The 143,770-nt window shown below is 44.2% G+C and overlaps 2 protein-coding genes and 2 long non-coding RNA genes across 9 annotated transcripts; all 4 read left to right on the top strand.

Annotated features, from left to right (window-relative positions):
- The first annotated feature begins 11,039 nt into the window (after positions 1-11,039).
- On the top strand, positions 11,040-42,255 carry LOC109680978 (apolipoprotein L3-like). 4 transcript variants are annotated; one of them, XM_074084403.1, is made up of 4 exons: positions 11,040-11,448; positions 33,097-33,161; positions 36,735-36,867; positions 39,891-42,255. In XM_074084403.1, exons 2-4 carry the CDS (start codon positions 33,149-33,151, stop codon positions 40,747-40,749), a joined length of 1,005 nt encoding a protein of 334 aa, XP_073940504.1. In that variant the 5' UTR covers positions 11,040-11,448; positions 33,097-33,148; the 3' UTR covers positions 40,750-42,255. The 4 variants fall into 4 exon arrangements, with proteins under 4 accessions (XP_073940504.1, XP_073940507.1, XP_073940506.1 ...); XM_074084404.1 differs by lacking the exon at positions 11,040-11,448 and adding an exon at positions 11,469-12,360; XM_074084406.1 differs by lacking the exon at positions 36,735-36,867 and having other exon boundaries at positions 11,043-11,448.
- An 8,300-nt stretch (positions 42,256-50,555) lies between these two features.
- On the top strand, positions 50,556-63,363 carry LOC109680974 (apolipoprotein L3-like). 3 transcript variants are annotated; one of them, XM_020155585.2, is made up of 4 exons: positions 50,556-50,594; positions 58,580-58,668; positions 61,199-61,325; positions 62,062-63,363. In XM_020155585.2, the coding sequence occupies exons 2-4, from the start codon at positions 58,638-58,640 to the stop codon at positions 62,927-62,929; spliced, it is 1,026 nt and encodes a 341-aa protein (XP_020011174.2). In that variant the 5' UTR covers positions 50,556-50,594; positions 58,580-58,637; the 3' UTR covers positions 62,930-63,363. The 3 variants fall into 3 exon arrangements, with proteins under 3 accessions (XP_020011174.2, XP_073940503.1, XP_073940502.1); XM_074084402.1 differs by lacking the exon at positions 50,556-50,594 and adding an exon at positions 52,196-52,308; XM_074084401.1 differs by lacking the exon at positions 50,556-50,594 and adding an exon at positions 58,351-58,453.
- Positions 63,364-76,474: 13,111 nt separating this feature from the next.
- On the top strand, positions 76,475-79,897 carry LOC141425580 (uncharacterized). Its single transcript, XR_012450557.1, has 3 exons — positions 76,475-76,578; positions 79,235-79,471; positions 79,757-79,897. It is a non-coding gene; the product is annotated as an uncharacterized lncRNA (long non-coding RNA).
- Positions 79,898-91,879: 11,982 nt separating this feature from the next.
- On the top strand, positions 91,880-115,306 carry LOC141425579 (uncharacterized). The gene is made up of 4 exons (XR_012450556.1): positions 91,880-91,965; positions 100,072-100,198; positions 113,020-113,171; positions 114,688-115,306. It is a non-coding gene; the product is annotated as an uncharacterized lncRNA (long non-coding RNA).
- Positions 115,307-143,770: the final 28,464 nt, after the last annotated feature.

Genomic DNA, 143,770 nt, shown 5'->3' with positions numbered 1-143,770 from the left:
TTTCATTTTCCTCACAGTCAATGCATTCCTGCCATTCCTCTGGAAAAAAGGAATCACAATTGTCTGTTTCCTGCCTCTATTTAATTCCTGGGCCCAAGTAAGGATCAGTGCCTCTCAGTGAGAGCAACTTTTAAGCACTGTTACAAGCATGTAAAGGGGACAGGAGGATTTTCCAGCTCTAGCTTCATTTGGAGAGCTCTATCCACATACCTCTTTCCTAATTATCTTTGTCACCAAGTCTCCGGATTTACTTCTTCCAGAATCCTGAACTTCCAGCCAGACACTTAGCTGATAACCAGGAAACCCTACAGATCCTGGCCTGAGGACCCTCCCCTCCAGGCAGTGGACTGAGGATATCTATGTTTTTCTTCACACCTAGGAGGTGGTTCATGGCTGTGCAACTCTGCCTGTAGATGGTGTGTGGACAGAAAGCCCAGCATAATCTGAGAGGGTGAGCAAAGACAACCTGGTGTATGCACCTGTATTTGGGCCTGTGGTCTTTTCTGTGTACTCAATCATTTGATTCTCTAGTAAGTTTCAATAAATTTCCTTCTACAGTCAAGTGTGTCCATTCTGGGGACCTTTGATGTAATGCACTTGCTTCACTAAAGGGACCTACTTAGAATCTATTCTTTTCTTCCCAGATCAAGGGATTTCTGGACATGCACAGTCATAGAGAGGCTGGCCCTGACTTCCTATATGATGACTGAGACTACATCCTTCCCTGCCACCCCCGCCTGGCACCCAGGGCTCCCACACCACACCTAGGGTGGATAATTTGCTGCTCTCACATCTCAAGGTGGCAGAGGCAGCCCCTCCCATATCTTTCCTGACCAAGCGTGATCTTGTGCTCCCTGTCTTGGTCACCTTGTGACTGTCTTGGTTTATTTATTTTTTTTTTGCCAAGCATGGTGTACAACCTCCTTCTGATTTGTGATACCTCAGATATCATTCCAACAAATGTTCTATCTAAAAATTTTTATTCACATGTATTTCTTGCACAAAGGGATTTCATTGTGATAGTTCCATGCATGCATGTATTGTACTGCTGTAAATTTCATTCCCATATTACTCTTTCTTATCCTCCCTCCCTGCCCCTGTTTATTTTAAAGTTTTAGTGTGTTTAATTATGCCATTTTCATATGTACATATAATGTACTTGATACTTTCCCCCCATCACCCTCTCTTTTCCTTTTCTACCTCCCCACTGTCCCCAACAGCCCCCTTTACACTCATGTCCATGGGTTGGTTATAGTGAACAGTGCTGCAGTACATATGTGTGTGCAGGTATCTCTAGTGTATGTTTGATAGAACAGTAATGTCACCATTTCTAAATCAGCAGCCATTTTACCCTCTGACCTCACTTGAGAAACTCCCAAGGACAAATTCCTGTGCTCTAAGACAGCCCCACCCCTATCAGAGACTGCTGTGCATGCGCTAACTTCCTTAACCTCCTCCCCTTCTATAAAAGCCATGCCTGGCCCAGATTCGATGCTGCACCATCTTTTCCGGGCCAGCCTGGTGGTTCGAGCCTGCCATTAAACTTTGCTCTATGGATGTGAGACTTTTCTCATGAGCTTTCTTTGTGAGCGGCATTTTTCCTAACATTTGGTGCCGTGACTCGGACCAGGTTGTGCTCCCGGCACTGACCTTGCTCTCCCGGCCTCCCCCACCCCATCCTGCTCTCTCTCTCTCTCTCTCTCTCTCTCTCTCTCTCTCTCTCTCAACTCCCATTCCCTTCCTCCGGGATCTGAGCTGCTTTGCCGGGGACCCCCAATCCTAGAAAATGCCACTCTCTCACAGGAAGTTCCTCCACCCCAGCACGCCTCCAACTGCCATCCACCACTGGCCAATGTTCCCTCAAGGTCCTCTCTCTCTTGGTGAGTCCTCCCCTCATGCTGAGCTGTGATCTCTCTCTCTCATTTCCTTGAAAACCTAGTGTTAGGTTGCAGCTCGCTCTTGTCCCTGGGGATTGGGTTCCCCACTAGGGACTGTGGATGCCCCATGGTGAAGATGTTCTCTCTAGGGTACTCCATATTTTTCTCTCTCTCCTGAGGACCTGATATTTTGGGGATGCCTGCCATATCTCTCCTCAGGTCAGGCCTCACCATGGGAGTTGAACCATCCAAAGTTCCTTCAGACTCCCCATGGGATGTCTTCTGGCCAGTCTTGGGCCCCCCCGCCTAATGCCTGATCTTAAGCCATGAAAGCTCACTTTTCTCTGTAATCGGGCATGGCCCCAATACCCATTGGACAATGCCTCCAATTGGCCACTTAATGGCACTTTCAATCCCAGTATTTTAAAGGATTTATACAATCTCTGTCAGCATGCTGGTAAATGGAAGGAACTTTCCTACGTCCAATCCTTCCCCATCTCCACACCAAACCCTCCCTCTGTACTTTCTGTTCCCCTGTGTAGATTCTATTTGTCTCTAAACCAGTTTCTAAACCAACCAAATCCTCTCCCAAACCTCCTCCTTCCCCATGTAAGCAGACTTCTTGCACTGCTCACGCTGCTTGTCTCTTCCTATCTTCCTGAGGGACTTTCCCATCATGGTGTTAAACCTGCCACTCCTTGCCAACTCTGGCCTCATGGTGATTCCAGCTCTGGGGAGCTCATGCTCCCTCCCTGTGGGCTGAGACCAAGCCTGGGGTTTATTCCGATACACCTCATGCTATGTTGTTGGAGTCCTGCTTGATTATCTGACAACTGCTTCTCTTCACCCCCTGTCTAATGTCCCTTTTTCCTGAGACAGCGAATGGAGAGTGGAGGTTTAATTTTGCTGAAAGTGTTCCAGTACCAGTCAATGCGAGCGACCTAGAGGCACAGGTGATGGCTAATCCCTCAGGCGTGTGTCATGCCTCCGGTCTCTGCCTTCCCCTCCCTTACCTAAGATGTCAGGACACCTTTTCTGCTTCCTGTATGGTCTCACCACGTGTCCTCTGTCTCTGTCTGCCTTCCCCTCCCTGGGCTTACTGGGACCTGACCTCCCATGAAAAACTTGTAACATGGAACCTTATGACTTAAGTTATTCCAACTAGTTTGCCAGGCCTCCCAGTCTAAAGTAACTTTAAATCAGCCGCTTTACAAAAAGTGCTTACAAAAAACTGTAACTGCCACACTCACACCCTAACTCCGCCCCCACAAGGGGAGGAGGGAAGGCAAACAGGTGCTTGTGCACTGGGATGCTGGCTCCTGGACACAGCAAAATGCCTGCCATAGCTAAGAAAATCCATAGAGAGGACCCAGCACATCCTGGGCTGCCAGCCACACGTGGCGATGGCTGTGGCCTGTCGCCACTTCACCTAGAATAAATGCACACAGAGTACACAGGAAGAGGGGAAGGGCAACAGGCCATGGGATCAGGCCTAGGCAGTCTGGGTCATTTGTCCCAGGTGTATGTGTGTGTGTGTGGGGGGGAAGGAGTGGCATCTCCTAGACACACCTCACACCTCGGGGCACTAGACCCAGCCCTTGTAAGCCAATTGTTATCTCAAGGTTATAGTCCCAGAAGCAGCACATTACTGTGGTCTCTAAACTTCTCATTTAAAACTTTCTATACTTTCAGCCTCAGCATAAATTTTTCTCTCCAAATATTAACACTAGTTGTCCCATATGGTACTGTTATTGGCCGGGATGCCCTCTAAATGCCCTTCTCTAACTTTACAAATGATTTATTTCTTTGCTAAAAAGGTAGCCTTTATTAAAGAGGCTGCCTGCTGTTAGCTAAAAGACAGGATCCTAGCATTTTGTTCTTTCTAGATGGACCTGTCCCATTCCAGTCTTCTGGCCTGTCTATTAAAACATTAAAAAAATATTAAAAGCTTTGTACTGAGGCCTGGCTTCAATATGCCTTGGGTGACCAAGAGAAGTGGCCTTCTCAGGGTTCCTTAAATTACAATACCATACTCCAATTAGACCTTTTCTATAAAAAGAAAAAAAGGGAACTAAGGTCCCCTATACAAATTTCTACCTTCTAAGCCACCCCAATACTCAGAACCTACTAATGGGTGCTTCCCCATTCAACAGGGAATGGTGGGAAGAGGGCAAGTCTATGTCTCCTTCCAGTTATCAAATCTAAGGAAAATTTTAAAACATCTAAACAGCTATACTGATGCAGGGACAAATACATTCAAGCCTTTATCTCTGTGATCCAAACCTTTCAACTGACATGAAAGGATATTACGTTTCTACTAGACCAGACTCTTATCTCATTAGAAAAGCAATGGGTTCTGGCCCAGGCCACTCAGGTTGGAAATGATTACCATTTATAATGAGCCCCAATACTAGTGGCACCTGGAAATGAGGGAATAAATGAGCCTACCTATAGGGGCACAGGCAGTCCCCTTGACAGATCCACACTAAAAGGGGCTAATGATATAACTCAAGCAGTAGAGTGCTGCTTTACAAGCATAAAGTCCTGAGTTCAAGCCCAGTACAGCCAAAGTAAAGAAAAAAAATATTTGGGGCTGAGGAAGTAGCTCAATGGTAGAATGTCTGCCCAGCATGTACAAAGCCCTGGGTTCAATTCCCCAGCATTACTAAATAAAAAAAATGGTAAAGAAGATAAATGGCATTACTGTCACTTCAGCCATCTCATAGTGAAAGAAAGCAGTTTAACCTAGATGAGATCCATCATTCTTCAAATGAGGAAACTGAGGCCCAAAACAGTTTCAGAGACCTGCTCTCCAGAGTGTCAGGTGTCAATGTAAAATAACAACTTTGCTTTACAGCAACACCCTAAAGAAAATCCCCTTACCTTTCTACAACATGTTAAGGAAGCTATCAGAAAGCATACCACAGTGGACCCAGAGTCACAGGTGAGAGAGGTTCTCCTCAAAGATAAATATCTAACAGTTAGCCCCTGATATTTGTAAAAAATCAGTCTATGGCTGAGTCATTGGATCAACTAATACAACTAACCATATCTGTATATTATAACTGGGACATTACTAACAGAGAGAAAGATAAGAGACATGATCTCATTGCTGCCCCCACCCAACTGGGGCCTACATCTCAAGTTTTCTACCATGATGGGCAAGAGGGGCACTTCTGCAGAGAATGCTTAAGGGGGACAGCCCGGGAGACAGCCCTGCTCCCAAACAGGACCCTGCCCTCTCTGCAAAGGGAACCACTGGAGGTCTAAGTGCCCCTGCCTCCAGATGGAAGGCGAGATGCCACCCCCTATGGATTGATGGGTCCCAGCCCCCTGTCCACACTCCACTTCCTGGCATCAATGTTGAGGAGCCTCATGGTAGCCATTATGACAAAAAAAGGATCATTTTTCTCTTAGGCAGTGGAGTTCATTTCTCTGTTTTACCTTTTTCTCGTGGTCCCTGGTCCAATGACATAAGTTATCATTCGGGGCAAATCTGGCTAGCCCCTAGAGCGCTAGTTTGCCTGGCCTCTGGCCTGCTCTTAGGGAGACCTCCTCTTCTGTCACTCTTTCCTCATAGTACCTGAAACTCCAGTGTCCCTGCTGGGATGGGATTTACTATCTCAACTAAAAGCTCAAGTTCTCCTCCCCCCAGGCAGCTATCTCTGCTGCCACCTCCTTCAGGAACAAATAGACCCCACAGTGTGGACTGATGAGATGAGTGTAGGGTGAGCCAGGACAGACCTCCCTATTCAAATAAAACTCAAAAATCCCTCACAATTCCACACCCAAAACAATATCCCCTCAAGCCTGAGGGATGATGAGGACTTATGCCTATCATAAATTCCTTAAAACAACAAGGACTACTAATTAGTTGCTCCAGCCCCTATAATAAATTTAAAATTCTTATAAAAGTTAACTTTAAAATACAAGTTACAAAGTAAACAACTGGAAAGGATATAGACAGGTAGTGAATGTATTTTTTGAGAAGTTAAAGGAAAAAGAAATGTTTTTAGATGAAAAATGATTTTATAAAGAAGGGTTCATCCTAAAGATTGTTTCAAATAGGAGGGACAAATGATCAAAGGGTTTAGTATGTTATATAAAGGTCTAAGTAAGTTTTAAAAGTGTATAAGAAGCTTCAGTATGTAATAAAGTTAAAGTTGAGTATAATCTAAGAGTTGCCTAAAAGATCTTTAGGGTCATGTCAAACTAAAATCAAATTCTCTATGTCTATAAAATAACAAGGTTATCTTAATATTGTTCTGCTCTGAGTAACATCTACAAAAAACCATTACAGAGAAAGATTTTATCAAAGAAATTGCTTGTGCTTTCTGTTAATCTTGTCAGGCTTTAAATATTACTAAATCAGAGTTCGTTTACATTTTTGTTTATGTGTCTTAAATAATCACCTTGTCTCTTTTATTCAAGAGTGTTACATTTAACCTAAATCCTGACAGCCCCTGCCTCCCACAGGTCACCTACCTGGGTGTGGCCTTAAAGGAACAGACTCACTCCCTGAGTCATGAGTGCTTCAGCCCAATCTTCCATTTCCCTCCCCCCCATACCATAAGGCAGCTTACAGATTTCTTGGGAGTTACAGGATTTCACAGAATTTAGTCCCTATGCATGCAATCCCTTAGCAAACACCTTTTTATGCTCCTCCTAATATTCCTATTTGGGTCTCAAATAATGTATGGCCACCCATTTCTCTTAGAAAACTTGCCTCCAACAGACCCTGCTCCTCTGGTTGACTACCTACCTTATCTTAATCTCAGGGAACTTCTGAGTGAGCATGCAGACCAGATCCTGCCCCACCCTATAACAATTTCTGTTAAACCAGGGGGTCTTGTTCTCCTAAAAGGATCTTCTACCCTCTCCATTGGTAGTGGACCAGCCCTCATCTGGTCATTCTCATGACACCCACTGCTGTCAAGCTCAATGGGATCTCCCAGTGGCAGCAGCTCTTAAGGAACGGACTCTTAAAACCCTCTAGAGAACAACATTTCGCAGTGGTTCTTCTGGCTAATGCCCATCCTAATGCCTATATTTCTTGCTTTCTTATTCTTAAGCTTCCTCCCTTGTATCATACTATATGTCTGCTACTGCTAATCAAAAATTTAACCAGTTGTACCTCCAGGGATATAACCTCTCCAAAACCACCTGAAAAAACTACTGTGAAGGCCCCATCCAGGATGCCACAGGAGCCTGAGGATCCTGCCCCATACAGTGCCCCCTGCCAGCAGGAAGCAGCTAAGAGGCCAAAGCTTCACACCAATTCCCAATCCTCAGCCCCTAACCCCATCATTATTAAGAAAAAATGGGGGAATGATAGAACAATAATGTCGCCATTTCTAAATTGGTGGCCATTTTACCCTCAGACCTCATTTGAGAAACTCCCAAGGATAAATTCCCATGCTCTAAGACAGCCCCAACCCTACCAGAGACTGCCACGCATGCACTAACTTCCTTAACCTTCCTCTTCTATAAAAGCCACGCCTGGCCAGCTGCGCCATCTTTTCCCTGGCCAGCTTGGCAGTTTGGGCCTGCCATTAAACTTTCTCTATGGACGTGAGATATTTCTTGTGAGCTTTCTTTGTGAGTGGTGTTTTTCCTAACTATTGACTAGCGATCCTTTGGATATATGCCCACAAGTGGTAGAGTAGGCTTGTCTAGTAGTTCTTTCTTTACTTTTTGAGGAACCCCCCCAAAAAAATTCCATGGTGGCTGTGCTAATTTACATTCCCACCAGCAGTATATAAGGCACCCCCCTCCACACACACACACCCTTGGCAGCACTTGTTTTCTTGTAATAGCCATTCTGACTGGGGTGAGACAGAATCTCAGTGCTGTTTTGATTTTCATTTCTTTTATGGCTAAGGATGGTGAAAAATTCTTCATGTATGTGTTTGTCATTTGTATTTCTGAGAACTGTCTGTTCATTTCATTTGCCCATTTATTCATTGGATTCTTTGTTCTTTTGGTGTTTAATTTTCTGAGCTTTTATATACTCTGGATATAAATCCTTTGTCTAATGACTAGCTTGTGAAGATTTTCTGCCATCCTGTGTGTTGTCTCTTGGTCTCATCATTGCTTCCTTTGATGTGCACAAGCTTTTAAATTTGATGCAATTCCATTTGTCAATTCTTGCTCTTATTTCCTTTGCAACTGGAGTCCTTATCAGAAAGTTCTTCCCATGTCTATATCTTTAAGTGTTCTCCTATGTTTCCCTGCAGCAATTTCAAAGTTTCAGGGGTTGATCCATTTTGAGTTAATTTTTGTACAGAGTGAGAGATAGGGGTCTATTTTTATTCTTCTACATGTGGAAATCCAGTTTTCCCAATACCATTTGCTGAAGAGGCTTTTTTTCCCTCAACATTTGCTTTTGGCATCTTTTTAAAAAAATCAGATGGCTGTAGCTGTATGGGTGTTCTATTCTGTTCTATTGACCCACATTTCTGTTTTTTTTTTTTTTTGCTAGCACCATGCTGGTTTTGATACTATGTCTCTGTAGTACAATGTGAAGTCTGGCATTGTCATGCCTAAAGAATGATGGCCAGTGGAGGACAGAGTCCCAATGGATCTATGGGAAGGTAATCTCAGTTCAGATTATGTTTTTGGAACATGTGAGTATAGAGAGGTCCTATATTCCCTTCACTAGTGACATGTTATATAACTATAGCACATTGTCCAAACCAGGAAAGTGATATCAGTAAAGCACAATAGCTAGGCTACAGAGCTTTGTGGAATCCCACCATTTTTTTTTGCATGCTCTAATTTCTGTGAGTTCATTACCTGTTCAGGTTCTTAGAAACACAGAGAAAATTAAGAAAGAGACTTGTCTGTCTCCATGAAGCACCTTGTGGTGCTAATCCTTCAGAGTGAGTTCTGTGTCTTCCCCAAGCCCAAGCAAACAAAATTATCTATAATTTTGTCATTTCTACAATATTTAAATAATTCCACATTTAATAAATGGACTTGTATAGTATGTAATGCTTTAAGATTGGCTTTTCAAAAAAAATTCTCTTCACCTAATCCCCTTTCCCTTTCATGCCTGGGGAAGCATAGCTCACAATGAAGTCCTTCCCAGTCTCCCTGCAGTGTCAGGACCTGCTTCAGAATCCTCACTCATATCCTTCTCATACTCCTCCTGTTCCCCCTCCCTCCACACATCTGCTCTTTTCCTCTCCCCCCTCCTACTTATTCCATCACATCTCCTTTTCTTCTCTCTGATATGTTTGTTTCCCTCTTTAAAAAATGCTTGCAAGTACACTGGATTCCTACAAATAATCCCAGATAATTGGACCATCTGCTAATCCTTAACTGGATTAAACCTGCAAAGGCCCACTTATTATGTAAGGTAACATAATCACAGCTTATTGGAACCAGGAGGTGGATATTTTTTGGAAGGCCATGTTTTAGCCTGTCACAAGTTGAGACCTGAAAATTGCGATCACAATGTATGAGGAGATTTGAAGACTCTTAACTCCAGCCCATATCTCATGGCTCCTCTGATGCACAGTCCCTTCTGGAGGCATCTGGACGGCCCTTGGTACCCATCTCTTCAGGCCCCACTCTCACTAGACAAGCAAGACTGGAAGTCAGTGTCCACATCCCTGAGGAAAATGAATAGAAAGGACATAGACAGCACAATTGCAGACCTGGTTCATGATCAGAGCTCCACATATGTGGAGATGGTATGCGGAGTGGCATCTAAAGATGAGTGACAAGGAGAATGGGACATAGTTTTGAATTCCCTGTTATGATCATTCTCACAGGACACCATTCACTCTAGAGCAGGCTGTAACTGTATGTGCCCAAGGTGGGCCTTGCAACCCTTGATGAAATGCTGGCCACTTGCTTATGACATCCAAAGCCACATGAAGAAGAAAAAGAGGAAAGGGAAAAAGAAGAAACAGAGGAGGAGTGGGAGGAAGATCAGCAGGGAAAGTAGGGTTGCCAACCCTTCCACCTTCTACCAGTCAGTCAGTGTTCTCCAATGGAATCTTCCAAAGTGATTTCAGAGCTGGGTTCACACTGAATTAGGAGCACTTTGTCAGGGGGCTGAAATTGTTTATGGAACAAATACTTTAAGTGAGACACCAAGTCTGGAGCCACAGACATCCTGGGTGACATTTCTTTGATGTCACAGATCAAATTGAGCTGTTATATAGCAGATCTTAATGCTCTCAAGTGGGATGGTGTCTGCTGCATCTTGGAGTTACTGACCCCCTACTTCTCCCCCTCGAGTTGAGTCTGCAATCCTGCCCTGGTTGCTGTGCCCTAACTATAGTCAAGAGTCTCTGAACATTACAGTAATTCCACACACCCATGGGGCCATGCCTCAAGTGGACATTATCTGGTTCTGTATCATGCAGTGGTTTTATCTGACTGGTTAGGTAAGGTTGTGCTGGAAAGTGGAGAAGAATTAGAAGCATGGGAGTGTAAAGAAGAAAGATGACTAAACAATGACTTTAAACAAGGAAGGCTGGTCTCTGGTATTGATTGTTGAAAGGTCAATTGGTTTTACTCTTGGATGTTCCTGAGTTCCTGATGTTGAAAGCAGTGCCCCTGCTCTAACCTTGGTTTCCTTACCTGACAAGTCAGAGCTCACAACTATGTACCACATTACATGTTGATTTGAAAAGTATGGAACCAATTTAGATCTTTTGGAAATGATTAGAAAACCCCACACAAATGGAGAAGCATATGCAATGCACTGTTGTGTGTGGGTTCTATGTAGTCACCCACCGTCCTTCTCTCAAAAGCTGGTGTAGGTAGCCAGAAAACCCATGTCATTGGCCCAAGACAAACAGGCTCCAATGGAAGGGTCACATTGGCCTATGGAGATAAGCCCCACTTGCAAAAACTTCTTGCCTGTGGAAAAATCAAGAAGCCTGATAGCAATCCAGATGTGATCTACTAGTTGTGGGACTGAGGTCCATCAGTGAACTTTGTCTCCTCTACTCAAGGTGCCTTGGATCTTAGAACATGGACTCTTTCTGGGAAGATGCAGGAGGGCTTCTGAGAGGAAGCAATGCTGGAAGAAGCAGGTGTTTGTGACTGAAGAAGCCATGTAGGCACCTGTCTAGAGGCCACGTGGGCAGGACACTCAGCAACAGCATCACGGTGAGGCTGCAGTGAGTCCAGGATGTGGGGAGACTGTGCTGCTGGAGGGGAGGTGGGTGAGGCAGGTATCCTAGAGGGAGTTCAAGTCCTGAAGGTGCAGAGAGTGATCTGTGAAGGGTCTCACACTGTCTTTCAGACAGATCCCCTGACCAAGATGGGTTGGGCTGAAGGACTCAGAATGTCAGGCTAAGGTATCTCCTCTGTGTTGGTCAGCAAGAATGGTGAGGCTGAGGGTGGCACCCAGTAAGCCACCTGTTCAGTTGTTGTTTTCATCATGAGCTTCTCAGAACTCTGGACTTTCAGTTTCCCTTTCTGGTGCCTGGATACATCTACCCCAGAGGATGTATGTGGTTATAACTCAGACGCACCGCTTGTGACAGGATCCACACAGCTAAAGGACAGTTGGGTCCCATCCAAACTCAGCCAGGGGAAGATTCCCATGGTAAGTAGGGGACCATATGCCCTCCCCCAGCTCCTCATCTTACAGGAGCTCTGGAGGAGAAGAATTAGTGCCTCTATTTTTTAAGATGAGCTCAGAGAGGTTAGCAATCCTCCCCAGGTCACACCATTAAGCAGTAGCAAAGTCTAGATTTATACTCAGGTTTGTTTCTACCTGCTCCTTCCTCCCCTACCCTAAACAGCAGAGGGGCTGGGGAACCAGTCAGATGGGATTACAAAGCTACAAAGGATCAGTTCATATACCAGGATCCTAGGAAAGGGCCAGGTGACCCCACAGAGAAGGTGGTTATCGTGGCTCCACCCTCTGGGAAATGGGGAGTCAAAGGACATGAAGGAGGGCAGGGGACCCTAAACCACCAGTGCTTGTGTCCTGGGCGCCCTGACGCTGGGCCTGGGCTCTGGTGCTGAGGTATGATGTGGGTTAAGAGTTCCTTTTGAGATACAAGGATCCCAGGGGTTTCTCATCCAACCTGTCTCTGAGCACCTATTCTTTGCCAGGCCCTATGGGGAAACTGAGTTCCCCGGATGGGAGTGACTTGACCTGGAAGGAGGCTGAGCAGACCTGCCTTTGTTCTCAGCTGGCTTCTACTCATCTGTAAGAGATGGAGGAAGGAGGCAGAGGCTGTCTTGTGTGTCCAGGTGGGGAAGGTAACCAGACGTGAGGACTGAGAGGGGTGTCCTCAGTACCTTCCTGGTTTTGCAATCTTAAGAGCATAGGTCAAGGTGTGGATGGGTGTGTGTGGGCCTCTGTGCCTGCAGAAGCAGAAAGAAATCTAGAAACTGCTGGATTATTAAAGTCACACATTTTTGCTTTCATCTTAGGGCCAGAGGACCAGTATTGGCCTCTCATCTGCCCAGGAAGAGCTGTGTAGTGTTGGCAAATCACTCTCCTTCTGTGAGTGTCTGTTTCTTTACCTGATAGATGAATTAGGGATTCCCTGCCCTGCTGAGCCCTAGCAGGCTACTTTCCACTTCTGGGGTGGGGTGGAGGACAGGCAGTGGCAATGAGGGGACAGCAGCATTTGGAATACAGGTGACACAGGGCTGTGGTAAAGTGGGGGAGCAGGAATTCACTACTTTCTCAGATTCAGGTGATGCTGTGAGTAGAAAATGGGCACAGCTTGTCAGGTCCTAGAATTCTTGAGTATTTGATATGAAAGTAGTAAAAATTACATTTAAATTTCAGCAACCTGGGAAAATTAAACCTCATTTATGCCAACACACACATGTGTGCAATGTACACATGGAGGTGCAGGCACACTCACACTTGGTGGTCTAATGTAGCTGCATGAACCCATTTCCATGTGCGTGTCCTAGAGTGTGTCCCAGGACTCCCCTCCTGGGTGCTCTACTCCAGGTCACCTTCTCTTCATTCTGTTCAAGGAGGCACAGCTAGCTGGGCATGGTGGACTCTGATTTGCCTGTGTGCTCCCTCGGGGCTGGATGGCTACTTCTTTTCTTGTTTTTGGTGCTGAAAGCAAAGGTGCTCTGAGCACCACCCTAGTAGCCTTGCACGGTTTTGTCCCTCACACACTTCCCTCAGTTGTCTATGGGTAGCAATCTGCAGGACAGGTGCTGGGCTGTTCCTCGGGCTCATTTTAAAGTTGGCTAGATTGATTGATTGTTCTCCAAAACTCTGAATTAACCAATCAACCACAAAGGGCGCCAAATTGCCCACAGCTGGCCAGCATTGGACGGCATTGGGTCATTTCATGTTTGACCAATCTGTTAGTTTAAAAATGCATCTTTTTGTGTTAACTTGATTTGATGGGAGATGTGAGGCTGGAGAGGGCTGGGAGGGGAGATGGGTCCTTCAGTGTTACCTGAGGGTGGAGGCTTCTGAATGCCTTGCTAAAACCCTGCCACTTTTCAGACTGTAGCTGGTCCTATGTTTTTCGAAATTTTCTCTTTTCTTATCATATAAAAATATTAAGGCTGGAGGAAGGAAACAGCAAGAAATAAATGGAGACTCTCAGACATTGGCTAGAACTGCCTAAAGTACGTGAAATCAGCAGCCATTACGTAACAGTGGAGTCATAACCCTATTGGTTTACCCAGAAAGGGCTATTTGTGGAGAGTAAGGAATACCAAAGGGAATTACTCAGCTAGGAGTAAAGGTGAACTTGGGTTGTGTTCTACAGGCTGGTGGCTTTTATGTGCACTGAATACTTCCTGTTCCCCTGATATGGCCAGGCTGGGCACTGGAGGGTGGAGCTACTCTGGTTGGTCCCAGGCAGCAGCGCTGGGCTGAAGTGAGGATCACAACTGGGTCCTGGCTGGGGTGCACCAGGTGTCATAGGGAGAAGTACCCCAGGAAAGACCAACATTCCAGGGAGTCTGGGAGGGACTGGGGTGGCCAGCTGGGAGGAGTGGCTTATAAGTGGAACTTCACACAGAGGGGAAGGCATTTTAGAAAGGGGTGCAAAGGCCAGAGGCCTGGAGGTGGGGGAGCAGGTCAAGGTTAAGGAGGCAGGGAGGCCTGGAAGCTGCATCTAGGGGGTGGTGTGGATGTGGAGTGGTGAGGAGTAGGCAGGAGGACTGGGCAAAGGGGCTCAAACTTGACCCTGGAGATTATCAAAGATTCCTCAGGAGGACCATGCTCCTTAATCGCTTCTTCCCTTCCTAAGCCGCGGGGAAAGAGAGGCCTTGCAGAGAATCCCTGGGCTGCCACATTAGCAGAGCTTGGGCCCAGCTGCGGGGAGGGAGAGCCATCTCCCTGGACGAGGTGGTTGTGTTGTCCAGAGCAGGGCGGTGCAGGCACCATCTGAGCTTCCTCCTAGGAGCTCCCCCATTCTGCCCTTTTCTCCCCAATGGCTTGGGGAATGGAGCACAGATTCATCCAGTGAGGCTCACTGTGTGCTGATCCAGCAGGAGTTGGAGCAAGATCTAGGGAGACAAGGAAGGATGACAGTCAGGAATCGGACCCATTTACCAATGTGTGTGGCACCCAACACCTGCCCAGTGTATCACCTCTCTGGGTTGGTTTTGGTCTTGTGCCTCATGATATCAAAATGCTGCCCTGTCTCTAGGGTCATGTGCCTTCAAAGCAGTAAATAAGAGGAAGGGGCAGCCAGCCCCATGTCAATGTGTTCTTTGTAGTGTCACCCTCCTGGAATCCCTCACAGACCTCCTCTTGTGTCTCATTGGTGACATTATGTCTCAGTCACTGTTAGCTGCAAGAGGCCTCAGAAACCAGGCACCTAGAGTTTCAAAGTCCAAGACCGGAGGCAGCCAGAGGGATGGGGGAGGGGAGTGGCTTTTCACTGGGTTAGAAGGCACTGGGAACTGGGGACCATTGTGCTGTGAACATGGATGTGTCGTGGAATAGCCAGAGTCACTGTGAGTTGGAAAAAGAGAGGAACCTGCTAGGAGACATCTCCCCCTTTGGCTGGCCTGACAGGGACACCTCACATCTTTCTTCCTCACAGGACAGAAGTGATGTGTGTCTGTCCATCTGTGTCCTCCAGCCCAAGGCCACCAGGTACCCTCCTGACTCAGTTGACCAAGTGGAGTTGATTAGTCTCAGTGAGGGAGAGGGCACCCCGTGGAGATCCACGACCCTAGTGACAGGACATTAGAAAGAATCCATTATAGGATTAGGTGACTTGGAGGAGGGTCTAGATTGTGTGTAGCAGTAAGTGAGAGGCAATTCTAGTCATAGTTATCTTAATAAAGCTATGTACAGAGAGAGGAAAACAGGGTGAGGATAAAGCTATACTTTGTAATGAAGCTACAGTTCATTTTTTATAACGAAGACAGGGTGTCTCAGTCTGTTCCTCTGACTAGAATAAAACACCTGGGGTCAGGTAACTTATGAGGAATTGAGGCTTGTTTAGCTGTCTTTTCAGGTGCAGGCATCTGCCTTGGTGTTGGTGAGGACCTTGTTGCTGGGTCAGACCATGGTGGAGGGTAGCATGTGGTGAGACAGAGGAAGAGAGCTAGCTCAGGTCTCTTTTCCTCTTCTTAAAAAGCCATAAGTTCCATCATGGAAACCCCACCCTTATGATCTCATCCAGGCCTAGTTACCTCCCAAAGGCCCTGCCTCCAAATTCCAAACCTATGAATGTGAGGATTAAGTTTCCAGCAAATGGAACTTGGGTGACACATTGCAACCATAGCAAAGGAGTGCTTGGCATTATGTGGGTGGCAAGGAGACCTTGTTTTTGTCTGCACTTAGATAAAATTATGTTCTGTCTCATTTTATCATGGTGTCGGGCAATCCTGTCTGATGTTGATATTGTGTGAGGTTATTTGTGTACAAAGAATGTCGTGGCCCAGCTGAGCATCCAGGCCAGCCAGAGCGTGTCAGGGGCTGCTGTTTCTTTCTCAACACTTACAAACAGACACATAGATAAACAGTAGGAAAGTCATCGTATTTATTATACACACACTCAGGTATTACATATAACGTACTTACCTTATATGTGGCTGTAGTACATGTGGTTTTGACCAAGATCCACCAAAAGATACTAAATACAATACAAAAGAAATTTAAAAATAAAAAATTTTAATTCTCTGTGTTTATGGACTGCAGCTCAGTTGATGAGAGAAGTTCTCAGTTGGGCCCGTGTTGTTGTCCTTTGTGCTTAAATCATTGTGTGATCTGCTGAGTGTTTCCTTGCCCTTAATTTTCTGAAAACCTGCCTCCCCAAAAGCAACTGATGCCTGAAAGGAAGGTAAAACTTACGGTAATGTTCCCTAGTGAAAAGGGGCGCATGTTGTCTTTAATTTAAGTGATAGTGGAAATTTGAGATTTGTTGAAAGAAGGTGTCTTTACTGGAAATTGGGCATTGTTACAGGAAAAAATGAATGAGGCAAAGAGCATGAAATAAGATCTAGTATTTGGTGAACAGTGTTAATGTGTACAACAGTAATTTCCTGACAGTAATGTGGCCTACTCCATGTGGTTACAAGTTGTGGATGCTCAGGCCTACTGTACACATTGCACAGGGAAACAGTAATTTTAGAGCTCTGAGATCTATGCATGTTCAGCATGTGATGTTTTTCCTCAGTGGTGGTCTCTTCGGAACCACATACCCACAGATGACAAGGTCTACTATATACAAAGATACAACTTGTCTTCTGATTAAAATCATTAGCATTTATCAAATCTAATTTCAATCACTATTCTTCATATTATAACTACCTTTTTAAACCACTATTGGTGCCTTTTTGTGTGTTTATCTTAACCCTTTGCATGTTGTAGAAAAGTCACAGACTCACCCCCTCCAATTAAACATGACCACATCAATCATTACTTATTATTATTTTCATATTAAAACTGTGAGGACTTATCAGTGGAGGCCTCTTTGAGCACAGCTACAAATGTCTTTGCAGTTGTCTTTCCCTCTCAGGAGCAGCAGATGTCACAGACCTAGGGAATTCAGTTCCCCCCTTCCCCAAAGAGTCAGGGATCCTCAGAGTGGAGAGTCAGCCTACAGATGCACACGAGAAGGTCAAGGTGCTGCTGGGAGACAGATCTGCTCAAAGTTAGCAGTCACTGTCTTTGCCCAGTTCAGCATGCTGTCTTATCATCCCTTGTACATTCTTAGAGAACTTGGTTCATCAACCACCAAGGTTTTTCCTAGGCAGACATTTGTCACCTCAGAGATCAGGCTCATTTCTTACTGGAGCCTGATTACATTCCTCCATCATTGGTATAGTGTGACACAGAAGCCAGTCCTCCTGTACTGTAGTTGGCAGTTACTAACTGTTAGAAAGTGACTTCTGTTTCTTAAAATTAAAAAAAAAATCAAAGTAACAACTGCACAAGGTTAAGAACAATCCCTGAGTGCGGAGTCTGAACCCATGAATTCAGTGTCTGAACTTCAGTGTTCCCATCTGAAACATGGGGTGATAAATGTGTGTTTCTGAAAGGGTTCACGTGAGAACTAGGAATGAGTCTGTGCTTACAAATCACTTAGCATGGAGCTAGGTGCATAAGAGATGGGCAATAAAGATTAGCTCTTGCATTTTTCTTTTTCTTTATTTTAAAATGTAGACTTATTTCTGTACATTATATTAGGCTAGCTAAGCATTTCATATATTTTTGTACTTTCTCATTACCCAGGACAGTGTTTGCAATGTTAGCTGGGGAACAACATCATCATAAGCCTTTTGCACGGCCCATATTTGTTCTCTTAATAGCCAGAAGTCCACAGTATCGTTTGCTTCATTTTCATGGGCCCAGAAGGTGAGCTTTACCCATAAAGCTACAGTCACTGTATTGAGGCACCAACTGTCCTGAGGAATGACCTCCCATGTGCATCGTATCATCAGTAAAGATAGATACAGGGGGGCTCTACCAAGTGATAGGCTGCACCATTGGTGGGTTGAGCATGAAAGTCCAGTATGCATTGCCCTGGACAGCACCCAACTGTATTGTAATTATGACCAATGCCACCAGCAATGTGGCTGTGGGACTCCCAGCCATCCCCAGGCAACCAGTTACCTTCGTCGTCATATCCATTAGTTTCTTAATTTGATCCCAGGTGAGTGGCTTACTGTCCCACATCTGTCTGGCCAGTGGCCATTTCCTTGGCCACCCTTTGGTCAGTGGAGAAGTCAGCCTCAGCAGCTCCCTGTCCTGGGTGAGTCTTCCAGTTTCAACCTCCTCATTCAGAACCAGGGGATCCATGAGGCTTGACAAATCATGATGGTACCCACACTGGGTGTTCTGCACCTTCAGGAAAAACACAAACACACTCTCGACCACACATCGCCAAACAACAAGCAATGATGTGCTTAGTGGCCTCACCAGCATGTGCGGAGGCATAGATATAAACTGCCTGCGCAAGGCTGAAGCATCTTGATGGTACACAGCATGACTTATTCGGGTGCTGCAGTTTGCATGGGCCAGCACAAAGCAAGCCCAGACACTAGGTTATCTGCCAGGGCATTACCGTCAGTGAGCGGGCTGGGGAGGTTAGAATGTGAGCACAAATGGCTCATAAAACAAGGATAAAGGCAGGTTTGCACTAAAATACATAACTGAAAGAAAAGATTAAGTAACTCTTTACTACTAGTATGGCTGATATAAGTAGTTTCAATGTGGTGTAAAACACCCATCACATAGTGGCTGTCACTGCACAGATTGATAGGTTGTTGTGAAAAGTCCCTGAGGACCATGATGACAGCATACATCACTGCCCTTTGAGCAGAGGCAAAAACAGTATGTTTAATCTTATGGCAATCTTTGGTGTAAAAGGCAGCAGCACCACACCCAGAAGCATCAGTGAAAATTGTGACAGCTTCCAATAGAGAAGAGGATAGAATAATTTTTGGAAAAACAAATACATGAAGGGAAGCCAACTGTTAAAGTTTTGAATGTGGGAGATGTTCCCTGATCTGCCCTGGAAAATTAGCCAGTGCAGACTGCCATAAGTCTGAAAATTTCCACAACCAGTGCTATTGATCCTTTGAAAATGGGACAAGAATATTACTGGGCTCATGCCCCAGCAATCCGCAACCATGAGTGCATCCCTTAGCAATCAGCCTAGCTACCAGCTCATGATATGTTGTAAGCATCTTAGCAGGAGAGTGACCCAAGTGTAACCATTCCAACAGCCCTGCAATTGCCAGAGTGCTCCCATTGGCATTGATGGAGAGCATAAAATCAGTAACTGAACAGGCTTCTGTGGATCCCAGCACTGAAGCTGGACTGTAGTAATTGCTCTCTCTACCTTAACCAATGCCCATCAGTCATCCTCTGTAAGTTCTTGAAGCAAGGAAGGGTTAGGGTCACCCTTGAGCAGTTGAAAAAGAGGAGATGAGGTGTCAGTGATAAGTTTTAGAGAGGTTCTGAGCCAGTTGATATCTCCCAGCAGTTTTTGTAAAACACTTAAAGTCCTTAAATTACCCTTCCTGATCTCCACCTTCTGAGAATGGAAGCATCCATTGACAACTTGCCCTAAATATTGAAAGGGAGGCATTGTTTGTACCTTTTCTGGGACAATGCACAATCCCCAGGCCTCAAGGTCCTTTGTAAGATCTGCCAAGATTAGCGAAAGCAAAGACTCGCTGGGATGACTTATCAGAATATCGTCCATGTAATGAAGGACATAAGCGTCTGGATACTTACAGCATGTAGGTTCTATTGCTGCAGTGACAAATTCCTGACACATAGTTGGACTGTTATCATACCTTGGGGGCAGAACTGTCCAATGAAATGGACACCCAGAGTCCTGATGATCTGGTGAGGGTAAAGTGAAAACAAATTTTTTTCTGTCTTTTGGATGGAGAGGAATGGCAAAAAAAAAAAAAAAAAAAAAAAAAAAAAAGCATCTTTAGGGTCAAGAATGCAAACACAATAGTTTAATGGAATAGCTGTGGGTGAGGGAAGGCCAGCCTGGAGTGCTCCCATTGGCTGCACTACTCTGACAGCTCTTAAACCCTGTAAGAGCCTCCATCTTCCTGACTTTTTCCTAATCACAAAAATTGGAGTATTCCAAGGGCTGTGGGTAGGTTCAATGTGCCCTGCCTGTAATTGTTCCTCTACCAGAGCTGTGGCTGCAGCCAATTTCTCCCCTGCCAAGGGCCACTGGTCCACCCAGACTGGATCTGTTGAGAGCCAGTGATTAAGTTGTTGGAACAGGGCCCCTACTGAAAAGGCTACCTCATCCTTCCTCTATTCTCTAAAGGCTGTACAGGATGTAACCTGCCTTGCTGATACTTTCCCAATCCCCTGAGGGGATTGTAGCCTCATTAAACATTTGGTGAGAGGCCACACAATTAGGACTGCAGAGTATAACCTGCATACCCTCTATCACGTCCCTTCTCCACAGATTGACCGGAAGATTGTCCAGGACATAAGGAGCAAAAAGACCTCAGTGTCCCTCTTCATCCCTCCAACGGATCTGCTGAGCATTCTGGAGTGGGCATGAGCAGCCCCTCCCCCTTCAGATTGGCAGCAGGGGGTTGACAAGGCCAACTTTTTGGCCAATGTCTAGCAGCAATTACAGAGACATCAGCACCAGTATCCAAAAGTCCCCCAAACCATTTTTCATGTAAGAACAAAGTCATTTCTGGCCTTTTTTTACTTTGTATCCAGTAGTCATGATTAGAGGAACCAAATTCTCCAGCTGTCCACGGGGTGTGAATTGACACCTTGCCTTTCTTCACATTTGGGAGAATAACCAGCTGAGCTATTTTTATCTCCCGGGATACTGCTACAAAGACACCTGGTGCCTGGTCATATCTTAATTTCCCCTATATAGTCTTCATTAATCACACCTGGATAAACTTATAATCCTATTATGGTCAGGATACTTTTCCCTAATATTAAACCCACTGTGCTCTGGGGCAGAGGGCCATAGACCCCCGTAGGGACAATTTGCACTCCCAAATCAGGTATTGACATGTATCAGGAGGTGGGACTGAGATCCAATCCTGAGTTTCCTGGGATGCCACAAATGAGGTTTTCAATGGTGGGTATTGGTGAGGAGCCTGCATGATGATTGCCCCCACTGTTTGATGGGCCAGAGCAGCCCTGCTGGAAGTTTCACTGCCCTATAAGAGGTTGCCCATCTATATCTGTTTTGGAGTGACATTCATTTGCCCAATGTTTTCCCCTCCAACACCATGGACATATCCCTGGGGGTCGAGCCCTGGGCCCATTGGCACCAGTTGGTGACTTGGTGCTGGACCCCGAGATACCTAGCTGTGGTTGGTTCTTATTCCAACATTCCCTAGCAAAATGTCCCTCTTTTCCACAGGAAAAACATGCTCTTTTTTTCTTTCCCCCAGGGAGGAACACTTCCTTTAAGGCAGCAGCTAAATCTATACCCTGGATGTGACTGGGCCCAGCATCTACACAGATTCTAATCATTTCCTGCAGAGTAGCTCTTTGTATGGTTGAAGGGCTGCTTTACAAGCCTTATTAGCATTCTCGAGAGCCAGCTGTTCTACCAGTCTGTTTCCATCTTCAGCATCCACCACTATCCTGCCTACATTTTGCAGCAGGCGTGCCACAAACTCTTGATATGGCTTATCAGGACCTTGGAGAATGACAGTTAATTCCAAAGTCTTTTCACCTTTGATGGGTAGTTCTCACCATGCCCTTGTGCCTGCGATGGCAATCTGCTGACATGCCTGAAGGGGATATTGTAAGTGGTTATCTATGTCTTCAACAGGTCCTCTTCCCATGAGCATATCTGCAGTGATATGCAGACCATGGGCCAAATTATGGTTTGCCTGCCCTGACATAACTCTACAAAACCTGTTTCCCACCACCTGTAATCACACGCTTTCACCAGCCCTGTCCAGTCGTCTGGAGGCATAGCAGTGTTTCCTACCACACTCTGTAATAGCCCCAGAGTAAATGGCAGTGCAGTGCCATACATTGCAGGCTTGTTTCACTTCCTTTAAAGTTTTAAATGGAATCTTTTCATGAAATCTCTGTTGCATGCCAGGGTTGTTAGGGCCTGGCCTCTCAAACACAGGGTAACATTTTAAACCAGCTGTATCCTCTCCCTGACTATGAGCTGCCTGCAAGGCAGCCTGCAGGGGACCCTTAGCAAGAACAGGACAGTTCTTGGCCTGTGGGGGACCCCCAGATGCAGGGTTCCCTGTGCTTGATGTGCCAGAGCGCCCTCCTCACCTGACATTAAATCAGAATCTGAATCATTGCTGGACTGAATTGTAATTGTATGTGAAAATCCATCCTCGTAAGGTGGAGCAGGCAGCTCAGTGGCTTCCTGCCCACAGCATTTTATCCCTTTAGGGGATGCTGCCTGGCTGACTGTAAGGGGTGAGTCCCACATTCTAGCTCAAATACCAAAGAGGTTTTATGTGAGGAAGCAGGCCCCAAACAATCTCTAATCATAGGCCACAAAGCAAAAGTAAAAGCGGGCATGCATTCCGGCCCCTCAGCTGCCTAGTGTGCCCTCAGCCTGTCCCCTACCTTGCTCCATGTTTCTAAATTTACTGTGCCTTCTTCTGGAAACCATGGGCAGGTGTCCTGTACAAAATCTAACAACTGCATAAGTTGAAGCGACCTGACTCTTCTTCCTCTAATCTTTAACACAGCTTTTAAAGCCTGTGTGTAGAGCTCTCAGTCTTAGACTCACGTTGTCCCATGGTTTCACACCTGGCTGTGTTCAAGTCACTCTCCCCCAACACACGCGTTGCTTGTTTCTTATGCTTACACTTCTCACAGAGTGTCTCCTTGTCTCAGGTTTCATGTTCCCCCATAGTTAGTTTCCTATCCGAGTGTCATCTCACTCTCAGGTCCCTGTTCAGGTGCCACCTCTTGTTCCTGCATGAGCTTGTCCTAGAAACCTAACTGAGGGTGACAGGAGATGAAGGAAAGACAACAGACAGCGTCAAAACACGCATAAAGCTGGGGCCAGCAGGCTTGTGCACTCGGATGGAGACACACCAGCACCCCCCCACCTCCAGTGCGTTTATTATATACAGTAGCAACATGAGGCAGAGAGGCATTTCTCAGGGGAGAGGTTGTGATACTCTGATCCTCGGGAACAGGAAGAACCTGTGACAGCTTCTCTCCAAATGTAAACATTAAAGGAAAAAACAGCTGTACTGCATCTTGCCCACTTCTGCAGCTGAGGCTGTGCCAATCAATCGAGCAATTTTACCGGGCATGACTATACTTGCTCCCTTCTGTGGTTTGGGGCTGTGCCAAGCTCAAACACGCAGCTTATTCAATATACCTCTCTGCTCCCCACAATGGCTATAAACAATTTACTTCCACCTTTATTTCTGAGGCCTTCATTTGTAGCCAGTATTTCTTGATTTCTCACTTTATAATGAGGCTATAAATCCTCCTTCTCAGCCCTTGTGCTCACCTTCTTACTTCTCCAACTGTGCTTTCAGTTTTAAATTGATGGTTAGGAAGTAGGTTTAGTGCTCATATTACCTGTTCTCCCTCTTTCTCAAAGTTAAACATTGAATAACAGAATTTTGACATGTTCTAAATATCATTTACTGGAAAGCTAAGCTGTACAATATGGTGGTACACGCACAATTCTGGCACAGCTTTTGGTTTTCCTGATGTTTCTAATTACCTTTGCTTTTTTTCCACCTTGCGCTGTTGTTCTTCAGTTTCTTTCATGCTGTAAATCACATGAGACATTGTAACAAGATCCTTTCCTCAGCACTGTTCACTTGCTCCATTCAGGAGTGGCTGCTGTCTAAGCCTATGCATGCACACCTGTGACCTGTGGATTCTCTTTTCTGTCTGGATTGATTTCCTTTATTCTCAAAATTATGTCTTTCTCTCTTGGTCATCATCACCCTTTCCATGGTGACACAACACACACACACACACACACACACACACACGCACATGCATGCAGACTCCCCTTCCCCCATTTCTTTTCTTTTTCTTCCCCTTTAGCTCATCCTCAAATTATTTTCCGAGAAATATCTGAACGGTAAATTTTCTCTTCCCAATTTCTTTCCTTTTATTCTGTCATCTTTTTGTTTTGTATTCCTAAGGTTTTCTTTGATTTTGTCCGTCTGTCTGTACAGTTGTTTATTCTGTCAATCACATTTTAATTCCCAATGCCTCTTTTTATTTCATTATATTTCCTCCTATTCAGTGCATCTTATTCTCTTTTCATGAATAAAATGTCTTTTTTTTTTTTTTGGTCATACTGGGAGTTGAACTCAGGGCTGTGCACTTGCAAGGCAGGAGCTCTACCACTTGAGCCACTCCACCAGCCCCTTTGAGACAGTGTCTTAGTTCATGCCTGGGCCCACTCAGCATAAACAGACCATGATTCTCCTATATGTGTTTCTCAGAGGGGTTGGGGATGACAGACATGTGCAGCCACACCCAGCCATTGCTTGAGTTGGGATGTCAAGAACTTTTTCACAGGACTGGCCTCGAACCACTCTCCTCCCAATATCTACCTCCTAAGTAGCTAGAGTTACAGCCTTGTGTCACCATACCTGAAAATATATTATCTTTATAATGACCCTAATGTTATGGGTAGGAGTTTAAAAAATTATTTTCTATTTTTAAAATATTCTTTTCTTCTGGGATCATTTTATTTTTGTTGTTGCTGTTTGTCTTTTTCTATTAAAAATATTTCTCATTGGTTTATGTCAACTTGCACATACTCAGGAGTTTCCTCGTGACACTTCTATACATTCATGTGATGTGTTTTGGTCATATTCACCCTCTGTATTATTCCTTCTCCTCCCCCTCATCTCTCCCTTTTATTTCTTTTCCTTCCACCTCCTTCATTGTCCCCCTTTTACTTTCATGGTGTTGGGTGTTTTGTTTTGTTTCCCCTTTGCTTCCACAAATGAGAGAAAACATGCAGTGCTTGTCTTTGTGGAGCTGGCTTATCTCATGTAACATGATGATTTCCAGCTCCATCTATTTTTCAGCAAATGACATAGTTTCTTTCACTCTTAATGGCTGTATAAAATTCCATTTCACATATATACCACATTTTCTTTATTTGTTCATTCATTGATGGGCACCTAGTCTAACTTCATAAAAATTTGGGTATTTTTAACAGTGCCATAATGAACATGGATGTGCAGGTCCTTCTGTTGTAAGCTGACTTTGATTCTTTTGGGTATATACACAGAAGTGTATGTTGGATCACATTGTACTTCTTTATTTTGGTTTTTGAGGAGCCTCCGTTCTGATTTCCATAGTGGCAGCACTAATTTACATTCCTTCCAGTAGTGAATAGGAGTTCCTATTTCCTTTATGCCTGGCATCCTTGCCAACATTTTTTTATTATTTGTTCTTTTGATGACAGTCATTCTGACTGGGGTGAGGTTGAATCTCAATGCACTTTTGATTTGCATTTCCTGTTGGCTAAGATATTGAACATGTTTTCATGTATTCAGTGACCATTTGCACTTCCTCATTTGAAATTCATTGTTCAGTTCAATTGCATATTAATTATTGGTTTATTTGTTCTTTTGGAGTTCTTTTTTGTGTGTGCTCTTTATATATGCTTGATATTAAACCTCCTTTAGATGAATGTCTGGCAAAGATTTTCTCCCATTCTTTTGGCTATCTTTTCATTCTGCTGATCATTTCTTTATTCAATAGCCTGTGTCAATTCCTGCTCTAGTTCCTGATCTATTGGAGTTCTATTCGTAAAGGTGTAGCCTATGCCTATAAGTTGAACTGTTTCCCCTATTTTCCTCTAGTAATGTCAAACTTTCATGTCTTACATTAAGGTCTTTGGTCCATTTTTTGTTGATTTTTGCACAGGATGAGAGATAAGAGTGTAATTTCAGTCTTCTACCTGTAGCTATTGGTTTCCCAGCACCACTTGTTAAAGAGACTCTTTTTCCTAATGTATACCTTTGTCTCCTTTGTCAAGAATCAGATATCTGTACCTGCTGAGGCCCAATTTTGTATCTTCTCTTCTATTGCATTGGTCTCTGTGATAGTTTTTGTGCCTACACCATGTTATCTTTGTTACTGTGGGTCAGTTGTATAGTTTTGGGTTTTTTTTGTTTACTTTTGGTTTTTCTTTTTAGTTGTATAGTTTGAAGTCATGTACTGTGATAGCTCAGGATTTGCTCAGAATTGCTTTGGTTATTTAATGTTTCCATATGAATTTTAGGATTAGTTTTTCTTTTTCTGTGAAGAATAACATTGAAATTTTGATGGAGATTTAATTGAATCCCTAATTCATAGATTGCTTTTGGCAATATAAACATTAACAATATTTCTTCTCTTTATTCATGAGTATGGGATTTATTTCCATTTTGTAGTCTTGTTTAAAATTCCTTTCTTTAGTGCTTTATAGTTTCAATTGCAAAGATTTTTAACATTCTTCATTAAGTTTATGCCTAGATATGTTACTTCTTTTGTGGAGCTATTGCAAGTGGGATTTCTCTCTTAACTTCTTTCTCAGCCTGTTTATTTTTGGTATGTAGAAAAGCTATGGGTTTCTGTATGTTAGTTTTGTATATTGGTACTTTCCTGAAGTTGTATATCAGATCTAATATTTCATTGGTTGAGTTGTTAGGGGCTTTAGAATCATATCATGTGCAGAGATAGTTTACTTCCTCCTTTCCTTTTTGTATCCATTTTATTTCTTATTCCTCTGGCTAAAAATTCAAGCACCATATTGAATAACAGTGATAATCATGGACAATCTTATCCCATCCCTGATTTTTGCAGAAATACTTTCAGTTTTCCCCCGTCCAATATAATGTTTGCTATATGTTTGTCATATGTAATCTTTATTTTGTTGAGGTATGAATGTTCTATTTCTAGTTTCTTCAGATTTTTTTAATAAAAAGGGATGTTGGAACTTGTCAAAGGACTTTTCTTCATCTGTTGAGATAATTATGTGATTCTTTGCCTTGCTTCTGTGTATAGTCTGTATTATGTTTTTTGATTTGCATATGTTGAACCCAACTTGCATTTCTGGAGTGAAGCCAGTTTGACCATGCTGCATGATCTTTTTAATGTGTGTTGAACTAAGTTAGCAAGTATTTTATTGTGAAGTTTTGCTTCTCTATTAATCAAGGAACTTGGTCTATAGTTTTACTTTTTGTTGTGTCTGTATCTGCTTTTGCTATTAGGGTAATTCTACCTTCACAGAATGAGTTTGGAAGTATTGTTTCCCTTTTATTTTGTGGAATAATTTTCAAAACATTAGTGATAATCATTTTTTTAATGGTCTGGTAAAATTCAGCAATGAATCCATCTGACCTTGGGCTTTTCTGTGTTGGGATTTTTTAACTGCTGTTTCAATCTCATTGTTCATTATTGTTTTCTTAAAGCTATCTGTATCATATTGGTTCAATTTTGCTAGATCATGTATCTAAAGAAAATCTTTCAGACTTTCTAATTTATTGAAGTGAAACTTTTCAAAATATTGTCTAATGTTTCTCTGGATTTCAGTGGTACCTATTGCTATGTTACCTTTTTTTGTCTCTAAGTTTATTAACTTGGGCCTTCTTTCTTTCATTAGTTAGTAAGGGTTTTTTGATCTTATTTATCCTTTCAATGAACCCACATTTTGTTTCATTGATCCTGTGTTTTGATTTTTAATTTCCATTTCATTAATCTCAGCTCTGATCTTTATTATTTTTTTCCTTCTACTTGTTTTGGGATCACCTTGTTTTTGCTATCTAAATTATTGCAGTGCATGTTATTTACTTGAGATATCTCTGATTTTTTACTGTAGGCATTTATAACTATAAATTCCCTCTTGGATCTGCTTTCATTGTATCTCCTAGCTTCTAGTGAGGTTTGTTTTAATTTTTTCTAGGATTTTTATATTATTCCCTCTTTTATTTCTTTGATGACCTACTGATTATTCAAAAGTTCAGTCTCTATGTGTTTGTATATTTTTCATAGTTTCTCCTGCTGTTGATTTGTAGTTATAGTTCATTGTGGGCAGGTAAAATACAAGAAGCTACTTCAGTTTTATTCTATTTGTTAAGAATTGCTTTATGTCCTAAAATATGAACTTATTCTGGGCAAAGTTTGATGGGATGTTCAGAAGAATGTATTTTGTGACTGTTTGGTGGAACACTTTGTCGACATCTGTTAAGTACATTTTATCTTTACTGTTGTTTAATACTGAAGTTTTCTTTAAAGATCTGGGTGTTCTATATATACATATATATTGGTGAGAGTTGGATATTGAAGTCTCAACTTATTATGTTGGAGTCCACTGTCTGGACTTTGATGTACAGTAGTGTTTGTTTCATGAAATTTAGCACATATGTAAATTTGAAAATGTTTAAAATTTTTTATCTTCCTTTTTTTTGTATGCTTGAGAAATTGGTGTTTGAATTCAGTGCCTTGCACTTCACAGCAGGTGCTCTACTGCTTAAGCCATACCTCCGGTTCATTTTGCTTTGGTTATTTTGGAGATGGGGTGTTGCAAACTATTTGCCTGGGCTGGCCTTGAACAGTGATCCTCCCAATCTCATTTTCCCAGGTATTTAGGATTATAGGCGTAGACCACCAACACTAGGCTTCTTTTATCTTCTTGATGGACTATTCACTTTAGCAATATGAAGTGACCTGCTTTGTCTTTTCTGAACTGTTTTGTTTTGAAGTCTGCTTTGTAAAATATGAGTATAGGTCCTCCTGCTTGCTTTCAGATTCCATTTGCTTAGAATATCTTTTTCCGTCCTTTCACTTTAAGCCTCTGTTTGTCTTTGTCTCTGAGGTGCAATTCTTGTAGAAAACAAACACTTTTTTAAAAAAATGCAATCCACTGATCTATGGATTTCAATTGGGGGAGTTGAGACCATTAATGTTCAGAGTTACTATTTAGAGGTATGTACTATTTCCTGTCATTTTTTGCTTTTCTAATGTTTGATTCTTTCTTTATTTGCTTCTTTACTCTTCTAGTGAGATCTATTCTCTCCTGTTTTCTCGTGGTTGTGTTTATCTTCCTCTTCTGTGTGTAGGGTTCCTTTAAGTATTTTCTACAATGCTGGCTTAGTGGTCATGAATTCCTTTATTTTTTGTTTGTCATGGAAGGTGTTTATTTCTTCTTCAGTTATGAAGGCTAGCATTGATGGGTACAGTAGTCTATGTTGGAAGTTATTTTCTTTTATGGCTTGAAGTACATCATTCCATGCTTTCCTGGCTTTTAGAGTTTGTACTGAGAAATCTTCTGTTTCTCTGATGACTTTGCCTGTGTATGTGACTTGGCACTTCTCTCTTGAAGCTTTCAATTCTATTTCCTTGTTTGATATACGTAATGTTTTAACTGTGATATTCTTAGATAGGTTATTTTCTTGTCTTGCCAGAAAACCTTATGTAGTATATGACTATCTCTTTCCAAACCTGTAGAAAATTTTCTGCAATTGTTTTGATCAAATGTGTTTTCTATGTCTTTAGCTTGTACCTCTTCTCCTTCTTCTATGCCCATGATTCATAGGTTTGGTCTTTTAATGGGGTCCCTGAGTTCTTGTGTGTCCTCTTTGTAGTGTGTCATTTTTCACTTTACCATTTTCAGAATCTTCTAATGCATTACCTGTCTCCAACCCCTGACATTCAGTCTTCTACTTAATCCAGTCTACTGATGAGACTTTCAACTGAGCTTTTTATTTGATTTATAGAGATTTTAATTTCCAGAACTTCAATTTGATTATTTTCAGAATTTTTAACCTTTATTAATTTCTCTTTTAATTCTTGGATTGTGTTCTTTATTTCATTCCACTGTGTATTTGAATTTACTTTGATTTTATTAAGGTGTTTATTCATGTCTTCTTTAACTTCATTGGGCTTTTTTTTTTTTTAGCGGTACTGGAGTTTGAACTCAGGTCCTCATGCTTGCCAGGCAGGTAACACTTGAGCCACTCCACCAGCTCTTTTTTTGTGTTGGATAATTTTAAGATAGGATCTTATGAACTATTTGCCTGTGCTGGCCTTGGACCTTAATCCTATTACTCTCTGCCTCCTGCATAGCCAGGATTACAGTCATGAGCTTCTGGTGCCTGGCTCATTGGTCATTCTTAAAATTATTGTTTTGAATTCGTTGTCTGATACTTCATCCACCTCACTATCATTAGAGTCCATAATTTAGAACTGTTGAACTTTGTAGGAACCATGTTGCCTTGTTTTTTTTCTTATTTGTGTCTGTGTTTAGATTTGCACATCTGAAAACATCACTGGTTGGAGGTTTTAATCACCCATGTTGTTTCAGCAAAGTAGTCTCAAAGTTCAGGCTGGGCTGGATAGTGGCAGGGTTGAAGTGCAGTTTCTCACCACTGGACTATGAGTGTAGCTCAATAACCAAACTTTCACTCACATGTTCAGAGCACTGAGTTTGATTCCTAGCCCTTGTCAGAGTGAAGAAAACTAGCTGGAGTCTCTTGTAGTTCCTACTGTTCAGGCTGGTGTATGCTGGTTGAGGGTTGGCTGGCCAAGGGTCAATTATTTGCCTTCAGGGTGTCATTCAATTTAAACACTTCCCTTTTTGTGTACTGAGAGCCGATGCTGGCCACAAAGCTAATGCAGCCTATGAACCAAGTAGGTTCCCACTCACTTCACAGTCCCCTCTTGTTTGTGTCCCCAGGGCAGCAAGTGTTCAAGCCAATCATGGTTGAGTGGGGAAAGAAAACACAGTACTGAGTTCTTCATTGAAGGAGAAGGACCAAGGGAAATTGGCACTCTTCCTTCCTGACTAACTGCTTTCAGATACTGCCCACAATTAAACAACCCTGTGGGAGGGATGAGGTTGTGAAAACTAAGAAATTGCTGGCTCTTGGCTCAGATCTCTCAGTCATGTCTGGGAGAAAACTATACATAGCTGGGAGTTAGCTCCAGAGACCACAGAATTGGAACTGTTTCCACATAATCTTCAGGTGCTTGATTCTAGCCACAGAGGGTTGGGGCACCCATCACTGTGCCCTTCACTGCCTAAGCTCCCCACTGCCTAAACCTCTCAGTAGGTCCATGTTAGACCCTCTCCCTCTCTACACCACTTCTTCTGGCATTCTCCTCCTAGACTTTGTGGAGGGTTAACCCAGGGACCCAGAGCTGCAACTGTTCCTTGTCTTCAGATCACAAGAGTAGCTAATTCTCAAACAGTAGGAACCCTCTCAAGCTCTCAACTGGCTATAGCTCTCTGAGCTATGGGGAGCAGCAAAATGTGTTTGTTTTCCAATGCTGTCCTGCCACACAGGAGAAGTTACTGTCACACCAAATCTCCACACTGGATTCATGCTTGTGAGAACTGTGAGCTTATCCTGCAGCTAGGACCAGCAGACTGTTCACCAGGGCCACCTGGCTTACCTTGTGGTTGTAGGGTGGCATTTCCCACCCACAGGAAGACAGGGTTGGAGCTGTGACTACCTCTTCCTCTTTGTGTAGACTTTCTTTTTCAACTATTTCCTGGGTCCTGATGCTCTATTTCTCTTTAGAATGTAGTCTCTCCTTTGTTACCTGACTCTCCTCATTCACAGAGTCATGGGGAGGAGGTGTCTAATCTGCTCACTTACTAGATTTCTGACTTGATCAAGTCACATAAAGCTCATGTTTCAGTTTTCTCATCTGTAAACAGGGGCATGAATGGTACACACTTCAAAGGTCATTGGAGGAATGCTGTGAGCTATAATTCATAGTGCACTAGAGCAATTTCTGCACAGAGTGAGGCCTGCAAGTGATAGCCACTATTCTTGTTAGCTATCATTGTAGTCAGGTGTCAGGAGGGGTAGTTGAAAAATGCCCTTTTGCCTTCTCAAAATAGGGCCTAAACACATTTGCTTTCTTTAGTCAAGAAATCACAACAAGCAAGGTAATCACAGCAGAACTTGAAATTCTATTTTCAGACTTGTGTTTTTTTCCTTTAATCACAATAGGAAACTGTTAAGACTGAAAGAACATTTTCTTCACATACTGCATGTGGGGAATATAAATTGGTACAATTCATTTGCATAAATCTGTGACCATATTTTACCAAAAATATTTTTTTTGTGGTAATGATGTTTGAACTCATGGTCTCATGCTTGCTAGGCAGGTGCTTTACCACTTCAGCCACTCCTTTTTACTATAGTTATTTTTCAGATAGGGTCCCATAGTTTTGGCCTGGGCTGCCTTGGGCCACAATGCATCTGTTTATGCCTTACGAGTAACTGGGTTACCAGGCCTAAACCACCATTCCACAAAAAAGAATAATTTAAATTGGGATCCTCTTCAACCAGTCATTTTAATCTAGAAATGTCTTTAAACTAATATCAAGGGCAGGCACAAGTTTATGTAAGAAGAAGGTGCTTTGCACGCCTATTTTCAAAAAGGATTAGAAATAACCTGAGTCCAACAATTAAAAGAGGAAGCAGAGAGGCTGGGCAGCCCTCCACAGGGGCAGGGAGAGGGCCTAGCAGGATTCAGGCCTGGTGGGAGGAAGGATCCCTAAGAAACAAGGAGGAAACCCCAGGGTGGAGGGGCATCAGTAAATTTTCCAATATGGACCCAATCCCAGGGTATAAGACATTGCTTCTGTGGAACTGAAGATCATCATGTTGATCTAAATAAACCAGACTCAGAAAGACAAAAAATAATCCATTAAATTTGAAAACTTTGCAAATACTTTTATATATTTAAGGGAGCAGAGCAAAGTCATCCAGACAAAGTCATCACATAGGATTTGAATCAGAATGACTTGGATTCAAGTTCTGGGTCTTGCACTATTGTTAATATTTGGGCATGTCACAGGATCTTTGTGCTCATTCCCTGTGCTTAAATGAGAGCCACATTGGTCCTCACCTCATGGATCTGTGTGATCACTTCATGAGGTGAGAGTAAGATCCCCGAGCATCATAGACACTCAGTAAATATTAGTCATTTAGGAGTTCACACAGTGTTTCCGTCCGCAGGTAACTGCCAGAACATTCCTCCCCTCCTTGACTTCTTTGTGCAGATTCTATCCTTTGCATATGTCTGTGTACTCACCCCTTTTACCTTCCCCCAGACCCTAACAGGATACGAGTCCTCTGCTTTGGTTGGGGTGAGGGCAAAGGAAGCTGTAGCAAATGGCCAAATTTCTCTCTATAGCAGTCACAGAGCCCAGGAGAAGAGGAATACTGTGGGTTGAGTCTGGCTAGGTCTCTGCTGACACCTTGAAGGGACTGGAGGGAGACCTGGCCCCTGGATGTGACCTTGGCTGCAGCTGCCTCTCATTCCTTCTCTCCATGTGCTCTCTCCTCCCTGCAGCCTGGACGCCACCAGTGACTTGAACAAAAACCTCTCAGAGTCTACCAGCATTATGGAATCAGAAGGTAGCATGGCCTCCCCAGAGAGTCAAGGTCCTCTTCTCTGGCTGGTTTCTGCTGAGGTGGCACTCCAATCTGAGTTAGCCAGTAGAGGAGTCAGAGATGGAGAAGAAAAGCCCCAAGATGGACCAAGTGGAGTCTCCTGATCCCAGGGCTGTGGGCTTCCCCTCCTGACTCTCTTTGGGGGGTGTGGGAGTTGGTGGGAATGGCCCAGGTGCTCACCTGCCTCCTCCTATAGGGCCAGGACAGCCTTGGGGAAGGGGAAGATGGCAGGGAAGGAGACTGGGAGGAAAGAAGGGAATACAATGTGGGAGGGGTGTAGACAGGAGGTCCCCATACCTGGAGTCTTCCCCTTCCCTTTCTCTTCCCCCCTTTTCTGGACTGACCCTATGGCAATGTGGGGTCAACTCCTTCCAGCATGGTTGGCCAAGTTCTGAGTAGTTCCACTGAACTTGACCCCAGTGTGACCTTTGCCACCTCTCGTTTGTGTAACCTGGAACTCTATACCTCACCTGTGACAGGTGAACAGTGTTTCCATGTTGTTCTGACAATCAGATGTGTAGGTGGTCCACACAGGTACCTGTCACATCGTAGGTTCTCCCCACCAGTGTTGGTTCTCACCCTCTACCTGCACCCCACTGTTCATTGCAGTGGAAACTCCCTTTACCCACACCCCAAAGCTGTGCAGAGCACCTGTCCTGCCTTGCCCATGACAAGCACCTGCTCATAGGTGTGAACTGCCCCAGGCAGAGACTGATTCTACTTACCTCATGGAAAAGAAATTCTGCAGGTGACACTAAAAGGAAACACCAGAGACCATCCTCCCTCAACCTCACTTACCCCAGCCTCCCTGCAGTCCTGTTCTTTCAGTCCCTTTTCTTCCCCTCCCTTAATTGCCTTGGCATCCAGGTTAATTCTTCCCAGGAGCCAGCACTGGGGAGCAAATTGTGCCAGGAGGAGTCACATTGATGAATAAGGGATGGGGGAATACTGGTCACTAGGAGCCCCTAGTAGGGCCCAGGAGCTTAAGAGATGGTTGGGTGGTGGATGGGAGGATAGACACCCTCTCATTCATTAAATGGGCCAACTTGGCCACTGGAGAACCAGGTCCCCTGAGATATGGAGCAGTCATAAGGATGGAGCTGAGGGTCTGGGCCTCACCATCACCCAACACCTGAAGATCCCCCTCCTCTGCCAGTCTCGGAGCATCCATTGTTAGTGGGAAGACTCCTCTCTGCATGATGGGTGTACTCCATTTTGTGCAGTGAGAACATTATTTCAAAAATTCAGAAAGCTGCTCAGGGGTATTTCAGAGTAGAATGCAGAAGTCACAGGAATTTTAAAAAACATGAGTATTGAGGGTAATTTCAAAAACTGGGTAATTTCAATTACCCAGTTGACCTTGGGTTCAAATTCTAGCTCTCTGCTTGCTGGCTTTGGGCCATCCATTTTCCTGTCCACATGTCACTTTCTTCTGTAAAATAAGAACCCTACCTCCTTTGTTAGTATACACTAGGAAGAGCATTTCAAATCATGCCCAGTATGCACATTAGTGTATACTGGTCCCTAATACCTGACCTGATAATCTGATAACTCTTTTGGCAGTAATCCTGCTCTCTACTGATCTGAGGCTATTTACAACTAGTACACTATTTACTTTATCTTCTATGAATATTCACCAGTTTTACTCCCAAAATATGAATGCATTTGGTTACTTGTATTGGCAAGAAATATACCTCATGTGCTGTGCCTTGCCTTGCCTTGCTTTCCATTCCCTTTCCTTTCCTTCCCCTCCCTTCCTTTCCTTTCCTTTCTCTTCTCTTTTGAGACAAAGTCTTGCTATTTGACTTGGTCTGGCCTGGAGCTCACTATGCATCTCGGGCTGGCTTTGAAATCATGACCCTTCTGCCTCAGCCTCCCAAGAGCTGAAATTACAGTTGTAAGACATTATTTCATGTCTCCATTTCTAAAACATTAAAATTCTTAATTTAATTGTATATTTCAAAATAGCTACTAGTGAGGGTTTTGAGTGTTCTTGAACAAAGAAATGAAAAGTGAGGTGATGTCACACTAAGGACCCTGAAATATCACACAGTATCCCACAAACACACATACCTGTATATGTATAAGTATACATATATATATGAAGTTATTCACAAAGCTAAACTGACCATCACCATGTCTAATTTGCTCTGATATTGTCAAATCCATTTCCTTTAACAAAATACTGATTTTGATCCAATAAACTAATGTTAGAACTCACTTGTGTTAGTCAGTACTATCGTTGCTCTGAGCAAATACTCCACACAAACAACTTAAGGGAGGAAAGAGTTGTTTTGCTTACAGTTTTGGAGGCTGCATTCATCATGCAGGGCGGGTGCAGAGAAGCAGTTCACACTGTGGTGGAGGTGGACCAGAAGCAGAGCTGAGCAGTAACAGGAAAGGGCTAGGGAACCATATAGCCTCCAAGGACACTCCCAGTGACCTACTTCATCCAACCGGACTCACCTTCCACATTCTATCACCTCCCAATAAGATCTATTCCATTTTGGATCCATCAATGAATGAATCCATTCATTAGTCTGAGCCCTTCTGGTCTAATCCTTTCTGGAAAAACCCTCACAGACACACCCAGGAGTATGCTTTATAAACTTCCCACCTATGTCTCAACTCAATCAAATTGAAAATCATAATTAACCATCAAAGCTGGGTATGGGTGGCTCATGTCTTGTAAACCTAGCTACTTGGGAGGCAGAGATCAGGAGGATCATGGTTGGAAGCCAGGCAGGACAAATGTTTACAAGACCCTATTTTGAAAATACCAAACACAAAAAACAGGTTGGTGGAGTGGCTCAAGTGGTAAAGTACCTGCCAAGCAAGCATGACACCCTGAGTTCATACCCCAAATCACTGATGGGTTGAAAGTCATATCTGAGGTACAGGTACACGTGATTGACATGCAGCAGGCACATGGTAGATGGAAGCCATCCTTGAAATTTTTCCTCTTCCTAGGGCTAAAAATCTCACTTTCTGATTGCTCTGAGCTGAAAAGAAATTAATTTCTCTGCAAAGCATGGTGGCCATCCCTGCTGTATTGGTCTCTGGCTGCCATCACAAAACACCAAGCAGGGACATTTAAATAAAAGACCTCTATTTCCCCATAACTCTGGAAGCCAAGATCATGATCCAGGTGTGGTAGGTTTGGTTCTGGTGAGGGCTGTGTTCCTGGTGTGTAGAGGTTGCTGCTCACTGTGCCTGCACATAGCCCCTACTTTGTGGAGACAGAGAGAGAGAGAGAGGTCAACAGTCCTAAGATTCAGGGCCTATACTTAAATGATTAAATGACTTCATTTAATCTCAATTACTTCACATACTTAAAGGCCTTGTCTTCAAAAACAGCTGCTGGGGCTAGGACTTTTGCATGAGTTTGGAGGACACAACTGAGTTCATAAAACTGGTGACTCCTCTGAAATTCTCCATGTGACAGATGCTCAGCAACATGACTTTTAACTCTCTTACTCGATGCCATTCAAGCTCTACCTTGAATGTTCTCTAACCTTGCTTTTCCTTCCCAACTAGGGAACCAAAGCTTCATTGAGCACATCTTTGAGAAAATCATTGAGAATCTGCAGGACACAGTGAGCACAGAGGATCTGGAGCAGCTGGTGGCCCAAGAGTGGGAAGTCTTTGTGGCAAAGGCTCAGTTGTCCAGGTGACCTCCAGAGGGCATGCGGCACTGCCACTCACACTTCTGTTTGGCTCTGCTTATCTTGGCAGGCACACTTCCCAGGCAGTCCTGCATTGGGGTTGAGGACACCCCTTCTCCACAATCCATGAGGAGAGCTTCCTCTGTGTTACCCCCTGGCACTGAATGGCCTCAGATTGAGGGGAGATAGTGACTCAGGGGGTAGGATTGTTTCTGCCATCTGCTAGTTCTATGACTTTTGCATGTTAATTCTTACCTTAGTTTCTTTATTCCTTGAGCATTAGTGATCTTTGAAAATTAATTTACCATTTTCTGCCTTAGTTTCCTTATTCATTGATCTTTAGTGGGAGAAAAATAAGATAACACATATAAAGAGCTTAGCATATGGCTGGTGTGCAATGACTTTCAAAAAGCCTGGTGTGAAGAGACCAGGGTCAGATGTCTCCTTCCTGAAGATGGGAGACAAGACAGTCTACCTTTGGGACAAGTCAGAAAATTCCAGACATGATTTACTTGAGTTCCTGGGCAATCTGGCTCAGGCCATATTTCTCTCCATCTGAGGAAATATATAAACCATCTGTAGGCAGAAAACGTGTTCCTAAGGTAGGCCTGGTGAGCCGAGTGACCAATAGCTCTCTCTTCTCAAGGGAAAGTCTTCCAAATGGGTTGTCAGTTTTACCACTGTGGCCTGGGATGGATGGAGTTTTGTCAATTCTGGTGCCCTCAAAGCATCCTATTTTTCCAATTGAAGTGTTTGACTACTTTCAATGGCACAAATTTCTTTAACAGCCATGCCCTCCTGGTCCACAACTTTCAATGGTCTCCTTTTCTGGGCAGACTCCATGTTTTTCCAATCCTTGTTTTGCTTTTTGCTTTTGCTTTTCACTGTAATCCTCCCTATAAGCAATCATCCATATTACTGTCATCCATGGAATGCCAGGCTGTTTGAAATTTCCTCTGCTAATTAATTAATCCATCAAGTTTATATTCAGCCTCGCTCAACTCTGAGACAACTCAACTCTGTGTGAGTGGAGCACCAATGTCCTCTGCTCCAATTCCCACTGCAGTCCTTCCTCTCCTCTAAAACCTCATGAGCCTGCCCTTCCTTCCTGCACTCCTGCTGGCATTCTAGTCTTCTGAGATCCCAGCAGAATTGCCCACTGAACTCTGCTTGCAGTATTTTAAACTTTTTCTAGCCTGCTTCTTTTAACTTTCCAAATTTCTCCTACAAACTAGTTCTAAATGCTTAAAAATGATCAAGTTTATTCACAGGAACAGCCACCTTCCTGATATCAATTTGCTGTATTAGTTTCTTTTCTGATTGCTGTGACCAAATGCCCAATAGAAACAACCTAAGCAGAAGAAGGATTTACTTTGGTCGGTTTCATTGGATTCAGTTAATTGTGGAGGCGAGAGTGTGGAAGCAGAGATTGGGCATAGAGGAAGGAGCCTGGGCAGAACATACTCCCCAAGGACACGCTCCCAGTGACCTGCTTCCTCCAAGCAAGCCCCACCTTCAACTCCTCATCATTGCCCACTAATGGCATCAAGTTATGAATCCATCAGTGGATTAATCCATTCATCAGATAGAGCCCTCTTGTTCTAAAGGTCTCTGGAAATGCCATCACAGACACATTCAGAGGGGTGCTTTACTAATCTCCTAGACTTCTCAGTCCAATCCAGTTGAAAATTAAAATTAACCATCACAGTGGTGAAGGCCTAGGAGTGAGCTGTGGGTCGGAGGGGGAACCAATGCACGTACCTTCCCAAAACTAAAGAGACCAGGGTCAGAGTCAAGGGTCAGGATGGAGAGGAGAACAGGCCTAGGATGGAGGAGTTGGTAGAAGGCTGGGGGATCAGGACTGGGTCCAGAAGGAAGTGACAGAGGTGCTGAGGCACAAGGAGCACAAGGAGGCTATGGACCTAGGACAGGACACATGAGAGGGAGATGGGGCATTTCCTCTCTCCCAACGTTTATCCCATCTTTGATGGGCATAGGGGCTTTGGGTGGTTTTTTCCTGCTCACCTTGTCTTGGGGCTGGGAAGTTCTTAGTTGCCATTGGGGAGCCTCTTCTGTTCTACATAGAGAAGTCCTTGGCCACTGGAAGGCAGTAATGGCTTAGTGACAACTCTCCAAGTCAGAATGATTGGCTGCTTATTTTGTGTAATTGCAGAGTCTGAGAAGACTCAAAGGTCCCATTTCAGAGGAAGAAAACATCCTCAGGCTTAGCAGTTCCCACAGATGGGTCTCAAAGTCTCTTAAATATTTGCATATGGCCTTTGTGTGCACACATGTGAAGCTCAGGTGTCCATTAGGCTGGTGGCCTCTGACAAGAAGGCCCTGAAGGTTGGGGGTGTAAGGTGGTGGGTCGGGAGGTGGAAGGTGGGGTGGAGGGCCAATGTGGGCACACTAGTAACCCACTCTCCCGCTTCCCATTCAACTGATAGACTAAGAGGCCTTCCCAAGGGAAGGGCAAAGAGTGTCAGGCACTGGAAGAGAGCTGGCAAAGTAATCTTCATGTTATCTTCTGTCTCTGAGTTATTTTATTTATTTTTAAATTCTAAGCATCCAGAGAGAGTGAAGCTGCAAAAACTTAGGCACAGTCCCCAAGACAGCTGATTTTTGTGTTTGTGTGTGATATCAACTGCAAATTCAGGGACATCCCCAAACTTCTCTGATTGATAATTCACTAGAAAGACCCAAAGAACTCCCTGAAAATGGGTATTTCACAGTTATGACTTATCACAGAGAAAGGACACGCGTTAAAATCAGTCAAGCAGTTGGTTGCTGGAGGCTCACGCCTATAATCCTAGTGATTTGGGAGGCAGAGATCAGGAGGATTGCATTTCAAGGAGCATCTATGATGTACCAAAGATGTTCACCATAGAAAGAAAACTCTGTACGCCTGTAAAATCCTTTTCCATTTGATTTATAGTTAAATCTATGTGATCAGGGGAGGATGGAGCGTATGCAGCCCCTTTTACAGAAAAGCAAACATTGCTTAATCACTTGACCTTTATTGCTACAGGAAAGAGGCTGATGACCTTCATCAAGCTCTGATGAAGCTCATATCAGACTTGGCCATGCAGGACGAAGAGGAGCTCCACAACGACCAGGAGGATAGGGAAAGGTTTTTGAACACATTTCCTCAGGTGAAAATGGAGCTTGAGGAGCGCATAAAGAAGCTCCGGGCCCTCGCAGACAAGATTGACAAGGTGCACAAGGACTGCACCATCTCCCATGTGGTGGCCACCTCCACTGGCGCTGTCTCTGGAGTTCTGACAATCCTTGGCCTGGCTCTGGCACCAGTGACAGCAGGGGTCAGTCTGGCACTCTCAGCCACTGGGATTGGGCTGAGAACAGCAGCTGCTGTGACTAGTGTTGCCACTAGCATCGTGGATCACTCAAGCACGTTGTCAGCCAAAGCTGAAGCCGGATCTCTGCTGTCCACCAGCATGGACACAATGAAAGAGGTTAAGAATGTTCTTTCACAGACCGCACCCAGAGTGGCTTCCACAACCACAAAGTGCATTCAAGATCTGCAACGCATTGAGAAGAGCATCCATGTTATCAAGCTGGCCAAGGCCAACTCTCGTTTAGCAGCCAAGGCCAAGCGTCTCATGACCACTGGGAGAATCTCAGCTCGAAGTACTAAGCAAGTGGAGAGAGCCTTTGGAGGCACTGCACTGGCAATGACCAAAGGAGCCCGGATGATGGGTGCAGCCACTGCAGGTGTCTTCCTTCTGATGGATGTGATCAGCCTTGTGAAAGAGTCAATGCATTTGCACGATGGAGCAAAGACAGAGTCTGCTGCAGAGCTGCGGCAGCGGGCTGAGGAGCTGGAGAAGATGTTAGAAGAGCTCATCCAGATCCAGGAGAGTTTGTAGTCAGGCCCCACTCAGTGAGCCCTCCGCTGAGTCTGCTGAGTCAGAAGAGAATTGCTGGACATCTTCGTGGACAATGGAGATCCTTCTGCATCATCATAGGAGGGATGGACTCACGGCAATATTGCATGAGAGGGAGCCTCACATGAAGTGACAGGAAGTCAGAGCACAGGAAGAGGCCTGTCTTTTGCTTTTTCACTAGGTTCTTCCTCTTGGTTCCCACCACTTCTCAACTTAGCCATACTGAAGATAAGGCTTCCAACACAAGAACCCTTGGGGAGCACTCTCAGCCCATACCCAAACCACAGCACTGCTGGACTCTAGGTTCAGCCTCAAACCTGGCCCCAGCCTAGGCTCCTCCTCCTCACTGTTGCTACTGAGCTGTCAGCTTTACCACTGCTTTGAGGTGGCATGAGAAACCTCCTCCTCTGTAATTATACCTAATTCATTACATTTCCAAATAATTCCACACCCAACAGCTAGACTATGGTGTTGAGACTGAAAGTCAAGAATGTCTCTCTTTGTTCTCTGACTTTGGTCCCCTTGGGGTGACAGAGGCCTTTGGTGAAATGCTCAAAGAGACACTGAAGGATTAAAAGTATGAGATGGTGGGAGTCACATCTGTCCAGATATCACAACACTTCTCTCCATGTGCCAGCTGTGGGCATTTAGAGACAGGGAGTGGGCAGGGCCTGGCCTCTGATCACTGCTCCCTTAGCAGGATTGTTGGGCAGAAGGCCTTAGTTTCCTACTGAAGTTTAAAAATCTGCAGTAGAAAGAGGTCTGGAAAGCTGAACACAAAAGGCCATGCTTGTTCTGTAATTTTTAAAATAAAAATTTGAACAGTGATCAGTCAATATTTTGTATATATTCTCCCAATGATGTCATAATCTAGATTGGTGAATATTGAAGAGATTGACAATTGACCCCAAATTGTCATGCTCTACTCTTTAAAAAACCACTTTTATTGTGATAGACACCTCTGCCTGAGTGTTCTCTGAGAAACCCAATCCACTGGGGGAGCACGTGTTGGGTGGACAGACACTGCTGGGTCTTGTGGGCTTCCTGCCCCCACAATGTGACTTGCATGGAGGCCCATGCATTGAGTGGACACCATTGGGTCACAGGGACTTTTGTGTTTCCCAGCTGCATTCCTTGAGGGCAGAGCTCAGCCCTTTGCCTTGGCTGTGCAGAAGAAAGAACAAATGGAAAGTAAAAGTGACCCTCTAAGGTGCAGGGTCTGGGGGCTCATCATTTCTCCTGGCTGGCTTGGCCACAAATGTTATCGACACTGGTTCAGTCTGTGATCAGAAGACTTCCAAATTCTTTGTCCCTCGTGTAAGAAAACATGGCAGGACACGTGGGTGTAAATGGAATGTATTAAAAGTTAGTGAGGAGAAAAACAAAGGGAAGCACGGTGGGACCCAGGTGGAAGCTGGAAGCTGAGTGTGTTCCTGTTTCAGGTGCTTTAAAAACCTACAATAACCTATGGGAAGGGGAGAAGAAGGAGGTTCCTATCCAGTAATCAGTGGGTGGGGAGGGGCATGGGCCGTTCCTGAGCCAAAGCATGGTTTATCTAAGATGTAATATTTTCCTGAGTCCTGAACTTTTCCTTATTTAGCCTACCTCACTAGCAGGAGTTCTCAGGAGGTGAATGGACACAATGTAGACAACCTGATGGCTCAGTGCCACATATAGATGGAGTGCCTGGAAAATGGTATTGTTGCTTACTGAGCACCTACTGTTTGCTAGTCCCATCTTGTCTTTGTTTTCTTCCCGCTTTCACTGTCAGGGGATCTACTAGTGGTCTCATCCTGCAAGCAAGTAAACTGAGTCACATGCAAAAGCCTGGGGTAAATCCAGGCAGGAACATGGATGCTGAATATTCTCTTGCAGCTCCTGGAGGAGAGGAGGCCTGAGGCAGCAGGGCCCTGGGCACAGCATGCTGTGCTGCAAACAAGTTGTGCAGTGCTCCCAGCCCCTGGACATGGGGAGCTTCTTGCGGAGGTGTTGACACTTGGTCAGTGGTAGTTGGTCATTGGAGGCTCAGACACACCATGTCCCTATGGGCACTAGCTATAGGTGAAGGGAGCAGGTTGGATGACAATTCTAGTAATATTTGAAGTTTTGTGACTCAATCCCACAGAAAGCTCAGGCAAGAACTTACATTTTCTTTTTTCTTTTATTATTTTTTTTTATTGTTTTATTATTCATATGTGCATACAATGTTTGGGTCATTTCTCTCCCCTGCCCCCACCCCCTCCCTTACCACCCACTCCACCCCCTCCCGCTCCCCCCCCTCAATACCCAGCAGAAACTATTTTGCCCTTATCTCTAATTTTGTTGTAGAGAGAGTATAAGCAATAATAGGAAGGAACAAGGGGTTTTGCTGGTTGAGATAAGGATAGCTATACAGGGTATTGACTCACATTGATTTCCTGTGCGTGGGTGTTACCTTCTAGGTTAATTCTTTTTGATCTAACCTTTTCTCTAGTACCTGTTCCCCTTTTCCTATTGGCCTCAGTTGCTTTAAGGTATCTGCTTTAGTTTCTCTGCGTTAAGGACAACAAATGCTAGCTAGTTTTTTAGGTGTCTTACCTATCCTCGCCCCTCCCTTGTGTGCTCTCGCTTTTATCATGTGCTCAAAGTCCAATCCCCTTGTTGTGTTTGCCCTTGATCTAATGTCCACATATGAGGGAGAACATACGATTTTTGGTCTTTTGGGCCAAGCTAACCTCACTCAGAATGATGTTCTCCAATTCCATCCATTTACCAGCGAATGATAACATTTCGAAGAACTTACATTTTCTGAGAACTTGAGGGCTTAAGGATTTCTCTCCCTTTTGGGAATCAACCTGGTTCAGAAAAAAAAGAAAAAAAAAAAAAAACAACAGGCATCAGAAAGACCCAGATATAATGTAGCTCTGTCAGTCTTTGGTCAGTCCTTTCACCTTATGTGAGCCTTTGTTTTCTCCTCTGGGAAAGAAGGATTATAACTGTTTACATCCCAGGGCAGTTGTTGAAGCATTTATGGTTATTGTGTGAAAACACTTTGCAGGAATGATCAAGAATTCCATATTTTGTGAGGAAGCTTCATGTGCTATTATTTTTAAGGCTATGCTATGTGTTAGAAATGAAAGAATAGTGTGGAATTGATGGGGGGGGACAGGCAGCTCATATGTCTGCACAGGGTTTATTGTGGAGAATTGGTCCTGCAGAAGGGGCACCCAGCAAGAGAGCTGGAGCCCATCACCACTTACAGACTGGGGGTAGGTAAAGGAGGTGGGTAGAGAAGCCCCCAGAAGTTCACTGGACGGGATAATCCTCAATGACCCTCTGACCTTCCTGAGATAATGGCTTACAAGGGGATCATTTCCTCTGGTCCAGGTGGGAAGTTTCTATTAAATGGCTTAAAATGGATGTCTGTTTTTCTTTAGGGATGGGTGGAGACTTTTCAATAAGTCACCTTCAAGGGAGAGGGGGTCCAGTTCCAACATGGCTTCCTTTTGTTCACCCTAACATTATGATATGACAGAGATGACAGGTGCCTCTCCTTGGTCTCCTGACTGTAGGGTGGGTGAGTAGAGGTGGGTGGTGCCCTGGGCACATGCTCCAGAGCAGCCTCTGCCCTACTTGACTCTGCTCACCCTTCTATATTGGCACCTACTGAACTGGGGGGATGCTCCTCTCTCTGGCTAAAGCTTATTTGTCACATCCTCAGTACATGGCAGAGAGTCCTTCAACCTAAACTCATGCCTCCAAATTTCTCATCCTGCTCTTGTGAGGCACAGAATAGATAGGTGGGAGATGGCTCAATGCCAGCACAGGGTTTATTCAGAAGAAGCCCTGTGGAAGGGAGTATTCAACCAAAGCCAGAACCACAGTACTACTTACAGACTTGGAATAGATATAGAGGAAGGGTCTATAGGGGAAGTTTAGCTGGCAGGGATATTGGGAAGCTAGAGGAGATGGATGGTCAGCCAGCTCCCAACCCCTGGGCAAAGTGAGATTTTGTCATTTGCTTAAGGCTAGGTGTTTTCCTTCTAGTAGGTGGTGGGATGTTTCCAGTAAGCTGCCTGCAAGGGTGTGTGGGGGTCCTATCCTAATATGGTTTCCCTTTTGTTCAACTTAATAGTTCTGAATTGGAGTCCAAATGCTGCTCTGTTCACCCAGCAAATGGGTCAAATGCTCTTGACCATTACACATGCATTAAACCTAAATACTTCTTTATCTTGACACAAATACCATCATGGCTTTTGTTAGACTGAAAGAGGCATAGAACAGAGAGGCGGGATGACACCTCAACACATGCATGGGGTTTATTGTGAAGAAGTGGTCCTGCAGAGGGGTTGCCAGCAAGAGCTGGAGCCTCATGCCACTTACAGACTAGGGGTAGATATTAGGTTGGTGGAGAAGTCCCAGGAAGGTGACTTGGCAGGAAAATCCTCAATGGTCCTCTGACCCTCTTGAGATAATGGCTTAAGGATGGGTCATTTATTCTAGGCCAGGTGGGGAGTTTCTGGTAAATGGCTAAAGGTAGATGTCTATTCTTCTTTAGGACTGGGTGGAGAGTTTCCAGTAAGTCACCTTCAATGGGGAAGGGGTCTAGTTCTAACATGGCTTCCTTTTGTTCACCCTAATACTGATTCTGTTATCTTTGTATTTAAATCTAAACCCTCCTGAAGGTGGTACTTGTTACTCAGGGCTGATTTTCCCACCTGAGGACACATCATTAGGATTGCCCTTGGGATGAGGCTGGCGGCCAGGCTTTGATTGGCTAGGATCAGAGTCTGCCTTGGCTTCCCATAAAGGGACCAGGGACTGTCAGTGTCCAATCTCATCCGCTTTCTCTGTGCTTTGCAGTTCTGGGAGGTTTGTCTTTGTTAGACACTCACATAACATCAGAAGGCCCCATGTCACATGCTCAGTTGGAAGTTACCTCTCCCCTCCCTCAGGGATCCTTCCAGGGTCCCTGAGAAAGGGAGAACAGCACTGAGGTGGGGTCCTCATCCTGGAGAAGCCAATGCAGTGTCCAGCTTGTCTGGGCCAAGCCTACTTGGGGCCCAAGTGGTGTGGGCAGGGCAGCCAGGTGCCTTGGCTCCTGACCCTCCACTTTCCACTAGGTGACGCTGGTGTTCTCCACTGGAATCTTCCAGAGCAGTGTCCGGTCTGCCTTCCAAGGGAATTACTATGAACTTCTCAATGGGCTGACATTGCTCATGAACCAAAGACATTGGCTGAGACATTGACTCCTGAGTTGTAGCCGCAGACATCCTAGTGCCTTTTCCTGTGATGTTGTGAGAGGCACTTAAACTGTTTTTGCTGAAAAGCACTGACTCCCTACTTAAGCCCACAAATTAACTAAAAACAGGAGAAAAGCGTGACATCTTTCCTTCATTTTATATCTGTCTTTATTGTCAGCCATTTTCTGTGTAATCACTTTGCATGGTTCCATGAAGGATAGAATTGATGACATTTTATAAGAGAAGGGAAGTACCAACAGTAGAGCCTCCTCAGGATGGACCACCTGCTAGGCAACAACGATTCTGGACAACAACTTCTCTGAAACCCCTCCAGGAACAAGGACCAACCAGGCCACACCTGTGTCTGTGACTATGCATACTTTTTGTCCCCCGTCTCAACTCCTTGTCTATATAAACTAAAGCTCACATTTGTACCCTGAAGATAGCTAGAGTGGGCTGAGTGTTCACTTTGCTTCTTTGCATGGCACGTTCTGGGCTGTGTAGCAACTCTCCTTTCTCTGTCCTTCACCAACCCTTCTTTTTGGCATCTAGGGATGAGTGGCTGGATCTGGTGGGTAGAATCCCAGGAGTTTGGGTCTTTGGATCAAAACTCTGATTTCAATGTCACAGGCCATGCTGAGCTGTTTTATAGCAGGGCTTCAGGACCTCCAGGTGGGATTGTCTCTGATGGCATCTCTGGAGTAGAGACACTTGCTGCTGCCCTTGAGGGAAATCCACAGCCCACCATGGCTGCTGTACCCCAAGACTGTGTTCAAGAGTCTATCAATGGTCTGGCCCATTATGCACTGTGACCAGGGGTGCCCCTCACTATGGTTTTTGTGGCTGTCAAGCTTAAGTCATGCAGATAAGAGGGGGAAGAATCAATAGATGAAAAATGACCACCTCCCCCCTTAGCATGCAAGGGTGGTCATGAGGGTCAAATGTCAAAAGGTCAAACTCAGTTTCAGTCTTGGATCCTCCCCTGAATTACCTCATGAAAGTCATTACTTCTCCCCTTGACTCAGTCTCCTCACCTGCAAAATCTGAACACTTGCCCGATTGAATATGTAAAATAATTATATGTCGATTGGGAAAAAAAAAAGAGTGCTTGTTGTGGTGGCGCTTGTCTTTAATCCCAGATCCTGAAAGGCTGAGGCTGCAAGACCTTGACATTCAGGCCATCCTGGGCTACATGGAGAGACCCTGTCTCACACACAAACAAAATAAATAAATTAATAATACAGATGAAAAGTTTAGATCCTTAGGGAATGATCATAAAACTCCATCCAATGGACAAATAAATCCATTGTGAACTATAGTGTGTGGGTTCCACGTAGTCACCCTCTGTCCTTCCCTAACAGTTGGGAAAGGTGGCAATAATGCCTCATGGACATTTGGGAAGGATGAAACAACCCCCACAGAAGGGTCTGGCTGACCCTGGGGTCCAGCCCTGCTCTTCTCTCTGGGCAAAGCTGGGAAGTCTGACAGCTGTGACTGTAGCTGTGGGACCGGATTCCAGCAGTGGACTTTGTCCCCTCCCCACAAGGCTCATGTCACTGAGCAGGGCAGTGGACTCCCTGGGAAGGATGCTGAGGGCTTCTGAGAGGAGGCAAGGCTGATGTTTCCAAGTGACAGAGGAACCCACATAAGCGCCTGTCTAGAGGCCACATGGACAGGACACTCAGCAACAGCACCACAGTGAGCCTGTGGTGCAGCAAGGACACGGGCAGACGGTGCTGATGCTGCTGGTGGGGAGGTGGGTGAGGCGGGAGTCCTGGGGTGTCCTGGGGTGTGGTGGTCAAGCCCAGGAGGTGAGGGGAACAGTCTGTGGAGGGTCCCACAGTCTGTTGGTAGCAGGTTTTTTTTTTTTTTTTGCTGAAGACCATCGAGAATCCCAGTTGAAATGGTTTGGGCTGGGAACTTCCTGGACTGTCAGGCACGGTATTTCTCAGAGTGGGTCAGTAAGAATGGTGGGACTGAGGTGGCACCCAATGAGCCCCATGTTGGTGTTGGTTTGATAGTGGGCTGCTCACAATTCGGGACTTTCATTTTTCCTTTTGGGTGCCTGGGTACTTCTGCCCCAGAGGACAGATACCTGAGTTATATCTGATTATAATTCAGATGCATAACTGATGACAGGAACCACACACCTAAGGACAGCTGAGTCCCATTAAAGCCCAGGCAGGGGAAGATTCCATGATAAGTTGGGGATGGTTTGACCTTCCTCACCTCCTCATCTTGACAAGGGCTTTGGAAGAGGATTACTAGCCGAACATTAACAGAAAGCTGGTCCCCTGGCCTTAATACCAATTCACAAATAACTAGAGCAGGGCTTTAGAGGAAAAGGAAATGAGGTTTGTTATTCGTCAGATGAAGAGGAAGACAGGGAGAGTCAACCTCCCAAAGCTCTGTCACCCACTTAGAGGGAAAATGTCCACTTTTCAAAGGGAAGCTCAGGGATGCAGTTTGAGTATGAGACAAAACGCATGTCCCAGAATGAGTGCTACCTTAGTTCTCTGGGTTCTGGTGCCACCTCTCCAAAGCTGTGCGTCTTGGTAGAAGACTGCCTGGTTTAATTGAGCAGCAAAGGTTTTTTGTTGTTGTTGGTTTTTTTTACCTTGAGCTCTCCAGAATGTAGACAGAAGGAAAAAGCGTCAATGTGGTTAACAAACAGAGTTAGTGGGCAGTATGCCAGCTGCTCTACCTGACGTTTTTCCCTTTTGAAGTCTCTGGTTCATTTTCCCCACTTCCATTTCCATGGAAAAGAGGCCTCTCAATTGTCTGTTTCCCGCCTTTACTTAATTCCTGGCCCAAGTAAGGATCAGAGCGTCTCAACAAGAGCAGCTTTTAAGCACTGTTACGAGCACACACGGGAGGGATGGGGAGGATTTCCCTGCTCTGGCCTCATTCTGAGAGCTCCATCCACATATCTCTTCCCGAAATATCTTTGCCTCCAAGTCTTCAGATTTATTTCACAAGAGTCCTGAGCTTCTAGCCAGACCCTTAGCTGTTGCCCAGGAAACCCTGAAGATCCTGGCCTGAGGAACCTCCCCTCCAGGCAGTGGACTGAGGATATCTGTGTCGTTCTTCAGGATCACACCTAGGAGGTGCTCCATGGCTGTGCAGCTCTGCCTGTAGATGGTGTGTGGACAGAAAGCCCAGCATAATCTGAGAGGGTGAGCAAAGACAACCTGGTGTATGCACCTGTATTTGGGCCTGTGGTCTTTTCTGTGTACTCAGTCATTTGATTCTCTAGTAAGTTTCAATAAATTTCCTTCTACAGTCAAGTGTGTCCATTCTGGGGACCTTTGATGTAATGCACTTGCTTCACTAAAGGGACCTACTTAGAATCTATTCTTTTCTTCCCAGATCAAGGGATTTCTGGACATGTACAGTCATAGAGAGGCTGGCCCTGACTTCCTATATGATGACTGAGACTACATCCTTCCCTGCCACCCCCGCCTGGCACCCAGGGCTCCCACACCACACCTAGGGTGGATAATTTGCTGCTCTCACAGGGGTCCCTGAATCTGGAGCAAGTGAGGCAGAGACCAAAGATCCCTGGAACCAATTTCCTGTGATAGTAGCAGGGCTCCCCTGGGGACAGTGGAAATGGCGATGGCCTTGTTTGCCCCAGTAGGATCATATCTCAAGGTGGCAGAGGCAGCCCCTCCCATATCTTTCCTGACCAAGTGTGATCTTGTGTTCCCTGCCTTTGGTCACCATGTGACTGTCTTGGTTTATTTTTTTTGCCGAGCATGGTCTCTAGCCTCCTTCTGACTTGGGATACCTCAGATATCATTCCAACAAATGTCCTATCTAAAAATTTTTATTCACATGTATTTCTTGATAGTCCCATGCATGCATGTATTATACTGTCATAAACTTCATTCCCATATTACTCTTTCTTATCCTCCCTCCCTGGCCCTCTTTATTTTAAAGTTTTAGTGTGTTTAATTATGCTATTGTCATATGTATATATAATGTATTTGATACTTTCCTCTCATCGCCCTTTCCTTTCCTTTTCCACCTCCCCATTGTCCCCAACAGTGCACCCTTTGCACTCATGTCATATTGCCATTATGTCTCGATTCCACATGTGAGAGAAAACGTGAAGCATGTCTTTCTGAGGATGACTTATCTGGCATACCCTGATGATCTCTAGCTCCATCCATTTTCCTGCAAGTGACATAATTTTATTCTTCTTTGTGGTAGAATATTCCTCCTTTGTGTATCTATGTAACATTTTCCTTATGCATTCATTGGTTATTGGGCACCTGGGCTGACTCCATAGGTTGGTTATAGTGAACAGTGCTGCAGTACACATGCGTGTGCAAGTATCTCTAGTGTACATTGACTGACGTCCCTTTGGATATACGCCCAGGAGTGGTCGAACATGGTCATCTCATAGCTCTTTCTTTAGTTTTTTTGAGGAACCCCCATAAAGGTTTCCATAGTGGCTGCACTAATTTACATTCCCACCAACAGTGTGTAAGTGTTCCTCTTCCTCCACCCCACCCCTACATTTGCTGTTTTCTTGTGATAGCCATTCTGTCTGGGGTGAGATGGAATCCAGTGCTGTTTTGATTTGCATTTCCTTTATGGGTAAGGATGTTGAAAATTTCTTCACATATGTGTTTGTCATTTGTAGTTCTGAGAACTGTCTTTTCAATTCATTTGCCTATTTATTCATTGGATTATTTGTTCTTTTGGTGTTTAATTTTTTGTATATTCTGGATATAAATACTTTGTCTAATGACTAACTTGTAAAAGTTTTCTGCCACCCTGTGGGTTGTCTCTTGGTCTCATCATTGCTTCCTGGGATGTGCACAAGTTTTCTAATTTGATGTGATTCCATTTGTCAATTCTTGCTCTTATTTCCTGAGCAATTGGAGTCTTTTCCAGAATGTTCTTCCTATGTCTACATCTTCAAGTGTTCTCCCTATGTTTCCCTACAGCACTTTCAAAGTTTCAGGGGTTGTTCCACTTTGAGACAATTTTTGTACAGAATAAGAGATAGGGGTCTATTTTCATTCTTCTACATGTGGAAATCCAGTTTTTCCGATATCATTTGTTGAACAAGCTGTCTGTTTTCCAAAATTTGCTTTTGGCATCTTTTTTGAAAATCAGATGGCTGTAGCTGTATGGATTTATTTAATTCAGGTCTGTTGACCCACATTTTTTTTTTAGCTGGCACCATGGTATTTTTGATACTATGTTTCTGTAGTACAATGTGAAGTCTGGTATTGTCATTCTTACAACTTTGCTCTTTCTGCTCTGCATTGCTTTGGCTATTTGGGGTCTTTAATATTTCCAAATGAGTTTTAGGATTGACTTTTCTATTGCATGAGGAATGGCATTGGGATTTTGAAGGGGCTTGCATTGGATCTATAGATTGCTTTTGGTAGTAAAGCCATTTTCATAGTGTCTATTCTGCCAGTCCATGAACACGGGAGGTCTTTCCATCTTCTAGTGTCTTCTTCAATTTTTGTTCAATGCTTTATGGTTTTCATTGGAGAAGTCTTTAACATCTTTGGTTACATTTAGGACAAAGTGTTTTATTTTGTTTTTGAGGCTATCATGAGTGGGATTACTTTCCTGACTTCTTACCCTGTTCATTGTTAGCATATAGAAATGTTATTGATTTTTGTATGTTGATTTTCTATCCAGTTACTTTTCTGAAAATGTTTATCAGATGTATGAATTTTTTGGTGGAGTGTTTAGGTCTTTTAATTATGGGGTCATATCATGTTACTTCTTCATTTTCTATTTGTATCCTTTTTATTTCTTTCTCTTGAATCATTGCTCTGGCTAGGAATTCAAGCACTATACAGAATAAGAATGGAGAAAGGGGATACCTTTTCCTTGTTCCTGAGTTTAGAGGAGGTGATTTCAGTTTTTCTCCATGTATACATTGTCATATACATTTGTCATATATAGCCTTCATTATTTTTCTTGTATCAGTATCAGAATCTTCTCATTCCTCTACCTTGTCTTCAGGCTCTGATAGTCTGTCTTCAACATGATCCAGTCTCTTAGCATGGCTTTCAACTGAATTATTGAGCTTTTCACCTCTGGACACTCGGAGTGGGACAGTAAGGAGGGTGGGACTGAGGGTGTCACCCAAAACAAGCCATATGTTTGGTTGTTTTTTTGATAGTGAGCTGCTCAAAACTTGGGACTTCCTTTTTCCTTTTCAAGTGCCTGGGTATATCAGAGGACACATCTGGTTGTAACTCAGATGCACAGCTGGCAACAGCAGCCACACAGCTAAGGACAACTGGGTCCCATCCAGTCTCAGCCAGGGGAAGATTCTGCAGTAAGTTGGGGATGATGTGACCTCTCTCACCTCACAAGGGCTCTGGAAAAGGGTTACTATCCCTATTACATAGATGATCTCAGGAAGGTTAGGCAGTGGGTCAAGGTCCCACCATCAAGGAGCAGCAGAGTCTCGATTTGCACCCATGTTTATGTGTGACTGCTTCTCCCTCCTTTTGTACCTTAAAACAGAAGAGAGTCTGAGAGTCACTAAAATGGACTCATGAAGCTCCCTGTGGGTTAGTTTGTGTGTGAGGCTGCCTGAGACAAGTCCAGGTGACCCCAAGAGAAGGTGCTTGTGGAGGGTTCTACTCCTTAGGGAATAGAAAAGCCAAAAGAGCTGGAGGAGGACAGGAATCCAGAGGCCTTTAGTAGCATGGCCTGGCTACCCTGAAGCTGGCACTGAGGTCTGATGGGGCCAAAGGGTTGGTTTTGAGATATAAGGAGTCCAGAGGTTTGTCACACAACCTATCTCAGAACACTTATTCTATGCCAGGCCCTATGGGATGACCGAGGCTCCAGGTCAGAAATGAGTTTCTCAGAGTGTCAGAAGGCTGCTGAGCAGGTGGAAGGCAGGTCTGCACCATTTGTCCTCACCTGGCCTCTAGAGCTCAGCCTGTGTAGGGTGGAGAAAGAAGGCAGAGGCTGATCTGTGTATTCTCATGGGATAGGTGGCCAGACAGAGGGACTGGAAGGGGCATGATACAGAGTGCTGTCCACAGAACCATTCCAGCTTTGCAATTGTCAGATTGATGACCAGATCTGGGTGTGTGTGTGTGTGTGTGTGTGTGTGTGTGGTCAGAATGAAGTTGACTCTGATGTATTCAAACAGAGGCATACCTAGAAACATGGGCATTATCAAAATAACACTTTTGAAGGGCATTAATCTTCATGTCAGGAGCCCAGAGATGGCCTCGGTGTGCCCACCGAGAGCTGTGTGATGTTGTGGAAGTCACTGTCCCATCCAAGCCCCCTTTATCACGTGATAGATGAAGTTAGGATTCCTTGCCCTTTTGAGCCCTCAGAAGGCTGCTGCCCTTCTCTTAGTCAGCATGGGAGGTCATGCAGTGGGAGTGAGGGGACAAAAGGCATTGGGAACCCAAGTTCCACATGGGACTTGAGAAAGTAGGGAACGGTCGGAAATTTTTCACGGTGGAGAAAGTGGGGAAGGCATCCTAAGGGAGTGAGCAGCCCCAGAAGAGCCCTGGGGTGGGAAGCAGATCATGATCAAGGGGTCAGGGAGCATTGGAAGGTGCACACAGGCAGGGAGAGTTGAGGAAGGAGGGATTGGAGCAGGCAGGAGGGAAGGTGTGCTAGGTGAAGGGGCTTGAACTTGACCCTGAGAGGTCATCAAAGACTCCTCAGGAGGAGCGTGCTGTATGAGCCCCTCTTTCCCTGCCCAATGAGGATGCCTACAGCCACTGGGATGAAAGACCTTGCTGAGGTCTCTTTTCTGCTACATATGGAGAGCTCAGTCCCCAGGTAGGGAGACAGCTCCCTATCGGGGTGGAACACTTGGCAGGGCAGGGCAGGAGCCCTGGGGCTTCCTGTTGGTGCTTACACTCTTTTCCCTCTATAGCCTTTCTGGGACTTGAGCAGCTAGCCATAGGCTCTGTGCCAGTTGAGGTGGAAGAAGCACTGCTCCATCTCAGCACCTAGTGAAGCCCAAGGAAAGTCAGAGCAAGACAGAGGACAAGGAAGGATGAGACCTAGGATTCATATGTTTTTACCAACGTGTGGGGTATCACCCAAGGCCAGCTCTTTCAGTCTTCCCACCCTTTCTGCTCTCTGGGTCGGTTCATGGTCCCCATGTCTCAGGGTCTCAAAATGCTGTTCTGCTCTGGGGTCATGTAGGCTTGGAGCAGGAAGCAAAAGGAAGGAGCTGTCAGCTCTCCTGCCATACCTGTTCCTTATAGCAACAAAGAACCAAGAACTCCTCAGCAGATGTCCCCTTGTTCTCGTTGGTCAGGACTGGGTTACACAGTCACTGTATTAGTGAACCCAGGTCTGGAAGCTCATTCTTCAGAAAAACCAATGGTAGAGAGTTGAGAGTTGTGGGGAAAGAAAGGCTTCATTCAGCAGCCACACACACAGAAGCAGAGCTAGGCCTGAATTCAACGTCTCAGCAGACACAAGACAGGAATAATGAGGGAGAGACTGGCGATAAAGGGACACATATTCTTCTTACTTCTGGGCATAGAACAAGACCTTCTAGGAACTTGACTGCCACTTCTTTTTGCTCCTTTCATTGTCTGGTGTTTTCTGTCTTGGTGCTGGAGGTATTGTTAACTATGATGGGCAAAACCACCCATATATATTAAGACATGTGTGCAGGTGTATGTGTGCATGTGTACATGTGCATGTATACGTTTGTGTGTGTACATACATGTGCCCATGTGTGCAATGTTGTAAGTATGTGTTTGTGCATGCACCTGTGTATGTGTCCATGCATGTGTGAGTGTGCGCATGTGTGTGTGCTTTTGTGTGTTTTGACCATGCTACTGTTTAACTCTGGGTCTCGTTCTACTACTTGAGCCATACCTCCAACCCTTTTTGCTTTTGTTATTTTAGGATATAGGGTCTTGCACTTTTTGCCTGGGCCATCTTTGACCACGATATTTCTGCCTAGGCCTCCCATGTAGCTGGGATTACTGGTGTGCCTCACCACGTCTGGCTTGTTCTCTTGAGATAGAGTCTGGCTAACTCTTTGCCTTGGCTGGCCTCCACCCAAAATCCTCCTATCTATGCCTCCCATGTAGCTGGAATAACAGGGTAAGTCATGTGCCCAACCCTAAGAGTAATCTTCTTATTAACCAATGAAACATTCCTCACTACAACTCCAGTTTTTAGCCTTTATTGCTACCTTTTTTGTATTTTATATCAACTCTTCCCTTTGAGTGTTGGCGAACTTGTGGCCTTTCACAGACTTAGCCCCCCCAATTAAACATGATCATATCAACATTACCTGTTATTATTATGATATGAAAACTGTGAGGACTTACCAGTGGGGGCCTTTGTACTACTCCAATTGTCTTTGCAAGTGTCCTTGCTCTTAGGAGCAGCAGATGTCACAGGCCCAGGGAATTCAGTTCCCTGAAGGAGTCAGGGATCCTCAGAGTGGAGAGTCAACCTGCAGGTGCACATGGGAAGGTCAAGGTGCTGCTGGAAGATAGATCTGCTCAAAGTTGGTGGTCACTGTCTTTGCCCAATTCAGCACTTTTTAAAATCATCTCTTCTTCATTCTTAATGAGCTTGGTCCATCAACCACCAAGGTTTATTCTAGATAGACATTTGTCACCCCAGGAGTCAGGCTTATTTCTTACTGGCACCTGCTCACATCCTCCATCATCTTTAAAGTGATGACACCATAAAGCAGTCCTTCTTTATTGTGTTCGATAACTACTACTCTAACTACTAGAGCGTGACTTCTGTTTTCTTAAAATTAAAAAAAATCAGGGGCTATGTGTTGTGGGCCATACCTGTAATTCCAGCTACTAAAGAGGTCCAACGCAGGACCTGGACAAAAAACAATAGATGTTACTTGAAAAATAACTTAAGCAAAGTGGATTAGTAGTGTGACTACAGTGGTAGAGCCCCTGCCTAGTAAGCATGATGTCCTGTGTTCAAACCCCGGTCCCACCAAAAAATAGAAAAAGGAATAAGTGCATATGATTAGGAAAATCAATGAGGTCTGAGGCTCTTTCACCCCTTTTCCTGTGACAATTGCTTTTAATTTTATCTTTTTTAGGGGAAGCAAACCAACATCTTTAAACAATATTCTCACTGAATAGCATGAGAGTGTGATCTGGGGTAAATTCTTAACTTTGGGTGAATCACTCTCCATGAGCTCCAGTGTCCTTATCTGAAATATGCGGAGGATAATGGCACTTTGCCTGCAGGGTTCGTGTGAGAACTACCAACGTGTCTGTGCCTACACAGCTCTTAAAATGGAGCCTGGTGCTAAAGTAGATGGGCAGTGCATATGAGCTCTTGCATTTTTCTTTCTCTTGATTATGAAATTTAGACATTATTTATTTACTTCCTATTAGGATAGATCAGAAAATACACTTATTTTTGCACTTTGTCCCAATATCCATGAATTACAAAGTCTGTATCTTATACAACTTTGTAGTTAGAAACAATTTCCCTTCATCTTTATTCTGATGTCCTCCACTGTAGCCAGTATTTCTTGCTTTCTCACTTTGTAAATGAGGACATTAACGCTTCTTTTCACCCCCAGAGTGTCACCTCCTGACTTCTCCTTGTGTGGTTGCACTCTCTGCTTTCTCTAGACCACAGCTCCCTCCCATCTCCTGTCCTCAGTTATCACCTCTCCTCCCAGAGCTGTCTTTTGACATTTGTTGAGGCCTTGCTCTCCTGGTGGTCTGATTCCATTTCTCATTGGCAGCAGTGTGAGCAGAGGGAACGTGAGTTCCTAGTTCCTCTGGCTGGGTGTGAACCCACAAGGGATCACTTCCTCGATTTCTGACTTTAACATAGGTATGTTTTGGTTTCCTCATCTGTAAACTGGAACATGCATGGCATACAATTTATAGGTTATTGGAAGAGTTCTGTGAGTTATCATGTATAAACATTAGACAATGACTAGTGCAGAGTGATGTCCGCAGGTGTTTGTCACTACTGTCATTACACCTCTCAGTGCCTTATTCTCAAGGGCATTACTCTCGATGCCCTTTTTCCTTCTTCAAACAAAGGGCCTGAACCCCTTTGTTTTTTTTTCTTATCTCCCCAAGCAAGGTATTCACAAGAGAAGTGGACATTCTCTGTTTTGCAGACCTCTTGTCGTTTTAAGATGACACTGAAAGAGTGGACACCATCGCACACTGTCTGTAGGACTGTAGGTTGTACACTCACTTACATAACAGTGTTCCATTGGTATGAAGAAATTTTAAAGGTTGATACCCTGTGAGTAAATCTTTCTACTTTTAGAAGTATCTTAAACAATCTCAAACGCAGGCAAAGTTTTATGCAAAGATAATGCTCTTTGAATTACAATGTACAGAAAGGATTAGAAACAACCTAAGGTCCAACCATTAGAGGACAATAGATAGGACTGAACAGCCCATAGATGACAAGGACAGGGCTGGCAGGACTTCAGACGGTTATGTGAAAGTCATCACAGTTATCTTCCTTGCCCCTTGCATCCAGCAAGAGAATTCAGGCAAGCCACGAAAATAGAGTTTGAAAATGACAGCAAAGTTTATCAGAAGAGGACACATTTAACAGACTGAAAGCGGGTCATCACTAGAGTGAAAACAACAGGGTCAGCATTTGGAATCCATGGTCCATCTGATCTCTAGGATGCAGCCTATGCACTTGGGTCTTCGTCTTTCTGAATTAAAGTGATTAGCTACGGGAAATTCTCAGTTGCAGGTCCATTTGATGCCTTTGATTTTAACAGACACTGTTGAGTGTTGGAAAGTTTGATTGCGATGTTTTTCTCTCAGAGAAAATTCTTGAAGAATCCTTCATTTTAGATTCTCCTTATATATCCCCTTCATGCATATCTATCTGCTACAAGAACCTGGTGAGATGAAGAATCCTTCACAAGTAAGGAGGGTAGGGCTTTGGGAAGCCACAGGGACATCAGTACATTTACCAGGAACTTGATCACAGGGTACAACACATCATAGGTACATAGGAAAAAGAACATTCCTTTACAATAACATTTATGTGAGTGAGTATTTTGTATGTTTAAAAGAGTAGAACACAGTTATTTGGATCAGAATGCTCCAGCATTGTGCAAATTGGCCACCGCACCTAGCCTTTGTGGTTGTTCCTCTGCTTTAAGATGGGAGTCACAGTTGACCTCATCTCCTGGACTTGTGTGATCTCTTAAGGAGGTGGGAGTCAGAGTCCTGCTTTTCACAGACACTCAAGAAACATCAGCCATTGCCAGGAGTTCACACAGTGCTCCCACCCCCAAGTGACTGCCAGAACATTCCTCCCATTCTTTCTTCTGTGCATATCTTTCTACATTTCCGGTCCTCATCCCATTTCCTTCTCCTTGGACCCTATCAGCACAAGAGGCCTCTGACTGTGCTGGGCTGAGGGCAGAGCAGCTGGAGCAAGATGGCTCACTTTCTTTCCACAGCAGCTGCAGAGCCCAGGGGAAGAGGAACACTGTGGGTTGAGTCTGGCAGGCCTCTACTGCACCATGGAGGGATGGGCAGGAGACCTGGCCCCTGACTGCTGCCTTGGCTGCAGCTGCCTCTCATCACATCCCTCCATGTGCTCTCTCCTCCCTGCAGCCTGGACGCCACGTCTGAGTTTCAAGAAAAACCTCTCAGAGACACCACTGCTGGCACCATGGACACAGAAACCCGTGAGGAGTTGTCAGGTAGACATGGTTGGCTTTTCTAGCTAGTTCCTGCCCGTGGCCTAGATCTGCACCTGGGAACGGCCCAGGTGCTCACTTTATCCATATCCTGCCTCCTTTTGTGGGCCCAGTATAACCTCAGAAAAGTGAGGGCAGAAGGAGAGGGGTATGTTGGGGGAAGGGGGAGAAGAGAAGGTGTGGGAGGAGAGTGGAAAGGATGTCCACAGCACCTCCCCCTGCTCTGGGTTGACCATGGGCTAGTATCCATGAGAAGGCTCTTCTTACCAACTTAGTGCTGGTCTGCTCTGAGTGGTTCAGCAGGAAGAGTGACGCATGATGCCACTGACTGGATGCCACTGTGACCTTTGCCACCACCCATGTGTTTGACCCAGAGCTCTGTACCTCAGCTGTGTCAAGAGAACGGTTTCCCCATGTTGCTCTGAGGATCAGACGTGACATATCTAGGTGGCTCACACAGGTGCCTGCCATATCATAGGTCCTCCTACTGTTGGTTCTCCCCCTCTACTGCACCCCACTGTTTAGTCCAGGTAGCAACTTCCCTCATCCACACCATAGCTGTGCAGGGCAACTGCCCTGCCCTGCCCATGAGAAGCACCTGCTCACAGGTGTGGCTGCCTCAGGCAGGGACTAATTCTGATCATCTCATGGAAAGGAGGAGCCTGAAGGTGACACAAAAAGGAAACAGGCTCCACCAGAGACCACGCTCCCCCCACCCCGCTTACACCAGCCTCCCTGCAGTCCTGCTCTCTCAGGCCCTTTTCCTCCCCTTCCCCAATTGCCTTGGCATCAGAAAATTCTTCCCAGGAGCCAGTGCTGGAGAGAAAACTGTGTCTGGAGGAGGAGTCACATGAAGAACAAGGGGGAGAGGGGAAGATCGGACACCAGGAGCTCCCAACAGGCCCCAGGAGCTTCAGAAAGGGCTGGGCAGTGGATGGAAGGATAGACACCCTCTCCTTTGATAAACAGGCCAGCCTGAATTCAAGGACAACACTTAAGAGCCAGGTCCCCTGAAATATGGACAGGTCATAAGGCTGGAGTTGAAGGTCTGGGCCCCACCATTTCCACCCACCTGAAGATCCTCCTCCTCTGCCAGTTTCAGAGTATCCATCGTTAGCAGAAGGACTCCTCTCTTCATGATCATTTTATGATCCATAGTGTGCAGTTAGAGACATATTTTCAAATTTAAGTAAACTCTACAGGGGTATTTCAGAGTAGAATGCAGAAATCATAGGAATTAAAAAAAAAACACACCACAAGTTGAAAGTAATCAAAAATTTCCATTTGGCCTTGGGTTCAAATCCCGAGCTCTCTGCTTGCTGGTTTTATGCTGTCCCTTTTCCTGTCTGAGTGTCACTTTGCTCTGTGAAGTAAGAACTCTGCCTTTCTTGTGTCTACACAGCAGGAAGCACATTTCATACCTTGCCCAGTGTGCACATCAATGTGTACTGGCCCCCCACACCTGACCTGATAATCTGATATCTTCACATCTAAGCAAACTACACAATTTTGGGGTGACTCACGTGGACTGTACTCCTGACCTGAGACCATTTACAGTCAGTCTCACACTATCTCATTTAATGAGAATATTCACTTGTTTCACTGCTGAAACATGAATGCCTGGGGTCACTAGGATTGGAAAGTAATGCATCCACGTGCCCTGTTCCCTTCTAGAAAATTAAACATTCCATCTAACTGTATATTTCAAAATGGCTATGAGGGAGGATTTGGAATGTTTGGATCCAAAGTAATTCTAAATATTTGAGGTGATGACACACCAATTACTCTGAAGAAAACATGGCACCCTGTAAATATGTGTAATTACTAAGCCATTTAAAAATCAATGCTGAAAATAATTTAAAAATATCTTTTAAAGATTAAAAATTCTGAATTCCTAAACATATCTATGTCCCAGGAAGTTTATATACATATATATGAATATATATAGTGATGTGATTCACAAAATAATACTCGCCCTTACTATGTTCAGTACACTCTTTCATTGTTAATTCTACTTCTTAAAAATGCTCCTCTTGACCCAATAAACTAATGTCAGAACCTCAAGATGGATTGAAGTCACAGTCAAAGGTGCAGGTGCACAGTGATTGCCATGTAGCAGGCACATGGCAGACGGAAGCCATCCTTGGGATTTTCCCATTTCTTAGAGTTGGAAAGCTCACTTTCTGATTTCTCTGAGCTGAAAAAGATTCCAGGGATGGTGGGACTGGTTCTGGTGAGGGCTCTGTTCCTGATGTGCAGATGGGGCCTCCTCACTGTTTTCTGCAGATGGCCTCTACTCTGTGCATTGAGAGGGAGGGAGGGAGGGAGAAAGAGAGAGAGAGAGAGAGAGAGAGATCCAGTGTCCCTTGGTCTTATAAGGAGAGAAAGCCTTAGGATTAGGGCCCTACTCTATGAGCTCATTTCTTTTTTTTTGGTGGCAGATGTGCAGAACCATGATGTTTAATCCCCTTGAAGGTGATGCCATTTACAGTCTGTCACACTGACCTCTGACCTTCTTCATCCTTTCCACTAGGTGTCTCAGGCCTCATTAAGGACACCACTTTATTTCTCATGGATAAACTGATCCCAGAGGATGTGCAGTATCTGGCTACTGAAGATGAAGCATGGGAGGTGTTCCTGGCTGAGACTAATTTGTCCAGGTGACCTTCCTCTTCTTCCCCATTTCATCCTCCACCCGCAGCTTCCAGCCTGTTGTGTGGATTTTCCCTCCATCAGTGTGCGTCTCTTCCCTCAGTTCTCTGACCCAAATTCCAGTCATCTCTGGAAACCCCTCTGTGGCACACCCATAATGGTGCTTTATCAGTCTTCTGCATCTCTCAAGGCAGTCAAGTTGACCACCTGGATTAACCTTCACAGGACTTTAACCCATGTTGCTTCGGGGTGACTTGGAGTCTCCTTCCCCTCCCAGAGGTCAAGGCCTTTAGTGTCCAGTGCCTCTAGAAGTCAAAAATGATACCAAAGCTCCCATCCCACATCACATTGTTAAGGTTGAACATCCTTTATCAAAATGCTTGGGACCAGAATGTTTCAGATTCTGGAATTTTTTTTTTTTTTTTTTGCGGGTACTGGGGCTTGAACTCAGGTCCTTCACCTTGAGCCACTCCACCAGTCCTCTTTTTTGTGAAGAGTTTTTCGAGATAGGGTCTTGTGAACTCTTTATTTGTCCAGGCTGGCTTCAAACAGAGATCTTCCTGATCTCTACCTCTTGTGTAGCTAGGATTATAGGTGTGAGCATTTGAAAAAAAATGTGCATTTGTAAAATCCTTTTCCATTTGATTTGTAGTACATGCTGTGTGATTACTGCAGGGTGGATCTTATGCAGCCCATTTTACAGATAAGCAAACTTCCTTTATCACTTGACCATTACTCTTACAGGGAAGAGGCTGATGAGCTGCGTCAAGCTCTGAAGAAGCTCACAGCAGTCATGGCTGTAGAGGAAAAAGAGAAGTTCCAGAAAGACCTGCAGGAGGTGAAGAGGTTTTGGAATGAGCTTCCTCAGGTGAAAAGGGACATTGAGCAGCGCATAGGAAAGCTCTGTGCCCTCGCAGAGGAGGTTGACAAGATGCACAGGGGCTGCACCATCTCCAACATGGTGGCCGACTCCACTGGTGCTGCCTCTGGAGTCATGACCATTCTTGGTTTTGCTTTGGCACTAGTGACAGCAGGGAGCAATCTGGCACTCTCAGCAGCTGGGATGGGGCTAGGAGCAGTGTCTACTGTAAGTGATGTTACGACCCCACTTTTGGAGGAAACAAACACTTTGTCGGCCAAAGCTGAGACCTGCCGCCTGATATCAATCAGCATGGACACATTGAAGGAGTTGGCAGAGATTGTGGATAAGCTTGTACCCAAAGTTGTATCTACAGCCAACCATTTAAAGGCGTACCTGAAAGACCTTGGACGTAAGGTCCATGCCTTCAAAGAAACCAGAGTCAATCCTCACTTAGTACCTGAAGCTGGGTGCCTCATGAACACTGGGACAACCTCAGACAGAAGTGCTGAGCAGGTGCTTGGAGACACTGCACTGGAAATGACCAGAGGAGCCCAGATCAGGGGTGGAGTCACTGAAGGTGTCTCCCATGGGATGGATGTTTACAGCCTTGTGGGAGAGTCAATGCATTTGTACCGGGAGGCAGAAGCTGAGTTGGCCAAAGAGCTGCGGCGGGTGGGTCAGGAGCTAGAGAAGAAGTTAGAGGAGCTTGTCCAGTTTGAGGGGACATTGCCATCAGACCCTATCCACTGACATGCTTCCTCCTCCCTGAGCAGTGTGCAGTTCAGAGGAGATGTGCTACACAGGGGAGTCCACTCATGGAGGGATTTTATTTAGGGGGGAAAAAAGAGGAGATTAAGTCTATGGAACTGAGTGTTAAGTAGTTGGAGATTTTTGTGGCTGAGCACAGCAAGGATGAAACAGATAGCAACTGGGTCAAAGAGAGGGCAGAGCTGAAATAAAGAACAAGAAGGAGAAAGAGTGTGGTAATGGGAAGAAACAGTATATTTTGGACTAAAGAACACAACGGGAGCATGAGCAACATGTAATGACAAGGTCTAAAAACTGATGAGGTGGAAGGGAAGAAAGCCAGAGTTAGTTGATGGAATTGGGAATTGGCTCTTCCACTGACCCCCACCCCCATGGTCTGATGTCCTAGCAAGAATAAAGTCTTTCCCTGGTCTCTAGTCCTGTGCCTGCAGTGTCAACTGGCCCTTGTCTTGGTCAGGCAGTGACTTCTTGATTATGGTTGGTGATGATGATGTGGTGACATAGAATGGGGTGGAGCACAGAAAGTGTTCAGCCCTCTTCTGGCTGGGGTATACAGAGGGATCAATAAAATCCCAATGAAATTCCAAATGCTCTGTTGGAACAGTGATTGATATGAGAGGTGGTGAGTGACGCCAGATTCAAGGAACAGGTCAAGGAAGTTGTTGGTGTGTAGGCATTGACCAGCTTGGGGTCAAGAGATGCAGCCTCTCATAGCCTCAGTTTCCTCATCAGCTGGTCAAAAGAACATTGAACATTATCTGGTTCTTTCCATCTTGGTTCTGTAGGCTTTGGTTCAAAAAGTATTATGATGATTCCAGGGCAAAAGGGGTGTGAAAGAAGCCACTGCCACAGGCAGAAATGGCCAGTAACCAAATGAAGAGGCAGAAAGATCCAGGATTACACAGAGTTTTCCTTTATTGGATAAAAGTGCGGAAGCAGCAAGACTGGTGGCATTTTCCACCTTGAGTCTGAGAGAGGGGGCTTGTACACTGATCAGGACCCAAGAGGCTTCCATCCAAGCCAAAATGTACTTGATTTTATCTGAAGATAACATCAAAGGTGTCAAGTACCTTCCTAGTGCTGAGAGTGCCAGGGTCAGTCGTAAAGCCCACATGTCACTCTAGTGGTTGTGCTCATGTAGGGTGAGATGGAAATCCATGTGAGGCCAGGGTCCCTCAGGGGCAGTCATGGTGGTTATGATCAAGATGGCTGTGGTCAGGTCAAGCTAGATCCCTACCCCGAGACACTAACCCCTTTTCTGTGGGCTGATTGGCTCACCTGGACACCAGCTGCCTGACTTGCAATTCTCATGAATCATTTCTCATGAGTAAGTCATGCATTACCTTCCTTCTCACTCACTCTCACAGCCACCATTGTCCCCAGACTCCAGCACCTGCAGGTTCCACTGGAACACCAGGTGAAGTTCCTGCACGTCTGGCTCAGGCTGAGCAGAGGTGCTTCCTCATCCAGCAGCTGGGGCTCAGTATAAACCAGGGTCAGAAGAGCCTGTGTGAGGTGTGCTCAAGGATCAGCAGCTCAGGGACTGAGTCGTGGAATTTTCTGTTAATCTTACTTGTTGGTGTGGTACAAGAAAGAATCCTAAGGGAGTCCCAGGGCGGTATCCATTTTCCTCCTGCCCCACTGTGTGGCACCAACATGGATTTCCCTTGATAATCAAGATCAATCAGCACGTCCCACTCAGTGACCTCTTGTTATCTCTACATCATGTAGCAGGAGGAGCCAGATATCATCCATTCAGAACGTATTTTGGAGGTGTTCTTAGCTTAGAAATCTCAACCTTAAGGTCCTAAAAATCATGGGTAGGGAAAAGAAAATGTTGAATGATTCCTTATGTGTAATCATAAAGTTATTGCCTCCATATCAACCTCATAACACACAGATCCACAAATCTCAGCTATGGAGATGACGCACTCAATCCTGGGACAGGTTCAGAGCACAGCACTTCCTACAAGGCAGCTCTCAGCCTGCATGGTGTTTTCTCCCAGCTCCCCTGATGCTGGGTCCTCTCTCGTCATTTCAATTTTGTGCAAGGTGGTCACTTCTGGACATGAGAATCATTAGGCACCAAGAGGTCTTTCAATGAGGGGCCACCCATGATGTGTGATCAAACACGGCCTCTACCCCACCTACCTGGCTAGGGAGCCCCTAGCCAGTGGAAAACACTAGTCTGATGGGAAAGGGAGAAGACTTGGAGCCACAAAGGCTGCCTTCCTCCTTGGTTACTAAGAGTCTCTTTGGTAGTAGAGACCTCCTAGTGAGCATGAACAGTGGACAGGAGGATTTTCCAGCTCTGGCCTCATTTTGAGAACTCCATCCACATACCTCTTCCCCTAATATCTTTGCCTCCAAGCCACCAAAATTCTTTCTTCCAGAATACCGTTCTTCTCACCAGAACCTTAGCTGATACCCAGAAACCACTGCCCATCCTGGCCTGAGGACCCTCCCCTCCAGGCAGAGAGAATTGGAGGATGTCAGGTGTTGTTCTCAGGATCACATCCAGGGGGTGGTCTATGGCAGTTAAGCTCTGTCTGAAGCCTGTGTTGGACAGAAAGCCCAGCAAAGCTTGAGAGGGGCTGAGCACTGATGACTTGGTATATATTGCAGAATTCTGAGCTCTTGGTATTTTCCAGATGCTTAACCATTTGATTCTGTAGTTAGTTTTCTACAACTAGTTAGTGTTCATTTTTGAGTTCTTAGACATAATGGACTTTTTTCTAGGAAAGAACTGCTAAGCATCTACTGTACCTTTCTCACTTTGGGGAGAGGACATCTCAAGTGGCTGAGGCAGCCCTGTCCATATTTTTCCTGACAAATCATGATGATTAGGCTCTCTGCCTTTGACACCACATGGCTCTCTTGGTTTGTCTTATTTCCCAACACCTGGTCTCCAGTTTCCTTTGGATTTGGGGGAAATCGATATCATTCCAAAAAATTTGCTGGATCATTTTTCCCATAAGATAGCACATTTGGTATCTTTGTTTGTGGCCAAGAAGCCTGACTGGTATAGACCAAGAGCTTGGTGTTGTCTTCTTTGCATCTTTAACAAGAACATGCTTGGAATGACGACTTCCTTGGCTTTCACTATGAGGAGGTTTATGAGTGCCCACCTTCATTTTTCGAGACAGATTACTGTCTGGAACTGGCCAGATCTCAGAGGTGAACCTGTGGGTAATAACACTCTTCTCCTGCCCGTTTAAGACCTGGTGATGGCGCTGATCTCTATGTCTTCCAAGATGCTGGTACTGATGTTGATTTAAATATTTGGGGAGCGATGTAAAACTCAATGACCACTGGACAATCTCACTGGAATAGCACTCATTCATGGGTCTGGTGGCCAGTCTTCAACTTCTGAGAACACTCATTTCAGTTGCTCACCAACAGTATGAAAAATGCTGTCCAGGCCAGAGCAGGGTGCCAGTGGACCTAAGGTCAGGTAAACCACTTCAGCTATTCATTTATGGGAGCATATGGATACAGAGAGGCCCTATGTTCCCTCCACCCAGTCCCCAGGCACACAACCATAAGACATTATTCAAATCAGGAAATTAACATTGGCCCAGTGCAATGAGCTACACTACAGAGATCATGGAAATTCCAACAACTTTTTGTTCATTTTTTTCCTGTGTGTTTGTGATGTCCTTTGACACTTTATCATCTGTACGGGTTCATACAATCATTGTGATAATCAAGATAAACACTTATCCATCACCAAGGAACACTACCCCCCTTTGCTCTGATCCTTCCCAGTTAGTCCCATGTCTTTCCTAAACACTAGCCACCACACATCTATACACCACATGTATAATTTTGTCACTTCATGAATATTTTGAAAATGGCATCATATAGTATGCAACACTTTAAGATTGGCTTATTAAAAATTCATTCCCTATGATGCCCTTTGCATCTGTGGCTAAGCTTGTAATGGGATCCCTCCCAGTTCCCCTGCAGGGCTAGGACCTGGCAGTTATCCCTGAACTGACTGTGGCTCCCATCCTTGGCCAGAGCTTCAGGCCTGACTCCTGTTTCTGTCGGCTCTGCTTTTTGTTGAAGGAGACCAGACCATGGCTTCCTCAAAAGTAATGGTTCAAACCAACATGCATTTTATCTCTTACACTTCTGGAGGTCAGATGTCCTCAAACAAGATGTTAGAAGTGCTATGTTCCTCCTGCAGCCTCTGGGAGGCTGGTCTTTTCCTGTTTTCTCCAGCTCTTGTAGAGTCCACCTGCATTCCTTAGCCCATGGCCTTTTCCTGCATCTACAGCCAGCAGCACAAATCTCCCAATCTCTACCTCTCCCTTTCTTTCTGCCTATCTCTCTCTTACTCTCTTGATCATCTTCCTTACCCTCCTCCTCTTCTTCTCTCCTTTAGCATCTTCCTCTTTCCCCTCTCCTCCTATCACATCTCCTTTTCTTCCCTCTTGCCTCCTTCTTGCAAGAACCCTTGTCATTACATTGCTTCACCCAAATAATCCCACATAGTATCCCCTGCCCCAAATAGTTAACTGCATCTACCTGTAAAGGTCCTTTATGGTGTAAGGCAACAAAATCACTGGCTATAGGGATTAGGACATGGACATCTTTGGGAGGCCATTATTCATCTTAACCCAACTTGCATCCTTAAAATTCCCATAGGGATATCTAAGGGGATTTGAAAACTCTCAACTCCAAGTCATACCCAAGATCTCCTTGGATGTAAGCCCTTGCTGGAGGAAGCTCTTCAACTCTTGGTAACCATCTTCCAAGACCACTCTGTGCCATCAGACAAACAAGCGTAGAAGTCAATGTCCACCACCACAGCAACAGATCTGGGTCACTGTGTGGGGCTGTGTCCCACCCGGAAGGTGGGACATTGTGGGTTTTTTTTTAATAGTTTAATATATAATGATAGCAAACTTCCAGGAACAGCTCAGAAGACAGACAACATTAAAAACATGTACTTGAGTGTAGGATGACTCAGTTAGGAAAGTAGAGTGAATGGGCGGGAGATACTATATGTTAAAAAAACACCATTTAGTTGCTGTCAATAAGAAAGTTACTTATTTTTAAAAAAATCCAAATGCTAGCATCATCCAGAAAAATTCAACACGTTTATTTATAATTGTTATAAAGTTGAACTCTGAAACTTGTTTACTGAAAGGTTTGACTTGCATTAGTGCTCCATACCTCCGCATTTATATTAAAAATTCACACACAAATGAAAATGGAAAAACTGTCCCTGCCTGATTTCTATCCCATATTTTTCCATTTGCAATCATATGCTTTTGACCCCACGAGAAAAAAATATCCAACATTTGAGCTACCGATAACAGGAAGAAGAGAGAATTTTTTTTAAAGAACGAAATGTTTCCCACCCCAGTGGGTTCTTAAGCACGTTGAACACGTATGGGGCATGCTAGCTGGGTATCTTTTTGGCATAATTGTTACACACTTGGTATGGATAGCACACAGGTTGGTGCCAACCAGATAGGCCTCACCTCCTTCCTGCAAAGCAGCAATAGCTGAGCTCTGGAAGCATGGATCTGTTTTGAAGTCCTGAGCTATTTCCCCACAGCAGACGCTGGAAGGGGAATTTGCAAACCAGAAGTTTGGTGGGCTTCTAATAGCTTCTAATTTCAGGGAGTGTCACAGTACCAGGCCTGTGACAGTGAGGTTCTTTCATCCTCCGGCAGAGGACGCACTCTTCCCAGTGGCTTTTGTAGCCAGGTGTTTCCTGAGCACCTTGCCACCAGTGGATTTGCAGGTGGTCTGCTTAGTCCATGGTACAGATTGCTCCTTACTTACTCCCCTTCTCCTTTGGCTGGAATGAACCACCAAGAGGCGCTGATCTTAGAGAGTGGAGGTGACACTGCAGAGACTGAGAAATTGGGACATAGTTTTGAATTCACTGCTCTGATCATCCTCAGCTGACACCATTTGTTCCAGAGCAGGCTGTGACTCTATGCTCAGGGTGAGCCTTAACCATTGACAAAGTGATAGCCACCTCCTTATGACCACAAATCCGGAAAAGGAGTTGAAGAAAATATGAAGAGAGGGTGAGAAAGAGAGGCATGGGGAGGGGAGGTTGAGCAGGGGGACAAAGTCTGCTGATCCCTCCATCTCCCACTAGCAATGCTGGTGTTCTCCACTGGAACCTTCCAAAGCAGTTTCTGTGCTGCCTTCTCATTGGATTACGATCCACTTGGACTGAAATTGCTTGTGGACCAAAGATATTGGCCTAGACTCCAACTCTGGAGCCACAGACATCGTGGGTGACTTCTCTTGCTGTTTTATAGCAATTCTTTAGGATCTCCAGGTGGGATGGTCTTCGCTGGCATCCTCAGAGTTAGCAAACTCTAATTCACTCTTTGGCTGGAGTCCCCAGGCCTCTCCTGGTTGCTGCCTCCTGAGACTGTGGTCCAGAATCTCTGAACATTTCAGTGATTCTGCACTCTGAGCAGAGCATCTGCATCCCATAAGGCTGTGGCTCATACGGACATTCATTTACCTGGTTTTGCATCTCACTATGACTTTGTGATGCTAAATTCCTGCTGGGAAAAGGGGGACGAATCAGCAGGAAGGGAGGTTACAGAAGAAAAATGACCAAACAATAACTAAACAAGAATTGTGTCAAATGTCAGATCAAACTCTGTTTGAGTCTTGGCTTCTCTTTCTGAGTAGCCAAGTCATCACCCTCTCCTCTCCTCACTGAAAAACCAGAGTTCACCTCACAGTGTTTGCAATATTATATGTGGATTTGAAAAGCAGGGGAATCACTATAGTGCGTGGGTTCTTTGTAGTCACCATTGTCCCTCCCTCAGAAGCTGGAGCAGGTGGCTATTAAGCACTGCGTGTATTTGCCAGGATGAAATAGGCTCCAATGGAAAGGGCAGGTTGGCACTCTTGGGTCCCATCTCATTTGTAAGCCCTTCTGCTTAGGGGATTACCTATAAGTCCCACGGTGTGACTTACTAGCCTTAGACCCAAGGACAAGCAGTGGACTTTGTCCCTTCCCTACAAAGTGTATTAGGAGCAAAGCAGATGGTGATCAACTCTTCCCGGGGAGATGTTGGAGGGCTTCTCAGAGGATGCAGTGCTGATGTTTCCAGGTGGCAGGTGCAGGTGCTCCTGGCAGAAGAATCAGTGTAGCCAAATGTCTTGAAGTCATATGGGCAAAACATTCAACAGCAGCACAGCAATGAACCTGCAGTGGGTGTCCAGAGTGGGGGAGACTGTGCTGATGCTGCTGGTAGGGAAGGCAGAAATGTAAGTATTTTGGGGGAGCTTGGGCTCAGTACCAGCCAAGGAGGTTCAGAAAGTGATCTGTGCATGGTCCCACAGTCTGTTGATAGCAGGTCTATTTCCTGAAGATCACGGAGAAGCCCTGATTGAGATAGGTTGTATGGGGAAGGACTTGGAACGTCAGGACTGAGGTTCCACTAAACAGGTAGGAAGCATCAGAAGAGGAGAAAGGGCAAATGAACACTGAGCCACTAACATGTTACGTGCTAAAAGCAAAATGTGTGTTTTCTCTACCTTCCTGTCAATGGATTTGTCATAAAAAACCAGAATACACCACAAGGCCAGAAAGATTACAGACTAGGAGCCCCTTATGAATAGACCAGGTTAAAGCTGGTGAGGTCAGGATGGTCACAGAAATGCTCACTGCTTTTCTGTAGGTAGCATCTCTAAGGCGTGGGTATGATAACCCACAAAAGTTGCCTATGTTACTTTGAAATTTGAAGGGCAGGCATCTCTTCTTCATGTCATGTTTGTCCCCTTTGCTTCCTCAACCTTTGAGTTAGAGTTTACTCAATTCTGCATGAGAAATATTTTGTCCAGGACTATAGCACAGGGTGAACTTGGCCTATTGCATGTTTGAACCTATTTGTGTTTCTTCTACTCCACCCTTATGCATTTTTTGTTTTGTTTTGTTTTAAATTTTCAGACTCAGTCATTGAAAGTCCCTTTCATAAGGCCAGGACATCTACACAAGACAATGACACCAGCTGTGGGAGCGACTCAGCAGTTCCTAAGCAGAGCTCACCGGCCATTAGCCCACCAGGCATAAGGCCACAATATTTTGTGTGCTTCATTATTTTAAGTGCACACTAATTGTTCAAAGTGATTTTGCCATGGTGTTTCACACGTGCATATATTGTACTTTACTCAGGATAATCTTGATTACTCTCTCTCTTTCTCCCCCCCGCAGTGTGTCTCATTGTGCATCTTCATACACAATATGATTCACTGTTACTCTCTTTTCTTCTCCCCTCCTCCCCTATCCCCGCAAACAGTTCCACAATCATAAATATGTTCTCTATATATGTATATAGAGAGAGACACAAACAAATATATATTACAAACATGTTATATATATATGTATATATACACACATACATACATACATACATATACATTTATTTTGATGCTCAGTGTTTATATGGGATCTGGCACTTCTCTTCTGCAGCTTCCTATAGTCTCTCCTCCTTCTGTATACTTAATTTTTTACCTATACTATCCTTTAGTGAGGTTCTTTGTAGTCTTGCCTGTTTGTTGTTCTGAAAGCTTCATGCACTTGGATGACTCTTTCTCAAGATTTGGGAAATTTTTTGCTTTTGTTTTATTGAATATGTGTTCCATGCTTTTAGCTTGCCCCCTTCTCCTTCTTGTGTGATCATGGCTTGTAAGTTTGGTCTTTTAATGGTGTTTTAGTCATCTTGCATGTCCAGCTCACACCTTTTTTTTCTTTATTTTTATCTAAATGTTCTAATTCATCTACGTCTTCAAGTCCTGATAGTTTATCTTCAATTTGATATAGTGCATTGATTAAGCTTTCAAATAAGTTTCTATTTGAGATCTTGAATTTTTGTTTGCAGAATTGCAATTTTTTCAGAATTTATATATCTTTATTGAATTCTTGTTTCATATTCTGCATTGTTTTCCTTGTTTGATATACCTATTTCTTTTTGAAATCATTTTGGTTTTTATTTGTATTCTTTTTAAATCCATTCAGGTGATTATATGTGTCCTCTTTAAGTTTGTTGACCATTCTTACTAGCTTTCTTTTGAATTCTTTGTCCCAGTTTTCACAGACTTCACTATCACTAGAGTCCATTCTTGTAGAACTGCTGACGTTTGGAAGAGTCATATTACCTTGTTTTCTCTTATTTCTTTTATTTGTGCACTGATATGTGTGCATCTGACAAACGTCAATGGTTGGATGTTTTAATCACTTGTAATTTGCAGTTGAAATATTTTCAGTACTTGGCAGTACTTTGTAGGGGTAGGGTTCAGGTGCAGTTTCACACCACTAATCTGAGGGTATAGCTCAGGGAAGCAAGCCTGATCCCAAGTAGCACTCAGAGAGAGGATAACTAGCAGGAGACTCTTACAGATCCTGATGTAGAGGTTGGTGCTATATGTGGGCTGAGGGCAGGGCTGGTCAAGGAACCATTTTTCTGGGATATTTTCACCTTAGAAGTATCACTTTTTTGTGTACAAGCACTGCTGCTGGCCACAGGTACTTTACAGCCACTTGTTCCACAAGCAAAGTGGTTCTCAATTTGTGCTTCTTGGGGAATAATCATCCAGCCTAGGGGTGTCCCCTGAAAGTACGGGAGAGTGGGGCAGCAAACAGAGCACTGAGTTTTGGACTGCCGGAGGACAACTGAGTTTCAGCATTCTACCTGCTGGTGTCAGTGCTTTCAGACCTGCCTAGCAGTGGCTGGGGAAATATGTGACATACAGTACCTGGCCTCAAAGCTTTCAGTCCTACACAGTAGTAAACACATGAAAACAGGAGCCAGCTTCCAGAGGCTGAGCACTTTGCCAGTTATGTGCTCAGTGCAAATGTTTCCTCTGTGATCCTCAGGTGATGGGACTCTCTTCCTTGCCAGGGAGGGCAGTGCCACTGACCAATGCACCCTTCACAGCGTGAGTTCCCTGTTGTTTAAACTCTTGGCGGGTCCATGACAGACCCTCACCCTCTCCCTCTCTACAACCACCTCTCTTAGCCATCTGTCAGCCAGACACTGTGTCAAGGGGTCCCAACACTCCCTGAGCTAGATTGTTACTTGTTTTTCAGTCACCAGGGTAGCTCAGTCTCATACAATAGGCCCTCTTTCATGATGGCACCTTGTTGTGGCTCTCTGAGTTATGGGGAGTGGTGAGATGTCTTCTCCAGGGTCAGCCTGACTCTCAGGAGCAGTTCTATCTCAGCTCATCCTCACACTGGTTTTGAGGCTTTCAGGAAATGTGGGCTTACTGTGAAGTCATAATTGTCAGTGTGCTACATAGCTTACCCTGTGGTTGTGGCTTTGAATTCTCTTCTGCTTCCCACAGGGAGATAGGGTTGGAACTACAGACCATCTTCTACTTTGCTCTGTCGCTCTTCTGTGTCTCTAGGTTCTAATGCCTATTCACCAGTGCAAAAGTGACTCCTCCCCTCTCCTGCCTGTCTTGGGAGCCATTACAACTACTTGTCACTAGAGAAAAAACTAATGAATTTTCTACCTTCACTTGCTCTTAGTTGAAGTAAAAATCACTAATTTTTGTTTTATTGTACATGTCACCTGGACCACCTGGGTTATGATTATAAAAGTTGCCTGGGTTAATTTTCAGGACATGAAGGCCACTTTTGTTGGAAACACTTACTGTTGATCATACAGATTTCCCAGTGTCACTGGCACTGGTTGAGAGGACTTGAGACCTTTGTCCTCATATTGTATCTGTATCCTTTTCTGCTTTGACCTTTGGGTCAGATCCTACTCAGCTCTGCAGGTAGACATATTCATCATTGGAGAAATGTTTTGTAAGGAACAATGATATAGGGTTAACTTGACCTGGACCTTGTCTAGTCTTTCTCTTATCCTTCAAGGCTAATGACACCAAACTGCCACTGTAACAGGAAACACCAAACCAAAAAAGGAGCAAAAAAAAGTGACCCCAGTTTTTAGAGGATCTCAGAGAAAGAATATGAACATTTCTCCTTCTTATTAGCTGACCTCTCTGCCTCATTATTCCTATTCTGTATCTGTGACTCCCCAACCCTTGTGGGGTTGAGACGTCAATTTGCAAAGCTCTTTGGCTATTGAATGAAACCATTCTTTTTCCCATAACACTTAGATCTCCAACACCAATTTTTCCAAGGGAAGAGCTTGGGACTTGGGTTCAGTAAAATAGTGATTGTGTGACCCTGGCCTGACCAATGAGACAAAATGGGAAGTTTGTGAAAGGGTCTGGAGGCTGTTTCAATACAGCACAGGTGTGACACACAGCTGGCTTCCCCTTTTTACTTGCTTCTTGCTTCAAAGAGTTCCATAACAAGAGAGAGAGAGAGAGGAAGAGAGGAGGGAGAGAAAGAGAGAGGGAGAGGTTGAGAGAGAGAGAAAGAGAGGCCTTGTGAGATCATGAGGACCATGAGTCAACCCAGAGAACTGGAAGGGTGGGCAGGCAAAAATAACTGGGTCATGGGTGACTCCCCACATTTATAAAAGTACCAGCACCCTGAGCCTCATCCTTCTTTATCACCCTTCCTCTTGATCTGAACTTTTTTTGGGCTTCTCCTGAGTGCTGAGGTGGGACTGTGCTCCCTCCTGCTAGACTAGTACACAGTGAGAGCCTTCCTTGGTTTGTGGCTCAATTCCTGGAAAGGCTGCTTTGGAGAGAAGAGGGCAGGAACTAGGAGAAAGCCCAGATGCCTCCTGCCCCACCCTGCTCAGGGACAACTGCACCACCCTGATAAGGAGCTGTCTATTCAGCTGGGGTCCGAGATTTCCAAATGCAGCAGATAAGAGACTTCAGCAAGGCCTCCCCTTCCAGTGGCTGCAGGACATCTCCCTTGGATAGGGAAAGAAGTGGTTTAGATGACAATTCCTCCTGAGGAATCTGTGATGACCTCCCAGGATCAAGTTCAAGCCCCTTCACCCTGTATTCCTGGCCTCCTGCCTGTTCCAGCTCCACCTTCCTCACCTCTCCCAGTCCTGTGTGCACCTTTCAGGGCTCCCTGGCCTCTTAAGAAGGATCTGCTTGCCACCTCTAGTCCTGTGCTTGGGCAGCTCACTCTGCTTGGGCAGCTCACTTTCCTCACCATGGAACACTTCTTTTTTCCCACTTTTCCATAGTGTCTATGGCACTTGAGTTCCCAATGTCTGCTGTCTCCTCACTCCTTCTGGATCACCTTCCACCCAATCCCACCCCACAGGTGGACAGTGCACTGCAGGGAATCCTAACTCCACTTTTTGGGTGAAGACAGAGGCTCAGAGGAGGGAAGTGAGTTGTTCAGCACCACACAGCTCTTGGTGGGCAGACTGAGAGCCAACACCAGCCCAAGGAGTCTGAGACTGAAGCAAATTAAAATTGTTATTTTAATAATTAAAAAGTTTCTTGGTTTCATTGCTACTGAAAATATAAGAGAGATGTACCCACCCACACACAGTCTGGCCTTTGGTGTAAGGATTAAAAAGTGGCAGAAACACGGCAAGAACAGGCAAAGGAATCCCCTGTACAATCCCACCACCACCTGCTGATTCCTGTTGGTGGATTAGCTCTTGAACAGGCACTGAGGTCCCTCCAGGTTCCCAGGTATGTTCACGGGAATCCAGAGAACTCTGTGGGAGATGGGGTGGAATAAGTCTGATCCTTGTTAAATGAATCCAACTGGGGTTTTACAGCTTTACAGCAGCAGGAGCGGCTAGAATAACTTGACATGGCCCTTGCCAGCTGGATTGACGTTGATACTTGAGCTACTCTTCCTTTGTTTTAGGCAGAAGCACCTTTTGGAGTCCTGTGTACTCACCTGCTATAACTTCATCAAAGGCTGGAGGGAGTGGCCATGAGGCCTCATGAATTTTTGCCCAGAATAAAACAGGCCCCAATGGAAAATGCAGGTTGACCTCATGCCCAGCCCCACTTGCAGCGCCTTCTACTTGGGGCAAAGCAGAAACTTCTGATGGCAATCCAACTGGGTGATCTGCCAACCTTGGGACCACCCAAGCAGTAGTGTTGGCTCCTCTTGGTCAGCAGCCATGGTTGCAGAGCAGGGGCGGAGGTCTCTGCTGAGGAGGATGCTGAGGGCTTCTGAGGGGAAGCAAAGTTGATGTTTCCAGGTGTGAGAAGAATTCACATAGTCACATGTCTGGAGGCCAAGTGGGCAGGCCACTCAGGAACAGCACCACCGGAAGCCTACAGTATCCAGATCATGGAAACAGTGTACTGATGGGGAGGTCGGTGAGGTGTCCTGGGGGGCTGAGTAGAAGCCCATGAGGTGTGGGGAATGATCTGTGGAGGGTCCCACAATCTGTCAGAATCATGTATTTCTCCCTGAAGACCAGGGAGACCCCCTAATTGTGTTAGTTTTGGTTGAGAAGGCCCTGGAATGTCAGGCTAAGTTCGCTCCTCTGAGTAGGACAGCAAGGAGAGCGGGACAGAGAGTGGCACTCAACGAAGGTAGATGCTGGTTATTGGTTAGATTGTGAGCTTCTCACAACTCAGGACTTTCACTTTCCCTTTCAAGTGCCTGGGTATATCTGATCTGGAGTCTTGTTGCAAATCAGACATGCACCTGGCGACCAGATGCACACATTTAATGACAGCTGCGTCACATCCAAACAGAGGCAGAGGAAGACTCATAGGTAAGTTGGGGATGGTATGACTCCTTCAGCTCCTCATCTTGATAAGTGCCCTGGAAAAGAATGGTATTATTCCTGTTTTGTAGATGAGCTCAAAGAGGTTGGGCATTCGCCCCTGGTCACACTATTAAGCAGTAGCAGAGCCTGGATTGATGCTCAGACTTATGTCTGACTGCTCTTCCCTCCCCTGTACCCTGACACAGAAGAGAAGATGGGGTGCCACTCAGATGGATTCACAAAGCTGCCAGAGACTTGGCTCAGATGCCAGCCCTTGTATGAGGCCAGGTGACCCCAGGAGGAAGCTGGATATTGCGAGTGCCACACAGTTGGAAAAGGAGGAACCAAAGACAGTGAGGAAGGCAGGGGCCTCCGAGCCCGCCGGTCCTTATGGCATGGCCACCCTGAATTGGATCTGGAGTGCTCTTCCCTGGGTCAGGTAGGGGAAAGTGTTGCTCTTGAGACACAAAGACCCAGGGGTGTCTCATCAACACCATACCAGGCCCTGTAGGGAAACTGAGGCCCCAGGAGGGGAGTGACTTGCCCAGGGTTCCAGAAAGGAGGAAGAGTAGGTAGATGGCAGGTTTGCACTGTTGGTCCTAACCTGACCCCAGCCCAGCCTTTGGGGCTGGAGGAAGAAGGCAGAGGCTGTCCCCTGTATTGGGTGTGGGAGGTGACCAGACTTGGTTACTGAGAGGGGTGTGTTTCATAATGGTGCCTACAGGACCATCTGGTTTTATAATCATAAGTTCAAAATCTAATCTTTTGTTAGGTCACGGGTAGACGTGTGTGTGTGTGTGTGTGTGTGTGTGTAGAAGTAGGGACAGACCTAGAAATGTTTGAAGGATTAAATCTCAAATTCTTTTACTTGAATTTAAGAGTCACAGGGCTAGTGTTGGCCTCCAGTCTGCCCGATGGTAGCTATGTGATACTGGACAAGTAATGACCAGTCTCTGACCCTGTTTTTTTAACCTGATAGATGAAGTTAAGATTCTCTGTTCTGCTGACCTCCCTTGGGGGTGGAGTGGAGGTGGTGCAGTGGGAAGGAGGGAACAGCACAAATTAAGGAGCCAGGTTCCACAGAGCCTGCAAGAACGTGAGGAAGAAGTCATAACACTTACAGGTGGGGAAGGTGTTCTGGGGATAGTGTGCACCTGCACAGGCTTGGTGGAGGGAGCTGATCATGGTCAAGGAGGCAGTAGGGTCTCAAAGGTGCCCAGAACCAAGGTGCACGCAGGGCAGGGTGAGGTGAGGAAGGAGGAGCTGGAGGCAGGAGGATGAGTGTGTTGGGCAACAGGGCTTGTACTTGGCCCTGGAAAGCCATTAAAGCTTCTTCAGGAGGGGCTGCTGCCTGGCCTCCTGCTTTCCCTGCTCAATGGGGTTGTCCTGCAGCCACTGTGAGGGAAAACATCTCTGTTCTGCTTTGTGGGGAGAGCTCAGGTCCCACTTGAAGTCTGAGTGTCCCTCTCTTTGCCATGCAGTTGTCCTGGGGCAGAGCCAGCAAGGCAGGTGCCATTTAGACTTCTCCAGCACCTCCCTTCTTCCCCACTCATAAACCTATCTGAGAATCGAGTAGCCCAGAGGCTGAGCCAGTACAGCAGCAGGGACACTGTCCCACATTATCACCCTGTAGAGGACCCAAAAAAAAGTGAGACTGTGACCAAAGGTGACAAAGAATGGTGAGAGCCCAGGGGTAGAAGCTTTAGCAATGTGTGGAGTCACTCAGGCCCAGCTCTTTCTGCCCTTGCAGCTCTCAGGTTTGCTCATGGTCCCAGGGTTTCATGATCTCACAGGCTGCCCTGTCTTTGGGGTTATGTAGACTTTGAGCAGGAAGAAAAAGCAAGGGACATCCAGCACTCTTGCCATACCCATCCCTTATTGCTGCAGCCCCACACACTCCTTGTCAGACTTCCTCTCATGCCTCTCAGGACTCAGGACTGGGTCACATAGTCACTGTGATACTGAATTCATGTCCAGACGCTCATTTTTGGGCAAAACCAGGTGTCCAAGGGTTGAGTTTGGGGTGAAAGAAAGGCTTCATTCAGAAGTCAGAAATGCAGAAGTGGGAGTTTTGCTCTGTATCCCACAAGGTGGGCAGGGTCACAGATACAGGACAGTAATACTGAGGAAGACAGATGGTCTAAGAAAGGGAGCCATAGCCATGTTCTTTCTGGGAACAGACTGCGGTCTTCTAGAGGCACAGTTGCAACCCCCTTTTTGCTCATTTCCCATTCTGGTGTTTCCTGTCCGGGTGGCTGGTAGGTCCCATTTGCCTTGAAGGGGACAGTGAGAGGCCAGACAAGTTACTCCTACTATAGCTCTGGATAAAACCTTTCAGAACCGGTCACCTGACTGGTTTAATCTTTTGCATTACATCTTCTCTGAGGTTGATATTCTGTGAGATAATTTGCGTCCAAAGAATAATGTGGTCCAGCTGAGAATCCAGGCCAGCCAGACATGTCAGCCTTACAGACAGGCACATAGATAAATAGAAGGAAACCACCCATGTCTATTAAGACTCCTCTTCCTATTGAAGTCAACTCACAATTAAACATTCCCATTATAATAGTTTGTCTTTGCAGTAAAACTACTTCTGTTTTTTAGCCATTCTAGCTACCTTATTTGCATACTTCACCTCAGTTCTCTTCTATGTCTTTCACAGACTCAGCCTGGCCAATTAAACATGACCGTATCAGTCATTACCCACTATTATCATTTAAAAGCTGTGAAGACCTATTTGAGCACTGCTTTGTAAGCATCCTTGCTCTCGGGAGCAGCGGATGTCACAGGCCCAGGGAATTCAGTTCCCTACAAGGAGTCTGGAATCCTCACAGTGGAGAGTCAGACCACAGGTGCACACAGGAAGGTCAAGGTGCTGCAGAAGACAGATCTGCTCAAGGTTAGCGGCCTCTGTCTTTGCCCAGTTCAGCATGCTGTCTTATCATCACTTCTTCATTCATTGTTGCTTGCTCACACTCCTTCATAATCTTAAAACTGGTGACACAGAAACCAGTCCTCCTTTACTGGGATTCACAGTTACTAACTGTGAGAAAGTGACTTATGTTTCTTAAAATAAAATAATCCAATTTACAAGAGCATAAGGTTAAGGAGAATCCATAGAGGGCTCTGCTCACCCCTTTCCCAGTGAAAGGCATTTGTTTTTAATTTGTACCTTTCTTTTTAGGAAGCAAATCAACATTTTAAAACTGTATTCCTCCTGGATAATGTGAGACAGTGTGCACTGAACTGCAGTAAATTCTGAGCTTCTCGTGAATTACTTCCCCACCTCAGTGTCGCGCCTGAAGCAAGGGGTGGTACGTGTGCTTCCTACCAAGGTTTGTGTGAGGACAGAAAATGAGTCTGTGCCTGTAACATTCTTACCATGCAGACTGATGCATAGTAGACGAGCATTAAGTATTAGCTTTTGCATTTTTCTTTTTCAGGATTTTGAATTTTAGACATTTTACTTCTTATTAAGATAGTTAAGGACTTCCCTTATTTTTATACTTTCTCCACCTCCCCACTCCACCTGCTCCTAATGTCTTCATATTAGTGGCTGTTTATTATTTTTTAGAAACTTTGTGGCTGAAAATAATATACTTTTGTCTTTGTTTCTTTTTTTTTTTTCATGTGTGTGCCATTTACCTCTCTTGAAATTTTTTTATTAATATGTGCATACAATGTGTGCGTCATTTCTCCCCCCTTCCCCACCACCTCCCTTACCTCCCCCACCCTCTCCCTCTCCCCCCCACCCCCTCAATACCCTGCAGAAACTATTTTGCCCTTATCTCTGACTTTGTTGAAGAGAGAGTACAAGCAATAATAGGAAGGAACAAGGGTTTTTGCTGGTTGAGATAAGGATAGCTGTGCAGGGAGTCGACTCACATTGATTTCCTGTGCGTGTGTGTTACCTTCTAGGTTAATTCTTTTTGATCTAATCTTTTCTCTAGTTCCTGGTCCCCTTCTCCTATTGGCCTCAGTTGCTTTAAAGCATCTGCTTTAGTTTCTCTGCGTTGAGGGCAACAAATGCTATCTAGTTTTTTAGGTGTCTTACCTATCCTCACATCTCCCTTGTGTGCTCTCGCTTTTGTCTTGTGATCAAAGTCCAATCCCCTTGTTGTGTTTGCCATTGACCTAATGTCCACATATGAGGGAGAACATACGATTTTTGGTCTTTTGGGCCAGGCTAACCTCACTCAGAATGATGTTCTCCAATTCCATCCATTTACCAGCAAATGATAACATTTTGTTCTTCTTCATGGCTGCATAAAATTCCATTGTGTATAGATACCACATTTTCTTAATCCATTCGTCAGTGGTGGGGCATCTTGGCTGTTTCCATAACTTGGCTATTGTAAATAGTGCTTCAATAAACATGGGTGTGCAGGTGCCTCTGGAGTAACCTGTGTCACAGACTTTTGGGTATATCCCCAGGAATGGTATAGTTGGATCAAATGGTAGATCAATGTTTAGCTTTTTAAGTAGCCTCCAAATTTTTTTCCAGAGTAGTTGTAATAGTTTACATTCCCACCAGCACTGTAAGAGGGTTCCTTTTTCCCCGAACCCTCCCCAACACCTGTTGTTGGTGGTGTTGCTGATGATGGCTATTCTAACAGGGGTGAGGTGGAATTTTAGTGTGGTTTTAATTTACATTTCCTTTATTGCTAGAGATGGTGAGCATTTTTTCATGTGTTGTTTGGCCATTTGAATTTCTTCTTTTGAGAAAGTTCTGTTTAGTTCACTTGCCCATTTCTTTATTGGTTCATTAGTTTTGGGAGAATTTAGTTTTTAAAGTTCCCTATATATTCTGGTTATCAGTCCTTTGATGTGTAGCTGGCAAATATTTTCTCCCACTCTGTGGATGTTCTCTTCAGTTTAGACACCATTTCTTTTGATGAACAGAAGCTTTTTAGTTTTATGAAATCCCATTTATCTATGCTATCTCTTAGTTGCTGTGCTGCTGGGGTTTCATTGAGAAAGTTCTTACCTATACCTACTAACTCCAGAGTATTTCCTACTCTTTCCTGTGTCAACTTTAGAGTTTGGAGTCTGATATTAAGATCCTTGATCCATTTTGAGTTAATCTTGGTATAGGGTGATATACATGGATCTAGTTTCAGTTTTTTGCAGGTTGCTAGCCAGTTTTCCCAGCAGTTTTTGTTGAAGAGGCTGCCTTCGTCAAAGACAAGTTGGTTACAGTTGTGTGGCTTCATATCTGGGTCCTCTATTCTGTTCCACTGGTCTTCATGTCTGTTTTTGTGCCAGTACATGCTGTTTTCATTGTTATTGCTTTGTAATATAGTTTGAAGTCAGGTATCGTGATACCTCCAGCATTGTTCTTTTGACTGAGTATTGCCTTGGCTTTCATGGCCTCTTGTGTTTCCATATAAATTTAACGGTAGATTTTTCAATCTCTTTAATGAATGTCATTGGAATTTTGATGGGAACTGCATTAAACATGTAGATTACTTTTGGGAGTATAGACATTTTTACTATGTTGATTCTACCAATCCATGAGCATGGGAGATCTCTCCACTTTCTAGAGTCTTCCTCAATCTCTTTCTTCAAAAGTTTATAGTTTTTCTTATAGAGGTCATTCACATTTTTGTTAGTTTTACACCTAGGTATTTGATTTTTTTTGAGGCTATTGTAAATAGAATTGTTTTCATATATTCTTTTTCAGTTTGCTCATTGTTAGTGTATACAAATGCTTATGATTTTTCTATGTTGATTTTATATCCTGCTACCTTGCTGTAGCTATTGACGGCGTCTAGAAGCTTCTGAGTAGAGTTCTTTTGAGTCTTTAAGGTATAGGATCATGTCGTCTGCAAACAGGGATATTTTGACAGTTTCTTTACCTATTTGTATTCCTTTTATTCCTTCTTCTTGCCTAATTGCTTTGGCTAGGAATTCCAGTACTATGCTGAATAGGAGTGGAGATAGTGGGCATCCTTGTCTATTTCCTGATTTTAGAGGGAATGGTTTCAGTTTTTCTCTGTTAAGTATAAGGCTGGCTGTAGGTTTGTCATATATAGCTTTTATAATGTTGAGGTATGTATTCCTTCTATTCCTAGTTTTCTTAGAGCTTTTACCAAGTAATGGTGTTGGATCTTATTAAAGGCTTTTTCTGCATCTATTGAGATGATCAAGTGGTTTTTGTCTTTGCTTCTGTTAATATGGTTTATTATGATTATTCATTTTCATATGTTGAACCACCCCTGCATTCCTGGGATGAAGCCTTTGGCCGTGGTGAATAATCATTTTGATGTGTTGTTGAATTCGGTTTGCCATTATTTTGTTGAGGATTTTTGCATCAATGTTCATTAAGGATATTGGCCTATAGTTCTTCTTTTTGGAGGTGTCTTTGCCTGGTTTTGGGATAAGTGTAATACTGGCTTCATAAAATGTGTTTGGCAGTTTTCCTTCCCTTTCTATTTCGTGGAACAGTTTAAGGAGGGTTGGTATCAGTTCTTCTTTAAAGGTCTGATAGAATTCAGCAGAGAATCCATCAGGTCCTGGACTTTTCTTTTTGGGGAGACTCCTGATTGCTGCTTCAATTTCATTTTGTGTTATAGATCTATTCAGATGATTAATTTCCTCTTGATTCAGTTTTGGATGATCATATGTATCTAGAAATCTGTCCATTTCTTTAAGATTTTCAAATTTATTTGAATATAGGTTCTCAAAGTAGTCTCTGATGATTTCCTGGACTTTGATGGTGTTTGTTGTTATCTCCCCTTTTGCATTCCTGATTCTACTAATTTGGGTTTTTTCTCTCCTCATTTTAGTCAGGTTTGCCAGGAGTCTGTCAATTTTGTTTATTTTTTCAAAGAACCAACTTTTTGTTTCATTAATTCTTTGTATGGTTTTTTTGGTCTCTATTTCATTGATTTCAGCTCTTATTTTCATTATTTCTCTCCTTCTATTTGTTTTGGGATTTGCTTGTTCTTGTTTTTCTAGGAGTTTGAGATGTATCATTAGGTCATTGATTTGGGATCTTTCAATCTTTTTAATATATGCACTCATGGCTATAAACTTTCCTCTCAGGACTGCCTTTGCTGTGTCCCATAGGTTCCGCTAGGTTGTGTTTTCACTTTCATTGACTTCCAGGAACTTTTTAATTTCCTCTTTTATTTCATGAATGACCCATTGTTCATTAAGTAATGAGTTATTCAGTTTCCAGCTGTTTGCATGTTTTTTGTCTTTACTTTAGTTGTTGAGTTCTAGTTTTATTGCATTGTGATCAGATAGACTGCATGGTATAATTTCTATTTTGTTATATTTGCTGAGGCTTGCTTTGTGCCCCAGAATATTATCTATTTTTGGAGAAGGTTCCATGGGCTGCTGAGAAGAATGTATATTGTGTAGAAGTTGGATGAAATGTTCTGTAGATATAAAGTAGGTCCACTTGATCTATTGTATATTTTACAGCTTGGATTTCATTACTGATTTTTTGTTCAGATGACCTATCTATTGATGATAACAGGGTGTTAAAGTCTCCCACATCCACTGTGTTGGAGTTAATATATGCTTTATGTCTTTCAGGATATGTTTGATGAAATTGGGTGTGTTGACATTGGGTGCATATAGGTTGATGATTAGTATTTCCTTTTGGTCTATTTCCCCTTTTATTAGTATGGAATGTCCTTCTTTATCTTGTTTGATCAATGTAGGTTTGAAGTCTACTTTGTCAGAGATAAGTATTGCTACTCCTGCCTGTTTTCGGGGGCCATTGGCTTGGTAAATCTTCTTCCAGCCTTTCATCCTAAGCCTATGCTTATTTCTGTCAGTGAGATGGGTCTCCTGTAAGCAACAAATTGTTGGATCTTCCTTTTTAATACATTTCATCAAATGGTGCCTTTTGACGGGGGAATTAAGTCCGTTAACATTAAGTGTTAGTTCTGATAGGTATGTGGTGATTCCTGTCATTTAGTTGTCTTAGCTGTTTGAAGGTTTGATTGTGTGTACCTAAGTTGAGGTTACTCTCTACTTTCTTGCTTTTTCTTTTCCTGTGGTTTGGTGCTGCCTGTCCTTTCATGGTTAAGTTGGGTTTCACTTTCTGCGTGCAGAATCCCTTGAAGAATCTTTTGTAGTGGTGGCTTTGTGGTCACATATTGTTTTAGTTTCTGCTTATCATGGAAGACTTTTATTGCTCCATCTATTTTGAATGATAGTTTTGCTGGGTAGAGTATCCTGGGGTTGAAGTTATTTTCATTCAGTGCCCGGAAGATCTCACCCCACGCTCTTCTTGCTTTTAATGTTTCTGTTGAGAAGTCTGCTGTGATTTTGATGGGTTTACCTTTGTATGTTACTTGTTTTTTCTCTCTTACAGCCTTCAATATTCTTTCCCTAGTTTTTGAACTTGTTGTTTTAATAATGATATGTCGTGGGGTAGTTCTATTTTGATCTGGTCTGTTTGGTGTTCTGGAGGCCTCTTCCATCTGTATGGGACTATCTTTCTCTAGATTTGGGAAATTTTCCATTATTATTTTGTTGAGTATATTATACATTCCCTTCACTCGCACCTCTTCTCCTTCTTTGATGCCCATGATTCTCAAGTTTGGTCTTTTGATGGAGTCAGTGAGTTCTTGCATTTTCTTTTCACAGGTCTTGAGTTGTTTAATTAATAGTTCTTTGGTTTTTCCTTTAATTACCATTTCATCTTCAAGTTCTGAGATTCTGTCTTCTGTTTGTTCTATTCTGCTGGATTGGCCTTCCGTTTTGTTTTGCAGTCCTGTTTCATTCTCTTTTCTGAGGTTTTCCATATCTTGGGTGGTTTTCTCTTTAATGTTGTCTATTTTTGTCCTGAGTTTATTTATCTGTTTATTAATTGTGTTCTCTGTTTTACTTTGGTGTTTATACAGTGCTTCTATGGTTTCCTTTATTTCTTCTTTTGCTTTTTCAAATTCTCTATTTTTGTTGTCTTGGAATTTCTTGAGTGTCTTGTGTACATTTTGGTTGACCCTATCCAGTATCATCTCTATAAAATTCTCATTGAGTACCTGTAGTATGTCTTCTTTTAAATTATTCTTGTGGGCTTCATTGGGTTCTTTGGCATAGTTTATCTTCATTTTGTTGGAGTCTGAATCTGAGTATCTGTTTTCTTCCTTTCCCTCTGGTTCCTGTACTAATTTTTTGCTGTGGGGAAACTGGTTTTCTTTTTTTTTCTGTCTTCCCGTTATTGTCCTTGGTGTTCTTACTGTCCCTGTACTGTGTGCAATTAAGTATTTTCTAGCTTGTAATAATAACAATGGTAATATTTAGAATGGAAGGGTGAGAGGAGATGGAAAGCAAGAAGTTAAAGAAAAGGGAAAAACAAACAGACAGGTAGGAAAAAACAAAACAAGAAAGTTTCAAAGGTATGAACAGGGAGCATTAGTGTACTAATTGACAGTAAGTTGAACAGGCCTTAGAGAGACAGAGAGAGGATTGAAAATAAAAAATAAAAAGAATAAAGATAAGTATAAAAATAAAAAATAAGGAAATGAAAGTAATATATATATAAATAAAATAAAACAAAATGAAAAATAGAAAATAATAAATAAAAACAATAATAGTAGTAAAAAAACCCCTCGAAGTTCAAATGCAATGAAGTTTCAGTCTTAATAATTTTGGTGTCCGTCTCAGTCTCCAATCCTGGAGATGATGCCTCAGATGTTGTTCTGTAGTTGTCTCATCAAAGGGGATGCATAAAGTAGAACAAAACTACACAAAACCCCCCCCAAAAAACAAAAAACAAAAAAACCCCACAAAGTGTCCCAAGTTCAAATGCAATACAGTTTCAGTAAGTTTTTCAGCTTGCAGGTGTAATTCGGTTGTTCTCTCATCAAGGGTAGGGAGAAAAAGGAAAAAAAGAGTCTGGAGACAGTTCTGAGAATGGTATCTGCAGCTGTGGCTTGCCTGCCCACTGCTGTTAGCCTGCTGCTGCTGGAGGCTTTATTTATGCAGATCTCAGGGGTGAGCTTAGCACTCACCTGGCTCTGCAGGCTTTGTTTACTTAGAGTTCTCCTGTGTAGGAGGCTCTGCTACAAGCTTTCCCCTTTCCAAGCACACTGGGGGAGGTGACATTTCACCTGCTTTCTCTGGCCTGCTTGTTTGTTTACAGTTCGCATGGGAAGTGGGGCTTCCCCCCTCTCCTGTGGAGTTTTCCTCCCACTGCTGCTTTCACAAGCTTTCCCACTCATGATTACTGGGCGTGAGCCCCCACTCCCGCCGGAGCCTCTCCGGCCCTCCCGGCTTGTTTATTTACAGTCCCAGGAAGGATTCCCTTCCCCAATCTTCTGCACTCAGTGCACCCCACCCTCTTTCCTGCGTGTCTTTATTGTTCTTATTGCTTATTACTCAGTTTCTCTTTTTTCCCCGGGTGGAGGTTGGTCTGTCCAGGGAGCTATGCTGCTCTTGCCCAGGGTTGTCTGTGGGAGTACCGCGGTACCACGATGCTCACCTGGTCCACATCTTCCTAAGCCATCTGGGCTCGGGCAACTGGTGGCCCCAGGGGCCCTCCTGCTTTCTCCGTTTAACGTGAAGTGGAGATGCTCTGAGCCGGCTGGAGGTGTGGAAGAGTCAAAGTTTTGCCTCTTCTCGGTGGTTTTGCCTGCAAGGTGTGTCTCCACCGTCTCTCCAAGATTTCACTATAGGAGGCTCACTTTCTGCTTCCTCCCTCTAGCTGCCATCTTGGAATCCGTCCCTTTTTCTTTAAGGTTGTTTGTTTTTGTCCTGAGTTCATTTATCTCTTTGTTAATTGTGTTCTTTGTTTCACTTTGGTGTTTATACAGTGCTTCTATGGTTTCTTTTATTTCCTTTTGTGCTTTTTCAAATTCTCTATTTTTGTTGTCTTGGAATTTCTTGAGTGTCTCCAGTACATTTTGGTTGACCATATCCAGTATCATCTCTATAAAATTCTCATTGATTCCCTGTAGTATGTCTTCTTTTAGATTGTTCTTGTGAGCTTCATTGGGTTCTTTGGCATAGTTTATCTTCATTTTGTTGGAGTATGGATCTGAGTATCTGTTTTCTTCATTTCCCTCTGGTTTCTGTACTAATTTTTTGCTGTGGTGAAACTGGTTTCCCCATTTTTTTCTGTCTTCCCATCATTGCCCTTGGTGTTGTTATTGTCCCTGTACTGTGTGCAATTAAGTATTTTCTAGCTTGTAGTAATAACAATGGTGATATTTAGAATGGAAGGGTGAGAGGAGATGGAAAGCAAAGAAGTTAAAGAAAAAGGAAAAAACAAATAAACAAGTAGAAAAAACAAAACATCAAACAACAAAAAAGTTTCAAAGATATAAACAGGGAGAGATAGTGTACTAATCAACAGTAAACTGAACAGGCATTAGAGAGACAGAGAAAGGATTGAAAATAAAAAATAAAAAAATGAAATAAATAAATGAAAATAAATAAATAATTTTTTAAAAAAGAAAAATCTCCAAGTTCAAATGAAATAAAGTTTCAGTCTTAATAATTTTGGTGTTTGTCCCTCAGCTTCCAGTCCTGGAGATGGTGTCTCAGAAGTAGTTCTGTCATTGTCTCATCAAAGGGGAGAACAAAACAAAACAAAACAAAAGAACACAAAACCAAAAAAAAAAAAAACCCCAAAAAGTGTCCCAAGTTCAAACGCAATACAGTTTCAGTAAGTTTTTCAGCATGCAGGTGTAGTTTGCCTGCACCATCAAAGGTAGGGAGAAAAAAAAAGAGTCTGGAGACTGGTCTGTGAATGGCTATCTGAGGCTGTGGCTCACCTGCCCACTGCTGTCAGCCTGCTGTTGCTGGAGGCTTTATTTATGCAGATCTCAGGAGTGAGCTTAACACTCACCTGGCCCCTCAGGCTTTGTTTACTTACAGTTCTCTTGGGCATGACGGCCACTGCTATAAGCTTTCCCCTTTCCAAGCACAATGGGGGAGGTGACACTGTACCTGCTTTCTCAGGCTGGTGTGTTTATTTACAGTTCATGTGGGAAGTGGGTCTTCCCCCCTCTCTGTGGCATTTTCCTCCCACCGCCTCTTTTACAAGCTTTCCTGTTCCTGGCTGCTGGGTGTGTGCCACCACTCCTGCATTCTCCAGCCAGCTTGTGAGGGGTTCCCCTCTCCCCTCTTTGGTGCTTAGGGTGCCCTGCCCTCTTTGCTACATGTCTTTTTTGTTGTTATTGCTTATTATTCAGTTTTTTTCTCTTTTTCCCTGGTGGGGGTTGGTTTGTCCAGGGGGCTATACTGATCTGGCCCAGGATTGTCTGTGGGAGTACCATATGCCACTTAGCTCACCTTGTGGTCCGCGTCTTCCCAAGCCATCTGGGCACTGGTGTCTGGCGGCAGCACGGGAGCCCTCCTGGTTTCTCCATTTAACGTGAAGTGGAGATGCTCTGCGCAGCCTAGAGGTGTGGAGGAGTCAAAGTTTTGCCTCTTCTCAGTGGTTTTTCCTGTAAGGTGTATCTCCAGCATCTCTCCAAGATTTTACTTTAGGAGGCACACTTTCTGCTTCCTCCCTCTAGCTGCCATCTTGGATCCTGTCTTTGTTTCTGATGCCCTCAACTATAGTCAATATTTCTCGATTCCTCACTTTATATAATGAGAACATGAATCCTCTTTTCTAGTCCTTCAGTGCTTTGCCTCTTAATTACTAACACCATTTTTAAAATTGTCTTTGTTCTTTAACTTTTACACTGATTATTTACTTCTTATATTTATTTTGGTCACATGTTTAAATGTTATATTTTGTTCTAACATTTAAAAAGTGAATAAGAATATTTACATATCTGTACTGATCTAAATATTGCTTAGCTGAACAATACAGTTGTGCATGTCCAATTCTAAGACAGCTTTAGTTTTTCCTGGTGTTCTTAATTGCATTTGGTTTCTCCCCCTTGCACCATTTGCCTCCATCCTTTCCTCAGTTCCTTTCAAACTATGACTCACGTGAAGTATTGTACAGATCCTTTCCTACAGATCTCATTCCTTACTCTATTTAGAATAGATTGTCTCTAGTTCTGTTGCATGCACAGGTGTGGTCTGTGGAGTCTTCTCTCGGAGTTGATTTTTCTGTTTTCTTAAGCCCACGTCTTTTGGTTATCCCCACCCTTCTCTTCTCTCTGTCCTCTGTCCTCTCTTCCTCCTTCTCTTCTCTGTCCTCTCCTCCTCCTCCTCCTCTTCCTCCTTCTCTTCTTTCTCCTCCTCCTTTTTCTCCTCCTTCACCTTTTTCTTCTCTTTCTCCCTCCCTCCCTCTCTTCCTCTTTTCTCTAGAGTTAATTTTCAAAGAGTTATGAATCACAACTTTTCTCCCAGTTCCATTTCTTACCATCTTTTTATCTTAATTTCCTGAAGTTTTCTTTTCCAACGTCTCTGTGGAATTGTTTATTCTGTCAATCACATTTTCTCAGGACATTTTAAAATTCCATTATATTTCCCTTTTCATTGCATATTATTCTCATTTCATGAGAAAATATCTTTATAGTCTAAGCACATGGGTTTGAGAGTTTAAAATTATGTTATATTTTAAAATTAATTTTTCTTATGGGATTGGTTTCCTATATATATATATATATATATCATAGTCACTCTTCTGTATTGATGTCTTTCCCACATATCTGATCCTTGATTGCCCAGTGATAGATAGGATTGGTTTCCCTGTAGGGGGATTGAGTGGGGACCCATTAAATGTCAGAATTTCAAGGTTTATTTTTTCTGGGTCCTTTCATTCATGGAGTCTCTGATGGTCCCACTCTGATGTAGACTCATTACTGTGTGAGGCTGAGATTATGACCTCATTCCCAGATCTCATCCTCATGTCTCCCTCTTGAGGCTTTGCCACAAAGACCCTCCCCTTGTCTGGCTGCCCTTTCTGCTTTCTCTATATCACAGCTCCCTCCCCTCTATTGTCTTCAGTTATCACCTCTGCACCCAGTGCTGTCTTCCAAACATTTGCTAGTCTGGTCTTCTGTTGGCCTCATTCCATTTTTCATTGGCAGTAATGAGGCAGAGTCAGTGTGTGGATTGATGAGTCCCTGTGGCTGGATGGGAAGTCACTCACTATCACTTACTAGATTTCTGACCTTAAATAAACCACTGAACACCTATACTTCAGTTTCTTCATCTGTAAACAGATATGAATGCCACATACTTTGAGGATTGTTGGAAGAACACTGTGAGTTATCACTTAGAGCAATTACTGGTGCAGAATAAAGTCTCCAAGTATTAGCCACTACTGTCATTAGCTGATATTACAACCATAAGCACCTGTACTTCCCATACTATTATGGTCTCAGGTAGAGTAGTTGCTAAATGGCCTTTTGCTTCTTAAAACAGTGACTAAACACCTCTGCATTCTTTATCATCTCCTGAGGCACTTTATTTTTAGAAATATCTTTAAATTAATCTCAAGTGCAGGTAAATTATTATACAAGGAGAATGTTCTTTGTACTACTATTTATGTAAAGGATTAGAGCAAACCAAAGGTCCAAAGGGGGAAGCAGAGGGGCTGAGCAGCCCTGAGCAGGGGCAGAGGCAGGGGCAGGGGCTGGAAGATTTCAGGCCCTAGTGGGATGATGGCTTCAGCCTCAGCAGAAGGAAGGAAGGTGGGGACTTTGGGAAACCACAGGGGCACCAGTATATTACCTGCAGAGGGACTTGGGCCCAGGGTACAGGACATTGATTTAGAAAGAGAAGAATCTTTTACTTTAAACATATATATTACTATATATACATATATGTTACTATATGTGTTTCTATAAACATAGGTAGTATGTTCAAGTGAACAGAACACAGTCATCCAGAACGTGGGATTTGAATCAGAACACCTTGGGTCAAGTCCTGGCTGCAGCACTACTGTGAAAACTTGGGCAGGACACCTTTGTGCTCATTCCCTCTGCTTTAAAATTGGAGTCACAATGGTCGTCACCTTGTGGATCTGTGTGATCACTTCATGAAGTGGGAGTAAGAGCCCAGCATAGAAACTCAGTAAATATTAGCCATTGTCAGGAGGTCACACAAGTGTTCCCACCCCCAGACAAGTGCCAGAATGCTCCTCCCCACCTCTCCTTCTGTGTGCAGATTCTATCCTTTGTAAATGTCTGTGTTCTCATCCTTTACTTTCTCCTGGACTCTAACAGGATATGAGGTCTCTGGTTTGGCTGGGGTGAGGGCAGAGGGTGATGAAGCAAGATGACTTCTTTCCATAGCATCTAGAGTGCAGGGGAAGAGGATCACTGTGGGTCAAGTCCGTTTCCTGCCCCACTGTAGGAAAGCATGGGAGACCTTGGCGGCTGCCTTGGTTGAGGCTTCTCACATTCCATCTCTCCATGTGCTCTCTCCTCCCTGCAGGTGAACACCATTGGTGACCTGCAAAGCCTCTCCAAGACGCAGCTGCTGCCATCATGGACCCAGCATCCTGCACAGCCTCTCCAGGTAGTCACACTTCCTCTTCTGTGGCTGGTTCCTGTTTGGTGCCTAGATTTGAGGTGGCACCTCCAGCCTGAGTTAGCCTACAGAGGAGTTGGGGTTGGGGAAGAGGAGCTCCAAGACAAACCAAGAGGAGTCTCCAGGCCCTGGGTTATGGGGCACCCTTTCTGGCAATATCTAATGCTAGGTACTCACTTCCTCCCTCCTCCCACCTGCTCAGGTGAGTCTGGGATAGCTTCAGGAAGGGGGAAACAGTACATAGTGTGGCTAAGTGACAATGCCAAAACCAGCATGACTACCTATTTTATGTAATTTGAAAGAGTCTGAAGAGACTCAGAAGTTCCACCAGAGAGGAATCCTTTAGATACTGGATTGCTGATCCTGAGTTTGTGTCCTGGCAAGTTAATGATTGAAGATGCCAGACCAGTAGTTAGGAGGAAATCAAACACAAAGTTTATTGAAAGGATAGCAAAAACTCTTTGCATGGGAGCCCTAGTGAAAAAAGCTAAGCTGTAGTATGGCCGACGTCTAGGAGTGATATAGTGATATAGGGCTCTGCCTCACTTAGGTCCACCTTGTCTACCTTAAAACTACATTTATGACTGGATGCCATCTAGTTGACTTCTTGCTGAACTTGACTACCTGGACACACACTTATCAAACTGGACATTTCAGGAGGGTCTGGTCAGCTTGTCCAGGCCTTGAGGCCTGCCATTTACACTTTATAGCTACCTTTTGCGATCTTGGTGAGACATTTGCTGTTTTACTTTTCTGGGGAGCCTGCTTCTCATTGTTAGGAAAACACCACACACTGCACACAAAGGAGGCTCAGAAGAGGTTTCTCATGTCCAAAGTTTACTAAACAGGCTGGTTGGCTGAGAAGAAAAAATGGTGCAGCAGCTTTTCTTGGCAGGTCTGGCCTTATGTAGCATTTGGGAGAAAGCAAGGGCTAGGGATGGACAAAGAGAGGTGGCAGGAGATAAGGGACAGTGGGGCTTTGTTCTGCAAGGGATGAAACCAGCTATGGCTCAGGCTGTAGAATGGTGGCAAGGGGAGTTCTTATCATTCCCCCATTTTTTGTTTAATAATGATGAGGGTAGGGGCTGAGGATCAGGAATTGGGGTGAGCAGTCTCTTTAGCTGCTTCCTGCTGGCAGGGGACGTTGTATAGGGCGGGATCCTCAGGCTCCTGTGGCATCCTGGACGGGGCCTTCACAGTAATTTTTCCAGACAGTTTTGGAGAGGTTGATATCCCTGGAGGTACAACTGGTTAAATTTTTGGTTAGCAATAGCAGACATGTAGTATGATACAAGGGAGGAAGCTTAAGAATAGAAGAGCAAGAACACAGGCATTAGGATGGGCATTGGCCAGGAGAACCACTGTGAAATGTTGTTCCCTAGAGGATTTTAAGAGTCTGTTTCTTAAGAGGTGCTGCCACTGGGGGATCCCATTGAACTTGACAGCAGTGGGTGTTGTGAGAATGACCAGAGGAGGGCTGGTCCATCGAAGTCCCAATGGAGAGGGTAGAAGTTCTTTTAGGAGAAAAAGATCCCCTGGCTTAACAGAAATTGTATAGGGTGGAGCAGGATTTGGTCTGTATGTTCTTTGAGAGTTCCCTGAGAAGGTTAAAATAAGGCACGTAGTCAGCCAGAGGAGCAGGGTCTGTTGGAGGCAAGTTTTGTAAGAGAAATGGGGGGGGGGCATATATTATTTAAGACCCAAATAGGAATATTAGGAGGAGCATAAAAAGGTGTCTGCTAAGGGACTGTATACCTAGGGATGTAAATTTTGTAAAATCCTATAACTCCCAAGCTTGCTATAAGCTGTCTTATGGTATGGGGGGAGGGAGACAGAAGATTGAGTTGATTTACTCATGACTTAAGGAGTGAATCTGTTCCTTTAAGAACACACCTAGGTAGGTGACCTGAGGGAGATATAATTGAGCCTTCTCCTTAGAGACTGTATTCTCAGAGGCCAGAAAGTTTTAAAAGGGACTCAGTTGCACTGCAGATAAGGGGCTCTGTGGCTCTGCATTGGAGAAGGGTGGCCTCTGGGTAGTGCCAATCTAATAAGTCTCTGGTTAGGGCCTGTCCACAAAGATGAGGGCTGTCTTTAAATTCTTGTGGCAAGACTAACCAGTTAGTTGTGGGACTTTTTAAAGGCAAATAGAGACTGACTGTCAGAATGCAGGTTAAATGTAACCCTTTTGGATAAAAGAGAGATTTAGCTCAGCATTTTACATAAACTGACACTTTTAACTCTGTAATTGTTTGTATCATATTTAGATAAAGTCTAGATACCAAACTCAGTTATAAGGTAGTCATTTAAGAGACCCTTGCATGAGTAAATATATAAATGAACTCTGATTTAGTAGTATTTAAAGTTTGACAAGATCAACAGAAAACACAAATAATTTCTTTGATAAAGTCTTTTTCTGTAACAGTTTTTTGTAGATGTTACTCAGAGCAGAACAATATTAGGATAACCTTGTTATTTTATAGATATAGAAAATTTGATTTTAGTTTGACATGACCCTAAAAATTTTGTAGGCAACTCTTAGATTATATTTAACTTTAACTTTATTATACATTGAAGCTTTTATTATACATCTTAAAACTTATTTAGACCTTTATATAACATATTAAACCCTTTGATGGCTTGTCTTTATCCCTCCTATTTGAAACAATCTTTAGGACAAACCCTTTTTTATAAAATCTTTTTTTATCTGAAAACATTTTTTTTCTTTAACTTCTCAAAAAATATATTTATTATCTATCTATATCTCTTTTAGTTGTTTACTTTGTAACTTGTATTTTAAAATTAGTTTTTATAAGAATTTTAAATTTATTATAGGAACTGAAGTAACTAATTAGTAGCCCTTGTTGTTTTAAGGAATGTATGATAGGCAGAAGGCCTCATTGTCCCTCAGGCTTGAGGGGATATTGTTTTGGGTGTGGAAACTGTGAGGGATTTTTGAGTTTTATTTGAATAGGGAGGGCCGTCCAGGCTCGCCCTACACTCATCTCATCAGTTTACACTGTGGGATCTTCTTTGTTTCTGAAGGAGGGGGCAGCAGAGATAGATGCCTGGGGGAGGAGAATTTGAGCTTTTAGTTGAGATAGTAAATCCCATTCCAGCAGAATCACTGGAGTTTTAGGAACTATGAGGAAAGGGTGACAGAAGAGGAGGTCTCCCCAAGAGCAGGCCAGAGGCCAGGTAAATTAGCACTCTAGAGGCTGGCCAGATTTGCCCCAAACAATAACCTTGTCATTGGATGGGGACTAGGAGAGAAAGATAAGACAGAGAAATGAGCTCCACTGTCTAGCTGGAAAATGATCTTCTTTTTTGCCATAATGGCTACCATGAGGCTCCTTAACATTGATGCCAAGAAGTGGAGCATGGACAGGAGGCTGGGACCCATCAATCCATAGGAGGTGGCACCTCACCTTCCATCTGGAGGCAGGGGCACTTAGATCTCCAGTGGTTCCCTTTGCAGAGAGGGCAGGGTCCTGGTTGGGAGCAGGGCTGTCTCCCGGGCTGTCCCCCTTAAGCATTCTCTGCAGAAGTGCCCCTCTTGTCCATCATGGTAGCAAACTCGAAATGTAGGCCCCAGTCAGGTGGGGGAAGCAATAAGGTCATATCTCTTATCTTTCTCTCTGTTAGTAATGTCCCAGTTATAATATATAGATATGGCTAGTTGTATTAGTTGATCCAATGACTTTTCTCCTTCAGCCATAGACTGAATTTTTTACAAATATCAGGGGCTGACTGTTAGAAATTTATCTTTGAGGAGAACCTCTCTCACCTGTGACTCTGGGTCCATTGTGGTATGTTTTTTGATAGCTTCCTTAAGATGTTGTAGAAAGGTAAGGGGATTTTCTTTTAGGGCATTGTTGTAAAGCAAAGTTGTTATTTTACATTGGCACCTGACACTCTGGAGAGCAGGTCTCTGAAACTGTTTTGGGCTTCAGTTTCCTCATTTGAAGAATGAGGAATCTGGTCAAGGTTAAACTACTTTTTCTTTACTATGAGATGGTTGAAATGGTATTAATATTATCAATCCTCTTTTTTTAATTTAGTAATATTGGGGAATTGAACCCAGGGCTTTGTACATGCTGGGCAGACATTTTTTTATTGAGCTACTTCTTTAGCCCCTAATTTTTTTTTGTCTTTGGCTGTGTTGGATTTGAACTTAGGGCTTTATGCCTGTAAAGTGACACTCTACTGCTTGAGTTATATCATTAGTCCCTTTTAGTGTGGATCAGTTAAGGGGACTGTCTGTACCCCTGTAGGTAGGTATATTTATTTCCTCATTTCTAAGTATCACTAGTATTGGGGCTTATTGTAAATGGTAATCATTTTTAACCTCAGTGGCCTGGGCCAGAACCCATTGCATTTTTAATGAGACAAGAGTCTGGTCTAATAGAAGCATAATATCCTTTCTTGTCAATTGAAAGGTTTGGATCACAGAGATAAAGGCTTGAATATATTTGTCTGGGCTTGAATATATTTGTCAGTATAGCTGTCCAGAAGCTGAAAGGGGACATAGATTGGCCCTCTTTCTACCATTATCTGTTGAAGGGGGAAGCACCCACTAGGATGTTTTGGATATTGGGGTGGCTTAGAAGGTAGGGCAGAGGGTGGGACAGTAGGGGTGGGCCTGGCCATTGATAAGGGGCTTTTTTGGTCCTCCTTTCCATGATTGTGGAGCCAATCTGAGATGAAAGAAAATTTGTATGGGGACCTTAGTTTACTTTTTTCCTTTTATAGAAAAGGTCTAATTGGAGTATGGTATTGTAATTTAAGGAACCCTGTGAAGGTCACTTCTCTTAGTCACCCAAGGCATATTGAGGCCAGGCCTCAGTACAAAGCTTTTAATATCTACAAGCCAAAAAACTGGAAGGTGCAGATCCTATCCAGAAAGAACAAAACGTTAGCATCCTGCCTTGCTAACAGCAGGCAGCCTCTTCAATAAAGGCTACTTTTTAAATAAAGGAATAAATCATGTGTAAAGTTAGAGAAGGGCGTTCAGAGGGCATTTTGGGTCAATAACTGTACCATATGGGACAACTAGTGTTAATATTTGGAGGGAAAAATTTATGTTGAGGCCGAAAATATAGAAAATTTTAAATGAGAAGTTTGGAGACCACAGTAATGTGTTATTTTTGGGACTATACCCTTGAGTTAACAATTGGCTTACAAGGGCTGGGTCTGCTGTCCCGAGGTGTGAGGTGGGGCTAAGAGGAGGGCTTGTGCAAGGCACCACTCCCTCCGGGACAAGCAAACCTGTCTGCCTAGGCCTGATCCTGTGGCCTGTCGCCTCTCTCTCCTTCCTGTGTACTCTGTGCACATTTATTTTAGGGCAAGTGGTGGTGGGCAGCAGACATCGCCACGTGTGGCTGGTGGCCCAGGATGTGCTGGGTCCTCTCTATGGATTTTTTTTAGCTATGGAAGGCGTTTTTGCTGTGTCCAGGAGCCGGCATTCCTGTGCACAAGTGTGTCTGTTTGTTTTCCCTTCTCCCCTGTGGGGGTGGAGTTAGGGCACGAATGACACACGCCTGAGGGATTAGACATCACCTGTGCCTGTAGGTCTCCCATTGACTGGTACTGGAACACTTTCAGCAACATGAAACCTCCACTCTCCAGTCACTGTCTCAGGAAAAAGTGGCATTAGATGAGGCGGGGGAGAGAAGCAGTCGTCAGATGCCATAATCAAACAGGACTCTGCCAATGTAGCATGAGGTGTACTGAATAAATCTGGGACTTGGTCTCAGCCCACAGGGAGGGAGCATGAGCTCCCCAGAGCCGGAATTGCCATGAGGCCAGAGTTGGCAAGGAGTGGCTTGCTTAACTCCATGATGGGGAAAGTCCTTCAGGAAGATAGGAAGAGACAAGTAGCGTGAGCAGCACAAGAAGTCTGCTTACATGGGGAAGGAGGAGGTTTGGGAGAGGATTTGGTTTGTCAGCAGGGTCAAAGGAAAGGAAGGTTTTAGAGTCAGGGATGTTAATTGGGGTTTTTATGGCCAGAAAGACTTGGTCAGGGGAGCAAGAGGTGCAGAGAGAAGGCTTAGAGCAGAGATAAGAGAAGGTTTGGGCATAGGGTATCGCCTTTCATTTTCCAGTGTGTTTGCAGAAGTTATAGAGACCCTGAGAATGTTAGGGTTGAGTGTGCCATCTAGTGGCCATTTAGAGTCATTGTCCAATGGGTATTGTGGCCAAGCCTGATTGGAAAGAAAAATGAGTTTTTTTGCCTTTAAATCAGGTGAGAGCTGTAGGGGCTTGAGGTTGGTCAATAGACAGCCCAGAGGAGTGTCTGAGGGAATTTTGGAAGGTCCAGTCTCCATGATGAGACCCTGTCCAAGGAAGAATATGGCGAGCATCCCTGAGATATTCCTTTCCTGGATGAAACAGAGAAGTGGAGGGACCTCAAGGGAACGTCTTCACCAAGAGGATTGCCCATGCCTCAGGAACCCGGTTCCTGAGCTAAGTGAGTCAGGACCTAGTACTAGGATTTGCCCAACAGAGAGAAAGAGAGAGAGAGAGAGAGAGAGAGAGAGAGAGAGAGAACCATGACTCACGGTGTGGCAGTGCGAGGGAACTCACCAGGGAGGATCAAGGAAATTAACTGGTGGCGGGCAAGTAATGGGAGCGCATTGGCCTTGAGGAGGTTCCCTGTGAGTGAGAGTGGCGATGGCAGCACTAGTCTGGGGTCAGGGGTCCCGGCAAAGCAGCTCAGATCCCAGTAAGTTTATCCAGGCTTAAGGAAGGCAGCTCCCACCTACGAGGGCCTGAATTTACTGACTGGGAGAGCAAGGTCGATGCTGGAAGCTCACCTGTTCTCAGCGAACGCACCAAAATGTTAGGAAAATGCCGCACGCCACACACAAAGGAGGCTCACGAGCGTTATCTCATGTCTGAAGTTTACTAAGCAGGCCGGTTGGCCAAGAAGAAAAAATGGCACAGCAGCTTTTCTTGGCGGGTCTGGCCTTAAGTAGCATTTAGGAGAAAGCAAGGGCTATGGATGGACAAAGAGAGGTGGCAGGAGATAAGAGACAGTGGGGCTTTGTTCTGCAAGGGATGAGACCAGCTGCTGCTCAGGCTATAGAATGGTGGCAAGGGGCAGTTCTTATCACTCATGTCTTCTTAGATGTTTACTTTTAAGGATGCCTTCCTGTATCTAAGACAAAGTCACTTCTGTTTGTTCCCCTCACACTTTCACACTTGGCATTCATTTAAATGTGTTATTCATATATACATAAATAAATTACAAAACAATACTCACTTGTGCTAGGTTCAACACAATCTGATACTTCCATTCTACTTTGTCTTAAGAACACTGCCCTTGAACTAATAATGAATAATGTCAGAACCCACCAATGGGTTGAAAGTCCCATGAAATGGCACAGGCACATAGTATGCAGCAGGCATATTGTAGATGGAAGCCATCATTGGAATTTTCCTGCTTCCCAGAGGTCAAAAGTCTCACTTATTGACTGCTCTGAACTGAAAATCATTCATTTCTCTGCAAAACATCAAGGTCTGTCCTTGTTGTATTGGTCTCTGGCTGCCAACACAAAACACTCCAGCTGGGTGGTTTAAATAAAAGACCTCGAGTTCCTCACAGCTCTGGAAGCCAAGGTCATGATCCAGGTATGGCAGGGTTGATTCTGGTGAGGGCTTTGTTCCTAGAGTGCACAGGGGGCCTCCTCAATGTATATGCACATGACCCTTTTTTTGTTCATGGGGAGACACAGAGAGAGAGAGAGAGAGAGAGAGAGAGAGAGAGAGAGAATGGGGAGGGTAGAGAGAGATTAACAGGCAGACCTGGTAGCAGCCCCCTCTTCTTACAAAGCCATCAACTCTATGAGTTAAAACTCCACACATATGACCTTATTTCATCTTACTTACTTCACTTCTTTAAAGGCCCTTTCTCCAATACAGTCACTGGGGTTAGGGCTTTCACATATGATTTTGAGGGACACAGTTCACTTCACAACACTGGTGACTCCATCAAATGTACCCTATGCAACAAAGGCTCAGCAACATCACTTTTAATGCACTTGTACTCGAAGTGATTCAAGCTCTAATCTTATTCTTTGCCTTTCCAACTAGAGATGAGAAGTTTCATCAAGAATGTCATTGAGTTTCTCCAGAACTCAGCAAGCAGAAAGACCCAGCAGCTCCTGCTGATGGAAGATAACATGTGGGAGGTGTTTGTAGCTGAGGCTGAATTGTCCAGGTCAGTTCCATAGCGTCTCCCAGCCCTGCCATCTACATCCTGCTGGGCTGGTTTTTGGGCAGGCACACCTCCCAGGCAGGTGTGGGTGGAGGACATCACTTCTCAAAGATCCATGAGAAGTGTTTTCTGCATCTTATTCCCTGGCAGTGAATGGCCTCAGGATAAGGGGAAATGATGTCCACAGGGAGTGGAATGTTTCTGCTTCCTGTTATTCTGTGACCTTTGCAAGTTACTTTAATTCTTCCTGCATTAGTTTCTTCATCCATGAAATTTTAGTGTGAGAAAAGTAAGATAACACGTGTAAAGAGCTTAGCATATGACAGACACATAACAGGAGCTCAGGGAAAGTCAAATTTCCAAAATCTTGGTGGAACAAGACCAGGGCCAGGGGGTCTCCTTCTTATAGTTGGGAACCATGAGAGACTAGCTTTGGGATAACTTGGGAAAATCCAGACATAGTCTACTTGTGTTCCTGGGCATTCTGCCTTGTACCTTTTTTCTACCCATCAAAGGAATTGTATTAACAGCAGGACTCTCTGTGGGCCTATTGGGGTAGAGAGGCCACAGTGCAGTTAACAGAGCCTAGGGCATGACTGCAGGTTATGCCTTGGAGACTCAGATTTGCCATCTGTTCACTGTGATAGCAACTCAATGTGATAGGAGGTGGTAAAGGCCAGGATGTGAGCTGTGGGTTAGAGGGAGGAACCAACTTCAAGCACTTTCCAAAGCCCAGAGAGACCTGGACAAGTGTCAGAGCCAAGGATCATAATGAAAGGGAAGTGTGCCAAGGTGGAGGAGAACATAGAAGGCTGGGCAAGAGGGCTGGGATCACAGGGAGGTTATGGAGATGCTGATGGCACAAAGCAGAGGGAGGCCATGGACCTAGTAGAGCATATGAGATGAAGAGTGGAAATTTCCCTTTTTTAAAATTGTGGTACTTGCATTTGAACTCAGGGCCTTTCACTTGCTAAGCAGGCACTCTACCACTTGAGCCACATCTCCAGCCTGAGTATGTATTTCTTCCCTCCCCACACCCATCCCGTTACAGGCATATCAAGAGTAGGGAATTCTAATGAAACTCACTCACAACTCTAACCTTGTGAAGCTGCCTCTTGAAGGTAGGTCAGGGACAAACATGTCAAAGGTCAGAGACAGGAACTTAAACAGGTATTAGGGTGGGGATAGTTACTACTCTAGCTTTGTATTATTCTTGGAAATCGTGGGCTGCACAGGCCCAAAAAGCACAGGATGGTTGCAAGTCCAAGGTCAATGCATCGTGGTGAAGAAATTCAGAAGAGCCTAAAATTTTTAGTGAAGGAAAGGGTCTTTTTCAATCTGTGGTTCAGTGTCCAGGGTTTCAGTCAGGATTCGTGCTAGTCAGTTTCTTCATCACTATGCAAATATACCTGATGTAAGCAATTTAGGGAGAAAGGAGTGTTTAGGCTCAATGTTCAGAGATTTTAATCCAGCATGGAGGGGAGGGAAAATGGTGTAGAATATTTCACATCACGGAAATTAGGAAAATAGAAAGGGAGAGGGGCTATGACAGGATACGTTCCCTAAAGACATGTCCCTAGGGATCTAACTCCTCCAGCCAAACCTACCTCCTAAAGATTCCAAAATATTGAGCTGGAGAACAGGCAGTAAACATGTGAGCCTGTGGGGACATTCCATATTCAAACCATAACAGAACTTGATCCCACATTGCTCTTAGGGCTGACCTGGAGTCTCCTTCCACTCTCAAAGTCTCCAGTTCCTTTAGAGGTCACAAATGATACAGAAACCACACCACACATCACACTGTTAAGAGTGAGCACCCTTTATGGGAAATGCTGAGACCAGAAGTATTTCAGATTCTGGATTTTCCCTGATAGTGAAAATATTTGTAAACATGTAATGTGATATCTTAGCTGTCTAAACGCAAAATTCATTTTGGTTCTTTACACCTTATACACACACATAGTCTGAAAGTAATTTTATACAAGATTTTTAGTGTATCTGCAGTTTGACTGTGACCTGTCCCATGAGGTTACATGTAGAACTTTCCACTTGTGGTATCATGCAGGTATTCCAAAATTTCAGATTTTAGAGCAATCCATTTTTAGGATTTTCAGATTAGATAAACTCAATCTGTGTGGTCTTGTGGCCAAAGTCCCTTGGCCAACACAGACATTCCAAGCAGGTAGGACATGCCACAGACCTACAGATCACATACCTGAAGAAGAGGCCAAAGGAAAGGCTTATGTTTGAGGAAGGCCAATTCTTCACTGACATACTGTGAATTAAGGTTTTTTTTTTTCTTTTCTCAAATCCTTTGTCTCTTCAGCTACAGCATTGTCTCAAATACCTTGGTATCAATGGCCTTGATCTTGAGAGAGGAGTCTCTTTCAATGCCACACACTAAAGAGCATCTTAACTGCACTTGGACTCATTGACCCTTTATTGATTAATTACCAAAGAGCGTCTGTGAGGTCCCAAAAATGTTTGCATTGGAAGAAAAGTTCCGTACACATGTGAAATTCTTTTCCATTGTCTTTATGTGTAAGCTGTGTGATTAGTGCAGGGTGGACCATATGCATCCACTCCACTTGCAGAGAAGCAAGCTTCCATCATCACTTGACCTTTACCATTGCAGGGAAGAGGCTGATGCACTATGTGATGCTCTGAATGGGCTTGCAGGTGACATGGCCTTGAAGGACAATGAAAGTTTCCAGAAATGCCTGCAGGATAGGTACAGGTTTTGGGACAAGTTTCCTCGGGTGAAAATGGAGATTGAGGAGCACATAAAGAAGCTCCAGGACATCGCATACCATGTTGACAAGATGCACAGAGACTGCACCATCTCCAATGTGGTGGCAGACTCCACTGGTGTGGCTTCTGGAATCCTAACCATTCTTGGCTTAATTCTGGCACCTTTCACATCAGGGAGCAGTCTGATGCTCACTGGAATTGGGCTGGGAGCAGCAGCTGGAGTGACAAGTATTTCCAGTACTTTAATGGAACAGACAACCCACATAGTAAGCTACAGCTGAAGCCAACCAGCTGGTGTCAACCAGCGAGCGTACACTTAATGACATTTCAGAGGCTATGGGTAAGATGATGTGTGAAGTTTATTCCAAAATCAAAGAGGTGAGAAGCCGTGGGAAAGCCATTCGTGATATCAAACAGGGCAGAGCCATTCCTGATTTGGAAGTCAAAGACTGGCACCTCAAGACCTCTGGAATTACCCCAGCCCAAAGCATTGAGCAGATTAAGAGAGCCTTTGGACGCACTGCTTCAGCATTGGCCAAAGCCAGTACCCGGATCATAGGTGCAGCCTCCAGAGGTGTCTTCCTTCTATTAGGTGTGCACAGCCTTGTTAATGAGTCAGTGCATTTGTCTGAGGGAGCAGAAACAGGTTTGGCCAAAGAGCTGAGGCGGGCGGCTCAGGAGCTGGAGGGCAAGTTGGAGGAGCTTGTCCAGATCCAGCAGAGTTTGCAGTCAGACCTGACTCCATGACACACGTCTTCCCCGAGCAGTGCTCAGCCCAGGGGAGTATGTGGACAGGGGCTCAATTTAGGCATTGTACTGGGGAGAGATAAGGGGGGGGACCCAAGTCAATGGAATTGAGGTAAAGGGGTTCATTATTTCTGTGTCTGATCCTAGCAAGGGTAATGCAGATAGTAAGTGGGTCAAAGAAAAGTTAGGAACCCACAGCCTGAAATAAGGGACAAGAGGGGATTAGACAGTGTGAACTAAAGGACACCTTGGAGACACGAATAGACAGGCATGTGCAGGAACAAGCAACGACAAGTCCAAAAACTGACGAGCTGGAAGGGGAGAGAGCCAGAGTCACTTGTCGCAATTGGGAGAAGACACAATAGCATTTTTTTACTGACTCTCTCCATATTCTGCTGTCTCCACAAGAATAAAGTCTTTTCTTGGTGATCTGTAGCCCTGTGTCTCCAGTGTGGATTCATCCTTGTGTTGATCAGGCAGTGACTTCCTTTTAACTTATTTTATTTTATATTATTTGATGTTATTTTTGGAAGTAGTGGAATTTGTAGTCAGGGCCTGATGCTTGTTAAGCAGGTGCTCTTACCACTAGACCTTTTTGTTTTTCTTCTTCTTTTTTTTTTTTTTGGCAGTACTGGGATTTGAACTCCAAGCCTTACATTGTTAGGCAGGTGCTCTGCCTCTAGAGCCATGCTCCCAGTATGCTTTGATTATGTTTGAGATTGTGTCTTGCGTTTATGCCTGGGCTGGCCCGGACCACAATCCTCCTATTTAAGCTTTCCATGTAGCTGGGCTGACAGGTGCATGCTTCCATGCCCAAGTATTAGTTGAGAAGGGGTCTCTTGAACTTTTCTTCCCAGACTGTTCTGGAACCATGATCCCTCCCATGGTCACCTCATTGGTAACTAGGATTACAGGAGTGAGCTACTGTGCCTTGCCAGGGAGTGACATCTTGATGATGGCCATGGTGGTAATGATGACTGTGATGAGAGTGGTGTTAGAGGTAATGGTGCCAACACAGTGGGTGGAGCTGGCAAGTGGCTAGGACTCTTGGGACCGAGGTGCACTGAGGAACTAGTGAAATACCAATGAAACTCCAGATGCTGTGTCCCAACGGTGGTCATTGGTTGGGGAGGAGTGATAACAGATTAGAGGAACAAGTCAAGGGAGTTTATGGTGTGTAGATGTTGACCAGCTGGGGATCAAGAGATGTGGCAGATTTGAGCCTTGGTTTCCTCATCAGTTGGGGAAAGGGAGCTGGAGAAGACATTTCCACCATTGGCTCTTCCCATCTTGATTCTATAGACTGTGGTTCAGTAAATATTAACTGATCATTCCAGGGGAAATCGGGAATAAAAGAACCCAGTGCTACAGGCGGAAATGGCCTGACATCAATGGAAGAAGCAGAAAGATCCAGGATTACAGAGTGTATCTTTATAGGGTACCTACAGAGAAAAGTGTGGTTAAGGGAAGCAATGACTGGTGGCCTCCACCATTGGATCAGAAAGAAGTGAATTTTATAGTGATCAGGACCAAAGTGACTTCCATCAAGTCACTATGAACTTCTGTCTGATGCAGGCTAAGCACAGGTGCCTTCCTCATTCAGCAGCTAGGACCAAAGACTAACCAAGGTCAGAAGGACCTGTGTACAGGTGTGTTCGAGGGTCAGCCATACTGAGACACAGACAACTACACAGCAAGCATCATGCAACTGGTCTTCATGTTTCTCACAGATTCTATGAAGGGCAAGGGCTTCCAGAATGGCCTTCCTTATAGCACTGTTCCTGTCCCTGCCCAATCCTCACACAGAGCCAGATTGGCCTTTAAGGATACAGATTTTATTGAGCCCCTGCTTCCAGCTCTTCCATGGCTCCCCACTACTCTTAGCGCAAAAGCCCCATGACTTGTACTGCCTAGAGGAGCCTGTTATAGTCTAAGATCCCCAAAGGTAGAACCAAAGGTGAGGCTCATGTTCAGTGGCTTATTTAGGAACTGATTCTGGGAGCAGAACTGTGGAACTGGGAGTAGTGACATGGGGATGGAGGGAAAGCCAATATAATGATATATTCTTCATTTGGTCACCCATGTGGCTGATTGAATTTGACAGGACCTTCTGAGGGGCATTAATCCTCTGTGTTTCCACATGGGGCATGTGAGTGCCATGACTGGAGCCCAGGGCAGGAGCAAGAGACAAACCTGTATCAAATCTCCTGTCACTTTTCATGTGCCTGCAGTGCCTTGATAGTCCTTTTGTGTACCCAGTCCAGCAGAAGGTTTTCACCTCACCCCTAATCCTCATTTGGCCAATGCTCTCTGGGCCTTCAATTGATTCTTCCATTTCTTCCTGAAGAAGTTGATAGAACCTTGACCACCCACTTTCCTCATCATCCCAATATCATGTTTTACTTCCTTATCAATTCTCATCAATTCTTGCATACTTGTTATTCTCTCATAGGTTTCACCTGGGCATTGTGTTATTCAGGTTCAACAATCCACCCACCTTGTGCCCTGAATCAAGAGGGTTGAAATCCCACTGTAATAACTGTGCAGTCAATGCAGTTCCACCATAATACTTGTGTTGGTTGAGGTTCTTTTGCTTGTACGCAACAGCTGCAGAGTCTGGTGGATATAAACAACAACAATAAGAATCCTGGAGAAGGGAACCAGGGAAACTCAGAGGATGGGAGGGAAGCAAATGTACACAGGTCACAGAGGAAAGGAACTAGGGCAGCTCTGGCATGGGGCACTGCCATAAGATGGCATAGTTCGTCCAAGCACCTTGAGTCACAGCATCTTCAATTAAGTTTTCAAATTCTCAAGAAACATAATAGCTTACACCAGGTGACTGTATTCATGGACCAAGCCTGCCAGAATCAGCAAGGGAGATGGATGATAGAGACACAGACTCAAGCAATCTAGGGTCAAGTATCCACCTGATTTTGTGCTTACTATATTCAGTCCATCTCTTGTCTACAGACATACATGTGCATCCTTCTCATACAGAAATTGTTGATATACCCAAATACTCTCCATGCACTGCACCTCCATTTAGCTCATTCAGTGCAGGGTAAGCACAATGTCAATTTTTCTATTGCTCCACTGGAGGCTCCTGTATCAATATTGTGTATGTGGTGCATGCATGTGTGCGTGTGCGTGTGTGTGTGTGTGTGTGTGTGTGTGTGTGTAGGAAACACAGACGTGCATGAGAGGCTACAACTGCCACCAACCTGTGCCACTGTTAGAAGCTTCCACTCAGTGCTCCTCATATCTATACATGAATTCATTCTTGTGGACCAGAGCCCCTTCATGGCTTACTTGTTAGTGTGGTACAAGAAAGAATCCTAAGGGAGTCCTATAGCTGTGTGCATTTTCTGCCTGCCCTACTGTGTGGCACTAACATGGATTTCTCATGATAATCAAGATCAATCAGCATGTCCTACCCCCTGAACTCTGCTGTCTTTACATCAGGGAGCATGAGCTGCCAGTATTGTGCATTCAGAAAGCATTTTGTGGGCCCTGATTGTGGCTCCTTATGTGTAATCGTAGAGTTATTGCCCTCATATCAACCTCCTAACACACAGATCCACTAATCCCAGCTATGGAGATGACGCACTCAATCCTGGGACAGGTTCAGAGCACAGCACATCCTACAAGGCAGCTCTCAGCCCTCAAGGTGTTTTCTGCCAGCTGCCCTGGCGCTCGGTCCCCTCTGGCCATTTCAGTCATACACAAGGCGGTCACTCCTGGGCATGAGAATCATTAGGCACCAAGAGGTCAGCCTGGATGAGAGGCCACCATGATGTGTGATCAAACACAGCCTCTACCCCAGCCACCTGGCTAGGGAGCCCCTGTGGAAAACACTGGTCTGCTGGGGAAGGGAGAAGACTTGGAGCCACAAAGGCTGCCTTCCTCCCTGGTTACCAAGACTGTCTTTGATAGTGGAGAACTCCTAGTGAGCGTGCATAGGGACAGGAGGATTTTCCAGCTCTGGCCTCATTCTGAGAGCTCCATCCACATATCTCTTCCCTAATTATCTTTGCCACCAATTCTCCAGATTTATTTCCTCCAGGATGCTAAACTTCTAGCCAGACCCTTAGCTGTTGCCCAGGAAACACTGCAGATTCTGACCTGAGGACCCTCCCCTCTAGGCAGAGAGGACTGGACAATGTTCTCTGATGTCTTCAGGATTAAACCAAGGAGGTGGTCCACGGCAGTGCAGTTCTGTCTGTAGCTGGTATGTGAGCAGAAAGCCCATCAAAGTCTGATAGAGGCTGAGCACTGGCCACCTGATGTACATGTCTGTATTTGGGCCTGTACAAATGACAGTGTGCTCAGTCATTTAATTCTCTATTTAGTTTTTGCAAATTTCCTTCTATATTCAAAGGTGTCTTTTTTGGGGGTGGGGATGGGACTGGATGTAATGGACTTATTTCTCAAGAGAGAACTGCTCAGCATCCTCCTCCTTTTCCCAGTTTGGGGGGAAGATATCTCAATGTGACTGAGGCTAGCTCCTGGCCATTTCTTTCCTAAGAAACCATGATGTTTGTGCTCTCTGCCTTGACACCATGTGGATGTCTTCATTTATACTCATTTCTCAAGCTTTGTCCTCAGGTTCCTTCTCAATTTGAGGCATCTTCAAATATCAGTCTACAAATCTCTCATTTTTTTCCTAAGAAAGGACAGTTGGTATCTTCGTTTGTGACCAAGAAGCTTGACTGGTACAGACCAAAACCTTGGTGCTGTCTTATTTGTATCATCAATAAGAACATACTTGGAATAACGACTTCTTTGGCCTTTCACCATGAGGAGGTTTATAAGTGCCCAACTTTGTTTTCCTAGACACATCAGTGATAGTTACTGGACAAATAAGAGAGGTAAATGTCCATACCTAGGGTCCTTTAAGCCCTGATAATGACATTGAACTCTATATCCTCCAACACACTGGTGATTTTGACTTAGATATTTTGATAGGGGTGTCAAGCTCAATGGCTTCCATTGGACAGTCCCACTGGAATGGCCCCTACTCATAGGTCTGGCAGACAGTCTGCATCTTCTGAGAATACCTGGTCTCCTTGTTCACCAAGAACCTGAAATATGATGACCAGTGGATGGTAGGGTCCTGGTTAATGTATGGTAAGGTGAACTCAGGTCAGATTATCATTTATGACTTGTCCCCCTCTGACCAGCCCGCAACAGAAACACTTGAGTCTTCATGGATCCCAGGATTCATGTATATTTGGCCCAAATCCAACAATCCTGGGTGTGTGTACTTCTTTGGCTAGTCTACTCTTGCCTGAAGGATGCTCCTGGTCCAAGGAGAGCAGATAGGAAGAATGTTGACAGGTTGTACTTATGGTGTGTGACAGGGATTTTCTCAGATATTGGTCTCCTTTCATTCAAGGGTTTTGAGTTTGTCTTGTGACTCAGGTCTGAGAAGGGTTTTGAGTTTGTCTTGTGACTCAGGTCTGGATGACAGGGACATCCAGAAGATGATCTATTGTCTGGTCCTCACTCACTAGACTTGTCTAGTGAAAGAGTGGGGTATGGGGAAATGGATACTGAACACTATCCACTTCCTCTAGCAAGGTCTGCACATACATGTATGCATCTATATCATCATATATATGCACATACATAAATATTAACACACAGGTATATCATGTATGTATCATATATATGCATAAATATATACAAGAATACATATAGCACATGTATATATTTATATTTATATAGACATAGATCACCCTCTGGGTTCTTGAATACTGTTATGTGAATTGCCATGGTTCTCCATGGCCATCTTTCCCACGACAGATTGAAACATCTGAAACTGTGATCCCAATAAAATCCTTCTTCCCTTAAAATGCTTATGTCATGAATTTTTCCATAGCAGCAAGAAAGCTGACTGACAACTGACCCAACAAGAACTCTGGTCAGCAAGGCTTGGGTTGAAAAAGACTCTTTCCTTGACCAAAGTCTAGGTGGGCTCCTCTGAATCTCTCCTTCACTAGTCGTTGACCTTGCCATTCCATGTCCATCCTGGGCTTGTTGGGCCAAAACTGCCTAGGCCTAGGCAAAGTCCCACTAAGTCAGGTTAGTGAGAATCCTCAGACTCAAAATATTATCACATTTCCACATCCAACCTTTGATGTAGTAATCCTTGACACAGCTTTAGGAAGTGTGCCATGTCAGCATCACCACAATCCTCCTACTCTTAACATCTCTATGTAATTTTTCATCCACTGTCCATCACTCTGTTTCTTGACTATAATATATCCAGACTTGCTCCCAATCTCTCTTCCAGAGTTCAACAGTCCTGAAGAAAGTCTTCCTGACTGTCTTAGCACACATCAGAATAATTTTTCTTTCATAGGTTGAGCTTCCCTGGTAGCAAACAGTCCATGGGAATTGTCACATGTTTCATATGGGACTGCACTGTGTTCTGAGGGCATCAGAAGCTTCTTGTTGAAACCCTCCCAGTCTCTGCCCTGGGTTTTTCCTGTGTCTTTTCTCTGTGACAAACTATAACTTTGTAATAACCATATTCAGTGTATTCTGTGGATCCTTTTAGTGTGGGTGGGTTTGGGAAAGTCTCTGAATTTGTAGCTGGTATAAAAAATAAGGCTATCCTTGGGACTATGCCCTAAATCTTCACAGGTGGACAATTCTGGGTACTTAAAATGTACCCAGAACTCAAGGAAAAAACAAACACCTCCCCTCCCCAAATAAAACACCTCAGAGATAGAAGGGCTCTTGATTAATTTTCTGATAGTCTACTCTCTTCCCCTGCCCAGTTCCCTTTCCCCTGCCTACTTAAATATGACTGGGTCCATCTGTGTTTCAATTGACTGAGAAACAGGAGATGTGGCTCTACACTGACTCTCCACTCTACTTTCCAACTCTTGACACAACCACCTGGCACCATGAAACTTCATGACTCTACTCTCAGAGGTTACCAGCCTAACCAGCATCCTAGCTGGTGATAGCTTTACATATGTGCACACCACGCCAAGGCCATGTGCAAAACTCAAGAGACTGAGATCAATTTGCTTGAATTCCTAAGCCCCAAAGACCTGAACTTGGACAACATAATAGAGGAAGTTTTTTCCTTGAGTCAGTCTCCTCAGATTCTCTGTACTTATATAAAGCAGGCAGTCAATCATTCTGATTGGGGAAGTTCCCACTAAGTAACACTACCTTCCTATTGGTCAGGAGACTACTGAATTTAGAATAGAAGAGCTTCCCAATGCAGCTGAGGACTTCCCAGGTCCAATGCAGGGAGTGGTTGAAACAATCACCCCCAGACTTTTAAGCTCATCAGTGATCAGATCAATGTGGAGAGGGAAGAAATACCTCTCTTCCTCTCACATCCTCTGCCAGGTCCATGGACTCTTTCTGCTTCTACTTTCAGTGCTCCCCCTCTGATTGCACCCTGCTGCCCCAGCCTTCTATTTACTCTTCCATCCTAGGTCCTGATCCATCCTGACCCCTGACTCTGACCTTAGTCCAGGTCTCTCTGGGCTTTGGAAGGTGCTTGCACTCAGTTCCCCTTCTGAACCATAGCTCTTTCCTAGATCATCACCACATCCTATCAGATTGAGTTGATACTGCATTGGGCAAATGACAAATCTGAGTCTTCAAGGTATAACCTGCAACCCCAGAGCTTGGAAGGGAAAATAAGGGTCCAACCCAGCTCTGTCCAACACCACTCTGGCCTGTCCACCTCATGGACCTATAGAACAATCCTACTGTGGTTGGTTATACAATTCCCCAGATGGAGAGAAAATGAAACAAACCTGAATCCCAAGAGACACAAGTAGATCATGTCTAGAATTTGGTTTTCTCCAAAGCTCGTCTTTCTTGGCTCCCATCTCTAAGGAGTCTCGTGGTTCTGCTCTCTTCCCACCAAGTTTTCTAAGATAATTCTCATTGAGGGTAAGCCATGTGCCCGTCATATGCTAAACTCTTTAATACATCATCTCATTTTTCACACACTCAAGTTCAATGGATGAAAAAAACTAAGGTAGAAAGTCACAGAACTAGCAGGTGGCAGAAAAAATACTGCCCTGTGTGGATGCCATCTCCCCTCAACTTGAGGGCATTCAGTGCCTGGGAATAACAGAGGAAACACTTCTCATGGATTGTTGAGATGGGGCATCCTTGACCCCAACCACAGAGACTGATTTGAGGAGGTGTGTCTGCCCAGATTCAGCCATCCCAGAAGAGTGGCAGTGATAGGACATCCCATGAGAGTCATCTGGACAATTCAGCCTCCTTGTTTCATCTTCAGGCAGCAGAAGCTGCCAATTCACTCATTGTGTCTTAGAGATTCTCAATGATGTGCTAAATGAAGCTTCTGCTCCCTAGTTGGGAGGAAAAGGAGGAAGGTAAAAGGACAAATCTTCAATGGCATCAAATACAAGGGAGTTAACTGTCACATTGCTTGACATCTGTTGCATGGGGTGCTTTTGATGGAGTCCCCACTGTTATGGTTAGACAAAATATGTCCCTCAGGCTCATTTGTAAAAGCTTCAACCCTCAGTGACTATATTTGGAGAGAGAGTCTTTATGAAAGAGAATTTAAACTCAGGACCTCTCATGCTTGCTAGGCAGGCGCTCTATCACGTGAGCCACTCCTCCAGCCTGAAAGAGAATTTAAGAATTTACCAGATCACACTCAATCCATTCCATGAGAATATTTTTAAAAGATGTTGATTTTCTTCCCCCCCAAAAAAGGTAAAAACTAAAAGCAATTAATTGTTATAGGAAAGGGGATAAGCAAAGCCCTCAGACCTAATTGATTTTCCTAACCATATGCATTTATCACTTTTTTTTTTTTTTGCATAGGGAGAGTAAAGTTATTTTATTAAATCATATTTATCACTTTTTTTGAAAGTATTGGGGTTTGAACTCAGGGCACTGTACTTGCTAGGTAGGTGCTGTACTGCCATGGTTGCCATCAGCCCTTTTTGGTTAAGATACTATGTTTTGTCTAGGGTCTGCATTGGACTGTGATCCTTCTACCACATCTCTTTAGCAAATGGAATTACAGATGTGTGCCACAACACACAGCCCCTGACTTTTAAAAAAAGAAGCCACTTTCTAGTAGTTAATTAATAACTATCAGGACTGGCTTCTGTGTTACACTTTACCAATGAGGAGGAGTATGAGCAGTCTCCAGTAAGAAATGAGCCTGACTTCTAAGGTGACAAATGTCTGTCTAAGAGAAACGGTGGTGTTTGATGAACCAAGCTCTCTATAAGGAAGAGATGATATGACAACATGCTGAACTAGGCAAAGACAGTGACTGCCAACCTTGACCTTCCCAGCTGCATCTGTGGGCTGACTCTCCACTGCGAGGATCCCTGACTCCTTGGGTCGGGGTGGGACTGAATTCTCTGGGCCTGTGACATCTGCTGCTCCAGGGAGCAAGGATGCTTGCAAAGACATTTGGAGCCATACTCAAAGAGGCCCCCCGCTGGTAAGTTCTCACAGCTTTAATATGATAATGATCATGTCTAATTGGGGGCTGAGTCTGTGAAAGGCCAAGAGCTCACCAACATTCAAAGGGAAGAGTTGATATAAAATACAAAAACATGTAGCTATAAAGGCTAAAAACTGGAGTAGAACTGAGGATTGTTTCATCCATTATAATATGAAGACTAGTTGGCAGGCAAGGCACCTGGTCACCCTGGCCAAACCACCGAGGTCCCAGGTAGGCTCGGATGCTGCATTGGCCTCTCCAGAATGAGGAGCCCACACCTCTGCTGTTCCTCTTTTCTCCAGGAACCCCAGGAGGGGAGAGGGAACTTCCAGCTGAGCATGTGACATGGGACCCTCTGAAGTCACATAAGTGGCTAGCAGAGACAAACCTCTCAAGACTACAAAGCATAGGGGAAGGGAATGGCATTGGACACTGATAGTCCCTGGTCCCCTCATGAGACGCCGAGGGGCAGCTTCTGGTCCCAGTCACTCAGTCAGGCCAGTCTCATCCCAAGGACAATCCTAATTTTCCTCAGAAGGGAAAATCATCCCTGAGTAACAGTGTCAACTTCAGGAGGGTTTGGCACTAAGTTCAAAGATGACAAAATCAAAGCCGATTGTATCTGTGTTGAGGTCAAGATAAATATGTGCTTAGGTTTAATGCACGTGTAATGGTCAACAGCATTTAATCTATTTGCTGGGTGGACAGAGCAGCATTTGAACTCCAGTTCAGAACAAGATTCAGAAACTGATTTAGAGGCATGAGTTTAGGTTGAAGGACTCTGCTACATTCTGAGGAAGTTGCAAACAAGCTTTTAGCCAGAGACAGGAGGCAGTCTCCAACTCAGTAGGTGCCAAAATAGGAGGCATGAGGAGAGGAGGGTGGGGCAGGGAGGGGGCTACCCCACCTGGAGCATGTGCCCAGGGCACCACACACCTCTGCTCACCCTACTCCGCTGTCAGGAAACCAAGGAGAGTCAGCTATCATCACTATCACACCATAGCGTGACTTTAAAACTAATAGCACCCCAGGCTGTGAACAGTGTGAAGGTTCCTTCCAAAATAGAAATTGTCATATGATCAGCAATTCCACTTCAGGCAAAGCATTTTCACACACTTAATCATGAATGCTTCAACAACTGCCCTGTGATGCAAACAGTTATAACCCTTTCTGATTAGAACTCTTTCTGACCAGAGAAGAAAACAAAGGCTCAGACAAGATGAAAGGACCTGCCAAAGACTGACAGAGCTAGATTATATCCGGGTCTTTCTGATTCCTGTTTTTTGCTTTATGAACCAGTCTTCCCCAAGGAAGGGAAATCCTTAAGCCCTCAAATGCTTAAATGTAAGTTCTTAGCTATGCTCTTTTTGTGGTCTTGAGGTGAGTCACAAAACTTCAACTATCACTAGAATTGTTATCCAGACTTTCCCCCTTCACCTATGGCTAGTGCCCATAGGGACGTGAATATGTCTGGGCCTTTGATGACTGACAGCCACTGACCAAATGTCAACAGCTCCTGAAGCAGCTCCCCAGGTCCAGGGGCTGGGGACATTCCTCGACATGCTTGCATCACAGCGTGCTGTGCCCAGGGCCCTGCTGCCTCAGGCCTCCTCTCCTCCAGAGCTGCAGAGAATATTCGGCATCCACAGCCCTGCCTGGATTCACCTCCCCAGACTTTTGCAGGTGACTCAGATTCCTTACTTGTAGGATGAGGCCAATAGTGAATCCCCTGATAGTGTGAGCGGGAGGAGAATCAAGACGAAGTGGGACAAGCAAACAGTAGGTGTTCAATAAGTAGCAATCACCATTTTCTGGGTACTCCATCTATATGTGGGCTCTAAGTCATTGTGGTGTCTGTGTTGCCTCCTTTCACCTCCTCAGCACTCCTGCTAGTGCACCTGATGTGCTTATATCCTCCGTCCAGCCTAGGAACCAGGCTTAGAGGATGAAGTCATTTTTCCAAAGTCAGTTTCCCTTTGCTGAAACACCCATCCTCACCACGACAGATCTGCTCAAGTCATAGACATTCTTCTTTCAATTTTATGACTTTTTGAAAAATTAGGATATATTCATTGTACAGGAGGGATTCATTGTGGCAATTCCAAATAAGCTTATATTGTATATTGGTTAGATCACCCCCACTGTCTCTCACCCTTTTTCCCCTCCCTGCAATTGCAAGAGATATCTTTTTTCTATATCATATAAGTATATGACTTCCATCTAACATATACTCTCGCCTTAATCTCCTTTATTCATCCTCCCCCTCCCACAAGTACCCCCCCACACACAAACACAATGTACCTATTTTACAGTCCTGTCTTTAGTTATTAATATTTAAGTCGATGTTTCAGGGGGTTTCTCAATGTGACCCCACTGTGAATCTACTTTACTTTGGTCCCTTAGCCTTTTATCGCTTCCCCCGTCCCCGTTTCTCAATAGCTGTCAGTACATGTCCTTACATCCTCTATCTTCACAGATGTTACGTGAAGGCAGATTACTGTTGATGCTCTACCATTTTGCTTTCCTTTTCCTCCTTCCCTGAGTTCCATAGAGTAGTTCCACTGTTACAAACATGTTCTACATATGAGTTTGTATATGATCATGTTTGTTTGGGGGTATATGTTTATCTTTGGATCTGTCTTCCATCTATGAGACTACATGCATCTTTTGTGTTTCTGATTCTGGCTAACTTCACTTAGCATGATGTTCTCCAATTGCATTCATTTACCTTCAAACCACGTGTCATTGCTCTTTATGGCTGAGTAAAACTCCATGGTGTATATATACCACATTTTCTTGATCCATTCATCAGTTGTAGGGCATCTAGATTGTTCCCATAGCTTGGCTGTTATGAATAGTGCTGCAATGAACATCAGTGTACAGGGGTCTCTAATTTTATCCTGACTTAAATTCCTTTAGGTATATGCCCAGGAGTGGTAACACTGGATCATATGGCAGTTTTATCTGTAGCTTTTCGAGGAATCTCCATACTGCTTTGCATAATGGTTGTGTTAATTTGTATTACCAATTAACAGTGTATAAGGGTTGCTGTTTTGCCACATTCTCACTAGAATTTGTTGTGATTGCCCTTGAATATGGCCATTCTAACTGGGATGAGATAAAATCTTAATGTAGTTTTGATTTGTATCTCTTTTATCACCAGGGAAGTTGAACACTTCTCATGTATTTACTGGCCATTTGTACCTCTTCCTTTGAGAATTCCCTATTTAATGTATGTGCCCATTTCTTCATTGGGATGTTGATTCTTTGGGAGTTGAGTTTTTTTAATTCCCTGTAATTCTGGATATAAGTCCCTTATCGGATGAATAGCTGGTGAAGATTTTCTCTCATTCTGTGAGTTGTCTCTTGAGTCTACTGAGTGTTTCTTTCATAGTCCAGAAGCTTTTTAGTTTGATGTAGTCTCATTTGTTCATTCTTTCTCTTAGATGTTGAACCTTTTGAGATCTGCTTAGGAAGTCATTCCCTTTACCTATCTGTTCCAGTGTGTTTCCTACTACTTCCTGTATTTGTTTCAAAGTTTCAGGCCTTATATTAAGGTCTTTGATCCACTTTGAGTTGATTTTGGTACAGGTGAAAGACAGATTTCTAGTTTCAGGCTTCTACATGTGGATAGCAGTTTTCCAAGCAGCATTTGTTGAAGAGGCTGTCTTCTCCATTGTGTGTTTTGGGCTCTTTGTCAAAGACGAGTTCACTATAGATGTGGGTTTATGTCTGGATCTTCTATTCTGACCCATTGGTCTTCCTGTCTGTTTTGGTGCCAATACCATGCTGTTTTTATTGTTATGGCTCTGTAGTATAGTTTGAAGTCAGGTATTGTGATGCCCCCAGCCTTGGACTTTTTGCTCAGAATTGCTTTGACTTTTCGAGGTCTTTTGTATTTCCATAGGTATTTCAAGATTGTTTTTTCTATTTCTGTACAGAATATCATTGGAATTTTGATAGGGATTGTGTTGAACCAGTAGATTGCTTTTGGGAGTATGGCCATTTTCATAATGTTGATTCCACTGATCTACAAGCATGGAATTTCCTTGGTTTCTTTCATTAAATTTATTCCAAGATATTTTCTTGTTTTTGAGGTTATCATAAATGGTATTGTTTCCCTGATTTCTTTCTCATTCTGTGCATTGTTGGTATATAGAAAAACTATTGATTTCTGTATGCTAATTTTGTATTCTGCTACTTTGCCAAAAGAGTTTATGATTTCTAGTAGTTTTTTGGTAGAGTTTTTGGGGTCTCTTAGGATAGGATCATGTCATCTGCAAATAGGGATAGTTTGGTTTCTTCCTTCCTTACTTGAATCCCTTTTATTTCTTGCTCTTGTCTTATTATTCTGGCTAGGATTTCCAAAACTATATTTAGTAGGAGTGGAGAAAGAAAGGGAAGGAGGGAGAGAAGGAGACAGCCCTCTCTCATTCCTGAATTTAAGGGGGAACAGTTTTGGTTGTTCTCCATTAGTATGATGTTGGCTCTAGGGTTGTCATGTATAGCCTTTATTGTGTTGAGGAAACATTCCTTCTATTCCTAGTTTCTTCAGTGTTTTCATCATGCAAGGGTGTTGGATTTTGTCAAAGCCTTTTTTTGTGTGTTTATTGAGAGGGTCATATTGTTTTTGTCCTTGCTGATGTATTACATTTATGGATTTATGTGTGTGGAACCTTCCTTGCATCCCTGGAATGAAACTGACTTGGTCATGGTGTATGATCTTTTTGGCATGTTGTTGAATTTTGTTTGCTAGTATTTTGTTGAGAATCTTTGCAGCTATGTTCATTAAAGATATTGTTCTGTAATTCTCTTTTCTAGTTATGTCTTTGTTTCATTTTGGAATGAGTGTAATACTGGCTACATAGAATGAGTTTGGTAGTGTTCCCTCCCTTTCTATTTCCTGGAAAAATCTGAGGAGTATTGGTGTTAATTCTTATTTAAAGGTTTGGTGAAATTTGATTGTGAATCCATCAGGCCCTGAGCTCTTCTTTGTAGGGTGTCTCTTTTATTACTGCTTCCACCTCATTGCATGTAATAGGACTATTTAGGTGTTTAATATCTTCTTGGTTCAATTTTGGTTGGTTATATACATCTAGGAATTTATCCATTTCATCTAGATTTCCCAGTATACTTGAATATAAGTTTTCAAAGTACTCTGTAATGATTCTCTGTATTTCATTGGTATTTGTGGTTATGTCCCCTTTTTTGTCTCTGATTTTATTAATTTGGGTCTTCTCCCTTCTCTGGCATGTTGGCTAAGGATTTGTCAATCTTATTAATCTTTTCAAACACCAACTTTTTGTTTCATTGACTCTTTGTGTAGTTTGTTTGGTTTTGATCTCATTTATCTCAGCCCTGATCTTTATTATTTCTCTCTGTCTGCTGGTTTTTGGTTTGGTTTGTTCTTGTTTTTCTAGGAACTTAAGGTGCATCATTAGATTGTTTATTTGAGCCGTCTCTGTTTTTTGTTTGTTTGTTTGATGTAGGCACTTATAGCTATAAACTTTCCCCATAGTATGATCTTTACTGTGTCCCACAGATCCTGGTAGGTTGTATTTTCATTTTCACTAGATTCTAGGAATTTTTGATGTCTTCCCTTATTATTTCAATCACCCATTGGTTTTTCAGCAGTGTGTTATTCAGTCTCCATGTGTTTGAATATTTTCTAGGGTTTCTTTTATTGTTGAGGTCTAGTTTTATTTGTTATAATCTAATGATGCAGGGGGTTATTTTGATTTTGTTGAATTTGTTGAGACTTACTTTGTGTCCTAAAATATGATCTATTTTGGAGAACGTTCCATGAGCTACAGAAAAGAATGTGTATTGCCTAGTTTTTGGATGAAATACACTGTAGATATCAACCATGTCTATTTGGTCTAATGTGTGGAGATCTCTTTGTTGATATTTTGTCTGGATGATCTATCTATTGGTGACAGTGGAGTAGTCAGATCTCCCACTATCACTGTGTTAACATCTGTCTGTGCTCTTAGGGCCATTACAGTTTTCTTTTAATGTAGATGGGTGACCTTGTGTTTGATGCATACATGTTAAGGATTGATACTTCCTCTTGATGAATTGTTCCTTTCATTAATATGGACTGACCTTCATTGTCTCTTCTGATTGCTTTTAGTCTGAAGTCTACTTTGTCAGATGTGAGTATGGCTACTCCTGCCTGTTTATGGGGTCCATTTGCTTGGAAAACTTTTTTCCGCCCTTTGACTCTAAGCCAGTATTCATGTTTTTCAGTGAGATGAGTCTTTTGTAAGCAACATATGGTTGGGTCTTGTTTTTTAACCCAATTTGCTATTCTATGGCTTTTGATTGAGGCATCGAGGCCATTTACATTCAGCGTTAGTATTGAGAAATGCCTGTTGTTTCCAGTCATTTTTGTTCCCCTGTTGTTTACTTTTACCTATTCCTTGTACACTGATCTGCTTGCTCAAAAGAGTTTACTCTTTCTTGAGCCTTCTTGTATCACTCTAGTTTCTTCTATATGTAAAAGCCATTTAAGTATCTTCTTTAGTGCTAGCTTGGTGGTTACAAATTCTTTTAGTTTTTCCTTGTTGTGAAAGGTTTTAATTTCTCATTCAATTGGGAAAGGTAGTTTTGTTGAGTAGACTAGTCTAGTTTGACAGTTGCTTTCTTTCAGGGCCTGAATTACATCTTTCCATGATCTTCTTGCATTTAGAGTTTGAGTTGAGAAATCTGCTGTCATTCTAATGGGTTTGCCTTTATATGTGACTTGTCTTTTCTCTTTTGCAGCTTTCAGAATTCTTTCTTTGTTCTGTGTGCTGAGTGTTTTGATGTGTCTGGGGGTGTTTCTCTTTTTGTCCTGATGGTTTGGTGTTTTGTAAGTTTCCTGCACCAGGGTGACTCTCTCTCAAGGTTAGGGAAGTTCTCTGCTATTATTCTATTGAATAGATTGTCAGTGCCTTTAGTTTGTACTTCTTCTCCTTCTTCTACACCCTTGACTCATAGGCTTGGTCTTTTCATGATCTCCTGAATATGTTTCATGTTCCATTCATATTTTCTTAGCATTCTTTTATGATCTTTTACTGTTTGGTCTAATTCCTCTACATTGTCTTCTGATCCTGATACTCTATTTTCAACTTGCTCCCCTCTATTCACCAAACTTTCAATTGTGATATTTTTGAATATTGAGTTGTTTATTTCAGATTATTTTTCAGGTTTCCATATCTTTATTGATTTCCTCTTTCATATCCTGGATAGTCTTCTTAATTTCATTTATCTGTTTGTATTCTCTTTGAACTCATTTAATTGTTTATTCACATTCTCTTTGAGGTCAAATGCTAACTTTTGTGTTTCTTCTTTGAGCTTGTTAATCATTTTTACTATTGTTTGTTGGAATTCGTTATTTGCTAGCTTTTCCTCTACATAGGTATTTGGATCCTTAGTTGTGGAATTGGCTTTTGATGGAGAATGGTTGTCTTGCTCTTTTATACTGCATTGATATTTACTCATCTGGAGTTGTTTTTGGTTATGGTTTTAATTCCTTGTGCCTCTGTAGTTGGGGTTTTGAGTTTTTTCCTCCTGGTCTCTAGCAGTGTTCCTCAGAGAGGGGTATGCTGTATATGTTACCTCTCACGGGGTTCTTGTTGTGGTATCAATTACTTCTTTTCTCCTCTCAGCAAGGAGGCTGGAGTTTCTGCTCTTTGATAGGGGCACAGGGGCTCTCCTGCAGTCGCAGGGGGAGTGTTGGGTCCTTGTGCACTGTGGAGGGGCAGTTTTCCTAGCACCAGCAGAGCAGTGGATTACCACTCAGTGGAACTGGGATTCCAACTTTTGGAAGGAGAGATGTGACTCTTCTGCAGGGAGGTGCAGCTTGAAGCTCTGGGATTCTGTGTACTCTGGGGAACAGGGCATCTAGTGCCACCTGCAGAATAACAAGTTATAGCTTTCTTCCCCTCAATGGGGAATCTAGTGTTCTTGCTCTGTGATGGGGGAGTGAGAGCTCTCTTGCTGTCAGGGACAGTGGGAGTGCTGGGTCTCCATTCTCTGTGGGGAGGGAAGACTCCTGGTGCAAGCAGAATAGCAAAACCTGGAGTCTGGGGTTTGCTTAGGTGTGCTCCTGGCACTGAGTAGCAAGTTGAGGGTACTTGTGGGGCAGCAAAGTTGGCAGGCTTGAATTATCTGGTGACTAAAAGGCAGTGGAGGCCCTGGGGGTTACTTGCATTGGGGCATGGGCTTCTAGGAATCATGCTGTTGTAGGCATGGGGGACCCAAGTTTGCAGGCAGTGTGAGCCCTTAGGCTTGCTTGTTGGTGCTGGGCTACCTGGAGCCACTGCAACTGCTGCAAGTGTAGAGAAACCAATCCTTCAGACAACAGAGTTCTGGGGCCTGCTTTCCAGGTATGGGCTCCAGGGAGTACAGTTCAGTGGCTGTGCTGCCTGCTCAGCTTGGGAGAACCTATCATGCAAGCAATGGGAGCTCTGGGGCCTGATTTCCCACATGGCTTCAGAGAGCACAATTCAGTGACTCTGCTGCCACCTTGGCTCTGGAGAACCTAGCCTGAGAGCAGCAGGCATTCTGGGCCTTGATTTCCTGCATGGACTTCAGAGAGTGCAGTTCTGTGGTGCTGCTTCCAGCGGAACTGCACCTGCTGCTGGCTTGCACCTTCTGTTACCCATGAAGCCTCAGGAGCCCTGAGTCCTGCTTACACAGAGGCTCCGGTTTCCCTGGTGTTTCAGGGTGAAGGTAGCAGGTTGTATAGTAGGAGGGATCATGGAGCTCTGAGTTCCTACATGTGCAGGGAAGCAGGACTTAACTGCCAAGTGAGGGCTGAGTAATGGAGACTGGAACCACATGTCGACTTCAAGGGTGGGGGATCGGGAATGTTGAGCTGTGAGTCGTTCTTCACATACTTCCTGTGGCTTGTGGCTTCTTTATATGCAGATTCAGAGAGGGCTTTGCTTCATGCTGTCTATGGAACCCCCTGAGTACCTTTTGGGGTCCTCTGATCTTCCTTTCTCTGGGTAGTTATTCTCTGCTGGAATGTAGGAATGTCAACAATCCACCATCATCACTTCTTCCTTGTAATTCTCTTTTTTATTCCATAATTTATTTCAATTTTCTGTGCAAATTTTTCTCATTTTGTGAGTAGACTATAATATACCCAAAAATATGGGTTTGTGTGTATAAAATGTTTTTTATTCTATAACTTTTTTCTCTTCTGGTAGCATTTCATTGTTTATCTTGGCCTGTCTTCCACATTGATGTCTTCCTCATAGCTCCAATCATATGACCCATTCATATTTAAGAGAGGAACAAGCTTCCTTGTAGGGTGATTGAATGGAGAGTCTCCAAATGTCAAAAGATCAAATTACTTGCTTTGCAGTGGACGTTCCTTTAAAGTATGCACTCTCTGATTTACCCTCTGCTGTAGACTCCAGGCCTCCATGAACACTATAGGAGCAGAGGTGTGAACTGATGTCTGGTTCTTATTGTCATGTCTTCCTCTTGAGGCTCTGCCTCGCAGACCCCTCTCCTTGGCTGTCTGCCCTCTCTGCTTTCTCTAGATTGCAGCTTCCTTTGCTCTACTGTCTTCAGTTATCAGTCTTCCACCCAGTGCTGTTTTCAAACATTTCTTGGAACCTTGGTTTCCTGTTGGCCTCATTCCATTTTCCATTGGCAACAGTGTGAACAAAACCAGTGTATGGGTTCTTGGGTCCCTCTTGCTGGGTAAGAACTCAATCATTATTACTTACTAGATTTCTGACCTTGAACACAACACTTAACATCTATGTTTCAGTTTTCTCATCTGGAAATACTCATATGAATGGCACACAATCAAAAGTTATCATTAGGGTGAATAGTAAGGGCAGGCATGTGAGGACCAAACCCTCTCTCCCTCTCAGGTGGCTTACTGGAAACTCTCCACCCAACCCCAAAGACTGACAAAGGGACAGTTGTTAATGTTTATCTCTGGGTGGGCACCAAGGATAGTTGAGCAGATGAGTGACCTAACCAGAAGTTATCTTCCTTGGCTGCCCAGCAACAGCATTCCTTAGTGACCTATAAGAAATTTTTCCTACCCAGAGACCTTCCTTCCACCAGCTCACCCTATGTTTACCCCAAACCTATATATGGCAGGTGGGATCTGGCTGTGTTGCTGGAGAATCTCCACACTGGTTCTCTTTCCAGAATAAAACCTGTGCTGATGTTGAGCCACCTCCTGCTGATCTTTCCATGCTTCTCTTCTGTCTAGCATATGGTTCCAAAACCTGGAATGGGCATGTAGGTTTGACTCTCAGCTCTCCACTCTTGCAACCTGGGAAGTAGTGGGCAGTGACAGTTCATCCCAGCCTAGTTCCAGAAACTGAGTGGAAACTAGGTTTTCCTTCCCAGTCCCCTGATGCCTCTTCCTCCCGTTTGCCCCTCAATCTCTCCCATTCTTTTCTTCCTTTCTTTAATGGCTCCATCAGGGCCACTGTCCCTTACTGGACCCCCATCCAACACTGATCTTCAGTATTGGTGAATTTCCCCTTTTCCAGGTTTTCTCACACTGTCAGAGTCCAGTACTCTATCTCAGAAACTCCAGCGCCAGGCAAGAGATTTCCTCCATCCACCAACTGGTTGGACTCACCGGTTATTTTCTGAGGATACTTAGAAAGATGCAGGTGCACTGCTCAAAGGCATATCATAGACTACCAGAGGATGCTTGTGCCCTCTGATATGTCTGTCCTACCAGGTAGTGTGAAGAGCAAACAGGTGTATTGAATAAGCTGCATGTTTGAGTTTGGCACAGCTCCAAACCACAGAAGGGAGCAAGTATAGTCATGCCCAGTAAAATTGCACGCTTGATTGGCACAGCCTCAGCTGCAGAAGTGGGCAAAATGCAGTACAGCTGTTTTTTCCATTTATGTTCGGAGAGAAGCTGTCACAGGTTCCTTCTGTTCCCGAGGATCAGGGTGTCAGACCCCCTACCCCAAAAAATGCCTCTCTGCCTCATGTTGCTACTGTATATAATAAATGCACTGGAGGTGGGGGGGGTGCTGGTGTGTCTCCATCCGAGTGCACAAGCCTGCCTAGCCCAGCTTTATGTGTGTTTTGTCTGCTGTCTGTTGTCTTTCCTTCATCTCCCGTCACCCTCAGTTAGGTTTCTAGGACAAGCTTGTGCAGGAACAAGAGGTGGCACCTGAACAGGGACCTGAGATCGAGATGACACCCGGATAGGAAACTAACTATGGGGGAACGTGAAGCCTGAGACAAGGAGACACTCTCTGAGAAGTGTAAGCATAAGAAACAAGCAACGCGTGTGTGGGGGGAGAGTGACTTGAACACAGCCAGGTGTGAAACCATGGGACAACGTGAGTCTAAGACTGAGAGCTCTACACACAGGCTTTAAATGCTGTGTTAAAGATTAGAGGAAGCAGAGTCAGGTCGCTTCAACTTATGCAGTTGTTAGATTTTGTACAGGACACCTGCCCATGGTTTCCAGAAGAAGGCACAGTAAATTTAGAAACATGGAGCAAGGTAGGGGACGGGCTGAGGGCACATTAGGCAGCTGAGGGGCCAGAATGCATGCCCGTTTTTACTTTTGCTTTGTGGCCTATGATTAGAGATTGTTTGAGGCCTGCTTCCTCACATAAAACCTCCTTGGTATTTGAGCTAGAATGTGGGACTCACCCCTTACAGTCAGCCAGGCAGCATCCCCTAAAGGGATAAAATGCTGTGGGCAGGAAGCCACTGAGCTGCCTGCTCCACCTTACGAGGATGGATTTTCACATACAATTACAATTCAGTCCAGCAATGATTCGGATTCTGATTTAATGTCAGGTGAGGAGGGCGCTCTGGCACATCAAGTACAGGAAACCGTGCATCTGGGGGTCCCCCACAGGCCAAGAACTGTCCTGTTCTTGCTAAGGGTCCCCTGCAGGCTGCCTTGCAGGCAGCTCATAGTCAGGGAGAGGATACAGCTGGTTTAAAATGTTACCCTGTGTTCGAGAGGCCAGGCCCTAACAACCCTGGCATGCAACAGAGATTTCATGAAAAGATTCCATTTAAAACTTTAAAGGAAGTGAAACAAGCCTGCAATGTATGGCACTGCACCGCCATTTACTCTGGGGCTATTACAGAGTGTGGTAGGAAACACTGCTATGCCTCCAGACGACTGGACAGGGCTGGTGAAAGCGTGTGATTACAGGTGGTGGGAAACAGGTTTTGTAGAGTTATGTCAGGGCAGGCAAACCGTAATTTGGCCCATGGTCTTCATATCACTGCAGATATGCTCATGGGAAGAGGACCTGTTGAAGACATAGATAACCACTTACAATATCCCCTTCAGGCATGTCAGCAGATTGCCATCGCAGGCACAAGGGCATGGTGAGAACTACCCATCAAAGGTGAAAAGACTTTGGAATTAACTATCATTCTCCAAGGTCCTGATAAGCCATATCAAGAGTTTGTGGCACGCCTGCTGCAAAATGTAGGCAGGATAGTGGTGGATGCTGAAGATGGAAACAGACTGGTAGAACAGCTGGCTCTCGAGAATGCTAATAAGGCTTGTAAAGCAGCCCTTCAGCCATACAAAGAGCTACTCTGCAGGAAATGATTAGAATCTGTGTAGATGCTGGGCCCAGTCACATCCAGGGTACAGCTTTAGCTGCTGCCTTAAAGAAAGTGTTTCATCCTGAGGGAAGGAAAAAAGGAGCATGTTTTTCCTGTGAAAAACAGGGACATTTTGCTAGGGAGTGTCAGAATAAGACCCAACCACAGCTAGGTATCTTGGGGTCTGGCACCAGGCAACCAACTGCTGCCAGTGGGCCCAGGGCTCGACCTCCCACCCAGGTTATGTCCTTGGTGTCAGAGAGGAAAACACTGGGCAAACAAATGTCACTTCAAAACAGATATAGATTGGCAACCCCTTATAGGGCAGGGAATCTTCCAGCAGGGCTGCCCTGGCCCCATCAAACAGTGGGGCAATCATCATGCAGGCTCCTCACCAATACCCACCATTGAAAACCTCATTTGTGGCATCCCAGGAAGCACAGGATTGGACCTCAGTCCCACCTCCTGATACGTATTGATAAGAACTGCCCCTTCTGCAGCCTAAACCGCACCTGGTTTCACCCCTTGCACTGTTCCTTATCTCCCACCACCTCCCTTTGCCCATCCCTAGACCTTGATCCTGCAGCTGGTCTCATCCCTTACAGATCAAAACCCACTGTTCCTTATTCCCCACCCTCTCTCTTTGTCCGTCCCTTGCCCTTGCTTTCTCCCAAATGCTACTTAAGGTCAGACCCGCCAAGAAAAGTTGCTGTGCCATTTTTCTTTTCCTTTTATCAGCCAGCGAGCCTGCTTATTAAACTTTTGGACATGAGATAACTCTTGTGAGCCTCCTTTGTGTGCGATGTGTGGCGTTTTCCTAACATTTGGTGCATTGGCTGGGAACAGGTGAGCTTCTGGCATCAACCTTGCTCTCCCAGTCAGTGACTCCAGTGACTCCAGGCCCTCCCAAAATATACTGCACTCCCAAGCTGGCCTACTTTGGCCACAAGGCAGACATCCCCTGTATAGGGGTGTCGAGCTGAGGGTTTATATCAGCCTGCCAATGCTATGTAGGTGGGAGCTGCCTTCCTTAAGCCTGGATAAACTTTCTGGGATCTGAACTGCTTTGCTGGGACCCCTGTTCCTAGACTAGTGCCGCCATCACCACTCTTGCTCACAGGGAACCTCCTCAAGGTCAGTGCACTTCCTGTAACTCGCCCACCACCGGCTGATTTACTCAGTCCTCCCTTGGTGAGTTCCCTCACAGTACCGTGCTGTGAGTCATGGTTCTCTCTCTCTCTTGGTTGGTCGAAAATCCTAGTACTAGGTCCCAACTCACTTAGTTCAGGAACCGGGTTCCTGAGGCATGGGCGGTCCTCTCAGTGAAGACAGTTCCCTTGAGGTCCCTCCACTTCTCTGTTTCATCCAGGAAAGGAATATCTCAGGGATGCTCGCCATATTCTTCCTCTGACAGAGTCTCACCATGGGTCCTGGACCTTCCAAAATTCCCTCAGACACCCCTCTGGGCTGTCTACTGACCAATCTCAAGCCCCTATGGCTCTCACCTGATCTAAATGCAAAAAACCCTCATTTTTCTTTCCAATCAGGCTTGGCCACAATACCCATTGGACAATGACTCTAAATGGCCACTAGATGGCATACTCCACCCTAACATTCTCAGGGTCTCTATAACTTCTGCAAACACACTGGAAAATGAAAGGCGATTCCCTATGTCCAAACCTTCTTTCATCTCCACTCTAAGCCTTCTCTCTGCACCTCTTGCTTCCCTGCCCAAGTCCTTCTGGCCATGAAAACCCCAATTAATGTCCCTGACTCTGAAACCTTCCTTTCCTTTGACCCTGCCAACAAACCAAATCCTCTCCCAACCTCCTCCTTCCCCATGTAAGCAGATTTCTTGTACTGCTCACGCTGCTTGTCTCTTCCTATCTTCCTGAAGGACTTTCCCCATCATGGAGTTAAACAAGCCACTCCTTGCCAACTCTGGCCTCACAGTGAGTCCGGCTCTGGGGAGCTCATACTCCCTCCCTGTGGACTGAGACCAAGTCCCAGATTTATTCAGTACACCTCATGCTACATTGGCAGAGTCCTGTTTGATTATGGCATCTGACGACTGCTTCTCTCCTCCCCCCCCATCTAATGCCCCTTTTTCCTGAGACAGTGACTGGAGAGTGGAGGTTTCATGTTGCTGAAAGTGTTCCAGTACCAGTCAATGGGAGACCTACAGGCACAGGTGATGTCTAATCCCTCAGGCGTGTGTCATGCCTCCGGGCTCTGCCTTCCCCTCCCTTACCTAAGATGTCAGGACACCTTTTCTGCTTCCTCCATGGTCTCACCACATGTCCTCTGTCTCTGTCTGCCTTCCCCTCCCTGGGCTTCCTGGGACCCTGCTTCCCATGAAAAACCTGTAGCATGGTACCTTATGACTTGCCAGGCTTCTCAGTCTAAAGTAACTTTAAGTCAGCTGCTTTACAAAAGCGCTTACAAAAAAACTGCAGCTGCCACACTCATGCTGTAACTCCGCCCCCACAAGGGGAGGAGGAAAAGCAAACAGGCGCATTTGTGCACAGGATGCTGGCTCATGGACACAGCAAAAATGCCTGCCATAGCTAAGAAAATCCATAGAGAGGACCCAGCACATCCTGGGCCACCAACCACACGAGGCAATGGCTGCAGCCCACCTCCACTTCCCCTAGAATAAACGCATGCAGAGTACACAGGAAAGGGGGAGGGGCAGCAAACTGCAGGATCAGGCCTAGGCAGCTCTTGTAAGCCAATTGTTAACTCAAGGTTATAGTCCCCAAATAACACATTACTGTGGTCTCTAAACTTCTCATTTAAAATTTTCTATACTTTTGGACTGAACATAAATTTTTCCCTCCAAATATTAACACTAGTTGTCCCATATGGTACAGTTATTGGCCCAAAATGCCCTCTGAATGCCCTTCTCTAACTTTATACATGATTTATTCCTTTATTTAAAAAGTAGCCTTTATTAAAGAGGCTGCTAAAAGGCTAACGTTTTGTTCTTTCTGGATGGGATCTATACCTTCCAGTCTTTTGGCTTGTAGATATTAAACGCTTTGTCCTGAGGCCTGGCCTCAATATGCCTTGGGTGACCAAAAGAAGTGGCCTTCACAGGGTTTCTTAAATTACAATACCATATTCCAACTAGACCTTTAGTAAAAAGAGGTCAAGTCTATGTCCCCTTCCAGCTATCAGATCTAAGGAAAATTTAAAAACATCTAAACAGCTATACTGATGCCCAGACAAATACATTCAAGCCTTTATCTCTGTGATCCAAACCTTTCAATTAACATAAAAGGATTTTATGCATCTACTAGACCAGACTCTTGTCTCATTAAAAATACAGTGGGTTCTGGCCCAGACCACTCAGGTTAAAAATGATTACCATTTACAATAAGCCCCAATACTACTGACACCTAGAAATGAGGAAATAAATACACCTACCTACAGGGGCACAGACAGTCCCCTTAACCAATCCACACTAAAAGGGACTAATGATATAACTCAAGCAGTAGAGTGCTACATTATAGGCATAAAGTCCTGAGTTCAAATCCAACAGAGCCAAAGACAAAAAAAAATTGGGGGCTAAAGAAGTAGCTCAATAAAAAAATGTCTGCCCAGCATGTACAAAGCCCTGGGTTCAATTCTCCAACATTACTAAATCAAATAATAATAATAATAATAATAATAAAAAGATAACTGTCATTAATGCCACTTCAGCCATCTCATAATTTTTTAAAAGTAGCTTAACCTAGACCAGTTTCCTCATTTGAAGAATGAGACCTGTTCTCCAGAGTGTCAGGTGCCAATGTAAAATAACAACTTTGCTTTACAGCAATGCCCTAAAAAAAAAAAATCCCCTTACCTTTCTACAACATCTTAATGAGGCTATCAGAAAACATACCACGATAGACCCAGAGTCACAGGTGAGAGAGGTTCTTCTCAAAGATAAATTTCTAACAGTCAGCCCCTGATATTTGTAAAAAATTCAGTCTATGGCTGAAGGAGAAAAGTCATTGGATCAACTAATACAACTAGCCATATCTGTATATTATAACTGGGACATTACTAACAGAGAGAAAGATAAAAGACATGACCTCATTGCTTCCCCAACCCGACTGGGGCCTACATCTCGAGTTTTCTACCATGATGGACAAGAGGGGCATTTCTGCAGAGAATGCTTAAGGGGGACAGCCTGGGAGACAGCCCTGCTCCCAACCAGGACCCTGCCCTCTCTGCAAAGGGAACCACTGGAGGTCTAAGTGCCCCTGCCTCCAGATGGAAGGCGAGATGCCACCTCCTATGGATTGATGGGTCCCAGCCTCCTGTCCATGCTCCACTTTTTGGCATCAATGTTAAGGAGCCTCATCGTAGCCATTATGGCAAAAAACAAAAGATCATTTTCCAACTAGACAGTGGAGCTCATCTCTCTGTCTTATCTTTCTCTCCTGGTCCCCAGTCCAATGACAAGGTTATCGTTTGGGGCGAATCTGGCCAGCCTCTAGAGTGCTAATTTACCTGGCCTCTGGCCTGCTCTTGGGAAGACCTTCTGTTCTGTCACCCTTTCCTCATAGTTCCTAAAACTCCAGTGACTTCTGGGATGGGATTTACTATCTCAACTAAAAGCTCAAATTCTCCTCCCCCAGGCAGCTATCTCTGCTGCCACCTCCTTCAGAAACAAATAGACCCCACAGTGTAAACAGATGAGATGAGTGTAGGGTGAGCCTTGACAGCCCTCCCTATTCAAATAAAACTCAAAAATCCCTCACAGTTTCCACATCCAAAACAATATCCCCTCAAGCCTGAGGGACAATGAGGCCTCATGCCTATCATAAATTCCTTAAAACAAGGGCTACTAATTAGTTACTTCAGTTCCTATAATAAATTTAAAATTCTTATAAAAATTAATTTTAAAATACAAGGTACAAAGTAAACAACTAAAAAAGATATAGATAGGTAGCAAATGTATTTTTTAAAAAAGTTTAAAAAAATGTTTTTGGATAAAAAAGGATTTTATAAAAAAGAGTTTGCCCTAAATATTGTTTCAAATAGGAGGGATAAAGACAAGCCATCAAATGGTTTAGTATGTTATATAAAGGTCTAAGTAAGTTTTAAAAATGTATAATAATAAGTTTCAATATGCAATCTGAGAGTTGCCTACAAGATTTTTAGGGTCATGTCAAACTAAAATCAAATTCTCTATGTCTATGAAATAACAAGGTTATCCTAATATTTTTCTGCTCTGAGTAACATCTACAAAAAACCGTTACAGAAAAAGACTTTATCAAAGAAATTATTTGTGTTTTCTGCCGATGTTGTCAAACTTTAAGTACTACTAAATCAGAGTTCATTTATGTATTTGCTCATGCAACAGTCTCTTAAATGACCACCTTATAACTGTGTTTGATGTCTAGACTTTATCTAAATATGGTACAAACAATTACAGAGCTAAAAGTGTCAGTTTATGTAAAATGCTGAGCTAAATCTCTCCGTTATCCAAAAGTGTTACGTTTAACCTACATTCTGACAATCAGCCTCTATTTGTCTTTAAAGGTCCCACAAATGCTTCATAACAACTAACCTGGTCAGTCTTGCCACAGGAATTTAAAGACAGCCCTTATCTTTCTGGACAGGCCCTAACCAGAGACTCATTAGATTGGCACTACCCAGGGCCACCCTTCTTCAATGCAGAGCCACAAAGCCCCTTACCTGCAATGCAACTGAGTCCCTTTTAAAACTTTCTGGCCTCTGGGAATACAGAGTCTCTAAGGAGAAACTCAGTTATGTCTCCCTCAGGTCACCTACCTAGGTGTGTTCTTAAAGGGACAGACTCACTCCCTGAGTCATGAGTAAGTCAACCCAATCCTCCATTTCCCACTTCCCATACCATAAAATTGTTTTAGAGCTTTCCTGGGAGCTATAGGATTTTACAAACTTTAGATCCCTAGGTATGCAGTCCCTTAGCAGATATTTTTTATGCTCCTCCTAATATTCCTATTTGGGTCTTAAATAATGTATGGCCACCCATTTTTCTTACAAAACATGCCTCCAACAGACTCTGCAACTCTGGCTGACTACCTGCCTTATCTTAACCTTCTCAGGGAACTTCTCAAAGAGCATGCAGACCAGATCCTGCCCCACCCTATAACAATTTCTGTTAAACCAGGGGATCTTTTTCTCCTAAAAGATCTTCTACCCCTCCATTGGGACTTTGATGGACCAGCCCTTATCTGGTCATTCTCATGACACCTACTGCTGTCAGGATCTATGGGATCCCCCAGTGGCAGCACCTCTTAAGGAACAGACTCTTAAAATCCTCTAAAGAACAACATTTCACAGTGGTTCTCCTGGCCAATGCCCATCCTAATGCCTATATTTCTTGCTCTCCTATTCTTAAGCTTCCTCCCTTGTATCATACTACATGTCTGCTACTGCTAATCAAAAATTTAACCAGTTGTACCTCCAGGGATATCAACCTCTCCAAAACTGCCTGAAAAAACTACTGTAAAGGCCCCATCCAGGATGCCACAGGAGCCTGAGGATCCTGCCCCATATAACACCCCCTGTCAGCAGGAAGCAGCTAACGAGACTGATGCTTTGCCCCAATTCCTGATCCTCAGCCCTTACCTTCATCATTATTAAACAAAAAATAGGGGAATGATAAGAACTGCCCCTTCTGCAGCCTAAGCCGCACCTGGTTTCACCCCTTGCAGAACAAAGCTCACTGTTCCTTATCTCCCACCACCTCCCTTTTCCTGCCTTTAGACCTTGCTCCTGCAGCGGGTCTCATCCCTTACAGATCAAAGCCCACTGTTCTTTATCCCCCAACCCCTCTCTTTGTCCATCCCTTGCCCTTGCTTTCTCCCAAATGCTACTTAAGGCCAGACTTGCTGAGAAATGCTGCTGTGCCATTTTTCTTTTCCTTTTCTCAGCCAGCCAGCCTGCTTATTAAACTTTTGGACATGAGATAACTCTCGTGAACCTCCTATGTGTGTGGTGTGAGGCTTTTTCCTAACACGTATTAACACCTGATTTGGGAGTCCAAACTATCCCTACAGGGGTCTATGGCCCTCTGCCCCAGGGCACAGTGGGGTTAATATTAGGGAAAAGTAGCCCAACCATAAGAGGATTACAGGTTTATCCAGGTGTGATTAATGAAGACTATATTGGGGAAACTAAGATATGACTGGGCACCAGTTCAGCTGGTTATTCTCCCAAATGTGAAGAAAGAGAAGGTGTCAACTCACACCCTGTGGTGAGCAGGAGAATTTGTTTCCTCTAATTATGCCTATTGGGTACAACAAGTAACAAAAGATAGGCTGGAAATGACTTTGTTCTTAAATGAAAAATGGATTTTGGGACTTTTGGATACTGGTGCTGATGTCTCTGTAGTTGCTGCTACACATTTGCCAAAAAGTTGGCCTTGCCAAAAAGTTGGCCTTGCCAACCCTCTGCTGCTGATCTGCAAGGGGGAGGAGCTGCTCATGGCCCCCTCCAGAGTGCTCAGCAGATCCGTTGGAGGGATAAAGAGGGATACTCAGGGCTTTTTGCTCCTTATGTCCTAGACAATCTTCTGGTCAATCTGTGGGGAAGGGACTATTACAGGGATTGGGAGTTATACTCTGCAGTCCTAATAGTGTGGCCTGTCACCAAATGTTTCAATGAGGCTATAATCCCTTCAGGGGATTGGGGAAAATATCAGCAAGGCAGGTTACATCCTGTATAGCCTTTAGAGAATCTATGAAGGACAGGGCTAGGAAATCAGGCTGCACAATCTTTTCAGTAGGGGCCCTGGTCCAACAAATTAATCACTCCCCTTTCAAACATGCAGCCCAGATCACTTGGCTCTCAACAGATCCAGTCTGGGTGGACCAGTGGCCCTTGGCAGGGGAGAAATTGGCTGCAGCCACAGCTCTTGGGAGGAACAAAGGCAGGGCATATTGAGCCTACCCACAGCCCTTGTAATACTTCAATTTTTGTGATTAGGAAAAAGGAAGATGGAGGGTCTTACAGGGTTTAAGAGCTGTCAGAGTAGTGCAGCCAATGGGAGCACTCCAGGCTGGCCTTCCCTCACCCACAGCTATTCCATTAAACTATTGTCTTTGCATTCTTAATCCTAAAGATGCTTCTTTTTTTTTTTTTTTTTTTTTTGCCATTCCTCTTCATCCAAAAGGCAGAGAAAAATTTGTTTTCACTTCACCATCACCAAATCATCAGGGCCCTGGGTGTCCATTTCATTGGACAGTTCTGCCCCCCAAGGCATGGTAACAGTCCGACTATGTGTCAGGAATTTGTCACTGCAGCAATAGAACCTACATGCCGTAAGTATCCAGACGCTTATGTCCTTCATTACATGGACGATATTCTGATAAGTCATCCCAGCGAGTCTATGCTTTCACTAATCTTGGCAGATCTTACAAAGAACCTTGAGGCCTGGGGATTGTGCATTGTCCCAGAAAAGGTACAAACAATGCCTCCCTTTCAATATTTAGGGCAAGTTATCAAAGGACGCTTGATCCGTCCTTAGAAGGTAGAGATCAGGAAGGGTAATTTAAGAACTTAAAATGTTTTACAAAAACTGCTGGGAGATATCAACTGGCTCAGAACCTCTCTAAAACTTACCACTGACACCTCATCTCCTCTTTTTCAACTGCTCAAGGGTGACCCTAACCCTTCCTTGCTTCAAGAACTTACAGAGGATGCCTGATGGGCATTGGTTAAGGTAGAGAGAGCAATTACTACAGTCCAGCTTCAGTGCTGGGATCCACAGAAGCCTGTTCAGTTACTGATTTTATGCTCTCCATCAATGCCAATGGGAGCACTCTGGCAATTGCGGGGCTGTTGGAATGGTTACACTTGGGTCACTCTCCTGCTAAGATGCTTACAACATATCATGAGCTGGTAGCTAGGCTGATTGCTAAGGGATGCACTCATGGTTGCGGATTGCTGGGGCATGAGCCCAGTAATATTCTTGTCCCATTTTCAAAGGATCAATAGCACTGGTTGTGGAAATTTTCAGGCCTATGGCAGTCTGCACTGGCTAATTTTCCAGGGCAGATCAGGGAACATCTCCCACATTCAAAACTTTAACAGTTGGCTTCCCTTCATGTATTTGTTTTTCCAAAAATTATTCTATCCTCTTCTCTATTGGAAGCTGTCACAATTTTCACTGATGCTTCTGGGTGTGGTGCTGCTGCCTTTTACACCAAAGATTGCCATAAGATTAAACATACTGTTTTTGCCTCTGCTCAAAGGGCGGTGATGTATGCTGTCATCATGGTCCTCAGGGACTTTTCACAACAACCTATCAATCTGTGCAGTGACAGCCACTATGTAGTGGGTGTTTTATGCCACATTGAGACTGCTTATATTGGTCATACTAGTAGTGAAGAGTTATTTAATCTTTCCTTTCAGTTGTGTAGTCTGGGGCAAACCTGCCTTTATCCTTGTTTTGTGAGCCATTTGTGCTCACATTCTAACCTCCCCAGTCTGTTTGCTGACGGTAATGCCCTGGCAGATAATCTAGTGTCTGGGCTTGCTTTGGGTTTGCCCACACAAACTGCAGCACCCATAGAAGCTGCCCGACTAAGTCATGCTGTGCACCATCAAAATGCTTCCGCCTGGTGCAGGCAATTTCACCTTACCAGGGAGCAGGCTGGACAAATCATTAAATCATGTCGACAGTGTGTCACATTTGCCACAAGCGCCTGAGGGGGTTAACCCCCTGGGCCTTAGACCTGGAATCTTGTGGCAGATGAATGTCATGTTCCATCCTTTGGCTGGCAGTGGTATGTTCATGTGTCAGTGGACACTTATTCAGATTGTATCTTTGCCTCTGAACACAATGGTGAGGTCACTAAGCGTGTCATCACTCATGGTTTGGCTGCCTTCCCAGTCATGGGTAAACCCTAATAGCTCAAAACCAAGGATGGCCCTGCATATATTTCAGCTGCTTTTCCGCGGTTCTGTGAGGCCTATCAGATCCATCACACCATTGGTATTCCTTACAATTCTCAAGGGCAGGCCATAGTGGAATGTGCACATGCCACTCTCAAAATGCAATTACAAAAGTTAAAGGGGAAGATGAGGTACCTCCCCCAGCTAGCCAATTGCATAAAGCTTTATAACTGCCCAGAAGAGGGTTTAGCAGCTGCTGAAAGGCATTGGCAATCATAGCAGCTAACTCTCAGGCCTCAGGTTCTTTGGAAAAATGTGTTGACTGGCAAGTGACATGGCCCTAGTCCTGTCCTAATGTGGGGTCGAGAGTGTGTTTGTGTTTTTCCTGAAGGTGCAGAACACCCAGTGTGGGTACCATCATGGTTTGTCAAGCCTCACGGATCCCTTGGTTCCGAAGATGAGGAGGCTGAGACTGGAAGACTCACCCCAGGACAGGGAGTCACTAAGGCTGACTTCTCCACTGACCAGAGGGCAGCCAAGGAAATGGACATTGGTAAGACAGATATGGGACAGTGGGTCACCCACCTGGGGTCAAATTAAGAAACTAATGGACATGGCAACGATGGTAACTGGTTGCCTGGGGATGGCTGGGAGTCCACAGCCACATTGCTGGTGGCATTGGTCATAATTACAATACAGTTGGGTGCTGTCCAGGGCAATGCATACTGGACTTTCATGCTCAACCCACCAATGGTGCAGCCTATCACTTGGTAGAGCCCCCCTGTATCTATCTTTATTGATGATACGGTGCACATGGGAGGTCATTCCTCAGGACAGTTGGTGCCTCAATATAGTGATAATAACTTTACAGGTAAAGCTCACCTTCTGGGCGCATGAAAATGAAGCAAACGATACTGTGGACTTCTGGCTATTAAGAGAACAAATATGGGCCATGCAAAAGGCTTATGATGATGTTGTTCCCCAGCTAACATTGCAAACACTGTCCTGGATGAAGTCAAGCGTTTCAATCCATTTAAGTTGCTGAAGTACTCCTTCTCATATTGTTCACCTGTTCTCTCTTTTTTAGTCGAATGCTATACAGTGTGAAGATAACTCCTTGGATTAAGGGGACAGGCTTCATTATGAAGATTTAAGAAAAAAAAAGAGGGGGACAAGTGGGGAGCCAACAGGTGTATTGAATAAACTGTGTGTTTGAATTTGGTCCCAAACCACAGCAAGGAACAAGTATAGTTACGCCCAGTAAAATTGCACGCTTGATTGGCACAGCCTCAGCTGCAGAAGTGGACAAGATGCAGTACAGCTTTTTTTTCCTTTAATGTTTATGCTTAGAGAGAAGCTGTCACAGGTTCCTCCTGTTCCTGAAGATCACAGTGTCACGGCCCCTCCCCTGAGAAATGCCTCTCTGCTTCGTGTTGCTACTGTATATAATAAATGCACTAGAGGTGGGGGGGTGCTGGTGTGTCTCCATCTGAGCGCACAAGCCTGCTGGCCCCAGCTTTATGCGTGTTTTGACTGCTGTCTGTTGTCTTTCCTTCATCTCCCATTTCCCCCCAGTTAAGGTTTCTAGGACAAGCTCATGTGGGGATGCAAGAAGGTAGGACCACTGTGGGGATTAGTGAACCAACTAATCCCCTTCCAAAGCCCAGAGAGACCAGGGTCAGAACCGGGGGTCAGGATGGATCAGGAGTGGACCTATGATGAAGGAGTAAGTAGAAGGCTGGGCAGTAGGGCTGTGACCAGAGGGAAGAGCACTGAAGGTAAAAAGTAGGAGGACCTGGACTTAGCAGAGGACATGAGAGGGAGAGAGGATGCTTCTTTCCTTCTCACAATGATTCAGTCACTGATGAGCATAGAAGGCTATGGGTGGTTGTTTCAGCTACTCCCTAGCATGGACCTGGGAAGTCCTCCCCTGCCATTGAGATCCTCTTCTATTCTAAATACAGTAGCTCCTGACCAATGGGAAGGCAGTGTGACTTAGTGACAACTTCGCCAATCAGAATAGTTGGTTGCCTATTTTGTGCAGTTCCAGAGAGTATGAGGAAACTCAAAAGTCCCCACTTCCTAGGAAAAAAACTTCCTCTATGTATTGTTCAAATTAAGGTCTTTTCAAAATTAATAATTCACACAGATGGGTTTCAACCTCTTGAGTTTTTCATATGGCTTTGGCATGCACACATGTAAAGCTGTCATCAACTAAGGTATCCATTATGCTGGTAAGCTCTGAGAGTAAGGCCCTGAAGGTTGGGGGCACCTAATGGTGGTCAAGATTTGGAAAAGCAGAGTGAAGAGTCAGTGTAGAGCCAGGATTAATAGCCACATCTCCTGTTTCTCAGTCAACTGGGACATAGATGAACCCATCAACATTTAAGTGAGCAGGAGGAAGGGCATCAGTCATTGGAAGAGAGTAGAGTGTTGAAAAAATAGTCATTGAAAGCCCTTATGTCTCTGAGGTATTTTGTATATTTGTTTATATTTTAAGTACCCAGAATTGTCCATCTGTGAAGATTTACAGCACAGTCCAAGTATACCCTTGTTTTTGACAACAGCTACATATTCAGAGACTTCCCCAAATCACCCACCCTGAAGATGGTTATTACAAAGTTATAGTTTGTCACAGAGAAAAGACACAGGCTAAAATCAGCCAACAAAAGAAAAACCCAGGGCAGACTGGGAGGGTTTCAACAACAAGTTTCTGGTGCCCTCAGAACACAATACAGTCCTGTATTAAATGTGTGACAATTCTCAGGGAGTATTTGCAACCAGGGAAGCACAATCTGTGAAAGAAAAATTATTCTGACACATGCTAAGATAGTCAGGAAGACTATTCAAGACTGCTGAGCTCTGGGAGAGAGATTGGGAGCAGGTCTGGACAGTGAGGGATTTATAGTCAAGAAACAGAGTGATGGGCAGTGGATGAAAAATTATTAACAGGGACTTCAAAAAGTAGGGGGATTGTGGTGATGCTGACCTCATGGCACACTTCCTGAAGCCGTGTCAAGGACTACTACATCAAAGGTTGGATGTGGAAATGTGATAATATTTTGAGGCTGAGGATTCTCACTAACCTGACTAAGTAGAATTCTGACTAAGCCTGGGCAGCAGGCAGGTCCAGCAAGCCCAGGATGGACATGAATGCCTAGTGGAGAAGAGATTCAGAGGAGCCCACCTAGACTTTGGTTAAGGAAAGAGTCTTTTTTAATCCAAGCCTTGCTGACCAGAGTTCTTGTTTGGACTGTTGTTAGTTGGCTTTCTTATTGCTGTGAGAAAATGCATGACATAAACATTGCAAGGGAGGAAGGAATCCACTGGGTTCACAGTTTCAGAGGTTTCTGTCCAGCATGGGAGAGACGGCCATGGAGGACCATGGCAATTCACATCAGTATCCAGGCACCCAGAGGGGGTACATATATATATATATATATATACTGTCTATTCATGTATATGTATAGATACATACGATATATACATGATATATATTTGTGTATGCACATATATATTTCTTGCTAGAAGAAGCTGAATGGCTCAGTACCCATTTCTCTGGGCCCCACTCTTTCATAAGCAAGACTGGAAATCTGTGTCCACCCCCCAGGGTGAAATGCAGATGAGAAAGAACATGGACACCACAGCTACAGATCTGGGTCACTATTAGAGCTCCACAAATGTGTAGATGGTATGTGGGGCAGTGTCTAAGAGTGAATGATAAGGAGGATGGGACACAGTTTTGAATTTACTGCTATGACCATCCTCAGTTGACACCATTTGCTCCAGAGCAGGCTGTGACTCTGTGACCAGGCTGGGCCATGCAATCCTTTAAAAACTGATGGCCACCTGCTTGTGATGCTGAAACCCAGAAAGGATATGACATGATGCAGAAAAGGGAGGAGGAAGAGGAAGAGAGGAGGGGAGGGGTTGGGGAAAAAGAACAAGAAAGAGGAAGAAGAGCTAGAAGAGGGAACAGAAGAGAAGAAGAAGTAAATAAGAAAAGGAGGTGAGGAGGAAGAGGAATTAAGTGTGCAGGTAACTGGAATGTTAGAGTCAATCTCTCAGGGAGGTCCTGCCGACATCATGCTTGGACACAGGACACTTAACTTTCCTTTCATGTGAAGAATAAATGGATGACCAGGCACTCTCTGGACTGAGATAAGAGAATAGTACTCAACCCCTGTGGTGGGAGAAATTCTAAGAGGCCATACTTGGGGGAGGTACTTTATAACCAGGAGAAAAGAAAATGTGTGCATGATGTCTGGACAGGAGGGTGGGTACAGGATCAAGGCTCAGGGACAGTCTGACCTGCAGAGATTCCCAACAATAGAAATGATGGACAGTCCACTTACTTTGTAAAACTCCAGGTCTAGTGAGCAAGGCCAGACAACAGGTCATCATGCTGGACGTCCCTGTCAGCCAATTCTCAGACCTTATGTTTTTCATAAGACAAACTCAAAACTCTTGAATGAAGGGACACCAGTGTTTGAGAAAAGCCTTGTCACACACCATAAGAGCAAGATCTCAACACTCATCCTATCTGTTCTCTCTGCACGAGGAGAATCCTGCAGGCAAGAGAGGACTAGCCAAAGGAAGCACATGTGCTCAGGACTGTTGGATATGGTCCAAATTTCATAAATCCTGGGATCCATGAAGACTCAGGTGTTTCTGTTACCTTCTGGTCAGAGGGGGACAACTCATGAATGATTATCTGACCTGAGGTCACCTTACAATACGTTGTCCAGGTCCCAACCCTCCAGACATCATATTTCAGATTCTTGATGAACAACTTCTCAGAAGTTGTAGTTTGTCCACCAGACACATGGATGGAGGTTATTGCAGAGGGACTGTCCAATGGAAGCCAACAGATTCAACATCCTTGCCAAAATAGCTAAACCAGAATCACGAGTGTCTTGATGATTTTTGACATTATCAGGGTTAAAGGATCAGAGGTATAGATATTCACATCTTATTTGTGCAGTGCCTGTCGCTAATGGGCAACAGGCAATCAAAGTTGGGCCCTCATAAACCTCAGGGTGAAAGATCAAGTTGGAGGCACACCCTTCTGCAGAAGTAAATTTTTCTTTGCCCATGAACTTTTGAGTATGTGTCTGATTTGTGATCATGGCAGCACCCCGATATTTCTAACGCCTTGCACTCTACAGCTGTTATGGAAAGAAGTCATCTTGCTTCAGCACCCTCTGCTCTCACTCCAGCCAAAGCAGAGGGCTCATATTAGGGTCCAGGAAAAGGTAAAGGGATGAAGACACAGACATGTACAAAGGATAGAATCTGCACACAGAAGGAGAGGTGTGCAGTTATATAGAGGTGGGAACATGTGTGACCTCCTAACAATGATTAACATTTATTGACTGTCTATGTTGCTCAGGGCTCTTTTGAAGTGATCACACAGATCGATAAGGTGAGGACCACTGGGACTCCCATTTTAAGGCACAGGGAATGAGTACAAAGGCCATCCTGCCCACGTTTTCACAGTAGTGCTGCAGCCAGTGTTATGGGAGTTTTGTGAGCCTCCACTCAACCTTACTGGCTTAGGTATTTAACCAAAGGGAGGTTTGGCATTCCTGGTTCTTGTCTCACAAAGCCAAAGAGTGAACTTCCAGGATAATGAAGGGTGAGCATAGAGGTAAAAACGTTTATTAAGAGAAAGAATGAAAGCTCCCGCTGGAAGGGTGGAATCCTGAGTGGGTTGCCAGAAAAGTGACATGGTCTGAGGTTTTCATCCATTTTCTCCAGGGCAGTGCTCAATCCCTATGCTAATTAGGTGTGTAGAAAGCGGCACTTTGGTTGGCAGTGCTTGCAATGTTCTCATTGGTTTATCTTCCTTCTTACACTGTCCATATTCTGGTCTGTATTGCTTTTCCTCCTTTCCACCTTTTAAGATCACAGTGAGGCCATAATAGACGTTTCTAGGGGTCCTTCATTCTCACCAGGACTTGACCCAAGAACTTCTGATTTAAAACCTGTGTTCTGGATAACTACGTTGTACTCCCTTAAACATACTCACATATATATATGTGTTTATAGTAAAAGATTCTTCCTCTTTCGGAATCAATGTCTTGTACTTTGGACCCAAATCCCTGTCCAGGTAAATTTGGTGCCCCTGTGGTTTCCCAAATCCCCCACCTTCCTTCCTTCTGCAGGGTTTGAAGCCTTCATCCCACCAAGGTCTGGGGTCTTTCAGCCCCTACGCTTGCCCCAGCTCAGGGCTGCCCTTTGCTTCTTCCTTTGGACCTGTGGTTTGCTCTAATTCTTTATGTAAATAGTAGTACAAAGAACATTCTTCTTGCTTAATAATTTACCTGCACTTGAGATTAATTTAAAGATATTTCTAAAAGTAAAGTGACTGTGTTGAAGGGTAGCCACAGCTAAAATTTTTTCATAACTAGAAGCACACTATTATGCAAATGAATTATACCATAGGTGAGGCAGGCTAGAACTAGGGAACGTTCAGGACTCATAAGAAAATATATGGCTTAATATTGCATTTCAGATTGACCTTGCTCTTGCTCAGGGACCACCCTTTTACCTGGCCCAGGAACCATCCATTCCACTCCCTACTCATTGATTATTGGATGGGAATCACCTGGCTCCTTCCCATAAGTCAGCATAAGTTTTAAAAGTACCTGGAGAAGGGAAGCACTCTCTTTTGGCCTCCAGATTCCACCTGTGCCAACCACGTTCCCTTTTATATTTCCCATTTACACCCAGATGTCCTGCCATGGATTCTTTCCTGTGGGACACAAAGAATTTGGAAGTCTTCTGATCACAGACTCCACCACTGCTACCAACACACGCACTAAATGAGAGTGTAGCTTGTTTCAGTTTGATCAGTTCCAAGTCATCTTTTTTTAAATGCAGTCTGGTAAATAGAATTTCCATTTCTCTTGCCTCAGGAGATAAGGAAACAATGCAGATGTGTTTAGGTGCTATTTTAAGAGGAAAAAGGCCATTCCATTTAAAAACTATACTTCCCAAGACAATAATAAAATGAAACTAGCAGTACTTATAGTTGTAATAGCAGCTAAGATCAGTAGTGGCTAACATTTAGGGACTTAATGCCACAGTAATTTCTCTAAAGCTTTGTAAATGATAACTCACAGTGTTCTTCCACTAAACTTCCAAGTGTGTACCATTTGTATCCCTGTTTACAGATGATGAAACTGAAACATAGGCATTAAGTGCCTTTTTCAAGGTCAGAAATCTAGTAAGTGATAATGAGTGGGTTCCTTCCCAGCCAGAGGGACTCAGGAATCCACACACTGCCTCTGTCTCATGACTGCCAATGAAGAATGGAATGAGGCCAACAGGAGACCAAGGGTCCAACAAATGTTTGGGAGACAGCACTGGGTGCAGAGGTGATAACTGAAGACAATAGAGGGGAGGGAGCTGTGAGCTAAAGAAAGCAGAGAAGACAGACAGCCAAGGGGAGGGGTCTTTGTGGCAAAGCCTCAAGAGGGAGACATGAAGATGAGAGCCAAGGATGAGGTCACAACCCTAAGCCTCACACAGTAATGAGTCTATACCAGAGTGGGACCATCAGAGACTTCATGAATGAAAAGACCCAGAAAAAATAAACCATGAAGTTCTGACATTTAATGGGTACCCACTCAATTCCCCAACAGGGAAATCAGTCCTCTTCTATCTATCACTGGGTAGTCAAGGATCAGATATGTGGGAAAGACATCAATACAGAAGAGTGACCATGATAAGTAAATACAAACCAATCCCATAAGAAAAATTAATTTTAAAATAGAACATAATTTAAAATTCTGAAGCCCATAGATTATAAGGATATTTTACCATGAAATGAGAATAATATGCAATGAAAAGGGGGAAATATAGTGGAATTTAAAGATGTCCTGGGAATTAAAATGTGATTGACAGAATAAACAACTCTACAGAAACACTGAAAAAGAAAGCTTCAGGAAATTAAGATAAAAAGATGGTAAGAAATGGAGCTGGGAGAAAAGATGTGATTTCTATCTTAGAAAAGAACTATTTGAAAAGGAGCTCTAGGGAAAGGGTGGAGGAAAGGGGAGAGAGAGAGAGAAAAGAAGAAGGAGGAGGAGGAGAAAAAAGGGGAAGAAGAAGAAGAGAAGAGGAAAAGAGAAGTGAAG

The sequence above is a fragment of the Castor canadensis genome, chromosome 8, assembly GCF_047511655.1.
Source record: "Castor canadensis chromosome 8, mCasCan1.hap1v2, whole genome shotgun sequence".
Classification (NCBI taxonomy): domain Eukaryota; kingdom Metazoa; phylum Chordata; class Mammalia; order Rodentia; family Castoridae; genus Castor; species Castor canadensis.
Note: the sequence above shows the minus strand (reverse complement) of the source record. Positions and strands in the feature narration are given on the sequence as shown.

What these genes read in the sequence shown, in the direction of transcription:
- LOC109680978 (XM_074084403.1), top strand. An exon ending in GCAAAGGCTCAGTTGTCCAG is followed by an intron (nt 36,868 to 39,890) that starts GTGACCTCCAGA and finishes TTATTGCTACAG; the next exon opens with GAAAGAGGCTGATGACCTTC.
- LOC109680974 (XM_074084401.1), top strand. Translation starts at nt 58,401, where the DNA reads ATGGCTCACTTTCTTTCCACAGCAGCTGCAGAGCCCAGGGGAAGAGGA. An exon ending in AACCCGTGAGGAGTTGTCAG is followed by an intron (nt 58,669 to 61,198) that starts GTAGACATGGTT and finishes CCTTTCCACTAG; the next exon opens with GTGTCTCAGGCCTCATTAAG. An exon ending in GCTGAGACTAATTTGTCCAG is followed by an intron (nt 61,326 to 62,061) that starts GTGACCTTCCTC and finishes TTACTCTTACAG; the next exon opens with GGAAGAGGCTGATGAGCTGC.